The sequence below is a fragment of the Abramis brama genome (assembly GCF_963993115.1).
Source record: "Abramis brama genome assembly, chromosome: 6".
Taxonomy (NCBI): Eukaryota; Metazoa; Chordata; class Actinopteri; order Cypriniformes; family Leuciscidae; genus Abramis; species Abramis brama.
Genome location: NC_139968.1, coordinates 16,669,498 through 16,795,476, shown reverse-complemented (window position 1 = coordinate 16,795,476; position 125,979 = coordinate 16,669,498). Strand labels below are relative to the sequence as shown.

Below are 125,979 nucleotides of genomic sequence, written 5' to 3'. Positions count from 1 at the left end.
ACTAAATTAAACTTTAAACTACTTTAAACTTTAAACTACTTTAAACTTTAAACTACTTTAAACTTTTTCAAACTTTATGGTCCAAACTTTCTCAAGCCAACTTAAAGTTTGTCTCGACGAACTTTCGCATCTAGTTATTATTATTATTATTATTCTTCTGAGACTAAAAAATTCTATATCAAACTCCTCCTAGAGCTTTAACTCTACATACTCCAAACTCGGCTCAGACACTCAAACTGATCTGACCAAGTGTGCTATATCTTTTCAGACTGATCGGACTTACGGTTTTCCTAAAAATGACGATCAAAACTCGAAAAAACTCATTCAAAAACTCCCATTGACTTACATTGGGGAGTTCTAAAAAATTCAAACCGACGAAAATTCAAATCAAAATACCTTGAAGACTAAACCAAACTGCCGTTCTATATACTATATGAGCTAATCTAATCTAATGAGAAACTAATCTTTCTCTTTTTTTCTTTCTTTCTTTCTCTTTCTTTCTTTCTTTCTTTCTTTCTTTCTTTCTTTCTAACTAATCTTTCTTTCTTTTTTTCTTACTAATCTTTTTCTTTCTTTCTAACTAATCTTTTTCTTTCTTTCTTTCTAACTAATCTCTTTCTTTCTTTCTTTCTTTCTTTCTTTCTTTCTTTCTAACTAATCTTTTTCTTTCTTTCTTTCTTTCTTTCTTTCTTTCTTTCTTTCTTTCTTTCTAACTAATCTTTTTCTTTCTTTCTTTCTTTCTTTCTTTCTAGCTTTCTTTCTTTCTTTCTTTCTTTCTAACTAATCTTTTTCTTTCTTTCTTTCTTTCTTTCTTTCTTTCTTTCTTTCTTTCTTTCTTTCTAACTAATCTTTTTCTTTCTTTCTTTCTTTCTTTCTTTCTTTCTTTCTTTCTTTCTTTCTTTCTTTCTAACTAAACTTTCTTTCTTTCTATCTAACTAATCCATCTTTCTTTCTAATTAATCTATCTTTCTTTCTAACTAATCTTTCTTTCTTTCATTCTAGCAACTTTCTTCTTCTTTTAAAGAAGTTCTTTTAAACTACTTCAAACTTTGAACTACTTTAAGCTTTAAACAACTTTAAACTTCAAACTATTTTAAACTAATTTAAACTTCAAACTATTTTAAACTAATTTAAACTTCAAGCTAAGTTAAACTTTAAACTAACATACATAACTTATAGCATAACTCTCACCCATTTAATTTAAACTAATGAACTCTAAACTCATACACTTATAAACTAATTAACTTATAAACTCATGAATTCATAGACTTATGAACTCTTAAACTCATAAATTAATAAACTCTGAACTCTTAAACTCATTTAAACTTATAAACTCTAAACTCAAAAACTCGTACACTTATAAACTCATCAATCTATACATTTATAAACTCTAAACTCATAAACTCTGAGTGTGTGTGTGTGTGTGTGTGTCTGAGTGAGTGTGTGAGAGAGAGTGTGTGTGTGTCTGTGTGTGAGCGTGTCTGTGTATGTGTGAGAGCGAGTTAGTGTGTGTGTGTGTGTGTATGTGCGTGTGTATGTGTGTGAGAGAGAGAGAGTGTGTGTGTGTGTGTGTGTGTGTGTGCGTGTGTGAGTGTATGTCCGTGTGTGTGTGTGTGTGTGTGTGTGTGTGTGTGTGCATGTGTGAGTGTATGTCCGTGAGTGAGTGTATGTGCGTGAGTGTGTGTGTGTGTGTGTGTGTGTGTGTGTGTGTGTGAGAGAGAGTTAGCGAGGGTGTGTGCGCGTGTGTGTGTGTGAGAGAGTGTGTGTGTCTATGTGTGTGAGCGTGTCTGTGTTTGTGTGAGAGCGAGTTAGTGTGTGTGTGTGTGTGTGTGTGTGTGTGAGACAGTGAGCATGTCTGTGTGTGTGTGTGTGTGTGAGTTAGTGAGAGTGTGTGTGTCTGTGTGTGAGTGAGTGTATGTGCGTGAGTGAGTGAGTGTGTGTGTGTGTGTGTGTGAGAGAGAGTGTGTGTGTCTATGTGTGTGTATGTGTGTGTGTGTGAGTGAGAGTTAGTGAGAGTGTGTGCATGTGTGTGTGTGTGAGAGAGTGTGTGTGTCTATGTGTGAGCGTGTCTGTGTATGTGTGAGAGTGAGTTAATGTGTGTGTGTGTGTGTGTGTGTGTGTGTGAGACAGTGAGCATGTCTGTGTGTGTGTGTGTGTGTGTGTGTGTTAGTGAGGGTGTGTGTGTGTGTGTTAGTGAGGGTGTGTGTGTGTGTGTGAGTTAGTGAGGGTGTGTGTGTCTGTGTGTGAGTTAGTTAGTGTGTGTGTGTGTGTGTGTGAGAGAGAGTGTGTGTCTATGTGCGTGAGTGTGTGTGTGTGTGTGTGTGTGTTAATGAGCTTGTCTGTGTGTGTGTGAGTGAGTTAGTGAGTGTGTGTGTGTGAGAGAGATAGTGTGTGTGTGTGAGAGAGAGTGAGAGTCTGTGCGTGCGTGCTTGTGTGTGTGTGTATGTCGAAAATTTAAATCTAAACACCTTGAAGACTAAACCAAACTGCCGTTCTATATACTATATGAGCCATTGAGACTCATTTTAAACTAATGAACTCTAAACTCAAAACGTGTGTGTGTGTGTGTGAGAGAGAGAGAGAGCGTGTGTGTCTATGTGTGAGTGTGTGTGTGTGTGTGTGTGTGTGAACAAAAACTCGTACACACTCATTTAAACTTATAAACTCTTAACTCAAAAACTTGTACACTTATAAACTCTAAACTCATATAAACTCTGAGTGTGTGTGTGTGTGTGAGAGAGAGTGTGTGTCTATGTGCGTGAGTGTGTGTGTGTGTGTGTGTGTGTGTGAGTTAATGAGCTTGTCTGTGTGTGTGTGTGTGAGTGAGTTAGTGAGTGTGTGTGTGAGAGAGATAGTGTGTGTGTGTGAGAGAGAGTGAGAGTCTGTGCGTGCGTGCTTGTGTGTGTGTGTGTATGTCGAAAATTTAAATCTAAACACCTTGAAGACTAAACCAAACTGCCGTTCTATATACTATATGAGCCATTGAGACTCATTTAAACTAATGAACTCTAAACTCAAAACGTGTGTGTGTGTGTGTGAGAGAGAGAGCGTGTGTGTCTATGTGTGAGTGTGTGTGTGCGTGCATGTGTGAGTGTATGTGCGTAAGTGTGTATGTGTGTGAGAGAGAGTGTGTGTGAGTTAGTGAGTGTGTGTGTGTGAGTTAGTGAGCATGTCTGTGTGTGTGTGTGTGTGTGTGGGTGGGTGTGTGCGTGTGTGAGTGTATGTCCGTGTGAGAGTGTGTGAGAGAGAGAGAGAGAGAGAGAGAGAGAGCGAGAGAGAGAGAGAGAGAGAGAGAGAGAGAAAGAGAGTGTGTGTGTGTGTGTGAGTGTATGTGTCTATGTGTGTGAGTGTATGTGAGTTAATGAGCGTGTCTGTGTGTGTGTGAGAGCGAGTTAGTGTGTGTGTGTGTGAGTGTGTGCATTTATGAGTGTATGTGCGTGTGTGTATGTGTGTGAGAGAGAGAGAGTGTGTGTGAGTTAGTGTGTGTGTGTGTGTGTATGTGAGTGAGTTAGTGAGCATGTCTGTGTGTCTGTGTGCATGTGTGAGTGTATGTCCGTGAGTGTGTGTGTGTGAGTGAGTGAGTGTGTGCATGAGTGTGGGTGTATGTGCATAAGTGTGTGTGTGTGTGCGTGTGTGAGAGAGAGAGTTAGTGAGCGTGTCTGTGTGTAAAATTTAAACTAACAAACTCATCTATCAATCTACTTCAAACTAATTTAAACTTTAAACTACTTTAAACTTCAAACTACTTTAAACTTCAAAAACTACTTTACACTTCTTTAAACTTCAAACTAATTTCAACTTTAGACTAATTTAAACTTAAAACTAATTTAAACTTTAAACTACTTTAAACTTCAAACTTCTTCAAACTTTCTGGTCCGGCTTTCTCAAGCCAACTTAAAGTTTGTCTCGACGAACTTTTTAATCTAGTTAAGTTGGCTTGAGAGAGCCAACATATTGAAATCCTATTTAAACTTATTATTATTAAGTTGGCTTGAGAGAGCCAACATATTGAAATCCTATTTAAACTTATTATTATTATTATTATTATTATTCTTCTGACCGTAAAAATTTACAACTCAAACTCCTCCTAGAGCTTTAACTCCACATACTCCAAATTCGGCTCAGACGCTCAAACTGATCTGACTCGGTGTGCTATATCTTTTCAGACTGATCGGACTTACGGTTTTCCTAAAAATGACGATCAAAACTCGAAAAAACTCATTCAAAAACTCCCATTGACTTACATTGGGGAGTTCTAAAAAATTCAAACTGACAAAATTTAAATCTAAACACCTTGAAGACTAAACCAAACTGCCGTTCTATATACTATATGAGCCATTGAGACTCATTTAAACTAATGCACTCTAAACTCATACACTTATAAACTAATTAACTTATAAACTCATGAATTCATAGACTTATGAACTCTTAAACTCATAAATTAATAAACTCTGAACTCTTAAACTCATTTAAACTTATAAACTCTAAACTCATTAAAACTTATAAACTCTAAACTCATTTAAAACTTATAAACTCTAAACTCAAAAACTCTTATACTTATAAACTCATCAATTTATACACTTATAAACTCTAAACTCATAAACTCTGAGTGTGTGTGTGTGTGTGTGTGTGTGTGTGAACACACACACACACACACACACACACACACACACACTCTAAACTCATTTAAACTTATAAACTCAAAAACTCGTAAACTACTTTAAACTTCAAACCACTTTAAACTTCTTAAGTTTAAAGCTCACAGCTCCCAAGCAACTCCATAGCAACCAAACTTGAGTACCCTAGCAACCGTTTTGCAAGACCTATATCTCTGTATCAGAACATCGTATAGAGATGAGGTTTGGCTCTTTTGACTCATGCTAGCAAACAGCACTTCCAACATGCTACACATGCTAGCAGTGAATAGCTACATGCTAATAGCGATTAGTTAAGTGCTATATCATGCCAAGATCATGCTATGAACTCTATAAATACTCCATAGTAACCATCTGTGACAACTACCAACCACCTAGCAACACCATAGCAACCGCCCAGAACACCCTAGCAACTGCCTAGCAACCACCCAGAATACCTTAGCAACCGCCTAGCAACTCCATAGCAACCACCCAGAACACCCTAGCAACCGCCTAGCAACCACTCAGAATACCCTATCAACGGCCTAGCAACACCATAGCAACCACCCAGAATACCCTAGCAACCGCCTAGCATCACCATAGCAACCACCCAGAACACCCTAGCAACCGCCTAGCAACAGCATAGCAACCACCCAGAATACCCTAGCAACCGCCTAGCAATACCATAGCAACCACCCAGAACACCCTAGCAACCAACCAGAATACCCTAGCAACCACCTAGCAACACCATAGCAACCACCCAGAACACCCTAGCAACCGCCTAGCAACACCCTAGCAACCACCCAGAACACCCTAGCAACCGCCTAGCAACACCATAGCAACCACCCAAAACACCCTAGCAACCGCCTAGCAACCACCCAGAATACCCTAGCAACCACCTAGCAACCACCCAAAACACCCTAGCAACCGCCTAGCAACACCATAGCAACCACCCAAAATACCCTAGCAACCACTTAGCAACACCCTAGCAACCGCCTAGCAACCAACCAGAATACCCTAGCAACCACCTAGCAACAGCATAGCAACCACACAGAACACCCTAGAAACCGCCTAGTAACACCCTAGCAACCACCCAAAATACCTTAGCAACCACCTAACAACACCCTAGCAACCACCCAGAACACCCTAGCAACCGCCTAGCAACCAACCAGAATACCCTAGCAACCACCTAGCAACACCATAGCAACCACCCAGAACACCCTAGCAACTGCCTAGCAACACCCTAGCAACCACCCAAAATACCTTAGCAACCACCTAGCAAAACCATAGCAACCACCCAGAACACCCTAGCAACCGCCTAGCAACCACCCAGAACACCTTAGCAACCCACTAGAAAACCCCCAACAACTTTTTAACTTTAAACTACTTTAAAGTTTAAACTAATTTAAACTTTAAACTACTTTAAACTTCAAACTAATTTAAACTTTAAACTACATTAAACTTTAAACTAATTTAAACTTTAAGCTAATTTAAACTTCAAACTAATTTAAACTTTAAACTACTTTAAACTTCAAACTAATTTAAACTTTAAACTACTTTAAACTTTAAACTAATTTAAACTTTAAACTACTTTAAACTTTAAACTAATTTAAACTTCTTCAAACTTTCTGGTCCAAACTTTCTCAAGCCAACTTAAAGTTTGTCTCGACGAACTTTTGCATCTAGTTATTATTATTATTATTATTCTTCTGACCGTAAAAATTTACAACTCAAACTCCTCCTAGAGCTTTAACTCCACATACTCCAAATTCGGCTCAGACACTCAAACTGATCTGACTCGGTGTGCTATATCTTTTCAGACTGATCGGACTTACGGTTTTCCTAAAAATGACGATCAAAACTCGAAAAAACTCATTCAAAAACTCCCATTGACTTACATTGGGGAGTTCTAAAAAATTCAAACTGACAAAATTTAAATCTAAACACCTTGAAGACTAAACCAAACTGCCGTTCTATATACTATATGAGCCATTGAGACTCATTTAAACTAATGCACTATAAACTCATACACTTATAAACTAATTAACTTATAAACTCATGAATTCATAGACTTATGAACTCTTAAACTCATAAATTAATAAACTCTGAACTCTTAAACTCATTTAAACTTATAAACTCTAAACTCATTAAAACTTATAAAATCTAAACTCAAAAACTCTTATACTTATAAACTCATCAATTTATACACTTATAAACTCTAAACTCATAAACTCTGAGTGTGTGTGTGTGTGTGTGTGTGTGTGTGTGTGTGTGTGTGTGTGTGTGTGTGTGAACACACACACACACACACACACACACACACTCTAAACTCATTTAAACATAAACTCAAAACTCAAAAACTCGTAAACTACTTTAAACTTCAAACCACTTTAAACTTCTTAAGTTTAAAGCTCCCAGCTCCCAAGCAACTCCATAGCAACCAAACTTGAGTACCCTAGCAACCGTTTTGCAAGACCTATATCTCTGTATCAGAACATCGTATAGAGATGAGGTTTGGCTCTTTTGACTCATGCTAGCAAACAGCACTTCCAACATGCTACACATGCTAGCAGTGAATAGCTACATGCTAATAGCGATTAGTTAAGTGCTATATCATGCCAAGATCATGCTATGAACTCTATAAATACTCCATAGTAACCATCTGTGACAACTACCAACCACCTAGCAACACCATAGCAACCACCCAGAACACCCTAGCAACTGCCTAGCAACCGCCCAGAATACCTTAGCAACCGCCTAGCAACCACTCAGAATACCCTATCAACGGCCTAGCAACACCATAGCAACCACCCAGAATACCCTAGCAACCGCCTAGCAACACCATAGCAACCACCCAGAACACCCTAGCAACCGCCTAGCAACAGCATAGAAACCACCCAGAATACCCTAGCAACCGCCTAGCAATACCATAGCAACCACCCAGAATACCCTAGCAACCGTCTAGCAACCACCCAGAACACCCTAGCAACCGCCTAGCAACCACCCAAAACACCCTAGCAACCGCCTAGCAACCACCCAAGACACCCTAGCAACCACCCAGAACACCCTAGCAACCGCCTAGCAACACCATAGCAACCACCCAAAACACCCTAGCAACCGCCTAGCAACCACCCAGAACACCCTAGCAACCGCCTAGCAACACCATAGCAACCACCCAAAACACCCTAGCAACCGCCTAGCAACCACCCAGAACACCCTAGCAACCGCCTAGCAACACCATAGCAACCACCCAAAACACCCTAGCAACCGCCTAGCAACCACCCAGAATACCCTAGCAACCGCCTAGCAACAGCATAGCAACCACCCAGAACACCCTAGCAACCGCCTAGCAACCACCCAAAACACCCTAGCAACTGCCTAGCAACACCCTAGCAACCACCCAGAACACCCTAGCAACCACCCAAAATACCTTAGCAACCGCCTAGCAACACCATAGCAACCACCCAGAACACCCTAGCAACCGCCTAGCAACCACCAACATACCTTAGCAACTTCCTAGCAACACCCTAGCAACCACCAAAAATACCCTAGCAACCGCTTAGCAACACCCTAGCAACCACCCAGAAAACACAAGCAACCACCTAGCAACAACCAAAACACCTTAGCAACCCACTAGATAACCCCCAACAACTTTTTAACTTTAAACTACTTTAAACTTCAAACTAATTTAAACTTTAAGCTAATTTAAACTTCAAACTAATTTAAACTTTAAACTACATTAAACTTTAAACTAATTTAAACTAATTTAAACTTTAAGCTAATTTAAACTTCAAACTACTTTAAACTTCAAACTAATTTAAACTTTAAACTACTTTAAACTTTAAACTAATTTAAACTCCAAACTATTTTAAACTTCTTCAATCTTTCTGGTCCAAACTTTCTCAAGCCAACTTAAAGTTTGTCTCGACGAACTTTTGCATCTAGTTATTATTATTCTTCTGAGACTAAAAATTTCTATATCAAACTCCTCCTAGAGCTTTCACTCTACATACTCCAAACTCGGCTCAGACACTCAAACTGTTCTGACCAAGTGTGCTATATCTTTTCAGACTGATCGGACTTACGGTTTTCCTAAAAATGACGATCAAAACTCGAAAAAACTCATTCAAAAACTCCCATTGACTTACATTGGGGAGTTCTAAAAAATTCAAACCGACGAAAATTCAAATCAAAATACCTTGAAGACTAAACCAAACTGCCGTTCTATATACTATATGAGCTAATCTAATCTAATGAGAAACTAATCTTTCTCTTTCTTTCTTTCTTTCTTTCTTTCTTTCTTTCTAACTAATCTTTCTTTCTTTCTTTCTTTCTTTCTTACTAATCTTTTTCTTTCTTTCTTTCTTTCTTTCTTTCTTTCTTTCTAACTAATCTTTCTTTCTTTCTGTCTTTCTTTCTTTCTAACTAATCTTTTTCTTTCTTTCTTTCTTTCTTTCTTTCTTTCTTTCTTACTAATCTTTTTCTTTCTTTCTTTCTTTCTTTCTTTCTTTCTTTCTTACTAATCTTTTTCTTTCTTTCTTTCTTTCTTTCTTTCTTTCTTTCTTTCTTTCTTTCTTTCTTTCTAACTAATCTTTCTTTCTTTCTTTCTTTCTAACTAATCTTTCTTTCTGTCTTTCTTTCTTTCTTTCTTTCTTTCTTTCTTTCTTTCTTTCTTTCTAACTAATCTTTCTTTCTTTCTGTCTTTCTTTCTTTCTAACTAATCTTTTTCTTTCTTTCTTTCTTTCTTTCTTTCTTTCTTTCTTTCTTTCTTTCTTTCTTTCTAACTAAACTTTCTTTCTTTCTATCTAACTAATCCATCTTTCTTTCTAATTAATCTATCTTTCTTTCTAACTAATCTTTCTTTCTTTCTTTCTAGCAACTTTCTTCTTCTTTTAAAGAAGTTCTTTTAAACTACTTCAAACTTTGAACAACTTTAAGCTTTAAACAACTTTAAACTTCAAACTATTTTAAACTAATTTAAACTTCAAATTATTTTAAACTAATTTAAACTTCAAGCTAAGTTAAACTTTAAACTAACATACATAACTTATAACATAACTCTCACCCATTTAATTTAAACTAATGAACTCTAAACTCATACACTTATAAACTAATTAACTTATAAACTCATGAATTCATAGACTTATGAACTCTTAAACTCATAAATTAATAAACTCTGAACTCTTAAACTCATTTAAACTTATAAACTCTAAACTCATTTAAACTTATAAACTCTAAACTCAAAAACTCGTACACTTATAAACTCATCAATCTATACATTTATAAACTCTAAACTCATAAACTCTGAGTGTGTGTGTGTGTGTGTGTGTCTGAGCGAGTGTGTGAGAGAGAGTGTGTGTGTCTGTGTGTGAGCGTGTCTGTGTATGTGTGAGAGCGAGTTAGTGTGTGTGTGTATGTGCGTGTGTATGTGTGTGAGAGAGAGAGAGAGTGTGTGTGTGTGTGTGTGTGTGTGTGCGTGTGTGAGTGTATGTCCGTGTGTGTGTGTGTGTGTGTGTGTGCATGTGTGAGTGTATGTCCGTGAGTGAGTGTATGTGCGTGAGTGTGTGTGTGTGTGTGTGTGTGTGAGAGAGAGTTAGCGAGGGTGTGTGCGCGTGTGTGTGTGTGAGAGAGTGTGTGTGTCTATGTGTGTGAGAGTGACTGTGTTTGTGTGAGAGCGAGTTAGTGTGTGTGTGTGTGTGTGTGAGACAGTGAGCATGTCTGTGTGTGTGTGTGTGTGTGTGTGTTAGTGAGTGTATGTGCGTGAGTGAGTGAGTGTGTGTGTGTGTGAGTTAGTTAGTGTGTGTGTGTGTGTATGTGTGTGTGAGAGAGAGTGTGTGTGTCTATGTGTGTGTATGTGTGTGTGTGTGTGTGTGTGAGAGTTAGTGAGAGTGTGTGCATGTGTGTGTGTGTGAGAGAGTGTGTGTGTCTATGTGTGTGAGCATGTCTGTGTATGTGTGAGAGCGAGTTAATGTGTGTGTGTGTGTGTGTGTGTGTGAGACAGTGAGCATGTATGTGTGTGTGTGTGTGTGTGTGTGTTAGTGAGGGTGTGTGTGTGTGAGTTAGTGAGGGTGTGTGTGTCTGTGTGTGAGTTAGTTAGTGTGTGTGTGTGTGTGTGTGTGAGAGAGTGTGTGTGTCTATGTGTGAGTGTATGTGTGTGTGTGTGTGTGTGAGAGAGTGTGTGTGTCTGTGTGTGTGAGAGAGAGAGAGAGAGAGAGAGAGAGAGAGAGTGTGTGTGTGTGTGTGAGTGAGTGTGTGCGCGTGTATGTGTGTGAGAGAGAGAGTGTGTGTATGTGTGTGAGATAGTGAGCATGTCTGTGTGTGTGTGTGTGTGTGTGTGTGTGTGTGTGTGCATGTGTGAGTGCATGTCCGTGAGTGTGTGTGTGTGTGTGTGCATGTGTGAGTGTATGTCCGTGAGTGAGTGTATGTGCGTGAGTGTGTGTGTGTGTGTGTGTGAGAGAGAGAGTTAGCGAGGGTGTGTGTGTGTGAGAGAGTGTGTGTGTCTATGTGTGTGAGCGTGTCTGTGTATGTGTGAGAGCGAGTTAGTGTGTGTGTGTGTGTGTGTGTGTGTGAGACAGTGAGCATGTCTGTGTGTGGGTGTGTGTGTGTGTGTGTGTGTGTGTGTGTGAGTGAGTTAGTGAGGGTGTGTGTGTGTGTGTGTGTGTGTGAGTTAGTGAGAGTGTGTGTGTCTGTGTGTGAGTGTGAGTGTGTGTGTGTGTGTGTGTGTGTGTGTGTGTGTGTGTGTGTGTGTGAGTTAGTTAGTGTGTGTGTGTGTGTGTGTGTGTGTGTGTGTCTATGTGTGTGTGTGTGTGTATGTGCGTGAGTGTGTCTGTGTGTGTGTGTGTGTGTGTTAATGAGCTTGTCTGTGTGTGTGTGTGTGTGTGAGTTGGTTAGTGAGTGTGTGTGTGAGAGAGATAGTGTGTGTGTGAGAGAGAGAGTGAGAGTCTGTGCGTGCGTGCTTGTGTGTGTGTATGTCGAAAATTTAAATCTAAACACCTTGAAGACTAAACCAAACTGCCGTTCTATATACTATATGAGCCATTGAGACTCATTTAAACTAATGAACTCTAAACTCAAAACGTGTGTGTGTGTGTGAGAGAGAGAGAGAGAGAGCGTGTGTGTCTATGTGTGAGTGTGTGTGTGTGTGTGTGTGTGTGTGTAAACTCAAAAACTCGTATCTCATTTAAACTTAAAAACTTGTACACTTATAAACTCTAAACTCATATAAACTCTGAGTGTGTGTGTGTGTGTGTGAGAGAGAGTGTGTGCCTATGTGCGTGAGTGTGTGTGTGTGTGTGAGTTAATGAGCTTGTCTGTGTGTGTGTGAGTGAGTTAGTGAGTGTGTGTGTGAGAGAGATAGTGTGTGTGTGTGAGAGAGAGTGAGAGTCTGTGTGTGCGTGCTTGTGTGTGTGTGTGTGTATGTCGAAAATGTAAATCTAAACACCTTGAAGACTAAACCAAACTGCCGTTCTATATACTATATGAGCCATTGAGACTCATTTAAACTAATGAACTCTAAACTCAAAACGTGTGTGTGTGTGTGTGTGTGTGTGTGAGAGAGAGAGCGTGTGTGTCTATGTGTGAGTGTGTGTGTGTGTGTGTGTGCGTGCATGTGTGAGTGTATGTGCGTAAGTGTGTATGTGTGTGAGAGAGAGTGTGTGTGAGTTAGTGAGTGTGTGTGTGTGAGTTAGTGAGCATGTCTGTGTGTGTGTGTGTGTGTGTGTGGGTGTTCATGTTTTTCTATCCCGATGGGGACTTCAACCTGAATGCACACAGACTCATGGGGGCTCGTGTCACAGTGGGGACCTAAATAGAGGTCCCCATGGGTAAACAAGCTTATAAATCATACAGAATGAGTTTTTTTGGAAATGTAAAAATGCAGAAAGTTTTCTGTGATGGGTAGGTTTAGGGGTAGGGTTAGTGTAAGGAGATAGAATATACAGTTTGTACAGTATAAAAACCATTAAGTCTATGGAGAGTCCCCACAAAGATAGTGAACCAGACATGTGTGGGTGTGTGCGTGTGTGAGTGTATGTCCGTGTGAGAGTGTGAGAGAGAGAGAGAGAGAGAGAGAGAGAGAGAAAGAGAGTGTGTGTGTGTGTGTGTGTGTGTGTGTGTGTGAGTGTATGTGTCTATGTGTGTGAGTGTATGTGAGTTAATGAGCGTGTCTGTGTGTGTGTGAGAGCGAGTTAGTGTGTGTGTGTGAGTGTGTGCATTTATGAGTGTATGTGCGTGTGTGTATGTGTGTGAGAGAGAGTGTGTGTGAGTTAGTGTGTGTGTGTGTGTGTATGTGAGTGAGTTAGTGAGCATGTCTGTGTGTCTGTGTGCATGTGTGAGTGTATGTCCGTGAGTGTGTGTGTGTGAGTGAGTGAGTGTGTGCATGAGTGTGGGTGTATGTGCATAAGTGTGTGTGTGTGCGTGTGTGAGAGAGAGAGTTAGTGAGCGTGTCTGTGTGTAAAATTTAAACTAACAAACTCATCTGTCGATCTACTTCAAACTAATTTAAACTTTAAACTACTTTAAACTTCAAACTACTTTAAACTTCAAAAACTACTTTACACTTCTTTAAACTTCAAACTAATTTAAACTTTAAACTACTTTAAACTTCAAACTTCTTCAAACTTTCTGGTCCAGCTTTCTCAAGCCAACTTAAAGTTTGTCTCGACGAACTTTTTAATCTAGTTACGGTTACACTTCATTTTAAGGTGACGTAGTTACAGTGTACTTACTCAAATAAGTACTAAGTAATATTAATTAACTTAATTATTAATTAAGTTACTGTTTTTACTATAGGAAGTACATTTATTAACGTGTGACTACGCCTTAAATCAAAGTGCTACCATTATTATTTATCAAAAGGTTTTTTTGGTGTGTGTGTGTGACAATCATTGACTGTAAATTGTGACAATGACGATAAGTTACCACAATTTACTATTGTAGAAACTATAGAAACCGAGGTATTTCGTGAGGGAAACACGAGTAATAGGTGTACAACTGTAAAATAATTATAAATAATAATAGTAGTAGTAATATGTTGTACCAGTCGGTTTATTAACTGTGTGTCCCCGGAGTGTCAGCCTCTTGTCGGTCTCGCGCGGCCACGAGCTCTCTTGTCAGTTGTATCTGTTCCTCGAGCACGCGCAGGTTCTCGCGCTTCCGCTCCACGCGCTCCAGGTCGCGCAGCACTCCGTCGTGCAGCCTCTGCGAACACGTGATCATTTCACATATAAACACTGCATGTTCTATTATTATACTAAGATGCGACATTTGAAGTAACCTCCTGATAATAATCACAGGTAAAACTACAGATAGCTCCTCATTAAAATGGTAAGATATCTGTGTTAGGTTTATATATAAATGTATTTGACATGATGAAGCAGTAGCTTAAACACACGTATAAACTGAAACAACTGCCAGAGAATAAAACGATTCCCTCTGAACAGAACATGTCAGCCAAGATACCCGATTAGTTACCGTTACTATAGTAAAATGGTATGTTTTGCATTAGACAAAAGAAAACAGTAAAAACCCGACTGTCTCGCACATCTGTACTTGTTATGATTGCACGCATACTGTCCACTAAAGGTTAAACAGAATGGATACTTCAATAACAGTGCCTCATAAAGGCATGGTGCTCATTTTGCTAGTAGGACAAGAGTGTTTTTACCTCTCTGTCCCAGTTCTGCTTGAGATGAACGCCTGCAACGGTACTGATAGTGAGCACTACCGATAATCCCAAGACAAGCTTAGAGACCGTAGACATAGTTATGAAGCATTACTGTGAATACAACTACAGTAGGATAATAGATGGCTAGAGCACTTTCATAACAGAATGGAGCTGAATCCTTTGTGGTGGTTTGGTTTCAATAGGATATCACTCTTTACTGCCGCCTACCGACCAGGAGCGGCAATACGCCCACTGCGCATGCGCAGTATTCATATAATCTCATATTTTTAACATATCGTGCTTGATTATTTGATCGGACTGCCAAATTGTTAGGATATTTTGCACAGTATTCATATACTCATATACCAATTCATATACCAATCCAACATAACCAAATATTTATAATTATTTGATCAAATAATGACTGAGATGTCATAATTAGTCACAAAGGAAATTGAAAATCAAGTGTTTAGCATTTTTGCGATATATCCCACATATTAAGTCTGTTGTATACTGCACATTTTGGCAAATGTACATACATTTTGCATAATATGTATACTATACATGCTGCATGTATAATATGCAGAAATATGCTATTCCAAGCAAAACTGTTTATTCCAGTGATTGCATTTAACTGTTTATCTTTAGTACTACTTGCAATCTATAGTCCAACATGTTTTTATCAAAAGTCCCATGTCTGGTGAAAACTAAGACTGATGATCTGTCACCAAAAATCAATAAAAGGGCAGCGGGTTACACTGAAGGTCTTCGCTAATGTAGAAATGCAAGAGAGTTTTGTGAAATAACATCTTTGGTTCCTCCACTCATTCTTCACTTCCTCTCTTTTTTTCTTGTCCAAAGTCTGAATCCACATGTTAGGAGTCATAAAGTATTCTGCACACCATCCCGGGATTTTGTCTGACCATTCCAAACCGAGTTGAGAATCCCTTTTGAAACGCTTTTCCCCCTTTGAAATGTGGGAGAAAACAGAATGCAGATTTGTATTTCAAATGTGAATTCAAGGAAATATAAATAAAACAAAATTAATTCAACTGCATATTCCCTAAATTTAAGTGCGTATGTATATATATATATATATATACACAAAATTGTATGTTAGATGTGATTAATTGTGATTAATTGATTTGACGGCACTAATGTATAATATATTTTATATAATTAGTCATGGTGTAAAAAACATATAACTTATTATATGCTTTAATTTACCATTTTAAATGTCTTAAAATTGGACTTTAAAACATCAGTTTGTATTCAAAATCAATATTTAAATGTTATCTTACACTAAATTTTAAAATCAAAACCTTTTTCTGAAAACAATATTGATGTGTAATTAAAATCTGGTTGATGACTTAATTATTTTGACATTAACAGTATTGTTAATTAAACTCAGTTTATAGAAATATGTGTAATACTTTGAGAAAACAATGTATTTTACTGGAAATAAATAGGGATAATTACTCGAAATTCATTGTAATCATTTATCTTTTGTTGCAAAAGTAAATTCCTCTTCGAATTTCACATGCCTGACCACAGCAGCGCTTATGTTTCCATCCACCGATTTTTACGCACATTTTGGGATATCGCATTAAAAATTGAGTCGGATCTTTTTTTATCCGGTAAGAAGACATGCACATAAATGGAAACCGCAATGCCATAAAATAACCATATTTGGTTCCCCAAAGAATCATTTTCTTACTTTGAAGATCTTAACAAACCAATATAAAGATGTGCATTTGAAATGTTCCATGGATGCCAAAGGTTCTTCGTGGAACCACAGATGCCAATAAAGAACCTTTATTTGTAAGAGTGTAATTATTTTACTGCATGTGGAAAATATGTATGCGTGTCAAAGCCTGAGTCAGAAGGATGAACATGCACATCTGGTGCTCCGAGTTCCTCAGCTGCGGGGCTGCCGTAAAGGTTTGTTTGATGGAACACCCCTAGTCAGTGACAGCTAAAGCAAACATCCAGCTTTCCCAAACACCACTCCACCCCTTCACCTCCACGGGCTCAAACAGAGATTTTGGAAATAGGGAACCCTAAGCAAATATGTTGCCTCAACTTTTTGGTGCTGAACATAGGGGATTTTATCTCGGAAATGCTGTTGTTGTGTGTATTGGCACACAGAAACATGATTATAAGTGACCCCTCTCTCCATCTTTCATCATTTTTTCGGTCCGTCTCATACCGTTTTGATGTGCTGCCAACAACACCACCTTTAAAGTGAAGTAGACTTATCAGCAGGGTGCTACTCAGCAGCATCCTGTAAGAAATCAGCATGGAAATGAATGTCTTGGTATTAAGTAAACAGATTCCCTGGATGTTTGTTGATCTGTAGACTATCCTTTTCTTTATCAGGTCTGGAAATGATGTGTGAACCGCCATGCCTCCAAATGAGCTACGATGTTTTACCTTGCCTCACTTTAACCCGTTTCTGAGAAAAAGAAACATTCTGTGTTAGTGCGAGTGGGTGGATGTGTGTTAACAGTGTTTTAGATGTATCTTCAAACATTCAATGAACTTTGGAGCAATTCTTTGGGTGAACACTATTTTCTATGAGTAAAATAGAAGCCTCATTGCAGAAGGTCATTGCAGTGTTATATCTCATAATTGTCTCTCAATGTGACTTTATATCTTTTTGAATTTATATTTAGAAATTTGACTGTTTCTCACAATTGCGACTTTTATATCTCACAATAAGACTTTGTTTCTTGTAATTTTGACTTCATATCTCACGTTCGCTGTAAAAAGTGATCAGTTGACTTAACTTAAAAAAGTGAGGAAACCCGTTGCCTTAAAATTATTAAGTAAATAAACTTCATGTATTGAAAAAAATAAGTTACGTGAACTTGACAATTCCACATAACTTATTTTTTTCAATTACGCATTGTTTTCTTACTTAATAATTTTAAGGCCATGAGTTTCCTCACTTTTTTTAAAGTTAAGTCAACTGATCACTTTTTACAGTGAATGTGACTTTATATCTTGCAAACGTGACTTTATTTCTCACAATGTGACTATATTTTGTGATGGCAAATTTATCTCAAACAATTGTGCCTTTATTTCTCATAATTGCAACTTTATTTCTCACAATGAGAACTTATATCTTGCAATTGCGACTCTTTTTCTCATAATGTGGCTTTATATCTTGCAATTACAAATATATCTCAAACAATTACGTTTTTACTTCCCATAATTGTGACTTTATTTCGCCTAATTTCAATGTAGTTTACCAAAATTGCAACTATTTTTCGTCAATTTTGCATTTATATCTCACAGTATCACTTTAAGTCTCTAAGGCGAAAAACAGTTTCCGCAAACGAATAATACGAAAGTAGATTTTCACATTTTCTGAAGCAACATTTTCTTTCTTTCCTGTTCCAAACTCACGTTGTAAATCTGACCACTTAAAAAGTAATTGCACGTCTCATCAGCAAGCCATGTTGGTGTCATTTACACTAGCACAAACAGAGCTGCGCACTGAAGTTTAAAACTCAATCTTACTGGATTGTTCAGATCTTTAACCTTAAGTATACGTGGAATATTTGCACATTAGAAAGCACCACTTGTAATAATCATACAAACATTACAACTGCAGTAGAAGTTTATTAGCAAAGACTTTAATCCTTAGCAAACAGATGGCAGCCAAGGGCCCTATGCTTGTTTATTTAATGAATGACTGGAGTAAAACATGCTTTTTAGGAAGAGTTTCAGTCAATTCTTTCTCATCTTAATATCAAGGCCTTTCAGCACAACCTACATCTTAACAAACACTAGCACAACACCGCAATATAGCCTATAATAGTAAGTAGCCTATTGATTTTCAGTTACTCTGTGACATTTCTTTGCACTCAGTGTAAACTTTAGTTATCTCAGATTACTGGAAGTCTTTCCAGAGCTAGCCTATTACATCACCTACACATGTTTGAGGGGAACATATTGTCATTTAACCTTTATTCAAGCTGATAGGAAAAAGATAATGGATTTTGAAATTGCTAGCTAACAATTTTTACACTTTCCTCCCCTTCTTGTTTAGTCAAGACTTTTTTTTGCACCTTAACTCTAAATTAGTGTTATTTTTTAAGGCAAGCATTTAAACAAACCTCTAACCTTAAGTATTAAACTTAGGCACTTAACTTTTTTTAAGTGTGTCTAAAGTGTGACATATAACCGTGGTCTTTCTGACTGACATATCAAACTATCAAAGCATTAACTGTACTATGATACCACTAAATTACTTTTGTAAGGGTGGTATTATAAAATTGATTACTTTAATGCATAAGTAATGCTTTTAAAGTATTACATTTTCTGTTTTCTGTTTATATTTTAAAAACTTTAAGGCTATCATTCGACGACCCACCTAATACTCACAACCCTCTGCGCTTCCCACCGTACGCTTTTGGATACTACGCGTGACGCGGTTGGTTTAAAGGGCGTTGATTGACAGGCGTTTATCCAATCAGATGTCAGTATCAGGTCGCGTATCAGCTTTAGAGGCGGGCGCTGCGCCAACTCTCAAAAAGTGCCACGACTCCAAAAGTTAGCGGCGATTCTTAATCACTGTACATTTGAACGCAGGTAAGCGCACGCTTTTTTTTTAATCACCCTTATGTGTTTTTTCACCACCAGTGAAAAAGCTAAAGTTTGTCAGTCTGACAAATGGTTTTGATATTGATGTTTAGGTTGTATATGAAAATAATTTGTATTCTCAGATGGTTTAAACTTGTGCATTGTGATAATCTAATTCAGAGCATCTTTCTTCTGCTCGAGCGTACGTGTCCTTACTGATGCTTTTATTGACTTTGTCACTTTATAGTTTTAGTCTTTCTTTATAAAATATCTTGCTGTGCTCACTGGCTTTGTACCGTTCTGAGTAGCTGTATTGTTTTTTGTGTCTTTTACATATTATTTAACATGCTATTCGAGTTTGTGGTGTTTCATCAAGCATAAGAGCAAGTTCATTTTTAGGCTTTAACAATTGTAAAATTAGCCAAAAGTTAATTGTATCTTCCTAAAAATGTAATGACTGACTGAATCGTGTTAATAATTATCCAAAATTTATATTTACTTTCGTTTTTTACGAACTTACATTTTCTTTTCTTTTTTAATCATCATGAAAATGTGTTTAATATTCTATGATTTTTCAAGAGGAGAAGAGTAAAAAAAAATCTAAACTTTGTCAAAGCAAAGTAATATCATTAAGAGGACAAATGGGGGAGAAATAACCATATGGCAAAGTTCCCATAAATACTTTTTTAAAAACCGAATTCTTTCAGCCATTATTATAACGTCAGCGACTCAGCAATGTTGCTGCAAGGGTTAATGTCCAACATATGAAAGCAGCCCCCTTTCACTGAGATGAGTATGTGTCCTGCATGTAGGAACTCTGCATTTCCTGAGTCCTCTCTTTTCTGAGTCACGTGGATCCATTTTAGGATAGCCATATTCCCACATCGATTATTTTAGGAAAATAATTGCAAGATATAGGCTTTTGTTATTAAACAAGACCTATGGTAAAAAAGAAAAGTATTTGCTTGTTTTTGATGACAGCTAGATCTGTCATGATTTTGGACATGCACCATTATAATACTATGAGTTCCTCATAGTACTTCATAAATACCATGGTAATTGTTCTGTAGATGTAGTGTGGAATCACTACAGCCACATTGCTTTTTTTTGTAATGGGTTGCATTATAGGCTATTTAATAAATGCAAAGCAGTGAATAGATTATAATGCATATAAGTTATATGCTGTTAAGGGTAGCCGATTTCATTCAAGCCCAGTCAGTATTATCCCCCTTACCTGAGTGCCTGAGATATGTAGAGACCCTCTCTCTAGAACTTCCATGCAAGAGTTGCACTGGCTGCTAGTTAAAACGTGATGTTGGGGGAAGGTTATTGTGGTCTGCTGCACACAGACCTGTCCCTTGGAAACTGTATGTATGCCTCTCTCTGTTTGTGTGAGGGAATGTTGATGAGTTTGGTCTCGGCGGGGTGTTGCATAACATGAACTTTAGTGGGCAAAAGTTATGGAGGTGCTGTTTTCAGTGAAAATAACTTTTTCCTTTTTTTCAAACTTTGCAAGAGGGAGAGATTTTTCACATTGTCTCAAGGCAAAAAATAAATAAATAATAATAATCTGACATCCACTCAGTACTCTGCAATGAAGGGTCTTTTTATTATTTATGTATCTTTTTTGACCCCTTATGGAAGCCAAATACATGACAAAGCAGTATAAATGACTTATAGGTAGCAGAAATGCTGGTGAATAGGATATTACGGTCAGTAACTGAAAGCTTTTTCTTTTTCTCAATGTTGCATCCATGCATATATATGACAGTATAAAGTCCTAGACCACAGTCGTATTAACAAACAAAACATTAACAAAACGTTAACTGAAAGCTTTTGCTTTTTCTCAATGCTGCATCCATGCATATAGGTGGCAGTATAAAGTCATAGACCACAGTCGTATTAGCCAACGAAACATTAACAAAACTTTAGTGAAAACATTCAAAAAAAGAACATCTTCCAAAACTTTTATTAAAGACATCTGGACAGGAGTTATTGATTGGGGGCATTTATCTGTGAGGAAAATGTTCAAAAATAATACTTTACAGGATATACTTTAGCAGTGGTTCTTTTTTCTGTCCTACAACTTCTTGTGTGAAATGCTCAGAGTATGTTGTCGTCCATTAACATTAAATAGTCCTTGTTTGCACATTTGAGTGTGTCAACAGAACATAGCCTTTTTCTTAGAAGGTGCTGATGGCTTTTGTACTTTTGTAGGATTAGGAGGGAAAGGACTGAGCAAAGATGGATGTGTACGATCCTCAAACTCTGGGAATTGTGGTGTTTGGTGGCTTCATGGTGTTCTCCGCCATTGGCATTACGCTCGTTTCAACTTTTTCCATGAAGGAGACATCTTACGAAGAAGCCCTGGCCAAACAACGGCAAGACTCAGGCAAGATCCAACCCCAGCGCTCTGACAAGAAGAAAAAGGCATCTGAAAAGAAAAACAAGGCCAAGAAGAAGGAGGAGAAGCCAAATGGGAACCTTCCAGAATCTGAGCCCGAGTCCATCCCTGAACCTGTGGTAGAAAACAGTGAACCCAACGCATTACCCCAAGTTGAAGCAGAACCCCAACCTGAACCTGTGCCTGTTCCCAAGCCTGAACCTGAAGTTAAGCCCAAGCCAGTAGTACCTGAACCAGCTCCTAAGATTGTTGAGTGTGCTGCCCCTCCTACTGTAAGTGCTGTGGTGGCCCCAATTGCTCCTTCCCCAAAAGAGAAGAAAAAGAAGAAGGTGGCCAAGGTGGCACCGGCCCCCGTCAAGCCCGTGGAGGTCCCAGAAGTTGTAGTTATGGTGGAACCAGTGGTTGCAGAGGTAGTGGTGAAAGAAGCAGTTGCTCCTGAGGTTGCTGCTCCCCCTAAAGATGAAGAACCCAAAACTGAAGCTCCAACCAAGAAGAAGTCTAAGAAGAAGGCTGAGCCAGGTGAGTCTCCTTGGTCATATCCATCTAGGACGGATGTAATAGTAGGGGTTCAAACTTGCACTGCTCGCATCAGTCTAGGGCTGTCCCCGACTATGGATTTTCATAGTCGAATCAGAATCGTCATGTCTTGCCTATAGTCGACTAATAGTCGAATCATGTGTGTGGGGGTGGGGCTGGGGGCGGGGCTTTAACGTTTCAAAGCCGCGATGTACAGAAAATCACACAAAGATATAGAAGAAAATGTATAAAAACATTTTTGATCGATAAAACTAAGAAATAACATAAATAACTCCAGAAAGGCCACACTGCAGATTTGCATTTCACATGCAAATCAAATTAAATCGGCTAAATTACCTGTGCGAGCAGGCTAGCCTACAGCACAACATCGATGCACCGAAAAAATAAACAATTAATTTACTAAATTAAATTAGAACAGAATATAGGCCTACCTTTCTAATAAATAAAAATACAAAACGAAATAAATCAGAATCAAGTCACAGGATGAGGAGCAAATGTGTGCAAAATGCCTAAAGTGCAGGGGAACATATATTCAAAACACAAGCCACAAATAGTTAGATTAGATAACCCTGACAGATCAATGAATAAAATTAAAATAAAGAAATTATTAAAATAACGATAGTAGCCAGAATTTTCAGCTTTGTCTTTTTAACTGCAGAAACAACAATAAATGCTAAACTGGAGAGGCAGTCTTTTTAGCTAAAAATGTTAACAGCATCCAAACATAAAATTAGAACCGGCTGAAAAGTTTTGAAATCACTTGTACCCCTACCTGATCGAGAGAACAAATCCAATCTTTCACTCTGTCTGTGTCCGTTGGAGTCTTTTCAAATTGTGCGCGCGGATAAAATACATTCTAACGTGAAACCCAGTCTATGCGTGAAACGTGTTAACGTTGGCCGGCAGAAGTGCGATCATGGTTTTCCTGATGCTAAATCCAGCCTTGGAGAATATCCTTTCTGATGGTGTACATCCACACTTTAGATTTTCTTATCCCAGACATTGTTAAAGATTTAAATCCTTGCCGCGAAGACGCTCCTCTGTCGGTCACGGATTGAAAGTGAAATTTAAATCTGTCACGCGGACGCGGGGTGTTTGGATTTTTTCACGCACGTTAAAAAATATTTATTAAAAGCTTCTTTCTTTGCACATTTTTATATAGGCCTACAGCATTATCACAATAGGCTGAATATTAACGTATTGACATAAAAGCTAGTTCTATGTGAAATCAGACATTGAGCGCACTCATATAGCCAAAGTGGCATAACACCTCTGCGAAGATTCGACCGTGAGATCGGTAGTCGAATCAGGCTCCTCCTATCGAAGCATCGAATCTTCGACTATTCGGGGTCACCCCTACATCAGTCTATACTAATTTTCTTTTATTTATTTTTTTAAGTGGTTTCTGTGGAAACGGTTGATGTCCCCCAGCCGTCACCATATAAAACTCTGGTCTCCAGTCTGAATAGTGCATCGTTCAGTGAATCCGAGACCCAGAAACTCTTTGAGATCATCAGCAAGAAGGCAGGAAAGGACTCCTGCCAACTGGTACTAAGTCATCACCTAATAAACCCTTCTTCAAAGTGCTAATACTTGTCTCCTTCTATTAGCACTCATGTCTCTTTCCTTCTCTCATTGGCAGGCATCTCAGAAGGGTGACCCCTTGGCGCCGTTGAAGAAGCAGCTGGAGGAGAAGGAAAAGCAGTTGACCGCTGAGCAGGGCAACGTAGCTGCGGCCAAAAACCGTCTCCGAGAGCTTACCAAGGTAATACGTGCCAACATAGACAAACCAATGAGGTTCAAACTAGTTTCTACCCGTAATCAAGCTTCTTCACTGCAAGGTCATGAGTGACTGTTGAAAATAATTGTGTTGGTCCTGGAGCAATGTTCAATGATGGACTGGCCATCCATCCATGGTATTTCCCTGTATATGCCTGAGATGCTGGGATACGCTCCAGCATCCCTGCAAAGCTACAAAGAACAAGCAGTTTGGAGAATGGATGGAGCAATGATTCTGTTGAAAACTAGTCTTCACCAAATCCCTGCCTGTGCCCCAACCTTAACCATTTACTACCTTAAAATCAGAAATATGATTGGTTGATAACACACCACTCTAAGCACCTAATTCTAACTTTTTCCCGATCTCAAAAATTTGATTGGTTGATAAATACGCTGATCAGGAACATGTTCTATTTGTCAAAATGTCATTAACCCTGAGGGTCTTGGGTCATTAACCGTATCTCTGACTCTCATTGCTTTGGCCAATAGGAGCTTAGTTCTGCAAAGGGCAAGATGACATCCATAGAGACCCGTATGAGCTCTGAGCTGAGCGCCCGTGGCCAGGAGATCGCAGCTCTACAGGCTCACATGCAGACTTCCTACCAGGAGCACATCAACGAGACAAAACAGCTCAACGGCAAGGTCACAAGTCAACAGCCTCTCACACTTATTTCCCTCTCGCTATGCTGTGTAGTGTGTTGTTAGATTATTAAATGTTGTTTATGTGTGTTTCCACAGATCCAAAGCCTGCAAGAGCAGTTAGAGAATGGACCGACTGCTCAGCTGGCCCGTCTGCAGCAAGAGAACTCTATTCTCAGAGATGCCCTCAATCAAGCCACTAGCCAGGCTGAAAGCAGGTACTGAACACAGTCCCTTTATAAACCCTTACAGTGAAACCGATGAAGGATCAAAATTTTGGGGTAATTCTTTACGCCTCTCTAGGGACATGAATACCAACACAACACCAGTGCAGACTTATGACGCTTTAAATCTTGAGATCTTTAAATTAGAGATAAATCTGATTGAGTCGTTATATCTGAGTCACAGTTCCTCTGTGTCATTATCGTTTATAGCTGTGGTGTGTATTTCGCTATTCTCATAGAATAAGAACTATTATTAAAGGGGTCATATAATGTCATTTTTGTACAAGCTAATATGATTCTTTAGGGTCTAAATTAAAAGTTTGTAATATACTTTAATTAAAAATTCTCATAAGTATTGTAAGAAAACACTCATTTTACCTGGTCAAAAACAGCTCTGTTTTCAGCATGCCGTTTCAGTGCATGTGTCTTTAAATGATAATGAGCTTTGCTCACCCCGCCCCTCTGTTCTGTGCGTACACCGTTTAAAATAATAATACAAAAACCATAACGCGTTGTTCATTATAAACGTGGGATTATGAATTATATTGAGAACGTCGTACATAGAAAACATGCCATAATGTACCCTGAGTGTAAAAATAGCCACATTCATCGTGAAGCGTGCAAGCTATTTGCAAAGATTAATATAAAGGTCAATAAAATGTTACACTCACTTGTTCTTCTGTAGGTTCAGCAGGAACACGAATAGTTGGTACTGATCCTTTTTTCTGGAGCAGCTTCTTAGCAAAAACAGCTTTATGCTGACCCTCGTTTGTAAAGCAGTCTCGAGTCTGGTGAAATGATTCGCGCAAACATGACAGCATTGACGTTGATCGTGGGGAATATTCCCTTCGAAAACAAACTCAGCCACTGCGTCTTCAGCTGTACGAACACCACAATCGTTAGACGCCATTCTGCTCAGCACTCCAGCTATCAACAATGAACGCGCTGGCCCAATCAGCCATCGTGGGAGGGGCGTCGATATTGTGACGTCACAATATCGAACAGCTTGATTTGAGACAGGAGGAAATGTATAAGAAGATTAAAGAAAAACCACTGGATGAATTTTTATCATTTTATGATGGTTGTGTACAGGCACTGCCAACACACATTTCAGTACAATCAACTTGTAAAAGTGCATGTACCATTATATGACCCCTTTAAAGTTTTATCTTTATAGTTCTCGTCCTTGGTGTGAATGGGCCCTAAGCCATACTTAGGATTTTGCCAGGTGGATGCCAACCAAAACGGGTGGAAGGGACCTCATCCATTTCTAGAGACCAGAGATTTGAGCATGGTTTTTTTTTTTTGGGCCAGTAAGCAATTGCCCAGATCACCTGTACCATGCTACCCAGATAACAACCATATTGCTAAAACACACTCAGAAGACCTTAGCAATCACATAGCAACGCATTGGCAAACCATGCCCCCTCATTTTGCCCAGGCAAGCATCACAGGTTTTTCTTAAGAAAATATAAAATTTGAATTGTGCAAATTCATTTAATTGGTACAGAAATGACAGAAAGCACATTTATTATCCTTAGTGCTCATTTTTGGAGATGCAGGTTCTAACCTGTGATCCCATTCCCCCTCTTTCTCCCCTTGTAATTTCCTGGCAAAAGCCATAAAATAAAAGCTACACAACGCAAGCTAACACTAAACCTGCCTCCAGCTATAAAACGTATTATCTAACCATTTCCTTTTTGTAAATCTGTGGCTTTTTCACACGCACAGGCAGAATGCAGAGTTGGCAAAGCTGCGTCAGGATTGTGTGCGTCTAAACCGAGAGCTGAATGAGCGCACGGCTGCTCAGCATGCTGAGGAAGAGCGCAGGAAGACCCTTGAAACCAAGATGTCCACTGCTGAAGAACAGCTAGCGCAAACACAAGTAAGCCCTGACCCCTGACCTTTTTCCTTTTATCTCATCTCTCTTAGGTGATTGTGGTCTTTGTACCATGACAATTCTCTTCCCCTAGGTAGGAATTTCACCATATACATTAACTTTAAAAGCAATTCCTATCTGTCTTTGTGATGACTTGTATTTCTTTCAGGACATTTTGTCTGTTCGTGTGTGTATTTATTTTAGTTTTTTTTCCCCAGCTTAGCTATGCAAGAAATGTAAACCCCTGTGGTTAAAACTCCCATGTTGGATGTTTAGCAATAATACATTCTTTGATATTAAAGAGACAGTTCGCCAAAAGTCATCATTAGGGCCCGAGCACTGATGGCGTGAGGACCCTATTGGAATTGCTCCGTTTATTTACGTTTGTTGTTCCAAACTTGCATGCATATACAATGAAAGTAGATGGTGAACAGGGGCTATCAGGTTCCAATTTTGGTTTCTTACACAAAGTATTATATGGCTATATTGGGTGCTGTTTTGTGGTGAACTATTCCTTTGACAATCCTCTGTGTCTGTGTTAGGCGTCCCGTGTGGAGGCAGAGAAGGCTCTGCAGCAGAAGTTGGATGGAGTCTGTGAAGAACTCCATGAGGCTCAGCACAGAAGCACAACCCTACAGACTCAAATAGATGCATCAAAAGAGCAAACCAAGACCCTTACCGGTTAGTACACTCAAACACATCTTGTTTCACTTATTATGCATTCCCTTGGCTCAGTTTCCAAATGGAAACAGTGAGTTAAAAAAAAAAAAAAAAAAACATTTAAAGGGGGCATGTTCTAGTTGTAGCGTTTTATGTTTTTGTACCTTTTAAGATGGAAATAACTTCTGTTTACAGAACTCCAGGAGCGTATGCGGGTTACAGAAAAAGAGCTGAAAGACAGATGTGAAGAGCTGGAGACACTGAGAGCACAGCTGTCTCAGACACCACAGGTTACTGAGGAAAAGCCCTCTGTGGAGACAGAAGCAACCGTACAGGCTGAGATCCAGGTACAAATATTTAGCACTGTGATCTAGTTGCCAATGCAATGCAACAAAACCAGGTTTTTGACATGAGCATTGAGATTTTAATATCAGGTACTGTCCTGCATGTAATTTTTGGTATAACAAATACTATTCTCATTCCTGTTTTGATTCTGTATAGAAGATCAACTGCGAGGAGGTTGACCAGTTGAGGAGCAGGTATTGTGAACTGTTCACAATTCATTTGAGTCACTACTTTTAAAGTTTAATTTTTAATTGACATGTTCCTGGATCAATACATTTTGCTGCCTGAACATTTTGCCCTAACCCTACCCATAAGTAATCCCTAAAATCAGAGGGAAATGATAGGTGAATAACACTGATGTAGAAACACCTAACCCTGGTTGTAAGACTAAACTTGACATAAACTGTAAACTTGTCCCTCAAATCTGATTGGCTAATTGGAATGTTGTTCTAGGATCAACAAAGATGTTGATCCAGGAACTTATTTCACTTGGTGAAATCACATTCACCATACTTTGATATATTGTGTGTAGTCTGAAAGAGAGGGAGGACCAGCTGACATCAATGGAGGCGGAGCTTAATCAGATGAGGGAGGAGCTTGATGCATTAAAGAGAGCTCAGTCTGAGGAGACTCAGAATAGGTACTGTCTTCGTTATTTAAACTTGATGAATTTAATTTATCTTCAAATTAAGATCGATTCAATGACACCAGTTGTTTCTAAGACCTCAGTGAATGTGCCACTCTCTGGTGTCTGATCTAAACATGGACTCGTTTTTCAGGGTTAATGAGGCGGACACGGAACGAAGGGAATACACCGCTGAGATCGACCAACTGAAAGCTAGGTATACAATACAGCTGATGCTTTCTTCAAGTATATTTTGTAGACAGTATGGATTAAATGCATTTCTTTCTCACTATCCCTCAGTCTGAAAGAAAAGGAAGATTCTGTGGCATCTCTACAGGCTCAGCTGGAGAAGATGGAAAGTGTGAGTTGAGCATATGATAATTTGATTTTAATATTTGCATGTGTGTAATACATGTGAATTGGTATCTAATTTTTTATCCACAGGCTGATACTGTTGAAGCTGAACCGCCGTTTGAGAAGTAAGAGATTACTTGAGTCAATTCCTCCAGATATTTGTCTTATTTTTTTTCTTTCCTGGATGCTGGATAATGACCGACTTTTGTTTTTGTGTCTGTCAGTCTGGAGAAGGACGCACGCATGATCTCGCTGGAGGAGGAACTTCAACAGCTTAAAGAAGAGATGGAGCGAGTGAAGGCCAAGAGCAATGTGAGTTCATCTCTACCCTACACGTCCATCCATATGTATTCAACCTGTCCACACTGTATCTACACTGTACTAACTACATCTTACTACCTTTCTGTTCATATCTACCCAAACTGTTGGTCCACGCTTGCCTATGGGTTATTTCATATCTACCCAGCCTGTCTGACCATATCTACCTTACCTGTGCATCCATATCTACCCAACTTGTTCATATATATACCAACTCGTCCATCTATATCTACCTACCTATGTGTCCCTTTATACCTACTGTCCATCCATATTTACCAAACTTGTCGATATCTACCCTACTCATGTCTATATCTATCTGTCCATCTATATTTAACAACCTTTTCATCTACCTAACCCATTGGTCCAGGTCTTCCTATGTGTCCGTCCATATCTACCCAGCCTGTCTGACCATAACTACCCAACCTGTTCATTCATGCCTACTCATCCATCCATATCTACCCAGCCTGTCTGACCATAACTACCCAAGCTGTGTCCATATCTACCCATCCTGTTCATTCATGCCTACTCGTCCGTCCATATCTACCTACATGTGTCCATTCATATCTACCCAGCATATCCATCCATATCTACTCACTCGTCTGTCTATATCTACCTGTCTGTCCATGCCTACCTACATATCTGTCCATATCCACCCAGCCTGTCTGACCATATCTACCCAACCCATTCAAATATACCTACTCGTCCATCCATATCCACACTCTGTCTGACCTTACCTAGCCTACCTTTACGTCCATCTACCCAACCTGTCCATATATACCTACTGGTACACCTGAATTTATCTGTCCATCCTTATAACTACGATCTACTCAACCCATCTGTCCATATATACCCACTCATTCATCCATGCCTACTTGCCCATCCATGTGTATCTGCCTTTCCCATTTGTCCATATCTAACCTGCTCGTCCATCCATATTGATAACCTCTCAGTTCATATTTATCAATCTCTAACTACCCATCCATCCACATCTAATTGTGGTGTGTGTTCAGGAACTGCGAGATAAAAACTATGCCGCATTGGAAGCCCTATCTGCTGCTGAGAGGCTGAGTGAAGAAAGACTGAGCCAAGCCAAGGCCGCACAGGTAACCCTGATATAAAACACGTACAGTATAAACATGCACGCACTTCTATATCTACACAATACACACAAACCATGATGAATGAGGTGTTCATTATCATCAAAAGGCTGTAGTTGGCTATAACTATTAAACATTTTGTGTGGTATAATTTAATTTAGTGATCAAAGGCTTATGTGTGTGTAGAGTGAAGTCGAGCAGCAGCTGAGCTCTTTCCAGACAGACACCAGAAACGCTTTCCAGACGCTCTTCCCTCACATCAGCATAGAAATGCATCAGGTTAGAATTCCTTTTTTTAATGTAAAGTGAACCTGTGAATACATGTATTAAATATGGGAATAATTTTAGAGCACAGGTAATTTAATATTAAATTAAATCATATTTTGTATACTTTTTGTTTTTTGTTTTGCAATAAACATATGTATGTTGTAGACAAACTGGCTGGAAGCATTCACGCATGAAGCACAGAAGAACCTGACAGAAAATCAGTCAAGCTCAGATGTGACGGTGAGAGATCATGTCTATAGACAAACACCTGCAATGCACGGTTGTTCTCTTCTCATGTCTCATGTTTATCTGATTATGTGTCAGGATCTGCAGCAGAAACTCGCCCAATCAGAAGAGAAACAGAGGTCACTTCAGGCTGAGTGTGAGCAGTACAGATCAACTCTCAGTGAAACGGTACGGTGGCGTGCACATATTTATCATGCAAACATAGACCACACTTTTTTCTTTTAAAGCAGGTTTTTTCTAAGAAATTTACAGATATGTTTAAACTGATTTAAACTTGCATGAGATTTAAAAGTGCCCCCCCCACCCACCCCCCAATGATGGCTACCATGTTGAAATCAGAAACAAAAACTAAACCTTCGTACATCCAAGCCAGTAGGTGTCAGCAGGTGCCTAATTAACACCCACCAAGTGTCAAATAAGTGTAAAAATTGCATTGGTGATTATTTGAAACTGTGTCAATCTCCAGTTGGCCTGTAATATTTATATGAATTCTGTGCAATGTTGTGAGAACATGAACGTAAACAAACGTGAACGACGCCCAGAAATCTACGTCTCAGACAGTGCGCAAATACAGAATTGAGCTCTCTTTCATGTATTCTTGAACGGACACATTTTTGAAATGCCTGTCTCGGCCAGTATCCTAGTAAACATAGTTGGTTATGGCTTAGTGAATATAAACAATCGAGAAAGATGTGTACAAGTATAAGTGTATTGGATCCATGCATTAGGTCTTAAAGTGACAGCAGCCTAATATTCCTCCTGCCGTCTGTGTTTCTAATGTTAATCAAACATCATTCACTGCTCTTGGCTGAATAACTTTTGTAAATTTAATAAGGATTAATCTGTTTAATTTATACAGTGAAGACTATCCAGTGCTATTTTACATTTGATTTACTTTATTCACTTCACTTCTTTACTCACATTATTAATGTCATGATGTTTATTTTTAGGAAGAAGAATGAAACCATAATGATATCAAAGTCTGTAAATGTTACATTTATTATTGCTATGGTCTGTGGATTTCAGTCTTGACCTAAAAAGACCTTTGAAAAGGTTTTTGGCTGAACGTTGTGTGTCTTGTACAGGAGAGCACGCTGAAAGTTCTGCAGAGTAGTGTGGAGGACAGCGAGCTCATGTGGAAGTCAAAGATTTCAGATGCTGAGCAGCAAAAACAGGCGGTAAGAACATCCTTCACTGACCCTGGATTTGCGTGACTGTTTACTACACTTCAGTTGTGCTGAAGTTTGGATCTCCCACAGGCTCTGGATCAGGTGAAGGTCCTGGAGGAGACGATAAATGTGGAAAGACAGGACACCAATCAGGTTCATGCTCACATTTGCCATTGTTCTTTGGTTTTGGGGACTGGGTTTCTGACTCACGTTGCTCTAAACCCGTATGAGTTTTTCTTTCTGTGAAATGCAAAAGGAGAAGCTTTGAATGTTCACGCTGCTCTTGTAGAAACGTACTGTTCCTCTGTTCTCTGTAGCTGAAGGGGCAGGTGATGCTTTTGGAAGCCCAGCTAGAGAAACAACTGGAATCCATAACCATCAGTCAGACCTACACAGAAGAAATGTCTCAGGTGAAACGATTCACTGACTCTGAGGTTCCTGTATAGTTTTCCCTTTTTGAACGGTTCTTTAATGTTTATATTTATATTAATGTTTATTTATGTTTAAATGAGTTTGATTTAAAAAGAGAAGATATGTCTAAGGGGCCGTTACATGACACAGGGTTCCCACAGGTCCTTGAAATCATTGAAAGTTTGTGAATCTGAAAAAAAATATTTCAAGGCCCTGGAAAGTTTTTGAAAATAAACATGCATAGATACAGGTCCTTGAAAGTGCTTGAATTTATTTTGTCCATATTATTCCCTCTGGTCCGCTAATGTGTTATTTCGCCAACACTTCGTGGCCTATGCATTCTAGCTTGCTTGATTAACGTTAGTTACGCGCATTTACGCGTTACGTTAAGTGTTTCCCACGTGAGGTACTTTGTGTTGTACGTTGCCATGACGTTCAAGCGCACAAAACTACTACGATGGTACCTCAACGTTTGTTGTTGAACACCACATATGTGTCCCCACATTAAGTCCTTGAATTTAAGGGTATTGGACCTGGAAAGTCCTTGAAAGGTACTTGAATTTGAAGTTAACCAAGGTGTGGGAACCCTGATGACAACTAAAAATGGAAAACTTTTATGGGGACCTGAAAATGCAAACTATTGAAAACTGGATTAAAGTCCAAGTTTTAAAAAACGATAGCGTTATCGTCACTGTGTAAACTGTAAGTATTTTGTGTTTAGTCTATAGGCGCAAGTGACATCGCCATCTACTGGCCTGGCATGAATAAAACAGTGTTTTAGTCGTTTTGCGGATATGTGTGAATGGGGATCGTTTTGACAACGTTGTCGTCTGTACGTGAAAAATGCAAAGGATTTTTTTTTTTTCGTTTTTAGTCCATCGTTGTCGTGTAATCGTACCCTAAACGACTCACTGACGTTTACGTTAACATGTTTGAATATGTTGTCATATCCTTCTTTATATTCTTCTCAGCTGAAGGCATTGTTATCAGAAACTCAGGTCCAGCTGATATCAGCCAAAGCAGAGGCTCAGGAACAGAGAGCAGAACTTTCATTGGTAAGTTTAACATCGGTTTGTCTTGCGTTGCACATGCGGCTTTCTGCTTTGAGTGACAGCTGTGCTGTGCATTACAGGTCAAGCAGGAGCTACAGGAAGTGAGTCGGCAGGCAGAGAACGAGAAGAGCGCACAGTCCACTCAGGTCAATACTGGTTGTGTGTATTTATGTATATTATGTGCATGTCTGTTATGAATTATGTTCCGCATAGCTTGAAGACCGTTTTCTGGCATGCTTTTTTTTTGGGGAGTCTTTAGCAGTTCAAGTACATGCACATCATGTGTACATGTATACATATGCTGTGTGTGGGTATTGTAACTGTGACTAAACTTGAATCTCTACTCCTCGATGTCTAACTTTACAGGTGAAAACGCAGCTGGAGGAGGCAACAAATAAACTGCAGACAGAAGAGGACATTCGACAGCAGGTTGCAAACAACTATGAACAGGTGACAATTTAGAGGGCTGTTTAGATTATTTCACTCTTATTGATTTGCTTTTTATTTACATTTAATAATTTCATCTTAAATAAAAATGTATTATTGTTATAGATGTTATTTAGATAATTTAATTTAATTTAATTTAATTTAATTAGTTTTGTTTTAATATTTAAAATTATTTTATTTTAATTTATATTTTGTAATTTGATTTTAAAATACAATTATTGTAGTATTTTGAGATTTTTAATTTACATTTTCATTGAATTGAATTTTTATCTTGATTTTATTAAGTGATTTTATTTTAAATTAAATATTTGTATTTTAAATACAAATATATATATTTTTTAAATTTGTTTTTAAAATGATTTTTGTTTATATTCATTAAATTTCAATTAGTAGGCCTATTATGGACTGAGAGTTAGCCCCTTTTGACTCTAATTTCTTATTGATTTGCATTTATTAATTTCATTTCATTTTAAATTCAAATTCATTATTGTAAAATATATTATTTAAAGTATTACATTTAATTAATTTGGTTTTAAATAAAAAAAAATGGTTTATTTTATATTTTTAATTTAATTGTAAATTAAAATTATTGTAGTGTTTTGAGATTTTTGAAATTCATTTAATTTCCATTTCCATTTAATTCACTTAATTACACTTAAATTTAGTTTAACTGAATTTTTATTTTTATTGTTTGATTATGGATTTGCTTTTTATTTAATTTTATTTAATTTTAACTTAATTTATTTAGATTTTTAATGTGATTTGGTTTTAATTGTTTTAATGAGTTTTGAATAAAATTTGTTTTAATATTTAATTGATTAATTTAATTTGGGTTTGTTTTTCATTTTAATTTGGTTTGATTAATTAATTTTAATTAAAATTAACTATTGTAGTTTTATTTTGATATTTTTGACTTTCATTTACACAAATACAATTATTTTGGATTCATTTTATTTTAAATTACAAGTATTTGAATTTTAGTTTGTTCTTTTTTTATTAATTTTATATATATATATATATATATATATATATATATATATATATATATATATATATATATATATATATATATATATATATATATATATATATATATATATATATATATAATTTTTTTTTTTTTTTTTTTTTATTATTAGTTTTATTAAATTTATTTTAAATAAATTTTAACTAGAATATTATTTAAACTGTTATATCGTATTTGAATTTCTTGGTGTGTTCACACGTGTATATTTCCACTCAGGCGCAGAAGTGCGTCAGGGATCTCGAGGCTCAGTTAGAAGAGTTGAAAGCTGCTGGAGAAGGACCAACTGAAGAGCTAAAGGTTCCTACAACACCTCTTCAAAATCTCAGGTGTAGACCAGCATATAAAAGATCTCCGCTCTCTGATGGTGTGTGTGTTTTGTGTGTGTCTATGTCAGGAGAGACTGGAGAAAGAGAAGAAGCTGACGCAAGACCTCGGCCGGGCAGCCTCTGAACTGCAGCAGCTCCTGAAGAGCTCTCGGGAAGAGCTGGACAAAGAGAGAGAGAGCGTGAAGAACCTGCAGGAACAGTTACAGGGCAAGGTACATTATTAATACTCTCCATACATTCACAAGCGCAAAGCACAAAAAATGTAAGGCCTTCAATCTATGCTAAATGTATATATTGTATGTAATATATCAGTAACATTTAAAAGTCAGCATAAAACGGAAGCTACTATTAGTCTTTTCTTCACTATTGTGACATATATCCGAGTGAAACAGCTTGTCGAACAAGAACAAATGTAGGGCGGGACTTGATTTTGTCCATCAGGATTCGATTGGATGGTTGTGGTTTGCTATTGGTCGATCTCATGTGAGTGACAGGTTGCCCCGCCCTCATGCCAGTAAACGCATAATCAGAGAAGTTATTGTGATTAAAGATTATGAGGGCACATGAATTTTAAAAAGTGTGATGTGCACGGATAAATCATTTATAATAATAAATAAATAAATACCGCAAGATTCCATAAAAAAAAAATAAGAATAGTCAATTTTGATCTGATGGTGACTAAATGGAGGTTGATTTTGTGATGTCTAATTAATTTTATTTTCTCTACAGGAAACTGAAGAGTCAAAAGAAGGAACATCTGTTTGACAGAATAAATCCAACAACCTTGTGCCTTAATTATTCTTATGCATTATTTACTTTTGTATTCTCTGCTACTGTGGCAAATGTGCCGACTGTTATTAGCCAGTGAGGATCGTTAAGGGAGGAAGCATAATATATTTTTTATGTTTTATTGGAGCTGTTATTAGGTGACGGAACACCTCCTAAAGTTATTGCTAAACCGCTCAGTGTTGAAAGGGAGGAGTGCTTGAGTGAAAGATACAGTACGGGATGATTTGGGCAATTGCTCTTTTTATCTTTTGTTTGCATGCTCTCATGAGAGTCAGAGGAAGGAACATTTCATGTTGCAGCAATGCAGTAAAAGCTACTACACTTTTGTAGTTGGCTGTTAACAAATGTGATGATATGATAATAAAATACAGTATGTACTTTGAGTTGTGTGTTGGTCTTTACTAACAAATAAAAAATCTAGTAGACTACTGTTCAAAAGTTTGGGGTCAATAAGATTTTATTCAGCAAGAGTGCATTATATTGGTCAAAAGTGACATTTGCATTACAAATCATTTCTATTTCAAATAAATGCTGTTCTTGTAAACTTTCTTTTCATCAAAGAACCCTAAAGAAATATATATATCATGGTTTCCACAAAAGTGGTGTAACTGTTTGGTTGTTGTTGGTTTGATTCATTAAATATGTTCATATTGAGGGCAACAGTAAATAATTTCAAAAATTTAAATTAGTATAACACTGAGATGTTTAATAACTTAAGCACTTAAACTCATCTTTTATCACCAAAATGACATATTTAAATGTTTTTTCCTTGGAAAAAAAAAAATATTAATGCCTTAAAATGGCTTGAATGTATCTCTTGCCTCATTTAGTATACAAGGTTCTATGAATATGTAAATTAGCCCCGCCTCCACTCACTCACACCAGCTCAGAGATCCACTCGTTGACAATCACATGTTGACCTGATTGGTTACAAGGTGGTTTGTGACGTCAGAAACACCAGCGATTTCAAACCGCGTTTTTGAGACTGTGGGCCCTATTTTAACGATCTAAGCACATGACACAAGTGCATTTAGGAAAATACTGCAAGCGGAAAGATTGAACGCTTCTCCAGAGAGGAAACGGATCTGCTCTTGCGTGAGGTTAAAGCACGCAAGTACACCATCTACTGGACAAGCTGGATTCCACAATATTTTTCCTTTTATCTATATTAATCCTTTTATTTTTAATATTGGGCTAGTTTGTGTGCTGCTGCGCGTCCCCGTGTTGTGGACCCGCGCACATTACTAACGCGCTCTTTAAATAACAAAGAAAGTTGCCTCAAAATAGCAACGCGCCAACAATGCACCTGAACACACCTCGTTTTCAGACCAGTTCGCCCGCGGGCGAACAAATAGGTGCAAATGCATTTGCTATTTAAACAATGTGGTGCAGGATGTGAAAATGATAACTGCGTCAGGCTGAAACTAGCAAAAAAACATTGGCGCTGCATTGCATGGGGTGTATGATAGGGCCCTGTAAAATACTCAGCAATGGTGTTGACTTATGAATTTGCACATGGATTGTTTTAAAACATTAAAAACACCACATAGACATATAAACAACATTAAAAGCTTGATTTTCACCACAGGGGGACTTTAAACACTTTTAATTTGAGTTATGAATACATTATTTGTCTGATTTAAAATTCTCCCCACCTGTTTTCTGTTACATACAGTCAAACCAAAATGTATTGACACCTTCAACATTTCTCACATTATCAGTTTATTTGCTATAGTTTAGAAAATTGTAATAAAATATGACAAGAAATGACAGTTGATATTTCACTGGTTTTGGCCATCCTTCTGTTAGACTGTCTCACAAATGAATTAGGTTGAATAGCTGTCATTTAACTGTTAAATTTACGTTCACAATTAGATAATACCAATTTGGGTCAACCAATTGCAAGCAATGGTTAATTTTGTTTAGTCTGTGGTGTAAAAATGTCACATTAGCAATTAAAGAAAAAACACTTAAGCAAAACATGGTCAGGTCAAAGTGTCTGAATAATATTTGGTCCCAATTTTTTACTGGTAGTCCACTGTATGAAGGATTTTGGGGTATAATATAATACAGTTTACTTTACTTTGCTATCCTCACTTACATAAATGAACTATAGTGTCCTGCACTCACTAGTAAAAAATTTTTTAAATAAAATTATATATGGTGTCTGAATAATTTTTGGTTTGACTGTATATAGCCTATACACACACTGAATTAGTAAATATAATTGTTTTATACATTTAAAATATTACACAAATCTCATGTTTAAGATTAATATTTTTATATATATTTTCTGCACATTATAATAATAATATATTTAGATAACATTTATATATAAATATATTTTGAATATATTTCTTCATTGTCATGATTAGCTTCAGTTTCATTTCATTCTCGTCGCTGATTGGACGCTGCTATATGACGTTGTGACTCGGCAAGATGGCTGCGCGCATAGTGCTGGGGAAACAGCTCCACTGTGCACTTTTAAATGCAAAATTATACACTTTATTGACGGGAATAAGAACATGCTCGGCCCTGTCCTACTCAAAATCTCATGAAGAATTCACATCTAAAAGAGTACGGCGGAAGTTTATCGATTTTTTCAAGGAGGGTTATGAACACCGAGTGGTGCCGTCCTCCTCAGTGCGTCCGAGAGGAGACCCGAGTCTACTGTTCGTCAATGCAGGAATGAACCAGGTACTCAGAATCAATAATGATACATGCAAGATATTACAAATATAACACCGAACAGCCATGTCAAAGTGCAGTGGCACTGCTATGATTTTTGGACACGTATCATGGTAATGCTGTAAAGAAAATGTAGGGTTTACTCTTTAAAAATATATAATAAACAAATAAAGTAAAAAATAGATGAATAATATAAACTTTAAAGTTATATATTCTCATTTATTTTATTATATATTTATAATATATATATATATAAAAGTGCATTCATTTTTTAAAGTGTGGTTTAAGTGTTTTTGGGGGCGCTGTCTTCTGTAATGATAATTTTGATATTAGGTTCTCATGGTCTGTGACCGTTGTCCCATAGTTTAAGCCCATTCTCCTGGGCTGTGCGGACCCCCGCAGTGAGATGGCATCATACAGGCGGGTGGTGAACAGTCAGAAGTGTGTCCGCGCCGGAGGCAAACACAACGACCTGGAGGATGTGGGGAAAGACATGTACCATCACACCTTCTTCGAGATGCTGGGGAACTGGTCGTTTGGTGATTACTTCAAGGTCTGGTCCATAATTTCATTCTAATTTCATGAATATTTCATGAATATGTTCAATATGTAAGAGGTTTATTCAAGATATTATGTGAATTGCATTTTACAGAGCCCCTAAGGGAAGTAGTGATGGAAAACATACGAGATATGGGAAAAACTTTGCACAAAAATATTGCGTTCCCCTGAGAAACTTTGTGTTCTTTCTCAAAAGCATCACAATCCCAGAGAAAAAGAAAAAGCCTGATATTGTTTTCCCTCACACCTGCGAGCAAATGCAAAGTTTCTCGGGGAACACAAAAGTTTTGAGAGTGAATGCAATGTAATTTTTTCCCATCACTATATTTAATTATGGGCTCTGTAGCATTTTCATGTATTTTTGAATAAATAAATAAATGATTCACAATCCAGGTGGAAGCCTGTGAAATGGCCTGGCGTCTTTTAACGGAAGAGTACGGCATTCCTGCGGAGCGCTTGTATGTCTCGTACTTCTCTGGGGACGTGGCCAATGATCTCCCTGCTGATGAGGAAACGCGGCAAATCTGGCTCAGCTTAGGGTACGTTCAAAGCAATGCAAAGCAAAATTGATTAGTTTTCAGTTGGAAATTCACCGGATTGTTGTGACATTCCGGTGCAGAGTGCAGCCGGATCACGTGTTGCCGTTTGGAATGAAGGATAATTTCTGGGAAATGGGCGAGACGGGTCCGTGTGGCCCCTGCACGGAGATTCACTACGATCATGTTGGGAATCGGAATGCCACCTCGCTGGTCAATGCAGACAGTCCGGATGTGGTGGAAATCTGGAATCTAGTTTTTATGCAGTATAACAGGTTAGAAAAGTCACTTCCAGTGTTATTTTACATTTTATTTAAATATATGTGTATGTATGTACAGTGAGGAAAATAAGTATTTGAACACCCTGCTATTTTGCAAGTTCTCCCACTTGGAAATCATGGAGGGGTCTGAAATTGTCATCGTAGGTGCATGTCTACTGTGAGAGACATAATCTTAAAAAAAAAATCCAGAAATCACAATGTATGATTTTTTAACTATTTATTTTTATGATACAGCTGCAAATAAGTATTTGAACACCTGTCTATCAGCTAGAATTCTGACCCTCAAAGACCTGTTAGTCTGCCTTTAAAATGTCCACCTCCACTCCATTTATTATCCTAAATTAGATGCACCTGTTTGAGGTCGTTAGCTGCATAAAGACACCTGTCCACCCCATACAATCAGTAAGAATCCAACTACTAACATGGCCAAGACCAAAGAGCTGTCCAAAGACACTAGAGACAAAATTGTACACCTCCACAAGGCTGGAAAGGGCTACGGGGAAATTGCCAAGCAGCTTGGTGAAAAAAGGTCCACTGCTGGAGCAATCATTAGAAAATGGAAGAAGCTAAACATGACTGTCAATCTCCCTCGGACTGGGGCTCCATGCAAGATCTCACCTCGTGGGGTCTCAATGATCCTAAGAAAGGTGAGAAATCAGCCCAGAACTACACGGGAGGAGCTGGTCAATGACCTGAAAAGAGCTGGGACCACCGTTTCCAAGGTTACTGTTGGTAATACACTAAGACGTCATGGTTTGAAATCATGCATGGCACGGAAGGTTCCCCTGCTTAAACCAGCACATGTCAAGGCCCGTCTTAAGTTTGCCAATGACCATTTGGATGATCCAGAGGAGTCATGGGAGAAAGTCATGTGGTCAGATGAGACCAAAATAGAACTTTTTGGTCATAATTCCACTAAACGTGTTTGGAGGAAGAAGAATGATGAGTACCATCCCAAGAACACCATCCCTACTGTGAAGCATGGGGGTGGTAGCATCATGCTTTGGGGGTGTTTTTCTGCACATGGGACAGGGCGACTGCACTGTATTAAGGAGAGGATGACCGGGGCCATGTGTTGCGAGATTTTGGGGAACAACCTCCTTCCCTCAGTTAGAGCATTGAAGATGGGTCGAGGCTGGGTCTTCCAACATGACAATGACCCGAAGCACACAGCCAGGATAACCAAGGAGTGGCTCTGTAAGAAGCATATCAAGGTTCTGGCGTGGCCTAGCCAGTCTCCAGACCTAAACCCAATAGAGAATCTTTGGAGGGAGCTCAAACTCCGTGTTTCTCAGCGACAGCCCAGAAACCTGACTGATCTAGAGAAGATCTGTGTGGAGGAGTTGGCCAAAATCCCTCCTGCAGTGTGTGCAAACCTGGTGAAAAACTACAGGAAACGTTTGACCTCTGTAATTGCAAACAAAGGCTACTGTACCAAATATTAACATTGATTTTCTCAGGTGTTCAAATACTTATTTGCAGCTGTATCATACAAATAAATAGTTAAAAAATCATACATTGTGATTTCTGGATTTTTTTTTTTAGATTATGTCTCTCACAGTGGACATGCACCTACGATGACAATTTCAGACCCCTCCATGATTTCTAAGTGGGAGAACTTGCAAAATAGCAGGGTGTTCAAATACTTATTTTCCTCACTGTATATATATATATATATATATATACATATATATATATACATACATACAGTATAGGCCAAAAGTTTGGAAACATTACTATTTTTTATGTTTTTGAAAGAAGTTTCTTCTGCTCATCAAGCCTGCATTTATATGATCAAAAATACAGAAAAAAAAAATAATATTGTGATATATTATTACAATTTAAAATAATTGGTTTTCAATTTATTGTACTTTAAATTATCATTTATTTCTGTGATGCAAAGCTGAATTTTCAGGATCATTACTCAAGTCTTCAGTGTCACATGTGACATCCAGTCTATCACATGATCCTTTAGAAATCATTCTAATGTGATGATTCATTATCAAAGTTGGAAACAGTTCTGCTGCTTAATATTTTTTTCATAACCTGTGATACTTTTTTAGGATAATTTGATGAATAAAAAGTAAAAAAATAAAAATAAAAATAAAAAGAAGCAAATCTGTTAAAAAATAGAAATCTTTTGTAACAACAATATACACTACTGGTCAGTAATTTCGGGTCAGTAATTTTTTTTCTTTCTTTTTTTGAAATAAATCAATACTTTTATTCAGCAAGGATGTGTTAAATTGATAACAAAGTGATAGTAAAGAAGATTTATATTATTAGAAAATATTTTTTATTTTGAATAAACGCAGTTCTTTTTAACCTTTTATTCATCAAATATATTAGGCAGCAGAACTGTTCCCAACACTCATAATAAATCAGAATATTAGAATGATTTCTAAAGGATCATGTGATAGATTGGATGTTACATGTGACACTGAAGACTGGAGTAATGATCCTGAAAATTCAGCTTTGCATCACAGAAATAAATGATAATTTAAAGTATAATAAATTGAAAACCAATTATTTTAAATTGTAATAATATATCACAATATTACTTTTTTTTTTTGTATTTTTGATCAAATAAATGCAGGCTTGATGAGCAGAAGAAACTTCTTTCAAAAACATTAAAAATAGTAATGTTTCCAAACTTTTGGCCTGTACTGTGTACATATATACATACATACATACATACATACATATATATATACATATATATATATATATATATATATATATACAGTGAGGAAAATAAGTATTTGAACACCCTACTATTTTGCAAGTTCTCCCACTTAGAAATCATGGAGGGGTCTGAAATTGTCATCGTTGGTGCATGTCCACTGTGAGAGACATAATCTAAAAAAAAGATTTTGACCTTTTTGGTCAAGATGGTCAAAAAAAAGATGGTCAAAAAAAAGATTTTGACCATTTGACCTCTGGATCATCCAAATGGTCATTGGCAAACTTAAGACGGGCCTTGACATGTGCTGGTTTAAGCAGGGGAACCTTCCGTGCCATGCATGATTTCAAACCACGACGTCTTAGTGTATTACCAACAGTAACCTTGGAAACGGTGGTCCCAGCTCTTTTCAGGTCATTGACCAGCTCCTCCCGTGTAGTTCTGGGCTGATTTCTCACCTTTCTTAGGATCATTGAGACCCCACGAGGTGAGATCTTGCATGGAGCCCCAGTCCGAGGGAGACTGACAGTCATGTTTAGCTTCTTCCATTTTCTAATGATTGCTCCAACAGTGGACCTTTTTTCACCAAGCTGCTTGGCAATTTCCCCGTAGCCCTTTCCAGCCTTGTGGAGGTGTACAATTTTGTCTCTAGTGTCTTTGGACAGCTCTTTGGTCTTGGCCATGTTAGTAGTTGGATTCTTACTGATTGTATGGGGTGGACAGGTGTCTTTATGCAGCTAACGACCTCAAACAGGTGCATCTAATTTAGGATAATAAATGGAGTGGAGGTGGACATTTTAAAGGCAGACTAACAGGTCTTTGAGGGTCAGACTTCTAGCTGATAGACAGGTGTTCAAATACTTATTTGCAGCTGTATCATACAAATAAATAGTTAAAAAATCATATATTGTGATTTCTGGATTTTTTTTTTTAGATTATGTCTCTCACAGTGGACATGCACCTACGATGACAATTTCAGACCCCTCCATGATTTCCAAGTGGGAGAACTTGCAAAATAGCAGGGTGTTCAAATACTTATTTTCCTCACTGTATATATATATATATATATATATATATATATATATATATATATGTATATATATATGTATGTATGTATGTATGTATATATGTATATATGTATATATATATATATATATATATATATATATATATATATATATATATATATATATATATATATATATATATATATATATTTATGTATGTAGTTTTATGAATACTTTGAATTAGCTTTTACTTATATATTTTATTTTTTTTTATATTTTTTAATTTAATGAAATATGTTCAGATTTATATTTTTATATATATATATATATATATATATATATATATATATATATAATTTTTTTTATTTGCAGTGAAAGCTTGTTCTGTGGGGATGGGATGGTTCACTCTGAAGATATGATCAAAATGATAATAAAACACTTAAAAATATATATACTATATAGGTTTAGTTTATTTTTATTTCAGTTTTAGTTTTTATTTATTTCCATTTAGTAATTTTAGTGCTTCCTTCAGTATCAACTTATTTCAGTTAGTTGCCAAGGCAAAATTTCCAAATGGATTTTTTTTCATCTAATATTTATAATTTATTTCAGCTTTATTATTTTAATTAACAAAAATTATTTAAATAGATTTAGTTAACAATAATAACTTTGGTTCCTTCCTGGTGCCTCCCTTTATTTGTGAAATAATGTGTTAGTAACACACATTGTGAGGATTTGAAAATGGACTCTCTTTATGTTTTTTTTTCGGTTCCTTGCCACTGTTGCCTTTGGCTTGCTCAGTTGGGGATATTTTGGGGATATTTAATTTTATTCTATCAATCAATAAATTCCACTAGAAACAAACTTTGTTGTATTATTTTATTTTAATACTGTGAAGCTGCTTTGATACAATCTGTATTGTGAAAAGCGCTATACAAATATACTTGATTTGATTTGATTTGATGTTACAGGGAGGGCAATGGTAGCCTGCGAGCTCTGCCCCATTGCAGCGTGGATACTGGGATGGGTTTAGAGCGACTGGTGACCGTACTGCAGGGAAAACGCTCCAACTATGACACAGATCTTTTCACACCTCTATTGTCCGCCATCCACCAGGTCTCTAACCTTCATTTAACCTTTTAAAAGAATAATGTTCCAGGTTCAATATAAATCAAGCCACATTATCTCTATTGTTTGTGCATGTAGTGCTCTAAGGCTCCTGCATATCAGGGCAGGACTGGAGAGGCAGACGCTGGTCAGGTGGACATGGCCTATCGGGTCGTGGCGGACCACGTTCGAACGATCTGCGTGTGTATCGCTGACGGAATTTATCCAGGCATGACAGGCGCTGAGTGAGTTTGACTTCAACGAAGTATGCAGGGTAATTTAACACATACAATTTCTGAAATATGCCATCTTTGTGATAGGCTGGTGTTAAGACGTATCTTGAGACGTGCCGTAAGGTTTTCTACAGAAGTGCTGCAGGCCCCCGAGGGTACGCTGGCAAGCCTGGTGCCTACTGTAGCTCATATACTGGTGAGTCTGTCAGAGACTGTCATCACTGCATTGTGTCTTAAGTTTTATATTCCTGCTCTCTTCCCTTTTCTTAGGGTGATGCTTATCCTGAGCTGAACACAGAGTCTGAGAGGGTAAGCATGTTACAAAACACCTTAGTATTACGTTTCTTGCAAAAAGATACACTACTGTGATACTTTTTTTTTTTTTTTTTTTTTTAGCAAGGATGAATTAAATTGTTCAAAAGTGACAGGAAAGATGCTTTCTGTCCTGAAAAAATGCATCACAGTTTCCACATTAATGTAAAGAAGAAATGTTTCCAAATCCACATATTAGACTGATTTCTGAAGGATCATGTGACACTGAAGACTGGAATAATGCTGAAAATTTAGCTTTACATCGCAAAAATAAATTACGTTTTAAAATATATTAAAATAGAAAACAGTTATTTTAAATTGTAATAATATTTCACAATATTACTGTTTTTGTTGTATTTTTTTATCAAATAAATGCAGCCTTGGTGAACGGTAGTGTATTACCGTGTTCTAAAAAGCAATTCAAGTGAATCTTTAAAAACACTAATAATTTAATAACACTGTTAAATGTAATATTAAGCAAATCTCAAAATGATGCTTAAATTCACTTGTAGCATTTCAAACAATAATATTAATATCAGACATTATCAGTTATCGTCCATAATATGAAAATAGTTCATGGTTTATCTGCATTAGCCTAAATTTTAATATTGGCGAAACCGTACTTCTGAGTTTAATGTATATATCAGTGTACCGTGGCATTTTTTCAACATAGAAAACCTGCCGTGAACAAAGAGCAGGAACTGAATTTTGTTTTTTACCCTTGATAAATTTGTAAAACATTTGCGTTCTTCCTCTGTAGATCATGGATCTCATTAATCAAAATGAAGCCCAGTTCCTGTCGTCGCTGAAGCAGGGCAGGAGGGTGATTGACAGGACTCTCAGCAATATGGACGAAGACTCTGCTGTTTTTCCAGGTAAACCCACAAAGTGGTGTAATTCGCTTTATTCCCTTTATTATCTGTGCTGGCTCTGTAATATTAAGTGCATTTCATTGACACTTTTATTAGGGATGTACAGTATATTGGCCACCATATCGGTATCGGCCGACATATGCTCATTTTAAATGTTATCGTTATCGGCCTGATAAGAAAATTTGCCCAATGTATTAAAGCCGATAAATAATGTATTATTTCCTTCAGCTGAGACTCTTCAGATTCGCACTGTTCAACATGATGGTTTTAAATTGCTTGAAATATGATTGGAATCACTTCAAATAAGGAAAATACAGTTATGTGCTGTGATATCGGCTTCATAAAATTATAATGAGAACATTATAATTGTGTTTTGGAACATGGCTTTTAATGGTGAGACTTCTGTTTTTGTAATCAAATTTGGATTTAGATTTATTGGCCAATCTATCGGTTATTGGCTTTCAAATATAAAGAATTATCGGTTATCGGTATCGGCCAAAATGTTCATATCGGTGCATCCCTAACTTTGATCCCAAGCAACTTGTTCAAGGGCATAATGATAATTGCAATGTCTCTTGTAGGATTTAAACTCTCAACCTTTCAGTCACCAGCCCTGATCTTTAACTACCACACACTACCCCATTTCAGTGAATAGCACCTGCATGAATATTTATTTCTGTGTTTTTGATTTGTTCTACTCTCTTGTGTTCGTTGTGTTGTATCTATTAATCAGCCTCGGTTGCCTGGTCGCTACATCGTAACCTAGGCTTCCCTCTCGATCTCATTGACCTGATGCTGGAGGAGAGGGGCAAGATGGTTGATAAAAAAGAAATGGAGGTGCTTGAAGATGAATATGAGAAGGTACTGGTATTAGCATGTGGCTTTCTTTAATCTAGCATTTGATTTATTGATTTATCTGTTATAGTGGGTATATGGATTAACTTGGGTTCTTTTCTCAGTTGAGGTTTCAGTCGGAGGAGGATGATGGAGATAGGGCGGACCAGCTGGATATTCATAGCCTGGCGGAGCTACAAAGCCGAAAAGTTCCTCACACTGACGACTCGCTGAAATACTGTTACAGTCTGGGGTCTGATGGACAATATGGTACTTGAGTGAAAAGTTCATTGGTGCAGGAGTTTGTAAGGCAGTTAAATCATTAAAACTGTCTCCTGACCAGACTTGACACTAAAAATGTATATTGTGAAGAAAGCAACACACTAAAGAACACAAAAATTACTCAAAATACTTTAGCAACCGAATATCAACATTCTAAGAACACCAAAAACACTCAAAACACCTTATGAACTGCATGTCAAACAACATGTTACACACCCCAATAACCACACATCATCCACTAAAATCGGTTAAAAGACCTTAGCAACCCCAAAGTAACATTCTAAAAACACTCAGAACATCTCGGTAACTGCATAGCAATAACCACACAGCAACACACTACAACTGTTGAAAGACCTTAGCAACCGAATATCAACATTCTAAAAACACTCAGAACACCTCAGTAACTGCATAGCAACATTCTAAAACACACTCAGAACACCTTAGTAACTGCACAGCAACACACAGAAAAAAAACACATTCTAAAGAACACTAAGAACACCTTAACCACAGAGCAACACACTAAAAACACTTATAAGACCTTAGCAACTGCATAGCAACATTCTAAAAACACCCAGAACACCTAGACAACGGCATAGCAACATTCTAAACAAAGAACACTTCAATAACCACACAGCAACACACTAAAAACTGTTAAAACACCATAGCAACTGCATAGCAACATTCTAAAAACACTCAGAACACCTCACTAACTGCACAGCAACACACGAAAAAGCACACACATTTGAATATCGAACACTAACAACCGAATATCAACATTCTAAAAACACTTGAGCATCACTTGACACCTGAGCAACTGCATAGCAACATGTTAAAAAACACTCAGAGCACCTTGGTATCTGCACAGCAACACAATAAAAAAGCCACATGCTTTTCAGAACACCGAAAAACTCATTATCAACCACATAGCAACATGCTAGAATACACTCTGCATAGCTACCAGTGAGATTTCAGTGTTGGCTGGGCTAACATTTCAATGCATTTCAGTTGATTAGGACAAAAACTCTAGTTATTATGGAAGGAATAGGATTTATTGCCTGTCACTTTATTACATCACACCAGGTTGGGACACGGTATAACAATGATCCTGACTCTTTTCCTCTCTCAGTGTTTGAGCCTTGCAGAGCGTCAGTCCTGGCACTCTACTGTGAGGGGTCTTTGGTTTCAGAGGTGCGTGAGGGTCAGCGCTGTGGTGTGATTCTGGACCGGACCAGCTTTTATGCAGAGAAGGGAGGACAGGCGCACGACCAGGGTTACTTCACCAAGGATGGATTACAGGTTATTGATCACATCACATCTCATCTTATTTTTATGTATTTGATAAGCAGACAAGATTGAGTTACCATTTGTGGTTATGCTTTTCAGGATGTGCTGTTCCCTGTGAATTGTGTCCGTCTGGCTGGGGGTTACGTGGTACATCAAGTCACGGCAGCAGAGACTTTGAGAACTGGGGACCAATTGCATCTTCATGTGGATGAGGTGGGAGTAGTAGGAGTAAAAGTACCATCAGACATGGTAACGCATCATGCAGATACCTTTTGGTAAGTGTTGCATTTCCAACTGTAGGCTCGGCGTCTGGGCTGCATGGTGAAGCACACTGCCACACACGTGCTAAACTTCGCCCTGCGAGAGCTACTTGGTCCCTCTGTTAGTCAGCGAGGGTCACACTGCACCGCCAGCCGCCTCCGATTCGACTTCAGTGTGAAGGTACAATGACTGTGTGTCTGCATCAGGGGTTTAATGATTTCCAAACTGGCTAATACATGTATGTGCTTGTATAAAGGGCTCCCTTAGTGTATCTGAGCTACAGCAAGTTGAAGAGTTGGTCCAGGACATCATTCGTCAAAATGCAGAGGTGCACATAGAAGAGGTTCCTCTGTCCAGAGCTAAACTGATTCCAGGTCTGAGAACTATAGATGAGGTAAATAAGGATGGCTTGATTCCCACTTTTTTATTTCCGATACTGGACCGCTGTCGATAAGACAGGGGTGTCCAATTCTGCTCCTGGAGCCGGTTGCACCAAAAGGGCTTATGCCTGGTCTTAAGGTAAGTAGGTCTTAACTCAGCATTCTAAGTCCGACCTAAAAGTTACGACAGTTGCACCATCCAGGCTTAAGTCCTCTTCTCGCTAAGACCGGGCGTAAATCTTACGCCTAGTCAGTAGCAGGCGTAAATTCAAAATCTAGGCATATAATAGCGTTAATAGCCGTTATCCGACAGATAATGTTTCTATAGTAACCACTTGATAATTTCACCAGCAACCGGCTCTGGAGAGCAAACGTCCTGCCTCAGCACACTTGTCTGGAAGCTCCTAGTGATCTTGAAGACCTTGATTAGCTGGTTCAGGTGCGTTTAAGTAGGATTGGAGATCAACGCCGAAGCATAGCGGCCCTCTCGGAGCAGGATTGGACAGCCCATATGTAAGATAAAAGAACTAGGACTTAACACCCCAGAACTTCCTTTTCTTTGGGGGAAATGGGCCAGAACTTTGGCCCCACACCTTGTTGCTGGAAACTGGGGTATATGTAAGGTGTTGACCATGTCGTTTGTTTCAGGTGTATCCGGATCCAGTGCGAGTGGTGTCCGTGGCTATGCCTATTTCGGATCTGCCTACCTCAAACTCCGCTAGACAAGCTTCAGTGGAGCTTTGCTGTGGCACGTAAGGTTCTTCTGAAACTGCCGGAACTCTTTGGACCTGGGGTTAGCCATCCCTGCTCCTGGAGGGCTGCTACTTCCTGCAGACTTCAGTTCCAACTTTTCACCTGCATGTTATTTTCAAATAATCTTGAACACCTTGATTGGCTGGTTCAGATGTGACATGTCTGGGATTGATGCTAAACTCTACAGGATAGCCTTCCAGGATCAGGGTTAGTTATCGCTGCTTTGGGTCACCACTTATACATCTGACCATTTCCAAGCTGCCGCCAAGGTGTAGGGGTGTGCGTAATGATCATAAATGATTAAAATGTCTCCAACGGTCTGCCTGTACAGAGAGATTGTCAGTATCTTGCTACAGCGCACATTCTATCAGTTGGCGTTTCAGTTTTTTCATTTATCACCTCTATCGCGATTACTCACTAATCGCGACTTTGCTGTTCATCGTCATCACAAATTCTTATTAAAGCTACTTAAATGTCCTAATTGAACTAAGGTCTAATCCTGGCTTAATCTAAGCCCTGTTTGTGAAAAAGATTATTCTTTCATGTTCTTTCATCTTATAGGGCTAAATGTTTTAAATGCGGAAATTAGTTTGACTATTGCTAAGTAACTTGAAAAAAATAGTCTTAGAATCCAACAAAATCGTGTCTAAAAAGTCTGAAAAGAATTGTGAAATGATATTTTGCCATATGACCCAACCCTAAGCCAAGCTCACCAATATGTTGTTGCTTTTACCAGGCATTTATTGAGGACGGGAGCAATTGGAGACTTTGTCATTGTGTCTGAGCGACAGATGGTGAAAGGCATTAGCCGTATCATTGCTGTTACTGGAGATGAAGCCAAAAAGGTTCGAAAAATGAAATCTACCATTGGGCAGTAGTTCAGTTTCTGTGATGCTAACTGTTCCTGTGACCCAGGCTCGTGAGGCGGGCCATGCCATGCAGGAGGAGTTGGAATCTTTGGTGGCACGGGTAGAAGTTGCAAGCGTCCCGTCTATACCAGCAGCTCAGAAACTCTCCAAAGAGATCGGACTCCTAATGAATGTACGTAACTCCATAACCTCTCGTCTTCATTGGAAAGTCAGTTCATGATGTATGAATTTCATTCGTCTATATCGTTTTATGTGTTTTAGGTGGTTGATAACACACCAATCCCACAATGGCAGAGACGAGAGTTGCAGACTCGCCTGAAAGCGATGCAGAAGAGCAGCAACACGTCCATCAGAAAACTGGAGATCACAGAGGTAGAAGCGTCTAAAGGTTGTCTTGCTAGTTGTTAATATTATCTGTTGTTTAGGCATATGGCTTATCGTTTCTTCTGCTTCAGGCTGCCTTGAAAGCCAAAGAGCTGCTGGACAAACACTCTAATAAAACTGTGCTTGTGGACTTGATCCAGACGGTCTCGATATCGGTATGTTTTGTGGTGATCTTTGACGATTATATTTGTATCAAATGTATACAGTTGGTTTACATGTTATCGTGTTTAGGTGCTGATGAAGACTGTGCTCAAGCTGAGCAAGAGCAGTCCAGATTCCCTGGTCATGTTGTTTGCTCACCTGCAGCAGTCAGGGAAGGTGCTTTTTGCCTGCCAAGTACCCAAGGTACAGCACACAACAAAATCACACAACTACAGTATAACCACACAGGTGTGAGATTGCTTTCATACTGTCTTCCTAGGGCTCTGCTGGTGGTTCAGCGATCGAATGGGCTCTTCATGTGTGCGCGCGCTTGGAAGGAAATGCAGATGGCTCAAATGAGGTTGCTAAAGGTGTGGGAAAAGCAACCAAAGTCTCAGATGTTACAGAGGTCCTGCATTGGGCTGAAGAATTTGCGCACAACAAAATCAGAAATGCATCATGAAGAAACTAATCTTGGATAATCATTGACACAGTGTACCACAATGGATACGCTTCCTCAAAATTAGCACATTTTTCTGACCCCGTTCCTTTGTTTTAAAAGGGTAGGGAATATACTATATATGTTTGATTTTGATATTAAATATTGTTAAGTTATTCCTTTGTTTTGGGTACACTTTGTATAGTGGGTTTGGTTCAAGAAAAATGTTTTTTTTAATTCAAGAAATGGCATTGCTCAGTAAAATATTTAATTGTAAATACAAAAAAATGAATACATAATTAATTTATCTAATGTGTCAGTAATATAATCATGCATGAAATAAAAGCATCGTTCACTGTGTCAGAGCGCCGCCCTGCTGGCTAGAATCTTCTATTATTCTTCATCAAAGAGAATCACAGTATTCAGTCACCAGAGGGAGACAAAAAATGCTTTAAAAACTCACCCACAATATGATGTCGAAATAAACTGAACTTGCCTCAAATTCCTATTTGAACTGTCTCCTTACACTTTGTGGACAGTCTATTCAGTGTTCACTACAACTCGAGAGACAAGTACATTCCGCCATGACAACCAATGAAAATAGGCTACCTACCTACTAACATTTCTTGTATAGCCTACTACCAATTGGAAAGAAAAAAAACATGACGCACCTGAGGTATGTATTCCATTTTTGAAGGTCTTGTCTCGGACTTATTTCTAATTAGATTTTATTTTGCAAGTCAGAAATTAACTGTGGATTGTGTGAAAAATGAATAGGCTACTTAATGCCCACCAAATTTAAGAATTGATATTAAAAAAAGTACTTGTATGAAATATATATTTTTTTTTTATAACGATATAATTAAGCAATATCACAACCGCAATGGAGCTATTTTCACAAATATGAGCACGATTGCAAACGTTATACTGAATTTAAAAAAAAAAAAACTTTTTTTTTTTTTTTTACAAACGTTCAATAAACAATTTTATTTTTAAAACATTAATCTTCTCAAAATTATTTATTCAGTTGTAATTGTACCAATTCAGAAGCAATTTCTGCGGCACCTCCGCAGTGTAAATATACAGACCCTTTCCAAAAAATTAGAATATCATGGAAAAGTTTATTTATTTCCATAATTCCATTCAAAACGTTAAACTTCCATAGATTATAGATTCAGGGCCCACAACTTCAACGATTTCAAGTATTTAGTTGTTTATTTGTACATAATTTGGGCTTCCAGCTCATAAAACCAACGAAAACAGGACTTCAAAAAATTAGAATATTACATGAAATCACACAGTAATTACACAGTGATACCATGGTCATTGAACCAGGTTTTGGTTCTTTTGGCAGTGTGGGCAGGTGCAAATCCTGCTGGAAAATGAAGTCAGCATCTCCATAAAGCTTGTCTGCTGAAGGAAGCATGAAGTGCTCTGGAAATGTCCTGGTAGACGGCTGCGTTGAGTGGACCAACACCAGCCGATGACATGGCTCCCCAAACCAACACAGACTGTGGAAACTTCACACTGGACTTCAAGCATCTTGGATTGTGTGCCTCTCCATTCTTCCTCCAGACTCTGGGACCTTGGTTTCCAAATGAAATGCAAAATTTGCTCTCATCAGAAAAGAGGACTTTGGTCCACTGTGCTTTATTAAATCCAGGGTCAACGCAGCCGTCTACCAGGACAGTTTCAGAGCACTTCATGCTTCCTTCATTTTCCAGCAGGATTTGCACCTGCCCACACTGCCAAAAGAACCAAAACCTGGTTCAATGACCATGGTATCACTGTGTAATTACTGTGTGATTTCATGTAATATTCTAATTTTTTGAAATCCTGTTTTCGTGGGTTTTATGAGCTGGAAGCCCAAATTATGTACAAATAAACAACTAAATACTTGAAATCGTTTAAGTTGTGGGCCCTGAACCTATAATCTATGGAAGTTTAACGTTTTGAATGGAATTATGGAAATAAATAAACTTTTCCATGATATTCTAATTTTTTGGAAAGGGTCTGTACATTTTGGTGTTAGTGATTTCATTTGATTGGTAACAGCTTTCTTCTGACAAAAGTACAAAGAAACGATTCCCAATGTTTTCACTGAACAACTTAATTGTATTTTGTAAATATAAACAAATTTTCATTTTGATAGCTGCTACACACTCAAAAGTGGGGACAGAGGCAAAATAAAACTGAAAAGCTTATAGAATATCTAAGTTAAAGGGATATTTCACTTTGAAATTAAATTTTTGTATGTTTTAGCTTACCTCAAGGGCATCCAAGATGTAGGTGTCTTTTTTTCCGCAGTAGATTCAATTTTGATATTTTTAGGTCAAACCGTTCTTGTCTGTCAGTCATAATGCAGGTCTATGGTCACCACCTCAAAGAGCATGCACAGAGAAGTCCAAATTAAAACAATTCCCCATCGTCCAAATTAAACAGTTCCCCATCGTAAGTACACATTGATGGCCTGAGACACGAAACGAGCGGTTTGTGTGAGAAAACGAACAGTATTTATATCGTTTTTACCTTTTGTACACATCCACGTCCAAGTGATCTGATCTGACGTGTCCGCAGACTGGTGCATAGACATATACACTAGATGTCGCCTTGGCTACGGCATTCGTTCAATGAACTGCCGTCGCCAAGGCGACATCTAGTATGCACCAGTCTGCGTACACGTCACACACTAGGAAGCGCCCGCGCCCTCAGATCACTTGGACGTCGCTGTGTACAAAAGGTAAAAACGATATAAATACAAAATACTGTTCGTTTTCTCACACAAACCGCTCGTTTCGTGTCTCAGGCCATCAATGTGTACTTACGATGGGGAATTGTTTAATTTGGACGATGGGGAATTGTTTTAATTTGGACTCTGTGCATGCTCTTTGAGGTGGTGACCATTGTCATGGCCCCTCCTCTGCCTTGCAGGGGCGGTTCCTCCTGCAGGCAGAGGAGGGTCGTTAGTGATTGAAGCCACCTGGGCTCAGGGTATTTAAACTGCTTCACTAACCACTCTCTCTCTCTCTCTCTCTGCTCCTCCAGGTATGATCCTGTTTTGTTTGTTCCTTTGTAGTTATGTCTTAGTTTTTCCACTCAGTCATGTACACACACAGATTCACGCATCCATGCATTTTACATACACCTTACATTATGACATTCCCACACCTCATTTCCTTTTCTTTGTTTAAAGTTAATAGTTTTGATTTACAATAAAGACAACCTTTTTGATTGGCCCATACTTCTTGTTTGTGTCCCCTCATTTTTGCCACAGGCCATGAGCCAGCCTGTGACAAATGGGGGCTCGTCCTTAAGTTAAAGTTAATTATACTTTAGTTTACTTTAACATTTTTGTCATAGTTGGTTACTTTTTTTGTTTGTTTTGTTTTATTATCGATACGTTTGTTTATTTGCAGTTTGGCTTATTTGATTATTGTTTTGTAGTTAACTTGGGTTCATTTTTTCAGTTTAGTTTAGATTGCCAAATTGTTTTTGAGGGGATGCTTTGGTTGGGCCAGTATTGTTGGAGAGAGCGTTGAGAGCTACAGTGAGGAAAATAAGTATTTGAACACCCTGCTATTTTGCAAGTTCTCTCACTTGGAAATCATGGAGGGGTCTGAAATTGTCATCGTAGATGCATGTCCACTGTGAGAGACATAATAATAAATAAAAAAAATCCAGAAATCACAATATATGATTTTTTAACTATTTATTTGTATGATACAGCTGCAAATAAGTATTTGAACACCTGTCTATCAGCTAGAATTCTGACCCTCAAAGACCTGTTAGTCTGCCTTTAAAATGTCCACCTCCACTCCATTTATTATCCTAAATTAGATGCACCTGTTTGAGGTCGTTAGCTGCATAAAGACACCTGTCCACCCCATACAATCAGTAAGAATCCAACTACTAACATGGCCAAGACCAAAGAGCTGTCCAAAGACACTAGAGACAAAATTGTACACCTCCACAAGGCTGGAAAGGGCTACGGGGAAATTGCCAAGCAGCTTGGTGAAAAAAGGTCCACTGTTGGAGCAATCATTAGAAAATGGAAGAAGCTAAACATGACTGTCAATCTCCCTCGGACTGGGGCTCCATGCAAGATCTCACCTCGTGGGGTCTCAATGATCCTAAGAAAGGTGAGAAATCAGCCCAGAACTACACGGGAGTAGCTGGTCAATGACCTGAAAAGAGCTGGGACCACCGTTTCCAAGGTTACTGTTGGTAATACACTAAGACGTCATGGTTTGAAATCATGCATGGCACGGAAGTTTCCCCTGCTTAAACCAGCACATGTCAAGGCCCGTCTTAAGTTTGCCAATGACCATTTGGATGATCCAGAGGAGTCATGGGAGAAAGTCATGTGGTCAGATGAGACCAAAATAGAACTTTTTGGTCATAATTCCACTAAACGTGTTTGGAGGAAGAAGAATGATGAGTACCATCCCAAGAACACCATCCCTACTGTGAAGCATGGGGGTGGTAGCATCATGCTTTGGGGGTGTTTTTCTGCACATGGGACAGGGCGACTGCAGTGTATTAAGGAGAGGATGACCGGGGCCATGTATTGCGAGATTTTGGGGAACAACCTCCTTCCCTCAGTTAGAGCACTGAAGATGGGTCGAGGCTGGGTCTTCCAACATGACAATGACCCGAAGCACACAGCCAAGGAGTGGCTCTGTAAGAAGCATATCAAGGTTCTGGCGTGGCTTAGCCAGTCTCCAGACCTAAACCCAATAGAGAATCTTTGAATCTCAAACTCCGTGTTTCTCAGCAACAGCCCAGAAACCTGATTGATCTAGAGAAGATCTGTGTGGAGGAGTGGGCCAAAATCCCTCCTGCAGTGTGTGCAAACCTGGTGAAAAACTACAGGAAACGTTTGACCTCTGTAATTGCAAACAAAGGCTACTGTACCAAATATTAACATTGATTTTCTCAGGTGTTCAAATACTTGTTTGCAGCTGTATCATACAAATAAATAGTTAAAAAATCATACATTGTGATTTCTGGATTTTTTTTTTTTGATTATGTCTCTCACAGTGGACATGCACCTACGATGACAATTTCAGACCCCTCCATGATTTCTAAGTGGGAGAACTTGCAAAATAGCAGGGTGTTCAAATACTTATTTTCCTCACTGTATATGTTCCTTTTGTTTAGTTAGCTTTGTAGCTAAAATTGGTTAGCAATTCACTCTGGGCCTTTTCTGGGTTTTTTGTTCAGGTGGGAGTCCTCTCCTGTTGAGGCTTATCAGCGAGTGTCAATAGGAGGCTCGTGGTGGGTTTTTTTGTAGGTGGCAGTGAACGTGGGTAGAGCTTCCCTTTCCCTTTTTCCCCTACATCGGCTCGGTTCCCACTGTGATTTTTCAGCCTTTATTTCAGATGGTATAGTTTCCCTGTTAGATGGCAACCAAAATGTTCCAGTTAAAATCTTAAGAGACACTGGAGCTTTAGATTCTTTTATTCTGGAATCTGTTTTGGCATTCTCTAAGGGGTCTGATACTGGCAGTTGTGTAATGGTACGTGGTATGGGTTTAGTTCCATTCTCTTCTCCCTTACATGAAGTTACCCTAAAATGTGGTCTGGTAGAGGGTGATGTAGTTGTTGGGGTTAGACCCCAGTTGCCAGTAGAGGGAGTCCACATGATTTTGGGGAATGACTTGGCCGGTAGTAAGGTGTGGGCAGATGGCAAATTAAACATCTTTAAGAAGCAACCTTCAGTGCCCTGTGAATGTGTATCTCCAGATTGCAGCAGTGTGTCTCCTGAGGTGTTTCCAGTTTGTGCTGTTACTCGCTCTATCTCTCGTAAGGAAGTTGATGGTAAGCCAGAAAGTCTTGAGTTGCCAGTTAAACTACAGACAGAACAGTTGACTAGTTCTAGAGATTCATTGGTGGCTGAGCAAAAGGCTGATACTACTTTGGCTGATCTGTTTGATAAAGTTGTTCCTGATTCAGTGGTGAGGAATAGTGCTCAGTGTTATTTTCTTTTTGATGGGCTGTTGGTCAGGAAATGGATTCCACACTGTGGTCAGGGTTTAGGAGAACCAATGTTTCAAATAGTTGTACCTACTACTTTGCGAAATAAAGTGTTGCAAACTTCACATGATGATGTGGCAGGTCATATGGGTGTTCGTAAAACTTATGATCGCATACTCCGGTATTTTTTCTGGCCACGTTTAAAGCGGGATGTAGCTCAGTTTATTAAAACTTGTCATACGTGTCAGCGCACAAGCAAGCCAAATCAGGTTGTAAAGCCAGCGCCTTTATATCCAATACCAGCCATAGGGCAACCTTTTGAGCATCTTATTATCGATTGTGTTGGGCCTTTACCACGGTCCAAGTCAGGTCATAGCTACTTATTAACTGGGTAACACTTTACAATAAGGTTCCTTTATTAAACATTAGTTAATGTATTAACTAACATGAACTAACAATGAGCAATACATTTATTACTGTTTTTGTTAATCTTTGTTAATGTTAGTTAATGAAAATAAAGCTGTTCATGTTAGTTCACAGTGCATTAACTAATGTTAACAAGATTTGAATAAAGTATTAGTAAATGTTGAAATTAACATTAACAAAGATGAACAAATGCTGTATAAGTGCAGTTCATTATTAGTTAATGTTAACTAATGTAGTTAACTAATGAACCTTATTGTAAAGTGTTACCATTAACTGTTATGTGTCAAGCAACTAGATATCCGGCAGCTTTCTCTTTGTGTACTATAACTTCTAAATCCGTAGTTAAAGCATTAACTCAATTTATTTCAACATTTGGGATTCCAAAAATCATCCAGTCAGATCAGGGGTCTAACTTTACCTCACATTTATTTGCTCAGGTTCTCAAACAGCTTAAAGTTAAACACAACAAATCTACTGCGTTCCATGCCCAGAGCCAGGGAGCTTTGGAACATTTTCATCAAACGTTGAAATCCTTGCTTCGTGCATACTGTACAGAACTGTCTGCAGATTGGGAGGAGGGGTTACCTTGGCTGCTACTAGCTGCTCGTGAGGCAGTACAGGAAAGCACAGGGTTCAGCCCAAATGACTTAGTGTTTGGTCATAAAGTGCGTGGGCCTTTAGCAGTGCTGCAGGATGGTTGTTTGCCTGAGGAACCACCTCGGAGCCTTATTGACTATGTAAATGGTTTTAGGCTGAAGTTGTACAGGGCTGGCGAACTGGCGAAAGAAAAACTAGAATGTTCTCAAAAGAAAATGAAACAGAGATATGACAGACAGGCTGAGCTGCGTGAGTTTAGTCCTGGTGATCGTGTACTCGCTCTTTTACCTCTTGTAAGTTCACCTTTTCAGGCAAAATACTGTGGTCCTTTTATTGTGTTGCGCAAAGTGTCAAAATTGAACTATCTTATTGAAACCCCTGGTCATAGGAAGTCCTCTAAATTGTGCCATGTGAACCTGTTAAGACGTTATCATTCCCGTGATCTAAGCAAAGTTGAAGGCACTCCAGCAGTGAGGTCAGCCTTGACTGCTGCTCCAGTCACTGAATCTTGTGCCTTAAACCTTGTGGAGGGGGGAGAAGAGGAGGTAGTTATGGTTTCGGATGAGGTTTTGCAGGGCCGGCTGAAGAACTCCCAGACTTTGAAAAACCTTGGGGTTTTGGTAAATCATTTAGACTCAGAGAAACGTGATGAATTGGTAACTCTTATTAGAAACTACCCTGTTCTGTTTTCTGACACCCCATCGCAAACCCACTTAATTAAGCATGATATAGACATCGGAGATGCTAAGCCTATCAAACAGAGATTTTATCGTGTATCTGAGGAGAAGAGACTGAAATTGGAAACAGAGGTACAGTATATGTTGGACAATGGTATTGCTGAGCCATGTTGTTCAAATTGGGCTTCACCCTGTCTTCTGGTCAAAAAGTCTGATTCCACTTTCAGACCCTGCACTGATTATAGAAAAGTAAACAATGTTACTAAAGCAGACCTTTACCCTCTTCCTAGGATGGAGGACTGTATTGATCAAGTTGGGTCAGCAAAGTATGTTAGCAAATTTGATCTTTTAAAGGGATATTGGCAAGTACCCCTTACCAAAAGTGCTTGTGAGATTGCTGCCTTTATAACTCCATCGGGTTTGTTCTCTTATACAGTTATACCTTTTGGTTTGCGGAATGCTCCAGCCACCTTCCAGAGGCTGATGAATCGGGTGGTCTCAGGTCTGGAAGGGTGTGCCGTGTATTTGGACGACGTGGTCGTCTACTCTGACTTCTGGGATGAGCATGTCCAAAGGGTGCAAGCCCTGTTCGAAAGACTGGTGTGGGCCAGGCTGACTATCAATTTGGCAAAGTGTGAGTTTGCCAAAGCTACAGTCACATACCTAGGCAAGGTTGTTGGTCAGGGTTTTGTATGTCCTGTGGAAGCCAAGGTTCAAGCTGTGAAGCAGTTCCCACAGCCCTCAACAAAGAAAGAACTGATGCGCTTCCTGGGAATGGTAGGGTACTACCGTGCGTTTTGTAAAAACTTTTCGGTAGTAGTGTCCCCACTGACCAATCTGTTGAAGGCCAAGGCTGAATTTATCTGGTCCACCCAGTGTCAAGAGGCATTTGATGCAGTTAAGGCTCTTTTGTGTTTGGCACCCGTGTTGGCAGCACCAAATTTTGGGAAACCTTTCAAATTGCAGGTAGACGCCAGTCAAATCGGTGCTGGGGCTGTGCTTCTCCAGGAAAATGATGACAATGTTGAGTGTCCAGTCAGTTTCTTCTCCCGGAAATTTTATAAGTATCAGCAAAACTATTCTGTAATTGAAAAGGAGGCTTTAGGACTCATTTGGGCTTTACAGCACTTCAAAGTCTATGTTGGTTCCGGTTTGACCCCTTTAACTGTGTTCACTGACCACAACCCGCTCATTTTTCTTAAATCCCTGCAAAATCCCAACCAGCAACTGATGCGTTGGGCTTTGTTCTTGCAACCATTCAACCTCGATATTAGACACATTAGCGGTAAGGATAATATCATTGCTGATGCCCTGTCCCGTGCTCCTTTAACCTAGTTTGTATCTTCTCTCTGCTGGCCCTTGCTGGTTTTCTGTGCCTCTTTCTCTTAAAATTGCTCCCCAGGTACCAGGGCTGCTGAGTTTGAGGGACGGACAGTCAGTCAGGGGACATGGGGCGACTGCTAGGAGCTGGGACTGGTATCCTTTTTTTTTTTTTTTGGAGAAATTTTGGATTGTTTTAAATGTGTTGGGCCAAATTTTGGGCTGAGGGTGGGACCCTCATTTTAAGGAGGGGGGTGTCACGGCCCCTCCTCTGCCTTGCAGGGGCGGTTCCTCCTGCAGGCAGAGGAGGGTCGTTAGTGATTGAAGCCACCTGGGCTCAGGATATTTAAACTGCTTCACTAACCACTCTCTCTCTCTCTCTGCTCCTCCAGGTATGATCCTGTTTTGTTTGTTCCTTTGTAGTTATGTCTTAGTTTTTCCACTCAGTCATGTACACACACAGATTCACGCATCCATGCATTTTACATACACCTTACATTATGACATTCCCACACCTCATTTCCTTTTCTTTGTTTAAAGTTAATAGTTTTGATTTACAATAAAGACAACCTTTTTGATTGGCCCATACTTCTTGTTTGTGTCCCCTCATTTTTGCCACAGGCCATGAGCCAGCCTGTGACACCATAGACCTGCATTATATGACTGACAGACAAGAATGGTTTGACCTAAAAATATCAAAATTGAATCTACTGCGGAAAAAAAGACACCTACATCTTGGATGCCCTTGAGGTAAGCTAAAACATACCAAAATTTAATTTCAAAGTGAACTATCCCTTTAAACTCTTTTGAAACAGGTGAACTGGTAGTATAGGTGAGTGTCGTGATTGAGTGTAAAAGGAGCATCTCAGTCTTTGCAAGCAAAGATGGGTCATGGCTCATCACTTTATGCCAAATATCATGAGAGAATTGTCACAAATTTCAAAAATCGCATGTCTCAATGCAAGATTGCAAAGCATTTAGGTCTTTCACCAAGATTCAGCGAAACCAGAGAAATCTGTCTGTGTCGGGCAAGACAGAAAACCTGTTGAATGTGCATGACCATTGAGCTCTCAGATGGCATTACATGAGAAGCCATCATGCTGTGTCCTCAAGAGTTCTTTAGAAAACCATGTCACTGAACACAGCCTGCTGCTGCATCAAGGAATGCCATTGACTCTCTGTTACGCAAGGAGAAAGATGTATATCAGTTCAATGCAGAGATCCTGCCGTGTTCTCTGGGCCCGAGCTCATCTCAGATGGTCCAAAACACAGTGGAAATATGTGCTATGGTCAGATGAGTCTATGAGTTCTCAGTCCCAAAGACGAAAAGGACGATCCAGCCTTTCATCAGCGAGAGGTGCAAAAGCAAACATCTGCCATGGTATGGAGGTCCATCAGTACAAAAGGCATGGGTGACTTGCATTTGTGTGAAGGTACCATTGACGTGGAGGCGTATTGGGATTATACAGAGACATTTACTGGCATCATGATGTCTTTCCGAAGACAACAGGCTTCATTCAGCATGTGCTACAACAGAGTGGTTTCATAGACACTCTACACCATTGAAGGAATGTGCTTCACTGCTAACCTGCAGTCCAGATCTGTCTCTTATTGAAAATGTATGATCACCCACCATGAAAAGTAGAATCAGACAACATATTGAGCAGCTGTCTTGTATCAGGCGAGATTGGGCAAAAAATCCATTTCAACTTCAACAATTATCCTCAATTCCCAAATGATAAAAAAAGAAAGAAAATGCAATTAAAAGGAAAGGTGATGTGACAGTGGTAAACTGGTAAACTAGTGTGTATCAGCCATCAAAATGTGTTTACTTACAAAATAAAATTAAGTTGTTCAGTGAAAACACTGGAATCATTTTCTTTGTACTTCTGTCAGTTAAATAAACTTGAAAGAGAATTAACAAATCACAGATTCTTAATGTTATTGCACTTTACAAAATGTCCCAACTTTTGGGGTCGTATGTATATATGTGCGTGCGTATATATAAGTTTGTTCTTGCAGTTTAGTTAGAAGCACACATATCTCTGTGAGGCGAGACTTGTTGAAAAGTGGCAGAGCAACATTTCTGTCTTTTTTTTTTCCTCCGCAGTAAGCCATCAGTAGTTAAAGTTCCAGATCTTTTGTTTTTCAACCAGAACTTCTGGCTTTAGTGATGAGTCATACATTTTAATAATACCATTTTCTTTCATGAAACTGTTATATGTGAGAACAATTCTCTATGAGCCTAGTCATTTTGCAGTTTTATGTTTTAAGTATTAGTTCATCAAACATAGCAAATAGTCACCATAAAAACATGAAATTTGTGGAAAGTTCCTGTTATAATAGTATCAGAAGGAGATTCGGAGTTATTTCGATGCATAGCTCCACCCAGCTAACTACTTATGAAAATATGATCTATGTAAAAAACTGATGCATGTTCCAATAGTTCATTTAGATATGCAGTCATGACATTTGGATTTGGAAGCATGTGGAAAAGGTATGGTCCCTACTTTTATTTGTTGTTTATGTGCGTTTCATTCATACTATAAAATCAACACTTTCATGAACACCATGCAGTAATTATATTCCCATAATAGACTAAACAATTATAAGTAAATATGAGGTTATAATTAGTCATATTTTGATACTTTATACTTCTGCTGATCTTTATTTAATAGCTTTTATAGTTCATTGTTATACCTGAAAATGTTCACAGTTATTAAAAATTCTTTAATGTATTGAAAAAAATCAGTATCTTATATACTATTATAGGATTATTAACATTTTGAATGAGATTTAAAATGTAAAATTCCCTTAAGTTAATTGTGTGCTTCTGTCATTTTTATTAGTTTATGTTTTTTGAGTTTAAAAAAGAAATCCATCTAATATTTTATATTTTAGCTTTATCTCCACTTTTCAATCACAAAAATGATTTTTAATAGTTTTAGTCATAGTTAACAATAACAAGTGGAAACAATGCCTGAGTATATACCAACTATACACTACTGACCAAAGTGCATGAAGGTAAAGATGAACTATGTTTCCCAAAAATGCAAATTTCGTGGTTTTAAAAAACGTATGTTGTTATGTAGAATACTGCGATTAGGCTACATATTTCAGCAAACATTGTGAAAGAGGTTTCAGTGAAAGTCAGACAGGGAAAACCGGCACGGTCACTTTTGTACAGCTTACTCATGAGATAGATCAGCTTCATAACATATTTGACTGTCAAATACATACAGAAACTGCACAGATAAATGGTAATTTGTGTGTGTTTGATATTAATACCAGTAGCAAACAATTTGATATTTTATTAGAATATTGTCACTGGCTGTGTGTGTCTGGCGCTAAAACTTACTCAGCGAAAACATTGCATGAAAAAATAAGTGTAGTGCTACTCAATATTTCAAAATAATTAGGACTGATTGTGGCAAAAACTAATCCAAGGGAGATGATTTAATATTTTAATGTTTCTCTTTCTCCTTCTTCAGATGCGGTTTGACTCCGGATAGAGCTTTAATGTGTCACATTAAAACAAGATTCTTTTGGATGTTCACAATTACATTATCATTGTCTACTCTGGCTTATATATATTTCTCTCTCAAGCAAGTTACACAACACCATCACACAATGTTTAATGTTGTAAATCAAACTCAATCCTATACTGAGGGCTTGTCTGGCAAACATTCTTTCTGGAAAATCATGCAAACACCTACAGCACTGAACAAACTCACTTCATCCATTAGCACCAAACCCATTTCAGTGCATTATCATGTAGCTCATCCAAGCAACTATCATTTCATTCTGGATTACCCTGATAAATGTCAGCAGAATCCGTTCCTGGTCTTGATGGTCCCTGTGGCGCCCCATCAGGTAGAAGCTCGTAACGCCATCCGGAGCACGTGGGGGAATGAGAGCACAGTCCAGGGAAAAGCAGTGATGACTCTGTTTTTGGTGGGTTTGACTGGAGGATCCGACTCTGAAAAAGCTCAACAGCAACTGGAGGAAGAGAGCCGACAACACAGAGACTTACTGCAGAGCAACTTTGTGGACTCGTACTTCAACCTGACCATAAAGACGATGGTGATCATGGACTGGTTGGCCACTCGTTGCCCTCAAGCCAATTTCAGTATGAAGGTCGATTCTGACATGTACTTAAATCTGGAAAACTTGGTGACTCTCCTATTGGCACCCAACACACCCAGACAGAACTACATCACTGGTTTTTTGATGTGGAACCAGCATGTCATCAGAAACAAAAAATCTAAATATTACGTCTCAGAGGAGCTGTACCCCGAACCGAAATACCCCACATATGTGCTGGGAGTAGGATATGTTTTCTCCAATGACCTTCCCAAAAAAATAGTTGAGGCTTCCAAGGACGTGAAGTACTTTAACATGGAGGACGCATATGTGGGCACTTGTCTGAAACGGTTGGGCACTAAACCCTCACGCGCACCAGATCCTTCTCGGTTTCGGACCTTTATGAAGGATTCTAAAAGTCACAACCTTTCCAATGTCATTACAACAATTGCGAGGTCACCGAAGCAGATAATAGAGTTCTGGCAAAGTGTTGCAAAAAATATCCCACTGACATTTTTGTCTTGATACCCCCTTAAAAAAAAGGGTCACGATGAGTGGCTCAGTTTGATGGTTTGCTAGCGATACTGGAGCCACATATTAAAAAGACGACCAATTGTGAACCAATTGATCTGATCAGTTCTGGATTGGCTCTGAATTGTCAAAACACCTCTCAAAATGCTTGCTACGGATGCAAATCTGTAGCATGCATTTTGAGAGGTGTTTTGACAATTCAGAGCCACTGAATGATGAATGCAAAAAAACTCCTCACGCTCGGCTGGTTCCTATTCTCTTTGGGTTTAGGCTAAATTTCAAGCTTGGAGCCCTCAATCCCCTCGGACGGCATGCTAAATACCCTTATTTTACTCGTTAAGGGGAGAGCAGGGGCGAAAGTACCATTTTTTTCAGAAAAACATAATTTGAAAAGATGATGTTTTAGACAGAGATATATTTTTGCTGTGGTCAGTCACTCACAAGTGTGGTCTATCAATACCCAACCCCAGGTCTTTACCAATTACTTTCGCCCCGGTTCTCCCCTACTCTATTCAATCATTCATGTGAACTTGTGAAAACAACTGCCACAGGTAATCGGGCATTATTTATTTATTAAAGATTTATTTTGGCCATTTTTGCCTTTTTATTATGATAGGACAGTGAGTAGACAGAAAGCGAAGTGAAGTGGGAGAGAGAAAGCGGGGACGGGATCAGGAAAGGTCCTCGAGCCGGAACTCGAACTCGGCTCACCCGAGCTGCCCACAAGCCTATCGGTGCAAATGATGGGAAATTCTTTTTAACTTGACTGCAATGTTTTATTCTCCATTATTGCATGTTGCCTGTACATAAATTAACCTTTATGTTATGTCATCGCAGATTAAAATCTATAAATCAAAATATTCATTGCATTTATGTAGAAAAGGCTTAGCACCCAAGGCTCTATTGCCACTAGTGGAAAACGATACCAAATCCGTACCAGCTGGCTCGGATCGGCACGGAATGAAACGGTTAAGTGAAGAGAACGAGAAGTATGAAAGACACCGGTGACGCAAGAGTTGCACTTGTCTTTGATTGCAAAGGTAAAATGCAGTCAACAAAATCCTTTTTGCCAAATGCATGACAGAAATGTGTGCACTTAATTATGTTTTTTTAAAAATAGTATTTTTATTCATGATAATATGTGGATGTGGATTAGATTAATACCAATAGGCCTACTATTTTTTGAAAATGCACTTGTTAACTGTTGAGAATGTTCTCTAGGCTTGTAATCAAAAATAGCCTAGGACATCTGTACATTTGTTTGTTGCAAATTATCAGACAATGTAATTGAGATGTTTACATTTGCTTGTTGGGGTAGGCTTATATTGCTTATATTGCTATAACTGACAACAAAGTTTCCTATTTGTATTATCATAATTTCACAAGTTTTATAGTTAATAAAACATTTAAAAACAAATTACATTATTGAATTCCCCTAATAAAAAGTCAATTGAGTAAGACGGTGTAAAAGGTGTGAGTGTGGATTAGTAATTTGGCACCTTGGTATGAAGGAGAAAAATGTTGGCCCTCGTCACTATCAAAGTTGCCCATCCCTGGTGTACAGACAGTGTCTTCGAGCGGTTTGCTGAGGCAATAGCCATTTTTGGGATTGTTTGTGATTTGGTTTTAGTTTAAGTGAAGTCAAGTCATCTTCATTTATATAGTGCTTTTAACAATGTAGATTGTTCCAAAGTGGCTTTACATTGATAATAGGAAATTAAAGTAACAGATATTGTTGTGGCTTTACAGCAGCTCGGACTGTGGTAAACCTCGGGAGAGACTAATATTAGCGTAGACACCATTCTTCTTATGATGTAACGAGTTCATCAGGATTTACTGGAAGTGTTCCCAGCAGGTTCCGGCTGACCTAAACTGTGCAGCCTAATATTGAATTATAGAAGTTTATAATGTGTTATGTGTATGCTAGGTCAAAGAGATGTGTTTTTAGTCTAGCTTTGAACTGACAGAGTGTGTCTGCTTCCCGGACAATGTTAGGAAGACTGTTCCAAAGTTTTGGTGCTAAATGGGAAAAGGATCTACCGCCAGCAGTCGATTTTGATATTCTAGGTATTATCAACTGGCCGGAATTCTGAGATCGCAATAGACGTGAAGGACTATAATGCGTTAAGAGCTCGCTCAAGTACTGCGGAGTTAACCATTTAGTTGCAAGTAGTCAGCAATATTTTAAAATTTATACGATGTTTAATAGGGAGCCAGTGCAGTGTTGACAGAACAGGGATAATATGGTCATATGATAATATGGTTCTGGTAAGAACTCAAGCTGCTGTGTTTTGGACCAGCTGTAATTTGTTTATTAAGCGTGCAGGGCAACCACCCATAATTGTAACGGTCACCAGCTGGAGTGCCCTTGAGAGCCACCAGAGGGCACTCCACACCAGACTATTATCACTCCCTCACAAACTACATTTCCCATAACTCACTGCCCGGACTCATCACTGATTGCATTCACCTGTGTCTCATTACCCTGTTAGTCTCAGCCTATTTATATCATGTTCACTCATTCACTCACTGCAAAGTTTTGTATGTTGTTGCACTGCATTTCCGAGCGTTTTCCCTGGTTTCATGTCTCTTGGTTTTTGGATTTTTTGCCTGTTCCGTGGATTACTCTTTTGCCTCTGACCCCTGCCTGTTTTGTTTGTTTGTTTGTTTGTTTGTTTGGATGGCCTACCTGTGTTTTGACCTATTGCCTGTATATTGGATTACGTGTCTGGATTGCCCCTTAATTAAAGCTGCATTTGGATCTCAACCTTCTTGTCTCGGAGCAGTTCGTAACAATAATAGTATTACAATAATCTAGCCTTGATGTTATGAACGCATGAACTAATTGTTCCGCATTTGTCAATGAGAGCATATGACGTATTTTATATATATTTTTAAGATGGAAAAATGCGGTTTTACAGATACTAGACACGTGATTTTCTGATGAAAGATTGATATCAAAGAGCACACACAGGTTCCTAACCGACGACGAAGACTTGACAGAGCAGCTATCAAGTGTTAGACAGTATTCTAGGTTATTACGTGAGGAAGTTTTTTGTCCAATAATCCAGTTTTTTTATATCAGCTATGCATTCCGTTAATTTTGTGAATTGGTAGGTTTCATCAGGGCGTGAAGAAATATAGAGCTGAGTATCATCAGCATAATGCCATGCTTCAGCATCAGTAGAACCTTCTGTGTTTTAATGTGAAAAAGTTCTTTCTCCACTTAGTTGAATACAATTTTAGCTTTTCTGAATATATTGAAATTGAAAGTATAATAGTATAATTACAGATTGAGAATTTAAAATGTCATCTATTCTCAGAGAAGAGGGTTTTTTTGTGCAGTTTAAGGAAGTATGGGAATAAACACAATGTTGTTTTGAACAATTTTGTATTTTTTAAGAATTGTATAGCCTACAATTTTTGTGATTTTCAAAGAAATGTATAAAATGAGATTACATCAAATCAGTCTCAAGTGAATTATAAGTACTCATGTACGATAAGTTATGGTTACTACAAGGCAGCGGGTTCCCTCAATTTAAGTAAGTAGACAGAACTCAGGAAAAACTTGTTAGTTTTAAGTTCAGAAGACTGACATTTTTAAGTAAATGCAACTTAATTAGATTAAGCTTGGAATTGTCAAGTTCACATAAGTTCACATAGTTCATTGTTATACCTGAAAATGTTCACAGTTATTAAAAACTTTTTAATGTATTGAAAACAAAATCAGTATCTTATATACTATTATAGTATTTATTAACATTTTGAATGAGATTTAAAATGTAAAATTCCCTTAAGTTAATTGTGTGCTTCTGTCATTTTATTAGTTTCTGTTTTTTGGGTTTAAAAAAGAAATCCATCTAATATTTTATATTTTAACTTTATCTCCACTTTTCAATCACAAAAATGATTTTTAATAGTTTTAGTCTGTTGGAAACTTCTTTTCCTTCATCAAAGCAAGACCAGGAGATGTTGGGATCACGTTCAAACAGAAGTTATTCTTTATTGAGAACTTCGCTGTACGTTGCTGCAGTCATCCAACAAAATCTCAATCTAAAACAGTATGCATTGTATCTTATAGGCATTTTAGGAGGAGGGACTTTTGAAGGTGGAGACAACTCAAAACAATGCAGAGGATGATTTGTTTCAATCAAGTGAAAACCAGTTTGGCAGGTTATCTGGCTTGCTCAAGAGAAACAGGCCTTAATCAGCATAACACTATCATTCAAATGATCCAATCAACCTGACAGTATCACCCATACCTTCACATGATCACAGAGACAAAAGCACAGCTGTACGTTGAGCTTAATGGTCAGGACATGCATAAAGACAAAGGGTGAGGGTGAGAGTCTCAGCCATTGATTCATTTAGAGAACAGGACTGGCAGGAATCTCTTGATATAATCATCATAACTGCTGCTAAACTTTCTCAGTTTATATTGGAATCTAAATTAAACTTGTTATTCCACAAGTCATAGTTAACAATAACAAGTGGAAAACATAGCTGCAAGCAGCAATTATCGGGACCAAGCGCAAGAAGACGACAAGGCATGCCAACATGGCTGGGAGTGTCAGACCAACTGCAGCAAGGAGCAATTAAAGACATTTAAAGATGAATTCAGGCAAAATGGCATAAAAATCATATACATTATCTAAAAATATGATTTAATTGATTATCACTTTCGACCAATAGGTGGCGTAGTTACAAAACTGATGTGATGTGGTCAGAATTAGTGACAATGACAAACCTTAAGATCAGTGGCATTACAATAGGCAGATTTATTCTAAAGTTATTAGCATTTTTGGAAATTTTGTTATAACTTTTTTACCACAAGGTGACGCTGCCCTGAAACTTTTTGAGTAACTTCAAGGCATGGTGCCGATGACTCGTACCGAGTTTCGTAACGATACGCTAATGCGTATAGCATTTTATATCACTGTACTGTATTGAAGTCAATGGGAATTTCATGTTTTGTTCTATTATAGCGCCACCAAGAGGCTCAATCCCACCATATTTTTATGTGTCCTCAGAGTGAGCCCATATATCTGTTTGTCAAATTTGGTGAAAATATCTCAATTCGCTTCGGAGTTGTAGACATTTATATGAAAAAACACGTAAAAAATTAGTGACACCTGACTTTGATTGGATTTTACTACGCATTTGGGTATTATTGTTTAGCCAACGACCTATGTTTCCAAACTTCTGATGGTGGTTTCGTCTCGATTGATCTCGACGGTTTCGAAGATATTGGCAAATGTTTTTTTAAGCGCTAAAAAACAACAATTAATATGGATAAATGCGCCAAAATGCAGCATGTAGCCTCAGGTCATGGTTGTGATGACATGTACCAAGTTTGGTCTGAATACGATAAAGCGTTGTGGAGATACAGCCTTATGTCTGTTTTCGCAAGCGCTACGTAAAATTTGTTTGTGAGTTTATCGAAAACAGTTTGACGAATCATCTTGAATTCCATAACTTTGTCGGCATGGTCTGGAGATGATCTGGTTAAATATTCGTGAAAATCAGACCAACGGCCTAGGAGAAATTAGAAAAAGTAGTTTTTTTGGAAAATTCAAAATGGCAGACAAATTTTCATGACGGAAAATGATGTCATAGGGTGCAATCGAATCGGCTTGAGCTAAGGAATTTTGTTTCTAGCCCTTATGGTTCAAAAGTTATTAGCATAAACATGAGTGAAACTTTGGACAGTTGGTGGCGCTAGAGGGATTGAGTTGGAGACTCCAAATTTGCTATGGGCTGCCATAGACTCCCAGAGCGGAAGAAGAAGAAGAAATGGAAGAATAATAATAAGAACGGGAACAGATACAATAGGTGCCTCCGCACCTTCGGTGCTTGGCCCCTAACAATGCCTGAGTATATACCAACTATACACTACTGACCAAAATGCATGAAGGTAAAGATGAACTATGTTTCCCAAAAATGCATATTTCTTTGTATTAAAAACATATGTTGTTATGTAGAATACTACGATTACATATTTCAGCAAACATTGTGAAAGAGGTTTCAGTGGAAGTCAGACAGGGAAAACTGGCACGGTCACTTTTGTACAGCTTACTCATGAGATAGATCAGCTTCATAACATATTTGACTGTCAAATACATACAGAAACTGCACAGACAAATGGTAATTTGTGTGTGTTTGATATTAATACCAATAGCAAACAATTTGATATTTTATTAGAATGGTGTTATTGTCACTGGCTGTGTGTGTCTGGCGCTAAAACTTACACTCAGCGAAAACATTGCATGAAAAAATAAGTGTAGTGCTACTCAATCTTTCGAAATAATTAGGACTGATTGTGGCAAAAACTAATCCAAGGGAGATTATTTATTATTTTAATGTTTCTCTTTCTCCTTCTTCAGATGCGATTTGACTACGGATAGAGCTTTAATGTGTCACATTAAAACAAGATTCATTCTGATGTTCACAACTACATTATCATTGTCTACTATGGCTTATATCTATTTCTCTCTCAAGCAAGTTACGCACCATCACACAATGTTTAATGTTGTAAATCAAACTCAGTCCTATAAGCATCTGTCCTGCACACAGGAAATATATCAGTTTTTCCCTTTCAGAGTGAAGTGTACACATTTTTTTTATTCTTCCATTCAGGCTCAGCCTAAATCTGCACGGGTTCAGCAGGTGCAGAGAGGCAGCGTTATCAGCGCTGAGACACAATGAGCCCAGAATCTCTGCTTATCTGGACGATTTTCTGATACGCGCTCACTCACGGGAGTGTGCAGAATGGGACAGGGCTGCCGTAGATCTCTTCGCCTTGCAGGCAAACGCAAAGTGTCCGCTGTAGGCTATGTTTCTCTTTCAGGGATGAAAATGAAATTTGTGGCCGAACATGTTGCTATGCATTCCCACCGCTGAGTCTAATTTCTCCCACCCTGGACAGAGTAAGAGAAAACTAATGATCTATTCTTCTGATAGATTGTCCAGCTGGACCTGCACTGTCAGATGCACTGCACTGGCAAATATTTTACCCACACCCGGAACAAGTCGATCTTTGTGTCTACGCCCGTGAAGGGTTCAATTTAAACACATTCGGCTTCTGCAGAAGGTTATAAACACTATCCAAAGCGCTAGAGCCCCATCAACTGTGTGGCCTTAAATAGCGTTTGAAAGAGAACATTAGGTCACTTGCGTAACCCCGGTTCTCTGGGAACAGAGCAAGGTATCTGACCAAGCTTCCCTACTCGTATAACACAGGGGAAGAGCGTGCTAAGGGGTAAGACGAAGGAGGTAGGGGTAGGGGAAGGGGTAAGACAGAGAATTGGGATTCAGCCTTAGAATGCCGTTTTGGGTTTCATAGCTGTATATATAGAGAGGGTGTGGTATGAGGCGCCACGTAGGTTTTAAAGGGTTAGTTCACCCAAAAATGAAAATTCTGTCAGTAATTACTCACCCTCATGTTGTTCCAACCGTGTAAGACCTTCGTTCATCTTCGGAACATAAATTAAGATATTTTTGATGAAATCTGAGAGCTGGATCACTTCTCCATAGGCTGCTAGGTGACCGAAACTTGCTGGCCCAGAAAAGTTATTAAAGAGATCGTTAATATAGTCCAAGTGACTACAGTGGCTTAATCTTAAGTATATCAAGCGACGAGAATACTTTTTGTGCGCAAAAACAAACAAAAATAACGACTTTATTCCACTATTCATTTCCTTCTCTCTGGGCAATAAATAAAACAATGAAATCAAAATTTTGATTTCATTGTTTTATAGATTCAAGTGTTTTTATGGCTCTGTATTCCCCTATTGAATAAAAAATGTTTCAGCCTAAATTCTATCTGTTCATCATCAATATATATATATATATATATATATATATATATTTTTTTTTTTTTTTTTTTAAAGTGGCGTTGATATAAGCATGGTTGCATTCCCTAGTTGCTTGAAACATTGTTGTTAGTCATAATTACTTGGATCCGCATCGCAAGTCAATCAGCAATTGTAATTCAGTTTCCAATTCTAGACATGCCCCTGTGTCTGTGTATGCTGTGTCTCTTCATATTCTACACAGATTTATGCCAGTAGAGATCCACTTCCTGTAGAGTTTAGGTGTAAGGTGTATTCATAGCAACAACTTGTAAAGGTGCAATTTTCTGAGAGCTCCGACTTGTACCATGTGATCGCTATACCACCTGACCATTTTTTCATTGATAGTGTTGCCATAGAAACACTCAATCTTCTAATTATGTCATCTGGCGTGACTGCAGTGCTCCACTCTTCCAAACCTAATCAAACACTCCTGAACAAGCTAATCAAGGTCTTCAAGATTAGGCTACTGGAAAGCTACACGCAGGTGAGTTTCATCAGGGTTGGAGTTACCCAGACTTCCTTGGATCTATAAATCTTTGGACAGCAATTTATGTTAAGGGATTCAGCAGCACATGTTTTCGGGTGTAGTTTTGTGTGCCTCACTGGACTAATTCAGCGCGTTTTCCAGTAGAGTTGATTGTGAGATCACAGGTCGAGAGGTTGACAGCTCGAGTGTACGGCTCGTTGAGTGTTGTTTTATTGTGTTTGTTTGCATGTTTGAGCACAAACCATGCTGGAGTCATGGGTGAGAAGATCTTTTAGCTTCATTACACCGCCTGAAGAAATGCATAAATAAATGTCTTACAAAATATGATGTTCAGTACAATTAGTTGTAATAGTAAACTTATGAACAACATATTGATGGATGTCCTCTTTCTGCATTGTACTTCTATAACACACCTCACCAGTAGTGGGGTAGGTTTTAATGGCACTCTGTGTCTTTGAAACTAATTGTCAGTTTAGTTATAAATGGTATTTCTACTTGATTTGAAGCAGATAAATGTATGAATATTTTCAAGTTTGAGATGCACACTGCAAAACCCCTGACTTATAAATACTGAACCTATTACAACAACACTCCTGTGGTGTCTGGTAAAGCTGACGGTCGTGCCGTGGAGGATGTACTTGTGATTGAGACTGCTCTGGAGGACAGTGTTAATTAAACTGAACTAAATGTGAAACTATAAAGTAGAAAGACTGAACTAGTATTTTCTTGTAAAACCTACTCTGATCTTTGACCACTTATCATTTCTGTCATGTGTCTGTGTAACGGTATCAGGTGATTGACAGCAGCGTCATCCTATCAGCGAGTAGTACCTTGCATTTAAGTCTGATTGGCTGTTACCTGGGATGCGTCACGTCCGATTTCCCCGTTTGTTTTGCTAGTGTCGACGGTGGTTGTAGGTAAGCGAGCTGTGTTTTAATGGGTGATCATTTTGTGGAATTTTCCTATGTATAACTTTTTAAATCATTTTTATCAATTAGTGTAGCTTCGGTGCGGTGCCCTTTGTGCTGCTTAGTGGGTCCGATGACTGTTCACCTCACAGGTAATGTTTATTGTTAAGAGCTTGTGATATGGTGCTGAAATGGCTGTGTGGGGTTAACATTCTTTTCGGATATCAAATAGGCGTGATTCCCTGTATTCCATTTCGTAACCGGTGGGCATGACTGACCAATCCGTGTCTATTAAGCGTGCTATCTAGCGTGATCTCCTGATGGTAAGTGTTTATACGTTACTATGACTGGGAGTGGGGATAGTATTATGATTGGTAACATCTCCGTTTGTTTGTTATAGGATTCTGCCTCTCGTTCTATGCTGTGATTGTTGCTACTGTCTTCGCACTATTAAAGGGCGGCAGTTAATACGGCCGCGCTGACGCGATCATCATTAAAGAGAAGGGGACTGCTCGTTTGGTTCTTACCGTGGCGTTATCTTTGACCCGTTTCATATTCCTGGATTGTGTGGGGGACTAGTTGGTTCCTTCCACGTGTAGGGGAGCTAGCTGCCCTCTGTGTCTTTGTGATTTGAAACCTCTTTTGTTTGTTTCCTGTTAACTTACTTCTCTTTTGGAAGTATAGTTTGTTTAGTTAACTTGATTTTTATTTTATTTTCACTTCATCTTTACTATTGTAAAGCCATTTAACTGCGTGTAATATTTAATCAGGCCAGTTAATTGCTCGGTTCATGTGATCAACTATCTATAAGTACAATTCTATTTGTGTGTGTGAACCTCTACTGAGCTAAAATTGTCTTGTATTAATCAGGTGACCAACTAATTGACTTCTCTGCGCTTGAATGGTTTTTCTCTTTATTTTTGTCATTGACATTTATTGTTGTGAGGATTTGCTTTCTTGATGTCCATCTGGTAATTTTTATGAACATTGTTATAGTTTCTTATTTTTATTTTGCAGGCGCTGGGGTCCCACGGGTGGATTGCTCTTCCTCCTCCTGGTGGTGGTCCTTTATCGTGTGCAGTGTACACTGTTGAGTGTGTGATTGTGTGATTAAGTGACACAGGTGTGTGTGTGTGTGTGGAAGTGTGCTCCGTAAAATCAAATTCCACGTTGCTTCCTGCCGTTGGGAGCCTCAGGCCTGCCGGTATTTAGTTTTTGTTTTTGTATATTTTTCTTATTGTTTAGTTTAAAGTGGGTTTCAGTGTCCAACATTTTAAAAGTATCTTTTCATTAATAAACATTTGTATTTTTGTATTACTCACGTCTCTTGCCTAATTCTATGAGGGAACCGAACCTGTGTGCTTTGCTCATTGTTTGAATATTTTCCCTGGGGCTAATCCCTAGGGTGGCGTAGTCGGACTTTCTTTATTAGGGAATAAAAACTTGCTCTTGTGTTTCAAAAATTACACCGCCCCGCCACATCTGTATCACAGCAAAGCCAGGACAGTGTCCAAGCACAAAATCTGGAGGAGGAAATTGTGCAGAGTTGTGTTCCTATGATAGTGACTGTCCGAAACATGAGAAATGCTGCAGCAATGGATGTGGACGTCAGTGTATGGCTCCATTTACAGGTGTTTGTTCTATTAGTGTTTGAGTCAGCCTTATTTCAGTTGGATGTATTTTATCGTTCACCGTGTATTGAGTATTGAGCCGATAGCACAGTTTCAAGCACAGGATTGCTCTACAAATTTAATAGATGATGAATAATACTTAAAATACAGTTCTTTCTGTAAGTACAACTTGCTGTTCATGCTTTGTGTTTTGTACTGTACATCTAAGACTGAATGTTGCAAAACGGACTGACTAGAGCGGACTATCTGAATCCATGCAGTGAAGCCTGCAGCTGAACCAGCAAAGCCTGCAGTGTGTGCCGAAAACTACCAACAAACTCACCCCGATGCCCCATGTTCTGGCCCTAAGGGGGGTCCTCCAGAGTCTGTATTGATGCCTGTGGCCGAACCAGCAAAGCCACCAGTGAAGCCTGCAGTATGTGCTGAAAACTGCCAAAAAACTCACCCTGATGCCCCATGTTCTGGCCCTAAGGGGGGTCCTCCAGAGCCTCCAGTGAAGCCTGCGTCTGAACCAGAAAAGCCTGCAGTATGTGCTGAAAGCTGCCAAAAAAACTCACCCTCATGCCCCATGTTCTGGCACTAAGGGGGGTCCTTCAGAGTCTGTATTGATGCCTGCGGCCGAACCAGCAAAGCCTCCAGTGAAGCCTGCAGTATGTGCTGAAAACTGCCAAAAAACTCACCCTGATGGCTAATGTCCTGGCCCTAAGGGGGGTCCTCCAGAGCCTGTGGTGAAGCCAGTGTCCGAACCAGAAAAGCCTGCAGTATGTGCTGAAAACTGCCAAAAAACTCACCCTGATGGCCAATGTCCTGGCCCTAAGGGGGGGTCCTCCAGAGCCTGTAGTGAAGCCTGCGTCTGAACCAGCAAAGCCTGCAGTATGTGCTGAAAACTGCCAAAAAACTCACCCTGATGGCCAATGTCCTGGCCCTAAGGGGGGTCCTCCAGAGCCTGTAGTGAAGCCTGCGTCTGAACCAGCAAAGCCTGCAGTATGTGCTGAAAACTGCCAAAAAACTCACCCTGATGGCCAATGTCCTGGCCCTAAGGGGGGGTCCTCCAGAGCCTGTAGTGAAGCCTGCGTCTGAACCAGCAAAGCCTGCAGTATGTGCTGAAAACTGCCAAAAAACTCACCCTGATGGCCAATGTCCTGGCCCTAAGGGGGGTCCTCCAGAGCCTGTAGTGAAGCCTGCGTCTGAACCAGCAAAGCCTGCAGTATGTGCTGAAAACTGCCAAAAAACTCACCCTGATGGCCAATGTCCTGGCCCTAAGGGGGGGTCCTCCTGGCCATAAAGAGTGTGGCAATGCATGCAGTTAACGGTGTTGATTTTACCATTGATGTATGGGATGTTTTTCCTGTTTAACAAATAAATCACATACTTTAAGTCTCTATCTTATCTTAATTTGCCTGAAGAGTTTCATTTTATATTGCAGCAGCTGTTGCCCAAAGTGGTTCACAATAACTAAACAACAGTACAGAAAAAAAAAAAAAAGACAAGGTAATGATCAAACACCCATGAAGATGCCCAGGAAGTCTTAAAAGATGTGCTTTTAACATGGCCTTAAATTTCAGTAGTGACTTTACTGACTTTACAGAAGTGGGAGTTCATTGTTCATCTCTGTGCCATTATCTCAAGATGGATTATAAAATGCCAGCATACTAGAAAGATAACTGGCAAAATTGTGTGACACCTTATAAACAAGTAACCTGGTCTATAGATAATTCTAACAAAACGGTCACTATTTTAAAAACGGAGTAATTGACTTAATTATTTTTTTGGCTGATTTGAGCATTCTCGGCAGCATTCTGTATTTTGAAGACGTGCCAATGCTTTGTTGTCAATTCCAAAGTAAAGAGTTGCAGTAGTGTGTACAAAGCTCTCACTTGCACAATCTGCAGGGGTGATCTCAAGGAAGCTTACTTTCATATAAGCAGTGGTGGAATGTGTAACGAAGTACAAATACTTTGTTACTTAAGTACATTTTTCACGTATCTGTACTTAAGTAGAATCAATAGTGCATACTTTTGACTTTTACTTCATTACTTTTTGCAGCAATTATTATACTTTCTACTCCACTACATTTCTACAACGTTTCGTTACATTTTCTGATCATTTTTCCACCCTGCCAAAACAGGGATTGAAAAAAATCTCCATGTTTTCAGTGCTGATGCGGTGGTGAGCGTTCATGTAACATGTAAGGGTGGCGCTGCCAATAAAGCACCTAAAAGCTGTCACAAAGAACCGGCAAAAATAATTATTATGAATATGTAAAACATAGCAAGGAGACATTTTAATTGTTTATTAATAAACAAGTGTTTTCTGTGTCAGTGTCGGCTGCAAAGATGAAGTTGACGATGCTGACTCGCGATCTTCGCAGTAGTGAACATAAGGATTACATAAGCAGATAGCAGTCTGTTTTCTTTCGTTTTGGATTGCTCTGTTTAAAAGTAGACATTTCAAGCTTTCTATATATATATATTTCTCAGGTCTGTGAGGCAAGTAGGCTACCTTATACACTGAGTTTCGGTTCATTTATGAGACGAGCTCCAGTTCACACGCCGGCGCCTCCGTGTCATGATTATCTATTGTCTGTTATATTTACTTCTTATTTACTAAATCCAGGCAATTGGTTAATGAAACATTGATTAAAATTAAGATACAATTAATACAAAATGAAATTCACTTTAAAGAAAGGCTTTGTGCTTTCTGTTTGAGGTCTCTGTGAAAGTTTTAAAGCAGTCTTTTAGTGCCTCTTTCAGAGCGGTCACGTCCGTAACATTGTTTTTTCCTCATAAATGCAAACACAAAAGATAAAATTAATATTTTATGTTCTGTGGAGTGCCAACCCTTCTTCATCCAGTGGGTAGTATTAATTTTGGTTTGCGCAGTGTAATTCATAGAATTACAAAAAAATATTTTGCCACCTAAAAATTAAAGAGTTTTTACTGCAAATGTCACGTCCATAACGCTGGGATTGCCCAATTTTAAAGAATTTATCCTCAACTAGTTTTGTGGTGTTGGTTTATGTATTGTATAATGTTAACTTCAAATAAGGGGTGTGTCGCGATTCTGCCTTCTCACACTGTGACACAGGTTCATGGATCTGAGTGTCGCGATTTCGGTTTCATATTGCATATTGTTAAAGCCCTAATTATTAGAATATAGACATTAAGAGAATAAATTGTTATGCAAGTACTTTTACTTTTAATACTTAAAGTACATTTAAAATCAGGTACTTTTTACTTAAGTAGGGTTTTCATTGTGGTACTTCTACTTTTACTAAAGTAAATTTGTCTCTGGTTATTTGTAATTTTACTTAAGTACTGAGATTCAGTACTTTCTCCACCACTGGTCCTATACTGAGGGCTTGTCTGGCAAACATTCTTTCTGGAAAATCATGCAAACACCTACAGCACTGAACAAACCCACTTCATCCATTAGCACCAAACCCATTTCAGTGCATTATCATGTAGCTCATCCAAGCAACTATCATTTCATTCTGGATTACCCTGATAAATGTCAGCAGAATCCGTTCCTGGTCTTGATGGTCCCTGTGGCGCCCCATCAGGTAGAAGCTCGTAACGCCATCCGGAGCACGTGGGGGAATGAGAGCACAGTCCAGGGAAAAGCAGTGATGACTCTGTTCTTAGTGGGTTTGACTGGAGGATCCGACTCTGAAAAAGCTCAACAGCAACTGGAGGAAGAGAGCCGACAACACAGAGACTTACTGCAGAGCAACTTTGTGGACTCGTACTTCAACCTGACCATAAAGACGATGGTGATCATGGACTGGTTGGCCACTCGTTGCCCTCAAGCCAATTTCAGTATGAAGGTCGACATGTACTTAAATCTGGAAAACTTGATGACTCTCCTATTGGCACCCAACACACCCAGACAGAACTACATCACTGGTTTTTTGATGTGGAACCAGCATGTCATCAGAAACAAAAAATCAAAATATTATGTCTCAGAGGAGCTGTACCCCGAACCGAAATACCCCACATATGTGCTGGGAGTAGGATATGTTTTCTCCAATGACCTTCCCAAAAAAATAGTTGAGGCTTCCATGGACGTGAAGCACTTTAACATGGAGGACGCATATGTGGGCACTTGTCTGAAACGGTTGGGCATTAAACCCTCACGCGCTTTCTAAGTTTCTCACGCGCTTTCTAAATCCTTCTAAGTTTCTGACCTTTATGAAGGTCTTTCCAAGGTCATTACAACAATCGCTAGATCACCGAAGCAGATAATAGAGTTCTGGCAAAGTGTTGCAAAAAATATCCCACTGACATTTTTGTCTTGATACCCCCTAAAACAAATTAATTTAGAAATTATAAACATGCTCAATTTAAAGTGGTAAATTGAAGTCATTATGTGTTGCAATTTCAACTTATTTTTGTATAAATTTACAAAAAAGGGGCCGTATTCACAAAACATTTTATCTTACCAGTCCGAATTTTTTGTGTGCGTTTTTTTGTATTTGTCATCCTATAAAATTCATCACACACAGAAACCTTGCACACTGAGTCCGATGCCTATTAATTAACCCGGGGGGGGTCCATCCCGAGCGATTCAAAGTTTACTTCACAGATGTCAGTGGCTCAGTTTGATGCTTTGCTAGCGATCTGGAGCCACATATTAAAAAGACCACCAATTTCTGTGAACCAATTGATCTGATCAGTTCTGGATTTTGGCGTTCACTTGTACATGGCTCTGAATTGAGGGGTTTTGACAATTCAGAGCCACTGAATGATGAATACAAAAAAATGACCACCCAGACTCCTCACGCTCGGCTGGTTCCTATTCCCAGCCGGGAATACTTTGGGTTTATGCTAAATTTCAAGCTTGGAGCCCTCAATCCCCTCGGACGGCACGCTAAATACCCTTATTTTACTCGTTAAGGGGAGAGCAGGGGCGAAAGTACCATTTTTTCAGAAAAACATAATTTGAAAAGATGATGTTTTAGACAGAGATATATTTTTGCTGTGGTCAGTCACTCACAAGTGTGGTCTATCAATACCCAACCCCAGGTCTTTACCAATTACTTTCGCCCCGGTTCTCCCCTACTCTATTCAATCATTCGTGTGAACTTGTGAAAACAAATGCCACGGGTAATCGGGCATTATTTATTTATTAAAGATTTATTTTTGCCATTTTTGCCTTTTTATTATGATAGGACAGTGAGTAGAGAGAAAGCGAAGTGAAGTTGGAGAGAGAAAGCGGGGACGGGATCGGGAAAGGTCCGCAAGCCCGGAACTCGAACTCGGCTCACCCGAGCTGCCCACAAGCCTATCGGTGCAAATGATGGGAAATTCTTTTCAACTTGACTGCAATGTTTTATTCTCCATTATTCAATGCATGTTGCCTGTACATAAATTAACCTTTATGTTATGTTGTTGAGTTATGCTACACTATTGTTGCAGCTAGCGTTGCATTCGGAGGAAAAGAGTGGACGATAGAGATGAATCTTTAGCCGTTCTTGGTAACTACGGCAAATCAACCGGGACAAACATAATGACGCAAACGCGTCCTCTATAGCCTGCACCTTAGTGCCCCCCGTGGTATAAACATATGCACCATACAGAACTGTACAGCATTACATTAAATAATATACAACTGAGGACATAATGAACATATTTTAACACCCCCACTTGTACTCAGGTTGCTATACTCTAAGCAAAAAGATAACAAGATAACAAAAAAAAACAAAAAAACAGAATGAATGTGGACCCCTGTCATACACATATCAATCTCCAAAAAGAGCACCTGCAAACCTCTTCAGTTTCAACTTATTTACAGGTTTGGTCATTACATTAGCAATCATGTTATCAGTAGAACAATACATCAAAGTCACTCTTCCCTCATTCACAGTAGACCTGATAAAGTGGTACTTTATGTTGATATGTTTACATCTCCGTCTGCTTACAGGGTTTTTGGCGAGAGCGATTGTTCCCTGATTGTCCTCATGTACTATAGTTTGTGTGTACTTGTAGTTATCTATACCTCCCAGTAACTGCTCTAGGTATAAACACTCCTGTATGGTTGAAGCCAGTGCCATATATTCCACCTCACATATGGATAGCGCAACAGTAAGCTGCTTTCTAGTCTTCCGCGAGACCAGGGAGCTGTTCTGACTAAGGCTCACAGTATCCCGTGGTACTGCATCTGTCACTGGTATCAGCCGCCCAGTCGGCATCACTGTAGGCCTGTATACCTACACTGTAAAAAAAAATTTGTTCACTCAACTTACATTTTTTAGTTATTTTTTTGCTTTGACTCAGTTAAGTTTTATTGACTTAATCTACTAAGTATGTTCAACTTAAAAAGTTTAGTTGACATAGTTAAAATAGTTGAGCCAACAACTTATTTCAAGTTACCTGGACTTGTAAAGATTAGTTGAAATACAATAACTTACATTTTCAAGTTACCTGGATTTGTAAAGATTAGTTGAAATACGATAACTTACATTTTCAAGTTACCTGGACTTGTAAAGATTAGTTGAAATACGATAACTTACATTTTCAAGTTACCTGGACTTGTAAAGATTAGTTGAAATACAATAACTTACATGTTCAAGTTACCTGGACTTCTAAATATTAGTTGAAATACGATAACTTACATTTTCAAGTTATCTGTACTAAAGTGTATGTTCATTGAACTTAATTTAGCATATTTTCTCAACTTGCAATATAGCACACTCAACCAAATAAATAACAGATTTTTCCATACAAATGGTTTTATTGTTCCTTACAAATCAATAAATGTTAAGAACAAACTGTTAACATATTCAAAGGAATACAATTATATCACAATTGCATGAAGTTTAAAGATAAAAATGTATTTGAAAAATGCATAGAAAGTGTATTCATGTGGGATTTTTTTCATGTTTGTACAAGTTTTCAGCATTGATGACCTGACATGCATTCTCATTGCTTAATTTTTTTAAATTTTACTTGGCTAAAACATATATTAAGATTTCATGTGTTTTAAAGTTATTTCACAAGGGGGTATATTTATGTGAAAAATCTTAAAGTCTCAGTTCACACAAAAAAAGTTGCTCACCTGTTAATACCTGTTAATACTTTCTATTGTTGGTAGACAAATGAAGATCTTTTTAATAAAATCGGTGAGCTTTCTGTCCCTCCTTTGACAGCCTAAGCAACTAGCACTTTCAAGGTCCAGAAAAGACATCCTTAAAGTAATCCAAGTGACTCCAGTGGTTTAACCTACGTTTTATGAAGCATTGTCAGTGTTTCATTCCATTTTATTTATTAAATAGTTTTCTCCATCAAATGTTTACAAGAACATAGCAGCACATGATTCTTGTGTCGACGCGAAAGCTGACACTGCTGCATGTAAACAAATATATAAACCACTGACGTCACTTGGATTACTTTAAGGATGTCTTTTCTGGACCTTGAAAGTATTAGTTGAATAGGATGTCAAAGAAGGGACAGAAAGATCAAAGATTTCATTTAAAAAAATATCTTAATTTATGTTTCAAAGATAAACAAAGGTCTTTTAGGTTTGGAGCAACATGAGATCTAACATCTAACAAAATAATTTGAATTTAGGTTAAACTAACACTTTAAGATTTTTCACATTAATAATACCTCTTTAACTGTGAAATAACTTTAAACCACATGAAATCTTAATACATGTTTTAGCCAAGTAAAATTAAACAAAGTTAAACAATGAAAATGATGTCAGGCCCTTGATGCAGAGAACTTGTAAAAACATGGGTAAACAAAAAATTACAGATGAAAACACAGGCTCTTTGTAGAAATACATACCTTACCTCAACAACATCTTTAATTCAACAATGTATTTTTAAGAGAGTGCACTCTTGCACTGCAGGTATCAGCTCCAATGTTCATGAATCACCTCGAAAGTGTATCTGAGGTGTTTTCTGGGGTAGTTTATGTTGAGAGCATAAAGCAATGTCATTTGTATGTCACCAAATCCTCGCAGAACAACTGCTTCCTCGATTACAAGGGCCACATCACTAGAGTTGCATGGAATTGGGTCTATCACATCTTCCACCACTGCGATGATTCCTAGAGTCATGCCCCGATCATATCTTCTTCGGAATCTGTGTGCTGTATTAAAAAATGACAAACTTCAAAATGTGCTTTCACACATACAACACTGAAGCTAAACCACTTAAACACAACATGAGTACACCAAGTCTTATTTAGTGTTCCAAAGAAGATTAAAGGTCTTACAGGCTTGGAACAATATGAGGGCGAGTAATTGATGAGAGAACTTTCATTTTTGAATTAACTATCCTGTAAAAAACCTTTAAACTGAGAGACTTAGGTCAAATACTATACACTGTGAATAAACGGAGGCATTTTGCATCTGTACACTAAATGAAGCATTATAAAATGTTACAATCAAGCTACAATATTTTAAGGCCTAAAGAAATTGATTTCACAGGGGACTTTTTTCTTCCAAAATGTAATTTTGATTATCAAAGATAAAACTTAAAGGTGGTATCAGCGATTTCAGGCCCAAACATAAATGATCACATTCATCTAATATTTCCTAACGATCCGCTAGCTGCCCGCCCCATAAGCATGCTGTCAAAAAAACGCGTCTCTCTAGGTAGCCTAGGCTCTGAGATCTGCACACAAAAACAGTTGGTATCAACATCACTCAAAACCAAAATAAATAGTGTTCCAACCAATCATCGACAGGGGCGGGTGTTGTGAGGTTTTCGCGTGCAGCCGTGCACGAGCGCAAAACCTCACAACACCCGCCCCTGTCGATGATTGGTTGGAACACTATTTATTTTGGTTTTGAGTGATGTTGATACCAACTGTTTTTGTGTGCAGATCTCAGAGCCTAGGCTACCTAGAGAGACGCGGTTTTTTGACAGCATGCTTATGGGGCGGGCAGCTAGCGGATTGTTAGGAAATATTAGATGAATGTGATCATTTATGTTTGGGCCTGAAATCGCTGATACCACCTTTAATATGTCATTATAAAATGATTGACTAGAAGGTGACTAATTTTAATTTATTTTAAATACGCATTAACAAATGACATATTACTTTTTTCTTCAATATTTTGCAGCACTAATAAAAAATATGCACGACAACAGAAATGGCAAGAAAGGAAGTGCCCATAATGTTTATGAAAAAAGTACAGTAGAAATATATGTACTTACATTTTTATCTAGGCTGTCCATTATGGTCCTCATTTCAGCAATGTCAGCAAAGCGCTTGAACGGTAGACACAACAGTTTTGGTAGATGCCAGTCAAGACCCTCATAAAAGGACTTGCTCAGGTCCAGTGAAATTAGCATGTTGAATTCTGCACTGATCTAAACTAATATTAAATGACACAAACATAACAGCAGCATGTTAAACAACACTGCAAAATAATATATCTACATATTCATCTAAACACCATTTTCAGCAGTGTAGGACTTTACCTGTCTCTCACAAAAAAAGAACCGGCCACCTCTTTTTCCATATCAGATACTGGAGGATCCTTTTTTAACTCTCCTGTCTGCCTGTAATGCCACAGGTCTCTGAGAAAGCATAAAGATCACAGTTCAACGTAAAAGCTGCAGCACAGAGCCGGACAGATTGTGTATGGTCCCTGGACAAATGTATTTTTTAGAGCAAATTCAGTTCTAAATGAACACACACAGTCTTTATAGATGCAGGGAAGCAGACAGTTACTTACATGATGGCAGTGTGTAGTGCCTTCTGTCAATGCGTTCATTGGTTGTCTTGAATAAACAGAACTTGCTGCTCCACTTTATTGGTCAAGGGCAAAAGAAAAGAACAATTAAGTCAACTAACATTTAATAAACCGAGTACACATACACAATCAAGATCAAGACTAGATCAATAATAGTTTATCACCAAATTTGTGGATATATATTTATTGACATTACTATTAAGACCTTATTAGGACAGTATTAGCTGCTAAGCATTTCACTAGTTCTGGGGAAAACACTGCGATGGTTAAGCGGTTGCTATAGTTACATAATCTCCCACAATAAACTAAACATAACTGACCACAGTCTTTTAAGTTCGACATTTAATAAGTAAAACTAGACAGTTGTACAACAACTTTTCAGTTATGGAGCGTCCATCTCGAACACCGGAGGATTCTGATAATCCTGCCGCACCACTCACACAGTTTTACATTAAATTAACGTTACATTATTTGTCAGCTCGTTGTTGTCGTAACTTACTCACGCGTCGACGCTGCTTTGCCTGAATGGTGATTAGACTTGCTGATTTTGGCGCAAATAACTTGAACATGAGAGTGAACAAACATGGTAGAAATGCGTTATTTTTCACGACATGCATTTCCCGCTCTCTAGGCTATTTTAGCATTCATCCATATATCAGTCTCTCTCACATAATATATATATATATATATATATATATATATATATATATATATATATATATATATATTAGCCTATGTAACGTTAAACTGGTAAAACTGGATTAGCAACGGTCCAATGTGATCTAGAAACGTTGATATTGAACAATACATGGATGATTACTTCATATGTCATTTTACAAGTTATTACATCATATTAACGAATATTTACTTACCATATTTGATGATAGTGGAAGAATTAAATCATCTGCCGATAAACTCTCCAGCAATGGCCGATGAAGGAGTCAAGGCGAGAGACCTGTTTGTTTCGCGCTTCACGTGATCTCATCTCGCGATAAAAAATGAGAACTAACCTTACTGGTTCAGCATATGTTTTTAAGTTGAGGCGGCAAATACTCTAGTTATGTCAACTTGCAGACTAGTTGAGACAGTGAAAACTTAACATGTTAAGTTGAATTAACAAATTCAGAAACCACAAGTTGTATCAACTTACAAAATTACATTGAAACAACTAAAATGCGGAATCATTTTTTACAGTGTAGCTTCTCACTGTTGTTTCTCCTAAAACTTAAACCTTTCTCTGCTGTGCCTTTGAGATACCTAAGTATGTGCTTCACAGTGACCCACTGTTCCTTTGTAGGCTCAGCAAAGTACTGTGATAACCTGCTCACCACAAAACTTAAATCTGGTCTGGTGCAAATAGTCAGGTATATAAGACTTCCCACAGCCTCCCTGTACATCCTGACATCTTCCATCTTTACTGCATCCTCAGTATACTCTAGCTTTTGCTCACAGGGTGATTCTCTGGTCCTACAGTCTTGCATATTAAAACGCTGTAGTATCTTGTTAGTGTACCTTTCCTGTGACATCTTTACACACCCATCTGACTGACTAATATCGATACCCAGAAAATGTTTGAGTTTGCCCAGATCTTTCATTTTAAACTTTTCTGCAGGCATCTCTTTCACCTTTTTCAGTCTCTCTTTATTGCTTGCTGAAATTATCAAGTCATCAGCCCATATGATTATGATCACCTTTCCTTCTTTTGACTCTTTGGCATAAACACAGTGGTTGGCTGGGTTTTGTGTGAACCCATCCTCAGTTAGACAATCGTGCAAAACCCTATTCCAATTTCGCCCGGATTGTTTTAGACCATAAAGTGATATCTCTAACTTATAAACTATACCCTCTTTCTCTTGATAACCCTCTGGTGGATTGATGTAGATCTCAATGTGTATGTGAGCGTGCAAGTACGCTGTTTTCACGTCCATTTGGTGCAGGAGTAAATTCTCCTGTGCTGCTTTCTGTAGCACCACCCTTACACTCGTCAAGTCTGCCGTGGGTGAAAACGTCTCCCCATAGTCTACTCCCATTCTCTGGCTGTAACCCTTGGCCACAAACCATGCTTTGTATTTGTCTTTTCCATCTACATCAGTCTTGATAGAGTAAACCCATCTACCCCCCACTGTTTTCTTGCCTATTGGCAGTGTTGTCGGGATAAAGGTTTTGTTCTTGTTCAAGGACTGGATTTCCTCATCCATGGCTTTTACCCATTCTTTTGAGTTAGCTGACCCCATTGCTCCCCCAAAAGTCTGTGGAATGCCACACACCACTCTGCAGCAGTAGTCTACCGTGATATGAACCCCATCACTATCACTGTCTTCAGTTATGAAGTCATCTAAGTAACTCAGTGTTCTGCTTTTTCTAGTCGGATACCTCCTACTCTCGGGTTCACCACTTGTCACACTCTGTTGTGTTTGATTATGGTCACTAGACCTCATTACTGCACCTGGACTATCACTATGTGCAATTCTACTCCGTACACTTGGCTCTGGAGCATTTTCTGTACTCCTACTCTGTGTGGTCTCACTAGTCCTGGGTCTCACACTGTCATAGCCATCGCTTGGATCTGGCTCACCTGTCTGTGTCTGTTTTTCTACCGCTGCCTTGCTCACAAACTTCACTAGCTGTGTTTTTGTACTTTGTTCGTATCTGGATGATACACCAAATACGCCGGGCTGTTCTTGTCATAACCTACAAAATGCCCCTGGCCACATCTGGAATCAAGTTTTCCCTTGTCCTGTTTGTACGTGTAGCATACAGACCCAAACTTTTGCATTTTAGATACATTAGGTTTCTTGTCTGTCAGCAACCCATAAGGAGTCTGCCCTGTACGCCTGTTAAAGCACCCGTTGCATATCATTGCTGCTGTTTGTACTGCGTTAGTGCCATAGCTGCTTTGGTAGTACACTTTCAACTATCATGCACCTACCCATCTCAAAAAGAGTACGCCAACCCCTCTCTGCAGTTCTGTTCTGGTGTGGGGAATACAGAGCTGACGTTTCATGTCTGATTTTGTTTTTCCTCAACAGTGCTGGGAAATCACCGCACGTAAACTCTGTTCCTCAAAACGATGTAGTTTAGTCTTGAATTCTGCAAACGTGATTTTATCGTCTGTATGTGCCACTGTCACAGTTCTGTCACCTCGGTCTGGATTTTCCTATGGGTTTGTGACAGGGATGTGACACGCTCGGTTTGTCATGTGTTTATGTTCAGTCTGGTCCTGTGTGAGCACATGAGTGTCTTGTTGTTTCTTGTGCCATGTGCTCTCGTCGTAATCAACCCCGTCCATCTTGTTATCTGATTATTGGTTAATTTGTCCCACCTGTGTATCTCGTTACCCTCCTTTGTTTGTTCCCCTATTTAGTCTCCTTGTGTTTGTAGTCTTGTGCCGATTCGTTGTATTGTTACGTGTTCCAGTTTGTAGCCTCTCATTTATGCCTAGGGTTGGAGTTTGTACCTTTCCAGTTTGGCATCCGAATAAATCACTCTGCATTTGAATCTACGTCTCTTGTCTACATCACGTGACAGAACGAATCGGCCATCATGTGGATTCAGCGGAGCGAACTTTGTCCCGCGGAGAGGGAGAATGGGATCTCCTTATTTAAGTATTTTTCCGTGTGTGCTCAGAGGAATGAGGAGATCAGGGCAGTCGGCCCTCAGTCGGGAGGCGGTGAGATCTGTACTATGACTGTTAATAGTGTTAAGACCCCTGCTGATTTTCAGCGGTTTGAGGGAACCCGATTGGCCAGATTTTCTGGGACCGGCGGAGGCTGTAGGAGAGGAGGTGATAGAGGAGAGTTCCAGCATCACTCTTCACATCGGTCTCTCCTCGACCCAGAGGTTCATCTACCGTCGGGTTCGCCCATTAGAAGGACATCACCACGGGGACCGTCCAGCACAGATCCCTCACCACTGATCTCGTCCAGTATAAGGTCTTCGCCACTGGTTCCATTCAGCGTAGGGACTTCATCGATGGTTTCGGAGTCTGCATGCAACCGTCCGAAGGGACGGAGGAGGAGAAGGTCGGCGCCGGTTCATTCAGAGACTGTTCACGTCACGTCTGCCCAGACAGAGACGGTTCACGTCACATCTGCCCAGACAGAGACGGTTCACGTCACGTCGGCCCAGCCAGAGACGGTTCATGTCACGTCTGCCCAGCCAGAGACGGTTCACGTCACGTCTGCCCAGCCAGAGACGGCTCACGTCACGTCTGCCCAGACAGAGATGGTGCACGTCAGTCCCAACGAGTCGTCTTTTCACGTCAGTCCTCCCAAGCCTGAACTCCACGTCAGTCCTGCTGAGCATGAACTCCTGAGGCCCATTCTGGTGGCCTCTGGGACATTGTCAGATTACTTCGAGCGTCTGGCCAGAATCCTGGAGATGCCTTTCGGACCCACAGTGTCCGTTCCTGAGTCGGAGCCAGTGTCTGTTCCTGAGTCGGAGCCGGTGGTGCCAGTTCCAGTGCCCGAGCCAGTGGTGCCAGTTCCAGTGCCCGAGCCGGTGGTGCCAGTTCCAGTGCCCGAGCCGGTGGTGCCAGTTCCAGTGCCCGAGCCGGTGGTGCCAGTTCCAGTTCCTGAGCCGGTGGTGCCAGTTCCAGTGCCTGAGCCGGTGGTGCCAGTTCCAGTGCCAGTTCCAGTGGTGCCAGTTCCAGTGCCTGAGCCGGTGGTGCCAGTTCCAGTGCCTGAGCCGGTGGTGCCAGTTCCAGTGCCTGAGCCGGTGGTACCAGTTCCAGTGCCAGTTCCAGTCCCTGAGCCGTTGGTGCCAGTTCCAGTGCCAGTTCCGGTGCCTGAGCCGGTGGTGCCAGTTCCAGTGCCCGAGCCGGTGGTGCCAGTTCCAGTGCCCGAGCCGGTGGTGCCAGTTCCAGTTCCTGAGCCGGTGGTGCCAGTTCCACTGCCAGTTCCGGTGGTGCCGGTTCCAGTGCCTGAGCCGGTGGTGTCGGTGCCAGTTCCTGAGCCGGTGGTGTCGGTGCCAGTTCCTGAGCCGGTGTCGGTTCCTGTTCCTGAGTCGGTGTCGGTTCCTGTGCCATGGCCGCTTGAAGGGTCGTCTCCTCCCTGGCCTCCCGAGGGTTCGTCTCCGCCGTGGCCGCCCGATGGACTGTCTGTTCCACCCTGGTCACCCGAGGGAGAGTCTCCGCCCTGGCCGCCCGGTGGAATGTCGTCTCCGCCGTGGCCGCCCGAGGGGTCGTTTCCGCCGTGGCCTCCCGAGGGTTCGTCTCTGCCGTGGCCGCCAGATGGACTGTCGTCTCCGCCCTGGCCACCAGATGGACTGTCGTCTCCGCCCTGGCCGCCAGATGAACTGTCTCTCTCATCCTGGTGCCCTGCAAGATCTGTGTTATCCTGGCCCGTAGTCTGGAATCTAGGCCCTCCCGTCCCTCCCTGGTTCCTTTACCTCTATCCCCTTTGTGTATTGGTGTCCTGAATTGTTTGTTTTGTTTTTTGTGGTCTTGCTCGTGGTGTGTTTTGTCTGGGTTTTGGTGTGCCTCCTTGGGAACGCCAGGTGGCGTCCCTTTGTGTCACAGTTCTGTCACCTCGGTCTGGATTTTCCTATGGGTTTGTGACACGGCTGTGACACGCTCAGTTTATCATGTGTTTATGTTCAGTCTGGTCCTGTGTGAGCACATGAGTGTCTTGTTGTTTCTTGTGCCATGTGCTCTCGTCGTAATTGTCAACCCCGTCCATCTTGTTATCTGATTATTGGTTAATTTGTCCCACCTGTGTATCTCGTTACCCTCCTTTGTTTGTTCCCCTATTTAGTCTCCTTGTGTTTGTAGTCTTGTGCCGATTCGTTGTATTGTTACGTGTTCCAGTTTGTAGCCTCTCATTTATGCCTAGGGTTGGAGTTTGTACCTTTCCAGTTTGGCATCCGAATAAATCACTCTGCATTTGAATCTACGTCTCTTGTCTACATCACGTGACAGCCACATGTATTGCGAATGGCTTAAAACTCTCAGGCAATCCCTTTAAGACCATAGCCACTAGCAGTCCATCTCCTAACGTTTCACCTGCATTCCGCAGTTCTGTGAAGGCGGTTTCTGCTCTGATGAATAGTCCATTACACTTTCATTGTTTGCCTTCTGAAGCGATGTCAACGTGGTGTACAAGTTGATTATACGGGGCTTTCCCCTCCCTGCATAATACTCTCTCAATATTTCCAGAGCTTTTCTTCCATTGTTGGGCGCATAACTGATGAGAGACTTTTGTCATCTAACAGTAAAATCAACTCTGCATATGCGTCAGCGTTTTTCTGTGCATCTGCTGCTATCTCGGCTTCTGACGTCGGTACTTCCAGCACCGTGTTCATTAGCCCTGATAAATGAAAATGTCCCAACATTTTGGTCTCCCAAAGCTCATACTTAGTCTCATGTCCGTCGAACGTCAGTCGAGGCAACCTGCACGTCCTCCGTTGTTCTGTCATGTTAGTTTACTCTTTTTCTTAGCTAGCAGTACAGAACAGTACAGCATTACATTGCATAATATACAACTGAGGACATAATGAACATATTACATATGTCATATTTAACATATGTCATCGCAGATTAAAATCTATAAATCAAAATATTTATTGCATTTACTGTATGAAGAAAAGGCTTAGCACCCAAGGCTCTATCGCCACTAGTGGAAAACAATACCAAATCCGTACCAGCTGGCTCGGATCGGCACGGAATGAAACGGTTAAGCGAAGAGAACGAGAAGTATGAAAGACACCGGTGACGCAAGAGTTGCACTTGTCTTTGATTGCAAAGGTAAAATGCAGTCAACAAAATCCTTTTTGCCAAATGCATGACAGAAATGTGTGCACTTAATTATGTTCTTATACATTTTTTTATTCATGATAATATGTGGATGTGGATTAGATTAATACCAATAGGCCTACTATTTTCTGAAAAAGCACTTGTTAACTGTTGAGAATGTTCTCTAGGCTTGTAATCAAAAATAGCCTAGGACATCTGTACATTTGTTTGTTGCAAATTATCAGACAACACAATTGAGATGTTTACATTTGCTTTTTTGGGTAGGCTTATATTGCTTATATTGCTATAACTGACAACAAAGTTTCCTATTTGTATTAGCATAATTTCACAAGTTTTATAGTTAATAAAATCTTTAAAAAAAAATACATTATTGAATTCCCCTAATAAAAAATCAATTGAGTAAGACGGTGTAAAAGGTGTGAGTGTGGATTAGTAATTTGGCACCTTGGTATGAAGGAGAAAAATGTTGGCCCTCGTCACTATCGAAGTTGCCCATCCCTGGTGTACAATGTCTTCGGGTGGATTGCTGAGGCAATAGCCATTTTTGGGATTGTTTGTGATTTGGTTTTGGTGACTAGGAGTCTTCTTGACTACCCATATGTATTTTACAGCATCAGTAGAACCTTCTGTGTTTTAATGTGAAAAAGTTCTTTCTCCACTTAGTTGAATACAATTTTTGCTTTTCTGAATATATTGAAATTGAAAGTATAATAGTATAATTACAGATTGAGAATTTAAAATGTCATCTATTCTCAGAGAAGAGGGGGTTTTTTGTGTGTGTGTGTGTGTGTGTGTGTGTGTGTGTGTGTGTGTGTGTGTGTGTGCAGTTTATGGAAGTATGGGAATAAACACAATATTGTTTTGAACAATTTTGTATTTTTTTAAGAATTGTATAGCCTACAATTTTTGTGACTTTCAAAGAAATGTATAAAATGAGATTACATCAAATCAGTCTCAAGTGAATTATAAGTACTCATGTACGATAAGTTGTGGTTACTTCATTTTTTCAAAGCAGTGGGTTTCCTCAATTTAAGTAGACAGAACTCAGGAAAAACTTGTTAGTGTTAAGTTAAGAAGATTGACATTTTTAAGTAACTGCAACTTAATTAGGTTAAGATAGTTCAACTTGGAATTGTCAAGTTCACATTTTATTTACTTAATCATTTTAAGGCAACAGGTTTATCTTTTTTTTTTTTTTTTTTAAACTGATCACTTTTTACAGTGAACTTTCTATATGCTGGTTTTAGTGGTAAAATGCTTTGTGAAATACTCTTGGAGCAAAAATTCCTAAAATTAGGACTGACATGGCCATTATTTTTAAGAGTTTCTCCTAAACCTGCAAGGAGCTACAGCTTTAATGTGTTTTGTGAATACAGTGCCTGATATGCAAAAAAAAAAAAAAAAAAAAAAGTGCAGAACTATCATTCAGTCTTCCCCAAGATCTGCTTCATGATTCTACTAAATCAAGAGTAAATAAACCTGAATTTATTGGAAGGTGTGCATTAAAATGTGCCTAAACACAATTAACTATATAATTATTTCTCTGCTTCATGTGTAGGCTACACTTTGTATGCAATAAAACATTTACATTCAAAACAGTTTAAGTTTGAGCCTAAATGTAGCAATATGTTTTTAGTCATTGTTCTATTATCAATAATTGTTCTCTTTCTTTCTTTCTTTCTTTCTTTCTTTAAACCAAATTTTAGTTTTATTCGTTGTCTGGAAAAATTCATTAGGAAATGCTTTTCAACCTTCGTTGTGTCAAAGCGCCGCCCTGCTGGCCAGAATCTGCTGCTGTCACTCATTGAAGCATTACCAGATTGAACCACTAGATGGCGACACTACAACGGTTTGATAACAAGTAGCAGTATAACATAATTAGTGCTGTCAATCGTTTAAAAAAATTAATTAATCACACATTTTTCCTGTAATTAATCATGATTAATTATCAACTTAAAGACAGTATATTTTAAATATTTGTTGAAATGGTATCTTTTTATGAATGAATGCCAGTATCACTAATACTAATAGCTACTGGTACTGATGTCTATATGATTATTATTATTTTTTTACATTAATTATAGACATTCAACATTTCAGCATAATTGAAAGCTATCAATTTCAACATTTATTAGGCTTTAAAAAATAACATCTTTTAATTAAAGTGAACTTAAAACAATCTTCAGATAAACCCATGATAAGAAATGTCATATTGTGGCCTTCCTATACAGAAATTGAATGAAGTTATCAAACACTTTACAGTCTTAACTGCATAAATTATAAATTAAATAAAGAATAATCCTTATTAAAGCTACAGTTCATTTTCTCTGTTACCTTTGATTAACATTTATGACAGACATCGCAGCAACTGGTTTATCCCTTTTTCTCACAACTCTTTAAGTTCATTTAAGACGTTATTTAACTCATTTAAGACTGAGTGTAGGCTACTTGAAAATCGGCATTTTGGCATAATTCTCTGTGTTATTGTTTTGTTATTGTTTTTTTGTAAAAGCTTTTGAATAAGAGTGTGGTTATATAATGGAAGCTGGCCAAATTATGTCTGGGAAAACGGATGCTGCGTTAATTGCGGTAAATATTTTGAACATGTTAAACTGAAAAAAAGTTAACAAACTAATTTTGACAGTCCTAAATATAGGACTAATATAATATAATAATGCTATAAAAAAAAACACACTTTAAAGGGTAATTCTCGCCAAAATGCAATCTACCCAAGACGAACTTTCGTTTAAAAGCGTAATTAGGATGGAAACACCACTTTTAAGTTTGATGTATTTTCGTTTTCGGTCAAATTGCCTTTTGAATGGGAGTGCTTGGGGCACTGTGTGATAGCATCAAAAATCGCTATTTTTAAAACACCAAGAAGGCTCGACACAACATGAAACTTTGCTCTAAGTATCACCAGGGGCTCATGAACTTGAGCATTGAGAACATTGTTTGTGTACACAGTTTACTAAAAAGAAAGATTTTGAACAACTCACAGCTGTTTCCGCCGGCATTTTGACAGTCAAAAATAGTTGATCTGCGAATGTAAATGAACTGACTCTGAATTTTAGTATTGCTTCTTATATGAGCATCATTTTTCAAATAGGCTACAAGGTCAATATTGATTTTCACTAACGACAAAACAACAAATTATCCGTGAATTTATATGGAACTTTATATATTTATATGGAGCTTTCCATCTTTAGGCTACTCTCCTCCCTGTTACGTTGCATTCGGAGATCGACTATTTTAAGCCTTTATTGCTCAGCGTCGTGCCTAACAACGCCCTTAGCTGTTCTAAATCCACTATAAAACACGGCTTCAAGCTGCTTGTTGCTTAAATGTATCTTACCAATTGGTGGCACTGTGTAGCCTACCAAGTGGCTTTGCTTCATGAAAGCATTGCTCTATCCCTAAACAAAAGGTCACACCCACTTCAGCCCCTCATTTCATTGAACAGACATGTCAGGTATATTTAAAATATATATTTTTTAAAAATGAAAGGGGCGGTGTTAGGTCCAAAAACGTAGGCTAATTGGTTGCCTAGGTAACACCATGTCATAGCGTGCAGATAGGTTTTTCATACAAATTTAGCCAAATTACCTTGGTCCTTCCTTACCTTGGAAATTCATAATCTGTCACGTCACATCTATAGCCTAAATTAGACAGAATTTGAGAGGTTATTTGTTTCGTATGAAAATTAAGTAACCACCTCTGTCTTGTCTGTCGGAGTCAGTGTGAAGAAGCGTGTGAAAAGTGTCAACTGCGTGAGTTGGCAGCCCTGACACAATAGAGAAAATGTCTCAATCATTTACTTCTCTGATCGCTTAGACAGATAAAAGCACACCTCTCCTCAATATGCCGCACGATTCTCTTGTTTGTAGTGCTAACTAGACAATTACACACCAACTCAGAGATTAGGTTAAAACAAACTGTTAGACTAGCCTATATCCTGGTGCCAGGATCCCGACGCCCTGTTCCAAATGTTGATAATAGCCTATAGTAAATAGCAGGTAAGAAATGTAGGCTATCTTATTTCTTTAATGTTTTTCTTCCGCCTCCTTTACGGCTGCTCTTTACGGCTGCTCCTTTGATTTCTTGCCACAGTTATCATCAAGGTGTCATTTTAAGGAGTCATTTTTGGATTTGCATAGGGTTCTCCTTTCATAAAAACTTCACCTGACTGGTTGTGGCTTCACCCTGTTCACTGAAACCTATTTAGCAATATCTGGCGCTAGTGAGAAATGTTCTGTTCTGGTTTCTGGTTTGAGGGAGGGCACGATGAGTAGGCATAGAGTAGAGTGGAGCACGACGTAACACTTTTTGACTCAATTTGTGTAAATCTACTTAGGGTTCAAAGTATTTATTTCCCCCCACATTAAATTCACACATGTATAGTACAATTATGTGGTTTTGTTTTATTAATACAGTGTATACTTCGAAGTTCTTTCTTGAGATACCCCAGAAGTGAAAAGTGACAACATGCCCGATCGGTGTTGTAACATGTGAAGGCACATTGTATCATGACCATGTGACAGCTTAAAATGATATCTGATCTAATAAAAAAATATATAGGCCTACAAGACAAACTACAATATTTTCTCAATAAAATACAATTATTAACTTTTTCATTTAAAATGGCATGTTTTAATAATTAGGCCTGAAAATAAACAAATTTTTGAGTTTGACAACGAACACACCGGAAAACACTATACAACACAGTTCAAAACATAATGATAATTAATAATTAATGAACATTGTCTTTATTCACCTTTTTCTCATGTTTTCTCAATAGAATTCATAAAAGTATAGAATAAAATAGCAATGGGGGCTCATTGTAACGCAACGTACCCCACCTGCGCAACTGGGATTTAAACGCGGCTAGTGTCTTCTGCTAGTTAGCGAAGCATTAAAGAACAATATCAACTGATAAATAACATATTGGAGATTAAAATAATATCAGATTTGTCTAATTTTAAATAAACACAAAAATAGAGATGAAAAATTAATATAAGTAAGAAATGTACTTAATATCTTCCAAAGATTTCTGAATTTTGGCGCAATTTATTCTATCTATTCTATTATGCCATTTGATATGGCAACTAGTAAATATACTAAGTTTCCTCATGCTAGCATGTGTGGAAGTATTTAAAACAAGTGTGTTCTCTTACGAGAGTTCTCTCGTACTGCGTTTTATCAAAACGCTACGGGAAAAGTCTCTTTTCACGAAACACTGAAGCAAAAATTATCCTTTAATTTTCATATATGTAAAACGCGTTGCGGCAGCAGCAGACAGCTGAAGCAAGACGGCTTGTCCGCTCATTGGCTGCTCTGCGGCAACTGCATAAGCCTATCGAGCGCAGGCTGATGCAACATCAGACCAATGAGGGCGCTTCGCGCCCTCCTCGCCACTTCCCGCCGAGACGGGCGTGGCTTACCTCTATAAAAGGAGCTCGAGAAGGCTGATTCACTTGATTTTAATCTCTTCAGCGAAGCGCACGCATCGCTGGATCACGAGGAAGCACGCGTCGTCTGATGCAAGCACTTCAGCGAGACGAGCCCTTGAAGCCGCTGGCCAACGCCGCCTTCTACCGCCGTACCTGCTGCGCTTTCCGACGCCATATCCTTTACATTCTTGTTCTTGTGTTTGTGTGTTTCTGTGTGTGTGTGTGTTCGCTTTGCAACACACACCCCTAAAAGAGCTGCGTCTTTTTCAAGATGCCTTCTCATGCAGCGCTCGCGCTCGCTGACGGCGAACGCCTTCACTCCGAGCCAATTGCCTATGGTGACTCTGAGGACTCACCGGGCATCCTTCCGAGGCTGCCCTTCCTGGAAGCGGATGGCGGGATTAGTTTTTCTTTACGTTACAAGAAAAGCTACCCTGCCTCTGCACGCGGCATTCACCGGCGAAGGAGAAAAGAGTGTTCTTAGTCCCACCGTTGGTCGGTCTGACCTCTTTTCTCTCACATTTCTCAGTTCCCTGTTCGGCGACTGGAAATATTATTGCAGCAAGTGAGTCTGTTACACGCTTGCCTGCCAGCAAACGCCGAAGAATACATGTTGACGCCGCTTTCAAAGCCTGTATCCCCCTGTGGCTCAGTGGTGGAATTATAGGTTCTCCACGCGGGAGACCGGGGTTTGGATCCCGGTCTAGCGGCATATATACTTATGCCGCCAATGCTTTGCTCTGTAAGTCCCCTGAAGGCGACTGCAGAGATGCATTTTGCAGCCAGCGAGCACGTAGTACCCGCTTGCCTGCAACCGAACACCGTTTCTACGGTTCCCGCGCGTCACTGGCGAAAGGAGAATGGAGTGTTTTCAGCCCCGCTGAAACTGGGCGATTTCCACTCTTCTCACATTCTGGCATATTTATGCTGCCGAATGCAAATCACTCTGTTTGTTCCCCGAGAGGCAACTGCAGACGTGTTTTTTGCTGGCCACGAGCACGTGGTACATGCCTGCAAGCAAACGCCAGTGTGGATAATACTCGCGCTGACTTTGTCTATGTATCTTCCCAGTGGTAGATTCTTAGACTTGCGCGCGGGCGATCGGAGGTTCGAACACCAGGCCGGCCGGCAGAAAATATTTATGCCGCCGAATGCAAATCACTCTGTTTGTTCCCCGAGAGGCAACTGCAGACGTGTTTTTTGCTGCCCACGAGCACGTGGTACATGCCTGCAAGCAAACGCCAGTGCGGATAATACTCGCGCTGACTTTGTCTATGTATCTTCACTGTGGTCCAGTGGTAGATTCTTAGACTTGCGCGCGGGGGATCGGAGGTTCGAACCCCAGGCCGGCCGGCAGAAAATATTTATGCCGCCGAATGCAAATCACTCTGTTTGTTCCCCGAGAGACAACTGCAGACGTGTTTTTTGCTGCCCACGAGCACGGCCGATGATGCTATATGTGTAGAGAAGATGCCCACTGCTAGTGCCCATCCCTACACACTAGCACAGCCCTTAACACAGGGCCCGCGCTCATATATTCGACTCGGGTCGATCACGCACGCAACATAGTGAACGTGCCCACTGCCTAGTGCCCACAAACACTTTGTTCTGCATGCCTTGTGGTTTCTGTAAAGACGAAACCTGTGTGCATTCACTCTGCTCAGACAGACAGCGCACTCATTGCAGTAACTGTGCCCGCTCTCCCGCGCCCACACTTACTCACGGTATTTCTGGTGTCCCGGCCACGGCCGATGGTGCTATAAATGTAGTGTTGATGCCCACTTCTCAGTGCCCATCCCTACACACAAGCACAGCCCTGCACTTAGGGCTCGCGCAAATAAAATCGACTCAGGTCGATTGCGCTCCCCACATAGTAAAAGTGCCCACTACTCAGTGCCCACGAACACTATGTCTATCAGATCACAGGCTCTCTGTAAAAACGAGACCTATGAGCGCGCGCGCTGCTTACACAGGCAGTGCGCCCAAAGCAGTAAATGTGTCCGCTCCCAGCCCACATCTACTCGCACACATGAGTCCCACGGGACTCGCGCAGCCCTCCCTCACTCAGCCAAGCACTGTTGTAAGGTCGAGGACGAGCGCTCCGCCCGCTGTATTAAGCGCGCCCCCGCCTCAAATGCCGCAGGCATAACGCCTACGTTTGTGAGCCCCGTAGCACCTCTGTCGCACGGCGAACAGAGCGCGCTCTGTATCCGGCCCTTAGCCAACCATGCAGATGCATGGGCAGCGCTTCCAGGGGTTTCGGACTGGGTCTTAGGCATTATAAAGAGAGGCTTCTCGCTACAGTTTTTTCGACGCCCTCCGCGCTTCACAGCGCGCGTCGAAACTTCGGTACCGCTGAAAGTAGCACACCTACTTCGCGCCGAAATATCAAAACTGATAAGCAAAGGGGCGATAGAGCTTATTCCCCGAGATCAAAGCGAACAGGGGATATACAGCAGATACTTTCTAGTCCCCAAAAAGGACGGCGGTATCAGACCCATTCTGGATCTAAGACGACTGAACAGAGTGTTAGTGAAACGCCGTTTCAAAATGCTCACGACCAGCAAAATTCTCGCGCATGTTCGCCGGGAAGACTGGTTCATGTCGATAGATCTGAAGGACGCGTATTTTCAAATACAGATAGCGTCACATCACAGGCGATTCTTGAGATTCGCCTTCGAGGGTCAGACATACCAGTATACAGTCCTGCCTTTCGGCTTGTCCCTGGCACCTCGTACATTTACGAAATGCATGGATGCAGCGCTCGCTCCTCTCAGACTCAGAGGCATGCGAGTGCTGAACTACTTGGACGACTGATTGATCCTAGCCCAATCACGATCTCAGCTCGTAGAGCACAGAGCCATTTTACTCGATCACCTCGAGAATCTTGGTATCACGGTCAATTGGGCGAAGAGTTCACTGAACCCCAGTCAAACGATTTCGTTTCTGGGTATAGTTCTGGACTCACAGTCTATGACAGCGCAGCTGTCGCCACAGCGTCATAGTCCGTTCGGACAACATGGCTGTGGTGTCCTACATAAATCGCCAGGGCGGTCTGAATTCCATATCCCTGTACAGGCTGGCGAAACGCCTCCTACTATGGGCTCAGCACAACTTACGCTCGCTGAGAGCAGTGCATGTACCCGGGCTTCTGAATGTGGGCCCGGACAGACTGTCCAGGAACAACGTTCCTACAGGCGAATGGTCTCTACACCCACAAACAGTCCGGCTGTTGTGGGAGAGATTCGGCAAAGCAGAGGTGGACCTATTCGCGTCCCACGAAAACGCTCACTGCCCCGCATTCTTTTCAAAGACCGACAGCGCGCTGTCCCAAAGGTGGCCGCGCTGCCCGCTATACGCTTTTCCCCCCGTTTCCCTCCTGCCACAGGTGTTGGAACGGGTCAGGAAAACAAAATGCCCAGTGCTGCTTGTAGCACCGTTCTGGAAGAACCAGGCATGGTTCCCAGTTCTGATGCAGTTAGCAGACATCGCTCCATGGCCAGTGCCGTTGAGGAGAGATCTCCTCTCGCAGGCCAGGGGCTCGATTTGGCACCCACACCCGGAACTGTGGTCCCTTCATGTGTGGGCGCTCAACGGATACCCGTTGGTCTCGCAGAGGGAGTCATGAATACCATCACTGAGGCTAGAGCGCCGTCGACCAGGCGGCTCTACGCTTCAAAGTGGTCGGTTTTATCCAGCTGGTGTACAGCTCGGAGCCTTTCACCCCTCGAATGTGAGGTAGCGGAGGTTCTCTCCTTCCTACAAGAGCTGTTGGATAAGGGCAGATCCCCTTCCACGCTCAAAGTGTATGTGGCGGCTATTTCAGCGTTCTCCGGTTCAACGCTGGGTCAGTCACTGGGAAGGAATGATTTAGTCATCCGCTTCCTCAGGGGAGCTAGGAGACTGAATCCACCCAGACCTCCTTCAGTCCCTATGTGGGACCTTTCTACGGTCCTGGCGGCCATGAAAGGTGCCCCTTTCGAGCCTATCCAGTCTATCAGCCTCAAACATTTGTCTTTCAAAACAGTGTTTTTGATGGCTCTCGCTTCAGTGAAGCGCATAGGCGATCTGCACGCGCTCTCTGTGAGCCCGACGTGCTTGGAGTTTGGTCCTAATGACTCTAAGGTCATACTCAAACCTAAGCACGGCTATGTGCCGAAATCCCTCAACACGCCTTTTCGGGCTCAGGTTATTTCCCTGGCTGCCCTGCCGGCGTCGAGTGAGGAAGGGGACTCGAGTTTTCTTTGCCCTGTTAGGGCTTTAAGAACTTATATGTTCCGCTCTGCTGCCTTCAGACAGACAGAGCAGCTCTTTGTCTTGTTCAGCGGACGTTCCAAAGGAACGGCTGTTTCGAAACAGAGTCTATCCAGATGGATAGTTGACGCCATAGCGCTGGCTTATACTGCCAAGGGCATTCAATGCCCGTTGGGAGTCAGAGCGCACTCTACGAGAGGCGTTGCCTCCTCGTGGGCTTGGTCCAGCGGGATTTCCTTACAGGATATATGTACGGCGGCAGGCTGGGCCTCTCCGTCTACATTTATCAGGTTTTATACCTAGAGGTTCCCGCCTTACAGGCTAAGCTTTTGTCGGTGTAATCTATTTACAGGCGCAACGCGCTACCGACTATACTGGGCAGAACTGTGTAAGACCCACGTTTTCCCACATTAGTGCAGGCTCCCTACCCTGGCTATGTGATGTCATATTCGCGTCTGTGGACATGTCTATATAAGGACGGAGGAAACCCCTCCTGTCTTTAGACTCTCCCTGTGAGGTCATGTTAAGCCTGCGGACGCTACAGTATAGGGAATTAAGGCTCCCCCCCTTATTCCCTGACTCTGTGTGAGTCTATCTGGTGATTATGCACTGTATGCCTGAAATAGCTTCCGGTGATCAGTGTTTTTATCCCAGCACGCACAGCGTTTTGCAAGGGGTTCCCGTAGCGTTTTGATAAAACGCAGTACGAGAGAACTCTCGTAAGAGAACGTACTCGGTTACTAACGTAACCTCGGTTCTCTCTAGAAGAGGGAACGAGTACTGCGTTCCCTTGCCGCGCGTTTGGTTCACTCTGGTTCGCTTCGGCGATCAAAATCAAGTGAATCAGCCTTCTCGAGCTCCTTTTATAGAGGTAAGCCACGCCCGTCTCGGCGGGAAGTGGCGAGGAGGGCGCGAAGCGCCCTCATTGGTCTGATGTTGCATCAGCCTGCGCTCGATAGGCTTATGCAGTTGCCGCAGAGCAGCCAATGAGCGGACAAGCCGTCTTGCTTCAGCTGTCTGCTGCTGCCGCAACGCGTTTTACATATATGAAAATTAAAGGATAATTTTTGCTTCAGTGTTTCGTGAAAAGAGACTTTTCCCGTAGCGTTTTGATAAAACGCAGTACTCGTTCCCTCTTCTAGAGAGAACCGAGGTTACGTTAGTAACCGAGTACGTTACAACTAGCCCCGCGTTACATTGTGCCCCGCTCTCCCCTAACCATAATAAAAAAGATGGACTTTGTTCTTAAAAAAAAAAATTCTAAATCAAAACACAAAAATATCGAAATAATACATATTAGCGGACTGGAACATGCCACAGACAGGCACATTCACTACTTACAACTGTGTACAGCAGTACTACTGAATGTAACATTTAAAGGGTGCTTCACACTTGGTTTGATTGCCTGTTCCGAACCCGAGTTCGACGCGGTGCGTAATCGTGTTGCTTGGTAACCGCTATGAATGAAAAGGCGTCAAAATGGATAGAATTGCTCGCTTCACATTTGTTCTTGTTTTTTTTTTTTTTAACCTTTGGTTTTGTTTTCAAAGAAAAGGTACAGAAACACACTTGCGTCTGTCTGCCGCAAAAGTAGCCTACTAAAATCGTTCGACAATTTTTGCGGAGGCAAGCAGAAATCACCTCTGCTTGACGAAAATCCCACTTGTCGTCAAGGTAAGTGTATACTTCAGAAGATATTGAAGACACACCACAAGATAATAGATGATACCTGCGCACAGAAGTGATTTAAGTGATGAGAGAGATGCGCCTGCTCCAGCACTACTTTGCTGTAGGGGGATATAATCCGATGGCAAGGACAGAATCCAAGACGCCCGTGTGTGTGTGTGGGTGTGTGTGTGACACATGCACAGGTTCCTCCTAATAGTTAATTAAAACCAGTTTTAAGAAACTGGCAGCATCTGTGTCAGGGTGTGTATGTCTCTCTCATTGCTGTCTTCCTACGTCCATGCAACTTGACTCTGCAGCAGCAGCTGAACTGTCTGCACTGGGTCCAGCAACATTCTAGTTTTGAATAGATGAACAAACGATTCAGACAAGGGAGAACATAAGTAAGCCAATGGCTTATAATACCTCATCTAAGACAAGGGAGAACATAAGTAAGCCAATGGCTTATAATACCTCATCTAACTATTGCATATGAGTGCCTGTAACAGAAGCCTATGTTCCACCCTACCTAAGGATTAATTACATACTGTAACCTATGCATGTATTCAATGTTTTATGTAAGGGATAATGTACATCCAGCCGGTTGTTGATCCGGGCTGCATCTGGAACATGTGGATTCAGTGTATTCCAGATGTGGGCCGGATCTGGGCCGACACTATATTGCTGTCTGGGCCACGTCAGGGTGATGAGGACCCCGGCGCGAAGCGGGTAATAGCTATATTCCCAGTTTGAATAACCGTTTTGTTTTTCATGCTACTGAAATAACCAGTGTTACGTTTTTTTCCTAATCCGTAAAAAGCAACAAACAAATTAATTAGCAGTTCTTAGCTTGGTCTGTAGCCCAAATATGATGTCCTTTTTCCCCACCAAAAAACTTTGTGGACTTAAAGGGATACTCCACTTTTTTTGGAAATAGGCTCATTTTACAACTCCCCCAGAGTTAAACAGTTGAGTTTTACCGTTTTCGAATCCATTCAGCCGAACTCCGGGTCTGGCAGTACTTGAATCGGACAAGACCATTAGCATCTCTCTCAAAAAAATGACCAAAGAGTTTCGATATTTTTCCTATTTAAAACTTGACTCCTCTGTAGTTACATCGTGTACTAAGACTGACGGAAAATGAAAAGTTGCGATTTTCTAGGCTGATATGGCTAGGAACTATACTCTCATTCCTGCGTAATAATCAAGAAACTTTGCTGCTGTAATGATGGAGTAATGATATGACGCAGCGCCTGAAAATAGTCCCCAGCTCGGTAACTTCCAATGTGACTGGGACTAAGTTTGTCTAACCTATTAGACCTATTTTCAGGCGCTGCATCATATCATTACGCCTGCTGCACTCATGGTATGGCAGCAAAGTTTCTTGATTATTACGCAAGAATGAGAGTATAGTTCCTAGCCATATCAGCCTAGAAAATCGCAACTTTTCATTTTCCGTCAGTCTTAGTACACAATGTAACTACAGAGGAGTCAAGTTTTAAATAGGAAAAATATCGAAACTCTTTGGTCATTTTTTTGAGAGAGATGCTAATGGTCTTGTCCGATTCAATGATTTATGCTAAGCTATGCTAAAAGTGGTACCGCCAGATCCGGAGATCGGCTGAATGGATTCGAAAACGGTAAAACTCAACTGTTTAACTCTGGGGGAGTTGTAAAATGAGCCTATTTCCAAAAAAAAGTGGGGTATCCCTTTAATAATCATCATTACAATTTCAAGAGCAATAATCAACCATAATAATTTTGTCATGATATTGCAGCTTCACCCCTATAATGACGATGGGCCCTATCTTGCACCGAGCGCAATTGACTTTGTACACTGACGCATGTATCATTCCTATTTTGCACCCCACGCACAGCGGACTTTTCCCTCCACAGACGCACGTCGGTAAATTAGGGAATGAACTTGCGCTCCCGGGGGCGGTTCAGCGAAAAGAGGAGGCGTGTTCCGGCGCAAATGTTCCCTGGTGCTATTCAGAAAACAATTCTGCCACAGACCAGGAAAAACCGTGCGTTATTCAGATGCTATTTTAAGGGTGCATGCTTGGCCATAATGTACAGAACGCGCATACACTTTGCTTCTCTCACATACACAGACGCAGCAGTTGCCATTTTTGCAAGCCATACATAATTACAAGGAAAAATATTACCACACGAGGGAAATCATTGTGGTGTCCATGAAGATGTGAAAAAATAGGCATAAATCTAGCTTACACATTTACAGAAATTATTCAAGCTAATTGTAGTAATGACGGATCAAACCTGTTTGACCAATAGTGGGAAGACACATAAGTATACCTGACAAAGTGTCTTTTACGGCCCTGACGAGAACATCGGTCTCCTCGGCTGTGAACCACTCCTGGCGTGCGCCTGGCAAATCCGCCATTATAATAGCAATCCGCCATGGAACAAGCGCGCCTGCTCTTAAAGGGAATGTGAGATGACGCTCTGATTGGTTTATTTCACATTACTCCCAAACCACACCTATGAGTAATGTAGCTACTTCAGACCAACCCATTTTAGATTTGCGTCGGGCGCCCACAAAGTTACTTCCATTTCGCGTTTGATACTTGCGTTTCAGACCGTTAAAATAGGGCCCTTTATGTTTATAGGCTATTCACCTTATGCAAGAGATTCATCCCAAACACCCTAACTGGGCTCAGGTGCACAGGGTGTTTGGAATGTGTACACCTTCTTTCTATTTTTTATTCTTAAATACACATAAATGCCATGTCAGATGCAGCTTCTGTTCCACCTTTGCAGTTAATGCTTGAAAATGTTTTCATTTGTAACAGTCTGTAGACCTGTGATTGATTAAAGTAACTGGTTAAATTAAGGTATTTGAACAACACAGATACGCAGATTCATGTAGATTTAATAAGGTCATTATAAAAACTGTCCCCTAAAAAGGCTTAAAAATAAAATGTGTGTATGCTATATGTAAAGGCCTATATATTTATATCTACCGTTCCCGGCCCAAAATTCCTGCCCCGATTTTGCTGATCTCAATCTTTTCCACCATCTGGGTTTGAGGAGAACAAGGCTGGATAGGGTGTAACAGGAGCGCAGTGGATGTTCTGGTTGTGTAGGAAAGATGTGAATCATTAAGGTTCATGCCCAGTTTGTTAAGGGAGAGGGTAATTTGTTGGTTGACAATGTATTATTTTTGTCAAGTTATTCAGTCACTTCTGAGGGGGCCGTTTCTGATTTGGTTGATCATGGAGAGGAAACCATTGGTCATAATCTTAATGGCAGAGTGGTTAATATTAAAACTGCCCTACAGCTCATTTGACTTAATTCTATTAAATAATTATTTCAAGCTGTTTTGGAACAAAATGGTTCATTGTTACATTTACAAATATTTAATTACTATATGTAAGAACTTTGTTTCTCACAGTAATTTGAGCTTGAATGGAATGTTTGAGCCTGCCTACAGCAACTTAAGGCGCGTTTCCACCGACATTACCTGGAACAATTTGTCCCAGGAACTTTTTTTCCAGGTACCAACAAAAAGTAAACCATCTCTTGATCTTACCATTTTAAAGTCAACATAAAATTACATTCGCAACCCACTTTACTTCTGTAATGTGATACATTTCTGACATGAGAAGGATACAATGGAATAAAGATAATTAAGATGTGTTAGTAAAGTAAATCTTCCTCCTAAAAATCTTCCTTGTGATTGGTCTTTTGGTTATTATCTTAGAATTAAAGCAAACCACCTGCGTTTATTAATTGCTCAGCGTTATTTTTGCATCTCAAAATACAAATATTTTATTAACTAAAAACCTGTCTGATCAGGTATTCCATGAAAAGTTGTCAGGTACAGTATATGGTAGCCCATGAAATAACCATGGTGAGAAAAACAGAATGGAAGAGGTAAGTTCACTCCTATGATCATTTTTATTATTATTTTTATCATTAAATTATGCTTTTAATGCAGAATATTTATTTATATTTATATATTTATTACTTTAGTATTGGTGCAACCAAACTGAATGTTGAACAATCACACATTCATTAGATGGAGTTGTCATGAAAAATGTTTTGAGTTAACTCGGTTTAATTCAAAAATGGTTTTGGAAGTCATTTTATAATTACTGCTATTATTACATTTTATTTTGTAAAGATAACGAGTTCAAGTTTTGACATTTTTAATGAACCGATATCATGCATACATTGCATTCTTGCTTTAAGTACATTGCTCTTTGAAAGCAGAATGTATATGATTGTAATACAGATGTATTATTATGACAATGAAAAAAGTGTAAAAAGTAAAAAGTATTTAAATGCATTGTAGCAGCAGTACAACTCAAAATAAAAAATTCAAGATTATAATAGAAATACAAGGGTCATTCCGTGTCAAATCAACTCAAGGACCTTGAAAATGAAGATTTCAAAAGGAAAGTTTAAGAATGAGAATGTTGAAGGATATTAAGATATCTTGAATACTTTTAGAGTTAAAGGCTTGACAACTTTGGAAAAAGAATATTTATGGCACTATGTTCTATGCAGTTGAGCTGATGCATTTCTGGTTTCAACATTATTTGTTCTTCAGATATTAATTTTCAAAAGAAAAAGGTATCATCTGCATGCAAAGTGACCCACATTTGGTTTTTGGACACTGAAATTGTGTACAATTGACTAATTTACTCACAGAGCCGCATTAAGATCTCCATATCTCTGGGATTGAACCATCAAGGGCCTTTAAAATGAAGATACCAAAAGGAAAATTTGTTAAGAACCAGAATCTAAAAGGATATTAAGATATCTTTAATAGGCTACTTCTTGAGTTACAGGCATGCAAACTTGAGGCAATAAAAAACAAACACAATAAGTGCTTTTTGCCATTTTCGAACTGTCACCGTTGGCATTTAATGATACAAAGATTGCTTAAGTCAACAGATTATACTAATACACCTACCAATCTCTGTGTAAAAATAAAATAAAGATGCTTACATCTTTCTAAAGTCATTCTCAGGGAAAAACAATTGTCATTTTGACACTCTCTACAAAATAGTGGATTACGAAGTAAATATACATCTGTGACATTTAATATTTTGGCTTTCATCACTATTTATGTTTGAGTTAGTACAGAAAAAAATATTGACAAAATCAAAAAAGAGGTTTCCGAAGTTTGGTTGATTTGACACGGACTGACCCACAAGTGTGTAGCTAGTTCAGAATTCTGAAGTCATAAAGTATGAATGAAGTTATACTTTATAATTTCCAAATAAATACATTAAGTACATATTATGATTATAATCATGACATGATTCCATGCTGATTTGGTCTTTCATGGAAAATATTTTCTGTTTCTTTTTCTTTCTTAGACACAATCTGGCTCTGATTAAAAGAGAGCTCATTCTCCTGCTTACAATGGCATTATCATTTTCTGCCATCCTTTACATCTACCATTTCTCTGTCAAGCTTTCTATGCCTCCTGAAACTGGGTTTGATGGTGTTGTAAATCAGATACGCTCCTATTATATAATGGCTTGTGGTCGTTCTGGCAGTGACAATCAAAATACAGCTACACAAACAACAGCCACTGCAGCACCCACTGTGACCAAACGTGTTTCACTGCATTATCATGTAGCTCATCCACTCAACTATCATTTCATCTTGGACGAACCCGATAAATGCAGTCAGTGGGACCCATTCCTGGTCTTGATGGTCCCTGTGGCGCCCCATCAGGTAGAAGCTCGTAACGCCATCCGGAGCACGTGGGGGAGTGAGAGCACAGTCCAGGGAAAAGCAGTGATGACTCTGTTTTTGGTGGGTTTGACTGGAGGATCCGACTCTGAAAAAGCTCAACAGCAACTGGAGGAAGAGAGCCGACAACACAGAGACTTACTGCAGAGCAACTTTGTGGACTCGTACTTCAACCTGACCATAAAGACGATGGTGATCATGGACTGGTTGGCCACTCGTTGCCCTCAAGCGACTTATGCTATGAAGATCGATACTGACATGTACCTAAACCTGGAAAACCTGGTGACTCTCCTATTGGCACCCAACACACCCAGACAGAACTACATCACTGGAGTGGTGTTGTGGGACCGGCCCGTTGTCAGAGACACAAACTCAAAATGGTACGTGTCAGAGGAGCTGTACCCCGAACCGAAATACCCCACTTACCTGCTGGGAACAGGATATGTCTTCTCTAATGACCTGCCAGAAAAAATTGTGGAAATTTCCAAGGAAGTAAAGGCCTTCAACATTGAAGACGCATATGTGGGCGCTTGTCTGAAACATTTGGGCATTGCACCCTCAACCCCCCCAGACCCTTCACAGTTTAGAATCTATATGATACAATATAATCGAGAAGATTTTCTCAGGATCATTTCAATAGTCGTGGGATCCCCACAGCAGATAATGTATGTCTGGAAGGACGTAAAGAGTTCCAGATAAAAAGAATATGACCAGAAACAAACAAAAATGAAAAATACAGATTCAAGTTTTTGTTTTGTTTTTTTAAATATGTTGATTGTCTACATTGTCTACAATGTACAGTAATGCACTTACAATGGAAGTCAATAGGGCGAGCCGTTGTGGAGGGATTAAAAGGGATTACAATCTTTAAATACTCAGACCAAGGCAGAAACCTGAAATGTGAAGGTAATTTTTTTTTTCATTGAACAAATTTCTGTTTAAGAACTTTCCGGTTTGCAGATACTCAAGTCATGTCCATGGTTGCTAACCGAATCTTTTACATTTGTCTCTTGTAAACAAGTACAATGTTTAAGTCTTGTGGCTATATTTTTAACCTGTATATATTAAAACTTTCTGGTGCAATGTCTTCCTTCATCCACTGAAAATGCATTTAGTGTAAAAACATTATTTTTTTTATTTTTTTATAAATTTTGGGTTAAGTCAAAATATTTTGTTGTGGTAAATGACAGCATGTCATAGATGAGTTAATAGAGGATGAACAGTAACATTCCTTAATGCCTGTCACGGTTTGGGTTTTCTTGTCATTGTCATGTTTCTGTGTCTTGTCATGTGATTCACTGTTTGTCATGTGATCCTGCCATGTGTCTTGTCATTGGTTAATCGTCTGATCATTTTTCACAGGTGTTCCTTGTCTTGTATTAGTCTATGTATTTAAGCCCTCATGTTTGCCCTGTGTCCTGGTCGAGTATTGTTTGTGAAATGTCACAGATCCAGTTTCTCGTTTTCTAGTTTAATGCCACACCATGCTTTTGTTTAATGTTTGATCTTGTTTTTGAATTGGTTTGTTATTATAGTTGCATTTGTGTTCTCAACCAGATGATACTTGTTATCAGTGGCTACAGTTGCACTCATGAGTCATGTTACCTTGTGAACCAATTTCCAGCATGGAAATCTACCCGATGATGATACTCAAACAAATGCAATAGGATTCTCAAGCAAATTAATGTTATGAAGCATTTATTTTTGTTGTATCAAAAATATGCAGTGCATGTATCATAATTCCTGAAACAAATGAGCCAGTTCTTTTCAAAAACACAGTTAGGTTAAGGGGTAGGTAGGGTTAGGACTACATTTTTGGACATGAATGTTGTTCCAGGATCAACAAACATGTCTTACTTGGCAAAATCACAGTGACTGCTGTGAAAACAGTGCCTACCCGCCGAGCCATAGACTCTACAAGAGCCCTTAAAGTGTTCTGTGGTTTCTGGCACCAGGATGTTAGCAGAATATCCATCAAGTCTTGTAGGTTGCAAGGTGGAGCTGCCGTGGATTGAATTTGTTGATCCAGAACAGGGATGGGCAACTTCGGTCCTGGAGGGCCACTGCTCCAACCCTGAAAAAATCACCTGCCTGTAATTTTCTAGTAATCCTGAGGACCTTGATTAGCTTGTTCAGGTGTTTTTGATTAGGGTTGAAGCTAAACTCTGTAGGACAGTGGCCCTCCAGGACCGAAGTTGCCCATCCCTGGTCCAGAACATCCCACACATCTTCTGATGAAGCAGGAAAAGAAAAATATTTATTTCTCTTGTTTATGTTTTATCATTTAATCAAATCTAACCAATCATATCTTATGAAATCATATAGTTTGTTGTGTTTATTATTAATCTCATCTGAAATGTATGTTTAATGCTCTTTTCACCTATTATCCTTGATGTCTCTATATGTAGTTGACTTGAGTTGACCGTTTGTTCTTTAGTTTAGGTCTAAAGTTTCCAGTAGACAGACCACAGTGAAACAAATGTTTATTTTAAATATCATGTGCAGAAGAAACATCTAGCATGTAGAGGAAAGGGTACACTATCAGCTACTTTTAGATAAGGTGTATGTATTGAGACTAACAATTTACTGACGCATATAGTCCAGACAATATGACAATCTGTAATTTCCCTGTAGGGACCTAGAAACCACAAAAGTAAGAAATCTAATCTTGCATCAGTGTCTGCGATGATGCTACTGTATTTTAAGAGACAATGAAAAGGAGAACTTGGCTTTTCTGGTCTCTGGCATGGAAGTCGGGTGCTGTAACAAGGAAGCTAAAGACTGCAACCGGTAATTCACCTCTTGAGATCAGGGCCTGTATTTATCAAACTTCTCAAAGTGCCATTTTAGTCTTGAGTACTGAGAATTCATGAAATTTACTCCTACTTTCAAACTTAAGTATAAAAGCAAGATATTAAATTTCTTAAAGCTATAAGAATCACTCTTACTCTCCTAGTTATTTAAGACAGCTCGAGAGGTCTCTCAAGTGGTTAGGAGTTGCCAGTAGGGCCTTGTGATGGCACTGAGGAGACAGAGACGTGCGCAAATCCATCAGGAGAGGAAGAATGTTTTTGAAATGTTTGACGACGAGCAGTTAATCAAACGGTATCATTTGGACAGAGCAGGCATCATCTTTGTCAGCGCTGGTTAATGTTGGGCTGAACTTTATTTTGGAATCCATGGTGGCTGATTATATCATAAAATCTAGGCTATATATGGTCAGTTAACAGCACACTGGTTTAAAATTTGTAAGTAAGACATGGTGGAAAACGTGTTTATCTTTCATTTCCAATGTGTATATCACATGTATATCAATGAATTTTCTTAAATTATTTATTGTCAAATGTGTGTTGAATGTAAACTCCTCTTAGGAATTTCACCATTCAATGTGAATTTATCTTGAGAATATCCATAAATAAGGAAATCTATTCAATGATTGGTCCATGCCTTTGTCTTCATCCAAAATCCCGTTTGTGGCACAGTAAAGTGTTGTGAATCATCTCTAAGACTGACACTTAAGATTTAGTCCTACACTTCACTTAAATCACGACTGAGATGCTTGATAACTAACTTTTAAGCTCAGCTTTGAGCCAATATTTTTTTTACTCTTAAGTCAATTCTTAGCAGTGTTCTTGAGAGTAATTGTCAGAGGCTTGATAAATACGGGCCCAGGGACGTGAGGTTTTACTTGCACAGCGACTACTAGCTGGCCTCCGTTACATATGTAATAAAGTATGACAACAAAATTCAAACTTCAATAATAAAATGAGAAAGAGGTGCACAGATTCAATATTTTTAGTAGCAGTGGCTCTGCATAATTATAGAAAACAATAATTATGCCCAAATATCCCAACGATGGTTTCTAATGGTGGGTGAAGGTTTCTGCGTGTTCGGTCTTTAAGTAATTTAATTCCAATTAAACTTTTATTTGACTTAATTTTATCTCGACCTTGAATTTAGGTTAGAATGCCAATTTATTATTGACCATTTATATAATAATTTATCTAGACATATGATTATTCTATTTTAACACTTTACTCCTATTGTACTCGTTCATTCGGTTGCCAAAGTCGCACAGTGTCCTCCAACCGGCCGTAAATTTCTCACCAGTTTTGAAACATTTCTTTAAATACTCAGACCAAGACAGGAACCTCTTTCAAATGGAAACATGAGCTAACAATGGGAATCTGCATTAATCAAGGTCCCAGTCCTGGGCAGTTTACACCTTACTGAGGACAGAGGACAATTTACATTACCTGCCCACCACAGTAAGCAAAATATCTCTAAAGGCTTTTACCTTTATGTGGAGACGAGGCCTTTGTACCAGTCGCACTAAGACATTTCAAATGATACCAAACATATATAGTGTTATATGATAATTGTTCACATTAAATCATATAGATTTTTGTGTGCATTTCAGGTGAACTCAGCATGAGAGAGAAGAGATGGGGGAAGAGGGGATCAAAGGAAAGAGATGTAAATTAAGACAACACTGAGGTGAGACTTGTGTCTCGGATGGGGATGCTAACTGTTAATTGCTCAAATGTTAATTTCCGGAAACGTGTTCCTCAATCAAACAGCCCCGCATTTTCCAGTTTCTCCAGTCTTACAGAATCACATCGTTTAGTGTCAATAATGTGCTGAGCATTCATGTGGGATGATAGTTTTAGGGCATAAAGCAGCTCACATTGTTTGGTTTCTTATAGAAATGAAACAGTCCTGTCAGGTTATTCCTCTGCCCATTAACTTGCTTGCATTTCTCACGCAAGGAAATCTTGCATTATTGGCCATTAAATTCAGTACCTTTTATTTAAAGCTGCAGTCCGTAGTTGTTCTTCTTTGTCGCCATCTCTGTTCAAAATCTGCAATTGCAGTTATTTGCGGAATTATCAACTTTACGCGGGTTGTGCCTCGGGCACGGCACAGCGCGCCTTGTCACTACACCAACATTTTTATAATTTGAACAAGAACTGTCAGATTTTCATAATCCCCTTATCACTTCATAAGTCTCCCGGTTTGATGTCTTGCAGTGGGGTATCAAATAGTGATCAGTTGACTTAACTAAAAAAATGAGGAAACCTGTTGCTTAAAACAGCCTTCTTTGTCTTTTTTCTTTGTCAAAAGACATTCATTACATTAATTTCCCTGTCATTAATCAATGTGTCACTTTTTCTACGCCGTCAAGTTTATTTTTTACGTTTATCATTCTGATCACACATAGCTGACTGAATTTACAATAAGACTCTCAGTTGAATTTAGACAAGGGTTTTTTAACCCATGATGGACGGCAATCTTCAACTTCACAATTCCAATTTACATAAATACTCTTAAACATATCCAGAGAGTAATTAACACTCATACCAGACACACATGAATATAAACCACTCATAGTCAAGGTTTTCTTTTGGAGTTAGATCGAATAATATTCACTTTACTTTTTTCCTGTAGGTTTTACCAAGTTTTTACATGGTCTCTTAACCAGTTTCAAAGCATGTCTGTTCATTATTCATTTTTTTTATATATTTTTTTAGAAAAGTCAGCTGGTTGTTTTGGTTCTGTGCACCTGAGACCCGCAGTGACGGATTAATTGACAGCTGCTGTCAGACTCGCTAAAATGGAGAGTGACAGGAGTGACGCAAGTAGCTTTGCAACAGAGCTGTCATTTGAAGTCGAGGACTTTTCTCCCCCACCTTCACCTGAAGTGGAGTAGGGTGAATTGTTTGTGGACACAGGGCCAGAGCCATATCAATTCGAGCCGCTGGCTCAAACTGCGGTCTTAAATCCCGCGTCGCGATCGGCATCCGACGATGCTAGCGAAGCAGCCGTGCAGGGGAGAATGGGGCCAGTGTCTGAGTGAAAATAAATACTTCCTCACAGGGTCGCAAGACGACGTAAAGTACATGCATCTGATGAGTTTTATTGAGTTGATGTCAATAGCACGCGCTCTCTGTAGGCATATTCATATTTTGCCGCTATGTGAAAAAATCCAGCAAAATGCGCCGACGCGTTTGTCGACCCCAGAGATTAACTTTAGCCTAACCATAAATTGTGATTAAAATATATATGATCACTCACATCAAGACGCCGCTGCGGTGGTGGAGTCCATGCAGGAGGAGCAGCGTTTGGCACTGCGTCGCTTTTCAGCGCGAGCTGTTCGGAGAAGCCCATTTCTACTCTATCCTGATCGTTTTCAATACTCGCAATTCCAACTCCTGAATCGCTACAGTGGTTTTGACGAAACAAGATGGTTTTTATACTGCCAAGGGCGTGGTGAGCTGGAACCTGCTTACATCACGCAGTACCGCAAACATCCAATAGGAAAATTCAACTGCAATAGCCACCGTTCAACCTGAAGAGGACAGCACTCAGACGTTTTTACACCATATATTGTAAAACACTTTATACCCAAATGTCAAAAAAGTTACTCGAATCAATGAACAGCACTAATAAAGCCCCATTCTTACAGATCATTAACTAAAAAAAGTTGGTTTAGGGTTTAATTACCATTTAAGGATCTAAGCGCATGGTCTAAAGCACACGGCGCAAGTGCACTTAGAAGGTGGAAGGCGTGTCCGAATCCACTTTTGCTAGTTTAACGACGGGAAAAATGGTTGGTGATCTCTATTTTCTTAATGAGTAATGGGTGTGTTTTGGGCTTAACGTGCAATAAACCAATCAGAGTCTCCCATTCCCTTTCAAAGCCAGTTGCACAACGACGGATTCGCTATTTACATGGCGGAATTTGCAAGTGGAAAAACTGAACGCTTCTCCAGAGAGGAATCGGATCTGCTCGTATACGCGAGGTTAAAGCGTGCAAGCAGACCATCGACGGGACAAGCCGGATTCCACCATATCTTTATGTACACAATAATAATCTTTTACATTGTAATCCTTTTATTTTTACAGTTTTTTTCAATCGCTAACAAGCGCTTACCCATACTTCAGATACTTTTTCTAAACTCTTAACACAGATTCACACCTACAAAACACAATTGGCCAAATGGATAATTTTCTTCTCAAAAACACATTTTGTTAAATATATACTAACTCTTCATTTCAAAACATAACACATCTTTCTCTTCACACACTAACTTTACCAAAACACTGGAAATCTGACTCAAAATGAAATTATTCTGTCAAAGAATAACACTTGTTTTCACTTCACAAGGTACATGCAGTCAATCAAAGTACACCAGGTTTCAAAATACTGGCTATTGTTGACATTACAAAAACTGCATAGACTTTTATGTTTCAGGTTTACAGGTATTTGTATGCAAAACAAATTTCTTGGTTGGGAACTGTATGCCCACATGTACAGTAATGTTCACATTTAAAAGCATTCCAGTAAAAAGCAAATCAGTTTTTTTTTCTTTACTGTTTACTATAGGAGGTAGAGTAGAAACACGGTATGATAGAACAGAAAAAGTTTTACAGTATTGCTTACAGTGAACAAAATATCCATGAAACACACAAGAGCATTCTGAACAAAAAAAAAAACAACAGCAAAAAGCCCAGATAAAAAGGGGGGGAACTAAAAAATCTAATCTCTGCGATCTTCAGGGTTAGGCCACATGTTTTCATCAACATCACATCTGATATTATCCAAGGCGATGCACCTGGGATAAAACCGCTTGGTATGTCGGATCCACCCTTGGCAATAATGAACTTTGATGTCCCTGCAGCCAGCATCCATGGCTTCAAGGAGGGACATCTGGTCATGTGGCTGATGGTCATAAACCTTCCACCTCCATGCAGAAAAGAACTCCTCTATGGGGTTGAGGAAAGGTGAATAGGGTGGAAGGAAGAGACTTACCAGTCTTGGGTGGACTTCAAACCATGTTGTTATTGCTTGCGAATGATGGAAAGCCACATTGTCCCAGGTAATTACAAAGGTCCTCATGTTTTCACCCTCCTGATCCTGCTCTGGAACCAGGCGCTGGTGGAGATCATTGAGAAAGGCAAGGAAGCTCTCGGTATTATAGGGTCCAACCTGACATCTGTGAAGGAGTAATCCTACATTTGCAATTGCTGCACACATGGTAATGTTTGCCCCTCTCTGTCCTGGCACATCAGCTGTGGCCCTTTTTCCAATTACATTTCGTCCACGTCGACGCCTTTTGGCCAGATTGAATCCTGCCTCATCTATGTATATGAATTCATGAGGGGCCTGGTTGGCCTCCAATTCCACAACTCTCTGAAACAAAGTTTATGTAAATCATGTCATTACTGTATACCATACTGTACTGTAACCTATTACTGTGTAGGTTACCTACTTGCAAAGTGCAAAGCTTATAGAACTGGACATTGAATTTAATATACACTATACCTGGACATATTGTCGTCGTAGCTCCTTGACTCTCTTACTGTTCCTCTCAAAGGGAACAGTGTAGAGCTGCTTCATCCGCACTCTGTGTTTGGACAATGTCCGCGTAATGGTTGTGAGGCTGATGCTATCGATATTGTCAAATATCTCATGGTCCTCCACAATTCTAGTTTGAATTTCATGCAGTTTAATTGCATTATTTGCAACAACCATTTCTACAATGGCAAGCTCTTGATCATTATTGAGGAGCTTTCCTCTTCCCCCAGAGGGTGGAAGACGTTGCATTCTTTAGAGCAGTGGTTATCAAAGTGTGGGGCGCGCCTCCTGCTCCTCTCACTGCTCCTGCACCTCTTACTGCACCTCTCACTGCATCTCTCACTGCGCCTGCACCTCTCACTGCTCCTGCACCTTTTACTGCACCTCTCACTGCGCCTGCACCTCTCACTGCACCTCTCACTGCGCCTGCACCTCTCACTGCACCTCTCACTGCGCCTGCACCTCTCACTGCACCTCTCACTGCTCCTCTCACTGCGCCTGCTCCTCTCACTGCACCTCTCACTGCGCCTGCACCTCTCAATGCACCTCTCACTGCACCTCTCACTGCGCCTGCTCCTCTCACTGCACCTGCACCTCTCACTGCTCCTGCACCTCTCACTGCTCCTGCTCCTCTCACTGCACCTGCTCCTCTCACTGCACCTCTCACTGCTCCTGCACCTCTCACTGCACCTCTCACTGCGCCTGCACCTCTCACTGCACCTCTCACTGCGCCTGCACCTCTCACTGCACCTCTCACTGCGCCTGCTCCTCTCACTGCACCTCTCACTGCTCCTGCACCTCTCACTGCACCTCTCACTGCGCCTGCACCTCTCACTGCACCTCTCACTGCTCCTCTCACTGCGCCTGCACCTCTCACTGCTCCTGCACCTCTCACTGCACCTCTCACTGCGCCTGCACCTCTCACTGCACCTCTCACTGCTCCTCTCACTGCTCCTGCACCTCTCACTGCTCCTGCTCCTCTCACTGCACCTGCTCCTCTCACTGCACCTCTCACTGCTCCTGCACCTCTCACTGCTCCTGCTCCTCTCACTGCACCTCTCACTGCTCCTGCACCTCTCACTGCACCTCTCACTGCGCCTGCACCTCTCACTGCACCTCTCACTGCGCCTGCACCTCTCACTGCGCCTGCACCTCTCACTGCGCCTGCTCCTCTCACTGCACCTCTCACTGCGCCTGCACCTCTCACTGCTCCTGCTCCTCTCACTGCACCTGCTCCTCTCACTGCACCTCTCACTGCTCCTGCACCTCTCACTGCACCTCTCACTGCGCCTGCACCTCTCACTGCACCTCTCACTGCGCCTGCACCTCTCACTGCACCTCTCACTGCGCCTGCTCCTCTCACTGCACCTCTCACTGCTCCTGCACCTCTCACTGCGCCTGCACCTCTCACTGCACCTCTCACTGCTCCTCTCACTGCGCCTGCACCTCTCACTGCTCCTGCACCTCTCACTGCTCCTGCTCCTCTCACTGCACCTGCTCCTCTCACTGCTCCTGCACCTCTCACTGCATCTCTCGCTGGGGGCCCAGGGAGAAGAGCAGCTCCCTGGGCCCCTTTGCTCTTCCTCTTCCTCGTCCAGATATTACAGTGTTTGTCTTTTTCTGTTTCTGTTTCCAAAAACACTCCTCAAAGTCCTCCTTTTACTGTATAAGTGTCAATGTAATAGAAAAAAATAACGCCTGCCACTGAGTCTAAGACAGACTGGAATCAGCTGTGGTTGGCCCAATTTACCCAACATAAATCAGCTGTGTGTCAATTATTCAATTGTTTGTTTATTATCAGCTGAGATACAGTGGGGAGAATACTTATGTCATGCAATAAAATGCAAATTAATTACTTAAAAATCATACAATGTGATTTTCTGGATTTTGCATATTCTGTCACTCACAGTTGAAGAGTACCTATGATAAAAATTACAGACTTCTACATGCTTTGTGGGGAAACCTGCAAAATCGGCAGTGTATCAAATAGGCTACTTGTTCTCCCCACTGTATATTGTTTTTGAACTGATATCATTGCAGAAGCAGAGGTTTTTATACTGTATCTAAGGTTTGGAATATTGTTTTTGCAATTGTGGGATGTTGTGTGTTAACATTCGTAAATATTACAAAAACAATCGATAATTTTGTTGGGAGGTATAGCTTGTCTGTTAAGAAAATGTAAGCATCGTGGAAATGTGTTCACTGACTGCATATTGTGTGAAAGCGACATGAAATGTATGAATGGTATGGCCACAAAAGACCGATGCTGTGCTAATTGTGTTTAGATTTTTGAAAATGTGACAACTGGTTGGACAAACACTTGTTAGTGACTGAAAAAAAACTGTAATATTTGGCATGTTTGTGTGCTGTTGCGAGTTCCTGTGTGTGTAATAAGCAGAGTGTACGGGCATGTTGGACCCGCCTATAGGCGCATATTACTAATGTGCTCTTTAAATAAATAAATAACAATACTGCAGTCTATTTCAGTTTCCTCAAAATAGCAACACACCACATGCCTGAACACCTCATTTCTCGCTCAGACACCTCGCTCAGACCAGCAAGCCCATGGGTGAACAGATGGGCGCAAATGCATTTGCTATTCAAATAGGACAGTAAAATGATACCCAGATAGCAAGCACATTTGGGCTGATTCCGAGATGGTCCTCACTGCAGAACACAAAATCCAAGGGGAGGAGTTGGATCTAGATCCAGCTCCTCCCACCTTACATATACCTAAACCTACCCATCTCCACCCCCTGATCCCTAAACCCACCCCTAAACCTACCAATCTCCACCCCTTAGATCTGGATCCAACTCCGCCCCCTGGATTTCGTGTACTGCAGTGAGGTGCTACTGGAGATTCCGGCTGAAATGCGCTACTGTCGGCATCGGTGAAAAGATAATGGGACTGTGTACACAACACTTCTGGCTGACATACGGCTTTTTATGAAGGGCAGTGTCGACTAAAAGCAGTTTTACTCGCGCTGGCTCATATAGGCTACGGCTTTTTATGAATGGGCCAGTGTCGGCTAAAAGCAGTTGTAGGCTACTCGCGCTGGCTCATATATGGCATTTTATGAATGGGCCAGTGTCGGCTAAAAGCAGTTGTAGGCTACTCGCGCTGGCTCATATACGGCGTTTTATGAATGGGCCAGTGTCGGCTAAAAGCAGTTGTAGGCTACTCGCGCTGGCTCATACGGCTTTTTCTGAATGGGCCAGTGTCGGCTAAAAGCATGTATAGGCTACTCGCGCTGGCTCATATACGGCGTTTTATGAATGGGCCAGTGTCGGCTAAAAGCAGTTGTAGGCTACTCGCGCTGGCTCATACGGCTTTTTATGAATGGGCCAGTGTCGGCTAAAAGCAGTTGTAGGCTACTCGCGCTGGCTCATACGGCTTTTTCTGAATGGGCCAGTGTCGGCTAAAAGCATGTATAGGCTACTCGCGCTGGCTCATATACGGCGTTTTATGAATGGGCCAGTGTCGGCTAAAAGCAGTTGTACTCGCGCTGGCTCATACGGCGTTTTATGAATTGGCCATGCAGTGTCGGCTAAAAGCAGTTGTAGCCTAGTGTCTGTAGCCTACTCGGTGTAGCTGTATGCATTTACCGTCGGCCCGAGTTCGTTTTGTCACAGTCGGGCCACAACTCAGCCGCCTGAAAAAAAAAAAGTTTTGGCGGTTAAATCCTAGGACTCGGCCGGAGATCTGCAGTGTGCAGAAGATTTCATTTTCGGGAGGAACATTTTCAGCGGCAAAAAAGGCAAGTAATTTAATTAATTTAATGTTCATTATAGTGTTGTATTATGTTTTAAATGTCAAGAAGAATTGTTTTTTAATATCTTTATAACAGTTAGATCGTGATGATAACATATCAGAAAACCCACTGAGATAGGCTAGATGAGCGAGATCTCATAGCCTATAGGGAATGTGAAGGTGACGTCACGCCGTGTTGCATTATGCGTCCGCCGCCATATTGAGAGGATCGCGCCCTATTCCGCTGTATGTGAATTCATGTGTTGGAGGCTGTGTTTAGATTTTCTGTTGAGATTTTTAGTAACGTCGATATGGTTGGTCAGTACTGCTCGATCAAGAACTGCCATAGCAGGTCACACGATCGTTCAGGGAGGAAAATGAACAACAGAATACGTTTTTTCCACTTTCCTTCCGTGAAAAAAACAACATGGGAAGCAGATGGAGGAGCTGACGAGAAGGCGCCGGATCGCGTGGGTTGCCGCAATAATGAGAACATTTTTTAATTTTAATAAACAAATACAAAATATTGTCTTCTAAAATTCCCATAAATATGGTTCTGCCATGTGAGGGTGAGACTGTGGTTCTTGGACAAAGTTGTCATAGTCTGCTGTGCTCTTACAAACATGTGTCCAAGTGTTGTGCAGTGATTGCTAAATCAACTGGTTTGTAAAAACGTTTGTTAAAAGTTGTACAAAGCTAGAGGTTTTGTATTGTATATTCCTTGATGACTTGTAGGATAGTTGATGAATTGTATTGATTTTGTGGTTCATGTTAGCAGACGATAAAGCCACATTGCATGAATCAAATAAATTATATTTTTGTTTTCAATTAACAATTTGCTTTGATATTCTGTACATCTTTTTACATGCCCTTTTAAAATGTTAGTGAATCAAGGTTTTGTATAACGTTAACTGCTTAATACATTAAGTGACTTTTATCTGTTTCTGTACTGATTGCATCCACAAAGACTCTTTTAAATAATGTTACACATAAACTGGGATGGGCAAAGATACATCAATCTATTTTGAAGGGATGTATAGCTCTTAAACTCCTGCAAAGTGTACGCACTCAATTCAAAAACAAGGTTAACGATGTCCAGATTTGTGAGCGGAGGTAACGCTAGTGCGTCTGGATCTGTAACGTTAATCCAGTCTTGGACTGCTAAATCATATGGATCAACGTTGTTTATCGCGGACAATTTGTCCGAATAACGTTTTTGGTAGTGGCATTTAGTTTCTCCCGATAGGGTCCCTTCTCTTTTTCTTTCAATTTCATTCGTTTTTCTTCAATTTTACCTCGTTGTAGCCAAACACACCCAACTATTACATGTCATAGCAACGGGCGGCGAAAAGGTAAACAGAGATCGTGCCTCCTAAGATGGCGGCCACGTCCCATAGTGCAACACTGCGTGACGTACCTTCACATTCCCTATAACATTGTGTAAATTTAATTAACATTATCTTGTTTTATTATTATAACTGCTGATCTGTATCCAGTGCACTATAGCTAATCCAATGATCTGGAGTCAAAATGAGTGTTTGCTCATTCAGCGTCAATTCATCTGTTGAATGAACTGTCGGACTGCCATAGGCCTATAGCCTAGGCTACGCGTAGCGCTGTCTGAATTGATTCACTTAACCATTCAAATTATTTCATAATAGGAACATGTGCTAAAATAAAATAAAAAAATCTGATTTATTTTGTTGTAACACGTCCTTGTGGAGCTCCGAAACGGAAAAACGTTAGGCAAGGCGTAGGCCTAAATTACAGATTCTTGTGTTACTACGACTAGGAATTATGTTAAAAAATAATGTATTTTAAATTGACCTATGTGATAGCATTCTGTGACCCATTGAATTACATAGCCTATTATGTCGTCCACGAGACTAGTTTACAGTCACGTGACTACCAGGGCACACTGCATTACGGAACTGTCAATTTTCCATTTCAAAAGAAGAAACTCAAAAACATTTTTAATAAAATGCCAGTATTACATATCCAGCACCTAGCTGCTGCAGTATTTCAACGAATAAAAACAGCATGACGTTCTAAAACACCCCGTGTGAAACAGGTGCCTCAATGTAGTAAAACGGTGATTATAAAAGATCAAATTCAGTATACCTGATTGAAGATGCATACTATATGGACACAAATTGCTGAAAACTTTCTTCAAATATCTTCAATTGTTCTTAAGATATCTTCATTTGTTCTTAAGATGAACAAGCCATACATGATTGAACCAACATGAGGGTTGATAAATGATAACAGTATTTTAAATTTGGTGTGGACTCTTGTTATCAGTGTTAACAGTTCATATGTCACATGAGTTTCCCTTAGATTAATAACCTAGGTCTGGTTGGAGGGTTCGACGTAAAGGACACTGTGTGGCGAATAATGCGGTGAACATTTTCCAATGATTTAGCCAAAAACATAAACTGGAAAGGGGTAAATGGTTAAATATCCCTTGCGGCCCTGCATCTAAAGGATGTTGTTATTGGTAAGGAGATCATACATTTACAAATGTCAGAAAATGACTTAAAGGTGCAGTATGTAAATTGTAGCGGCAAAGAATATGTTGAATGCACAGGGAATATCAGAAAGCCTTAACACTGTTTCTATCATGCCATAATTAAATTATTTTAAGCCTTCATTTTAACAGTGCTAACATAATGTTTGGTTACAGTAGGTTTTTGTTGTTGTTGTTGTTGTTGTTGTTGTTGTTACGGTAAATGGATGCAAACCAAGTAAATTAAAAAAATGTTTGCTATAGCTGAGGGAAAGGAAACAAAAGCTTATTTAATTTAAAAATAAAATCAAAAGTGCTTGTTTTAAAATTACAAGCAGCTAAATGTTTATAATCTCACTTACAACATTAGTTAATTGTAAAACAATTGGAAGTAATTGGAAAAAAATATTGTTTTATATTACATTTACAGTAATATGTAAGAAGAAAGAAATCACAGAGATTAAATTAGAGTTTTCATAGTGTTTATATTTTGAAAAGTACCATTTGACTGCTCATCACATTTAATACAAGAATACTTGCAAAAATGTACTTTGCACATTTATTACTGTTTAAATCAAATTTAATTTATTTTGATCAATTTAATGCACCCTTGCTAAATAAAAAGTAGCTACGATTAATTTCTTTATACACTACCGTTCAAAAGTTTGGGTCAGTAAGATTTTAATGTTACAAAAGCTTCTCATTCAGATAAATTCTGTTCTTTTGAACTTTCTGTTCATCAATGATCCTGAAAAAAGTTTTCAACATTGATAATAATCATAAATGTTTCTGATTCTGAAATATGCAAATCATTATATTAGAATGATTTCTGAAGGATCATGTGACACTGAAGACTGGAGTAATGATGCTGAAAATTCAGCTTTGATCACAGGAATAAATTACACTTTACTATATATTCACATAGACAGCTGGTTAACATGCCTTTGTGTGCTCATTCTTACACTTAAGCCTCTCCTTGGCAGTTTGGTAAGACAGCGTCATCAAAGTGGTGTAAGCTGCTAAACCACATGCCACGAGCCCTGAACCATTCCGGTTGTGGGTTTGAATCCTGTGTGGCTCATTCCCAGACCGCAAGAGGTATTGTGGCCTTAAGTGGTGTAAAAGTTGCTTCTGTTCCAGACATGGTGTCTATATGTGAGCGAACTCAATAAATACAGCATGCAGTAAATTTATACAAAAATTATTCATTTTGAATTGCTTCTCACTTGAACTACTGGACCTTCTTCATCTTGCCAAAAACGCAACTTCCCAGTGGCGCAATGATATGAGTGACAGGTATCTGACCCAGAGATAATGGGTTTGAGCCCTGCGTGGGATGATTTAAAAAAAATTGTGTGTAATGTGTCATGTCGATTCCTTTATTATTCAACGTTGTACTAATCTTTCTTCCTTTTGGATTAATATATATATCTTCTTCATTATATGTTCATTCTCATCTGAACTTCTGTTCATTATGAGTTAATTTTCACCTATACTTCTAAACCAGCTCTTTTTTCTTCAATTTCTGCTGTTTTTACTATTACTGCTCTTACTGCTGCTTCAGGGGCTTGGCCCCGTATCGCTGCTTGCAGCTATATTTCCACTTGTTCCTTAACATGTAACCAAGAATACTAACACACACAGACACAGTTTCTTCAAGATTGGATTTGGTGAGGAGGAGAGTCTTCTCAAAACATTAATATAACATGTTATTTATCTCAAGGAGAGGATACTTTAAATCTAACTGTAAAGTAAAGACTTTAACTAAGAAATGGTCTCTCAACTATAGGTTTCAATGACTCCTGAGACCATTGCTATCAGGGTAGCCTAGAAAAGCAGATGGATGTAGTGACACCTGTTAAAGAAGTCCATATTTCATCTCTGGAAGCCAGGCTAAATGAGCAAGCACTGTTACTGCATTCCGGGC

At 39.7% G+C, this 125,979-nt stretch overlaps 6 protein-coding genes, 2 long non-coding RNA genes and 1 pseudogene across 11 annotated transcripts; 6 read left to right on the top strand and 3 right to left on the bottom strand.

The window, feature by feature from the left end:
• Nucleotides 1–13,682: 13,682 nt before the first annotated feature.
• pet117 (PET117 cytochrome c oxidase chaperone) lies at nt 13,683–14,497 on the bottom strand (the record flags this gene model as incomplete). Its single annotated transcript, XM_084116795.1, has 2 exons — nt 14,299–14,497; nt 13,683–13,832 (listed from the first exon to the last, which is right to left on the bottom strand). Exons 1-2 carry the CDS (start codon nt 14,392–14,394, stop codon nt 13,683–13,685), a joined length of 246 nt encoding a protein of 81 aa, XP_083972921.1. The 5' UTR covers nt 14,395–14,497.
• Nucleotides 14,498–18,837: 4,340 nt separating this feature from the next.
• rrbp1b (ribosome binding protein 1b) lies at nt 18,838–35,866 on the top strand. Of its 2 annotated transcripts, XM_084116377.1 has the most exons (28): nt 18,838–18,897; nt 21,106–21,811; nt 23,229–23,377; nt 23,472–23,594; nt 24,098–24,250; nt 24,347–24,465; nt 26,203–26,356; nt 26,893–27,031; nt 27,206–27,357; nt 27,512–27,549; nt 27,888–27,995; nt 28,135–28,197; nt 28,281–28,341; nt 28,425–28,459; nt 28,559–28,646; nt 29,663–29,755; nt 29,936–30,028; nt 30,182–30,256; nt 30,341–30,430; nt 31,348–31,440; nt 31,522–31,584; nt 31,749–31,841; nt 32,814–32,897; nt 32,975–33,040; nt 33,261–33,344; nt 34,585–34,665; nt 34,763–34,906; nt 35,424–35,866. In XM_084116377.1, the coding sequence occupies exons 2-28, from the start codon at nt 21,133–21,135 to the stop codon at nt 35,457–35,459; spliced, it is 3,156 nt and encodes a 1,051-aa protein (XP_083972503.1). In that variant the 5' UTR covers nt 18,838–18,897; nt 21,106–21,132; the 3' UTR covers nt 35,460–35,866. The 2 variants fall into 2 exon arrangements, with proteins under 2 accessions (XP_083972503.1, XP_083972502.1); XM_084116376.1 differs by having other exon boundaries at nt 30,182–30,430.
• Nucleotides 35,867–37,896: 2,030 nt separating this feature from the next.
• On the top strand, nt 37,897–52,381 carry aars2 (alanyl-tRNA synthetase 2, mitochondrial (putative)). Its single transcript, XM_084117981.1, has 22 exons — nt 37,897–38,180; nt 38,536–38,724; nt 39,123–39,268; nt 39,349–39,540; nt 44,208–44,352; nt 44,443–44,588; nt 44,664–44,772; nt 44,847–44,885; nt 45,649–45,763; nt 46,494–46,621; nt 46,720–46,864; nt 48,003–48,172; nt 48,260–48,373; nt 48,461–48,601; nt 48,678–48,815; nt 49,450–49,553; nt 50,291–50,399; nt 50,470–50,595; nt 50,685–50,795; nt 50,879–50,962; nt 51,039–51,152; nt 51,229–52,381. Exons 1-22 carry the CDS (start codon nt 37,923–37,925, stop codon nt 51,409–51,411), a joined length of 3,006 nt encoding a protein of 1,001 aa, XP_083974107.1. The 5' UTR covers nt 37,897–37,922; the 3' UTR covers nt 51,412–52,381.
• An 11,703-nt stretch (nt 52,382–64,084) lies between these two features.
• Nucleotides 64,085–64,990, top strand: LOC311085852 (beta-1,3-galactosyltransferase 2-like; the record flags this gene model as incomplete). The annotated part of the gene is made up of 1 exon (XM_084118469.1): nt 64,085–64,990. The coding sequence occupies one exon, from the start codon at nt 64,085–64,087 to the stop codon at nt 64,988–64,990; it is 906 nt and encodes a 301-aa protein (XP_083974595.1).
• Nucleotides 64,991–74,188: 9,198 nt separating this feature from the next.
• Nucleotides 74,189–75,560, top strand: LOC311085532. Its single transcript, XR_014606863.1, has 4 exons — nt 74,189–74,253; nt 74,335–74,396; nt 74,477–74,567; nt 74,645–75,560. It is a non-coding gene; the product is annotated as an uncharacterized lncRNA (long non-coding RNA).
• Nucleotides 75,561–79,266: 3,706 nt separating this feature from the next.
• LOC311085850 (beta-1,3-galactosyltransferase 2-like) lies at nt 79,267–80,172 on the top strand (annotated as a pseudogene). The gene has a single exon. The product of its transcript is annotated as a beta-1,3-galactosyltransferase 2-like (transcript).
• Nucleotides 80,173–83,286: 3,114 nt separating this feature from the next.
• LOC311085813 lies at nt 83,287–86,774 on the bottom strand. Of its 2 annotated transcripts, XR_014606965.1 has the most exons (6): nt 86,456–86,774; nt 86,087–86,143; nt 85,566–85,638; nt 85,309–85,407; nt 85,042–85,202; nt 83,287–83,968 (listed from the first exon to the last, which is right to left on the bottom strand). It is a non-coding gene; the product is annotated as an uncharacterized lncRNA (long non-coding RNA). The 2 variants fall into 2 exon arrangements; XR_014606966.1 differs by lacking the exon at nt 86,087–86,143.
• A 3,033-nt stretch (nt 86,775–89,807) lies between these two features.
• On the top strand, nt 89,808–110,135 carry LOC311085849 (beta-1,3-galactosyltransferase 1-like; the record flags this gene model as incomplete). Its single annotated transcript, XM_084118467.1, has 2 exons — nt 89,808–90,007; nt 109,055–110,135. The coding sequence occupies 2 exons, from the start codon at nt 89,808–89,810 to the stop codon at nt 110,133–110,135; spliced, it is 1,281 nt and encodes a 426-aa protein (XP_083974593.1).
• A 6,822-nt stretch (nt 110,136–116,957) lies between these two features.
• Nucleotides 116,958–118,002, bottom strand: LOC311084662 (uncharacterized protein). The gene is made up of 2 exons (XM_084116846.1): nt 117,763–118,002; nt 116,958–117,630 (listed from the first exon to the last, which is right to left on the bottom strand). Exons 1-2 carry the CDS (start codon nt 117,970–117,972, stop codon nt 116,977–116,979), a joined length of 864 nt encoding a protein of 287 aa, XP_083972972.1. The 5' UTR covers nt 117,973–118,002; the 3' UTR covers nt 116,958–116,976.
• Nucleotides 118,003–125,979: the final 7,977 nt, after the last annotated feature.

What these genes read in the sequence shown, in the direction of transcription:
- rrbp1b (XM_084116376.1), top strand. Translation starts at nt 21,133, where the DNA reads ATGGATGTGTACGATCCTCAAACTCTGGGAATTGTGGTGTTTGGTGGC. An exon ending in TCAGCATAGAAATGCATCAG is followed by an intron (nt 30,029 to 30,181) that starts GTTAGAATTCCT and finishes TGTATGTTGTAG; the next exon opens with ACAAACTGGCTGGAAGCATT. An exon ending in TTGCAAACAACTATGAACAG is followed by an intron (nt 33,345 to 34,584) that starts GTGACAATTTAG and finishes ATTTCCACTCAG; the next exon opens with GCGCAGAAGTGCGTCAGGGA.
- aars2 (XM_084117981.1), top strand. Translation starts at nt 37,923, where the DNA reads ATGGCTGCGCGCATAGTGCTGGGGAAACAGCTCCACTGTGCACTTTTA. An exon ending in GGGGTCTGATGGACAATATG is followed by an intron (nt 46,865 to 48,002) that starts GTACTTGAGTGA and finishes TTCCTCTCTCAG; the next exon opens with TGTTTGAGCCTTGCAGAGCG. An exon ending in GTGGAGCTTTGCTGTGGCAC is followed by an intron (nt 49,554 to 50,290) that starts GTAAGGTTCTTC and finishes TGCTTTTACCAG; the next exon opens with GCATTTATTGAGGACGGGAG.
- LOC311084662 (XM_084116846.1), bottom strand. Translation starts at nt 117,972, where the DNA reads ATGGTTGTTGCAAATAATGCAATTAAACTGCATGAAATTCAAACTAGA. An exon ending in TACGACGACAATATGTCCAG is followed by an intron (nt 117,631 to 117,762) that starts GTATAGTGTATA and finishes ACTTTGTTTCAG; the next exon opens with AGAGTTGTGGAATTGGAGGC.